Below are 143435 nucleotides of genomic sequence, written 5' to 3' on the forward strand. Positions count from 1 at the left end.
TCTGGACTCCTGGAATAAAGTTGCTTCTCATGAGTCACAGCTTAAATTAATTCACATGAATCTTATGCTGGACCTTAGTGCTGCCCCTCAGTTCATCCTCTCCCTTCAATAAGACCTTTTAGAAATGGACTGTGTTTTACCATCATCATCTTGGTGTTTGGTGACTAAGAATCTTTTGGCACTGAGTCTTTATTGACTCTAATGAGGACCTTAATTTAGGAAATGTGTTAAATAAGACATAAACTGGTAAGAACGTGTTTATTGAGGTCATGGAGCGAAGGAGCTGGAGGTCTGATGACATACTGTATACTTCTGTAGTGTATGACTATGTCGACATCGTTTTTAAGCCTTTTCACTGTATTTTTCCTACAAGTCAGGGAGCTGCACTGAGGTGCTTGGTTTCTGGTTATGACAGAAGCATCTCTTTCGTAATGACAGTAGAGTGGAAAAGTGGAAAAAGTGACACATATTGTTAAAATTACATTTATTTGACCTCAGCTATCTTCTGCTCATGAATCATTGCATGCAAAAGTTCTCAGAAAGTACTTATTTACACTTAAAAAGGGGGAAAATGTTATCATTTATTATTCAGCAGTTTTACAGCCTAGAGCTTCTTGGTTAAATCAGACTGCAGGTGGCCCAGGAACTATAATACGTTTGACACCCCACAACAGTATGTCCGATCCAGGAGGAGAAGCGCAGTGTTTAAAGCAGTCTAAAGCATGAAGGTCATCTTTATTAGTGTTAGTGTGGAGTTTTATTGATAACATCTTTTTATAATTATTTCCCAGGGTCACCCAATTTCTCCTTGTCTGTCTTTGTTTCCTTGTTTCTTTGGTTTAGTTCCCTTGTTTCTTCTCAGTTATTTTGGTAACTTCCCCCTTTCTCAGTTTACTCAGTTTGCAGATTCTTGTAGATCTGTCCTTCCTCTTCTCATGTCTTAATCTCACTCCTCTAATAAAAAAGAATCCTCAGAGAAACAGTTGACGTCCTGAAACAAAATTACTGAAACATTAACTTTTTAGACCTTCCCGTCAGCGGTTGAATGAAAAATTCAACTTATTTACTGTATATCCTCCAAAAGTATTACTTTTCATAATGAAATAGATTAATTAAATTTACTGTGTAGCATATCTTCTGCCTCGTAATATCTTTATCACTGTTTTTTATTTATCCGAAGTGTCCACAGAGCTCCACTGTTGTCCAACAGCTTGAAGACTGTGTAAAATTGTCCTTTATTACCACAGCCATACACTCCATACACCGTATGGTTGAAGGAAATAAAAGAAGCAACATATCAGCTGCTTAAAGTGCCTGTCTCTTTCTGCTTCCTCCTTTTTCTGCTGAATCAGAATTTCTTTTTTGAAGAACTGAACATTTATAAACTTTTTAGGACTTATGTCAGTCTTTCTTTAAAAATAGAAAACTTGTTGCTGTCGAGGCTGAAGGAGTCCAAAAGTACTGACACACTGAAATATAGCAACAATCTCTGGTGTTTAGAAACGTGACATCCCACTAGGTGGGGCCTCATATTTAAAAATGAAAGAAGTCTGCTCTTTTCAAGTGTTGCCTTCATGCAGATGAAAACGTAGCTGATGCTTCATCTCACTGCTGTGATGTGGCGGCAGAGGAAAGTACATTTTCTCTCCCTCTCCTGTAAAAACATTTTCCCTTTTAGGTTCCTGTGACGCAAATATTTTGCACGTGTAGCACCTTATTAGGCATGAAATTAAAATAAATTAACCTTTTTTAAAGGTTTTTGGGGCATTACCAGAAAGGCTCATAGTCAAACAACGTCGGGTTATGGGTTCAGTACAGGTTACCATGGAGATCTAACAAGGTTAGACAGCGTGTTTCACATACGTGGATACCCATTATGCTCACTTTGCAGTACCTCCCTGTGTGTTTTCTCTCCCTGAACAACTTTCCTGACACAGACCTCTTTGATGTAACATCACACCATTTCACTTCACATTGTGCTGAAAATTTCTGATTGTCATTAACAGTTTTTTTTTTTTAAATATCAGTCTTAGATTTTGCATCTTTAACTGCTACAATTTCCAGATATGGTGGGCAGTGGTTAGCACTGCTGCCTAAGAAGGTTCCTGTTTTGAGTCCTGGCTTTGGCCCTTTTTCATGTTCTTCTCATGTCTGCGTGCGTTCTCTCCACTTAACGGATGGGTAATCCTCTTACTTACTTTATATTTTTCTTGAACATAAAGGGTTTGGAAAAACTGAGCAAGTCCTTGCACTGGTGGAGTGGTGCATTGATAACAACTTGGAACAGAATGTCAACTAAACCAAAGAGATCATCGTTGAAATCCGAAGCCAGCATAGCTGCACACTACATGTTGTCAACAACACCACAGTGGAGGCTGTCGTACAGATAACACATATCCTGTCCTTGTCACAGCAGCATCTGCTCTTTTTGTGCTGATAGAGAAGAAATGACCTACCCTGTGCATATCTGTGATGTCGGGACGGTTAACTGGAAGTCCCTGCAGCGCGTGGTGACGACAGTGATGATCATTGGGTCTTCTCTTTCCACAAGATCTGCAGCGAATCACTAAACATGCCCCCAAACCACCAGCGCTACAAATGACTGGACTGCTCCATGTAGTCAAAACGAAGCTTTACAACAGAGAAATCTAACGTGCAATAGTTATTCTTATACTTTTATGTATATGTGCATTCATTTTCTTCTGCTTATCCAATTAAGGGTGGAGGCTGGAGCCTGTCTTAGCACGAGAGGCAGCGTACACCCTCACCAGTCTGTCACAGGGCTAACACAAAGAAACAGGCAACCATTTACACTCATATTCAAACTTACAGCCAACTGAGACTCTCCGATTAGCCCACATGTAACCTCAGTAAGTGCATGTCTGCATGACTCAAACCCAAAACCATCTTACTGTGAGGCTACAGTACGTTATATGTTATGTGTGTGTGTGTGTATATATAACCACTTTGCATATACATATAACAGTATAATACACAGAACCTTTGTTGCACTATTATGAACCAGGCAACATATTTTCATTCACATTTACACTGTCTGGCGTTGCTAGTGGCGTGTTGTGCTATTGGTGCACTTCATAACTCATGTGAAGGCTTTAAAGCTTTTCCAGGACACTCGCGCACATCCAAATGAAAACAGAAAAAAACCCTCATGATTAGGACACATTAGTAACGTCCATGTTGCAGCTGGCTTTCATTTTTTTATTTCTAACACAGTGTGCTTCTGTGAAGGCCGTTTCATTTTTCATTTTTTCTTTCTTTTTTGTTAACTTTAGTTGTAAAAGTGTTGCAGTGCAGAATACATATTTACAATATCCTCTGTATGAAGTGTGGGTGTTTTAAGCGAAAGCTTCAGCCTACATCGTTCCTGTCAGCAATTTGAGTTCCTCAGATTTAAGTCATTTATGCGTTTTTATCAGCATTCCTCAGTCATTTTTGAATAAACAAATATTTTAATAGCTTAAGCATTAGCTGCTGATCCAATATTCATAAACTGGAGTGCTTCTGTGAAAGCAGTGCATTTGAATGTCTTCTCCACCACCTCAGAAAAATCGCCATTGTTTTAAATTAAAAATGCCTGATTTCATCCTGTTGATGTTATGACATTATCTTTAGTGGTCACAGCTGCAGTGTTTGTGTAATAACGTGTAATAGCGATAAGGTCATGAATGAGCTGTCTGTTGCTCAATGGGCATTTTACCATGTTTCACATCATCAGACGAGTTGTAAGCGGTGCTGTTGGCTGAGCTCTGGAGCGCCTCCAGTGTCGCTGCTGTGTCTCCGAATGGCAGTGCCGGCCCTCTTTTCACTCTGACTGAGTTTGTTTCCTGTGCAGCCGTCAGTCGCTCTGCACCATCAACAACATGGCCATACGCAGAAAAGACAGCTTCCTCTGGGGAAAAGGTATGCCTATTAATCTTTTACTTTCAATCGTTGTCATAAGCTGCCGCTTCTTTAAAACTAAAAGTGGTTTTGATGATGTTTGTGTTGACTATTTGTGTGGTTTAGTTTAGAACTCAAACTGCTTACAACTGCTGCTTTGAATATCATGCTATTTTCATATTACTTTCGATGCACAATAATGTCTTTGCCTAGGAAGGAAACTGAACTTTTTTACAATGTTATAAAAAAAATTACTTGGACTTAAATTCTGCTTTAGTGGCTGCACTGCACTCAAAGTAACCCTTCTTGTTCAAAAGAGGAAGAAAAGCAGCTATTTTAAGCGTGTTGATTGACCACTTCTTTAACCTGTGAAGGGTGAAGGTGTGATATATGAATGTGTGTGAAAATGAGCGCGGGGGGGGGGTTGTCAAGACAGTCCACAGAGTTGCATGGCTAATTAATGCATTATCAAGTGTATTTATCCCCATCCTGAAGTGTAACTGATGCTTTCTGTCACCCAACAGCTCCAATCAAACTCCCACCAGAAGCGAGGAGGCAGGGTGAGGCGCATGAGTTTGAGCTGCTGGATGACATTCAGGTACTGCGGTGAATATTTTCCTCTAAGGTCTTTCATTAAAATGCCTCGTTATTCTGCTGTATGCACCCACTCCTAGCAGCCTCGGCAGAGTTTTTCACAGCGCACAAAAGGCCATTCGTACATAACATTTAATTGAGATATGAAGGATTTGAAGGCTGCTTTATAATAGCCGACAAACTGACCATGAATCATTGAGTCTGCGAGTATCTGTGATGTAACACCAAACCTTGGTCTTTCTCTAACGTCACTGCCTTCTTTCTTGCAGAAACTCAGATTGGAGATCAATCACGTCATGCCTAAAATCCACAGCCCTGAACTGAAGGAGCAGAAGTGAGTATGAGGACAAGCATTCTTATAGCAGCTATTCTCTGAGTCAGCATGGCTTCTTCCTCTTGTTTAAGCGACACTTTGATTCAGCTTAGTCTCCTACACCACACGTAATGCTCAGTCGCACAGCCACCTTTACTCAGATTTGCATTTGACCAAGTCAGAAGCAGGGGCATTTCAGTGTGATGATGCACTGCACAAGCCTGATAAACAAATCGGATTAACTGTTTTAGGTTGTTAGTGTTAGGTTTACCACCAATTAGACCAGGATGCCACTTTTCAGACCAACCATTCCCATATTTAGAATCCCAAAGCCCACTATGTAATCTGTAAATATTCTGTGGCCCAAACATTTAGTTGCATCTCTAAGTGATACTTTTGTCACATCAGGGAAACCCTTTGCTTTTAACTAAGAATATAACCACAATACAACTAGCTGGCAACCAGCTGACAACCATTAGTTTTTCAATCTCACACAAGGATTTTCCATTGGAAAACTGCTCTCAGCTCCTTTTCTCCCAGGGAATATTTTCCTGATGAGCTCATTAGTTGATAATTTCAGGTCATCTTGTATTTATTTGTGATTGATGAGTTATTAGCCAAAAAAAAGCACAGTTTTATCATCAGATTCAGCTCTTGTTTTAGCTAGCTAGTAGTTCAAGAAACCCAAAAGCTCAAATTGCGACTTCATAAAGAGATTTCGCAAACTGTTGGCTGGTGTAGCTACGTCCATCGTTTACACGATATAAAATGGTTTCATTTTTATTTTTGCTTTTTGTTGGAAATATTTAATTAGAATTTTTTTACAGTGATTAAAACAACCTTTCCCGACTCATATGCAGTACCTAAACCACCCTACAGGGGGCTGTGGTCCACACATTGGGACTCACTAATAATACTGGACCAAAATGAACGTGTATATGCCTTTAATATCACAGACGGAGAGGTATTTTATAACCTATATGCTGGTGGTGGCCTTGAGCAGTCAGGAGGGGCAGGGGCCCTCTGTTTAATTTGCTTGTCAAGCCTTTTCACTTGACACTTGCAATCACTTTCTCCATAAATAGTTCCACAAAGAGCAATTTTTACTGCTTTCCTTTTAAAACAAATCCACACAGTTTAATTCAGGTACTTCACATCTGTGCTACCCTTTATTTTAACCTTTTACCCATTATTTTGCTAAATGTTTCAAAAGTTTTTAGTCATCTTTGGAGGCTGGTAATTAGAGACAATGTGTTTTGGAGGAGACACTGTGATCCGGCACGAACTGAAGCACCAGCTGTAATAAAACAAAGTTAATGAGCACGCTTACAGTCACAGAAATTTGGAGAGAAAAATGTCTTTTGACACTATGGGGAGTCCTTATTTGGAGTTTCTGCTTTTTGCTGTTGCACTTATGAGGCGATAATAGTCTAGTGTGACACTACATTTACACATAGCTGCATTACTGGCATCGCAACCTCAGTTTCTGAGTACTGCTGCACGCACGCCACAAAAACACCGACCACTTATCACAAAGCGCTCGTTATCGGAAAGTAGTTTGGAGTGTGATAAATGAATTCACAGAAAAAATGATTTATTTTAACTTGAACATTGATCAGTCACAAAGTTAACTTTTCATTGTCTTTTATACCAATATATGTATTATTTATGTTTAGTAAATCAAAAACTGCTGAAGTAAAGGAAACCAAACATTAATCCAGCAATCTGCTCCTCATATTCAACACGAAAAAACAGACAAACACAGCTCTCAGTTCAAAATAAACAACAAAATGAGCTACAAAACTTTATGATTTATAACATTACAACATTTTTTGTCTTCTGTTGCAGTAAAAATGTTGCGAGGAACAGGAAATTCCTACGTGGGAAAAAGAAATTTAACATGGACTCCAAAAAAGTGAGTTGATATCATATTTGTGTGTACACATTTTCATACATTAAGGAAAGATTTTTAATTTAATCTACAAAGTAAGACAATCCTTTGTAAGACTTTTTTAAAAACTCCATATCTTCCAGTGACAGTGACAGGAGCAAACAAAGAAGCTAGGTGTTGCTATAGATGGATTTATGTAGTCGCCTGTAGTTTATATGGGAGATACCAGTCTGAAGCACGCACTAACTACTCACTGAGCAGAAATAAAACTTGAAAAAGTGTGACACGAGTGCGACACGAGCTGAAAATAAACATCTGTGAACATTTAATTAGCAATCCACTAGTCAGACCAAACCAGTTGCAAGGAGGTTTTCACCAACTAACCCTTAACATCACATGGTCAGTGGTCACATGACTGCAAAAAACATCAGAGCAAGAAAGTCTGTTTAGGGTGGAGGTCCAGACAGATGGATGGGTCAACCAAACATCGGTATATGCTATATTTCTGTTTTAAGTCATCCTCAGTGTTTCTTTTACAAACTAAATTGTAGTAAAAGGGTGTCAGTGCTGTTTCTGTTAAAGTAGCCTCAGATATTGATGTCACTTTTATCATGATGTCATGTAAGAATTATAATGAAGGTCCTGCAACTGTAACCAAGTAGTTATTTTAACCTTTGACTCCAATAACTTTACATTAAAACGCCTAATTTATGTCTTAAAATAAAGACAAGTACCAAGGGTATATGAAGGGGAAGCTATCCACACGGACAAACAATCATTTTTCTTGAAAAGGTCAGTATTTTAACACGAGAGTCTGTGGGGACTGATTTGAAGCCACCTTCAAGTGGCCATTAGAGGAACTAAAGGCACATCTTGGGCTTCATGTACAGGTTTGTCTTTGTGCCTAAGCCTTGACTAGGTTTGTTAACATAATAGTTTCTATTTTTCAGCATTTTTAAACTTTAATCTTTAGCAGCATATCAGTGCCTCATCCAGTAACCCAACCATTGTGGGTGGCACAAGCATTATCCAGTAGGATAAGGGGAGGAGCCAACACCTGTAGGGTCACTGCTCATGAGCTGTATACCTGTAGATTATACATAAATGGTGCTATTTCTTAGTGCATACTTTTATATTTACTTCTGACATGCACAGTGTTGTTTATTTCAAGAGATTAAAGGAAACTTTGTTAGTCACAGTAAAAGTTTTAATTCTACTTTCACTCACTTCAACATCTCTGTATCAGAAGGTCAACAGCAACACGGTGACAGATATCTCCACACACAGCGGATGTCGAGTTGAGAGATGTGTATGTGATGCTCAGAAGTGCAACCAGTGCACAGGCACAGACGCACAACACGAGCAAAAGCGAGAAAAACCACATCCTGTTCCCTGAAGTGGGGCAGAGACGCCACTTCACCACTGCGACCTCCATCTTTTTCTTTTTCTTTTTTTTTGCTTCCTTCCTTTCTGGGTCTTCAGCTCAAAGCTGAGTGTCTGCAGGCCTGAGTGCAGAGCGGGCTCAGGCCTGCAGACAAGTGGGTGGATAACACGCTTATAGTCTTCTTGGGGTTAAGGGTGCTAAGTGGAATTGATTTGGTTAGCAGGAGTATGCACTCAGAATTAAGAGTCATATTTTGAAGAACTGTCTCTAAGTACCTTTTTGAGATGCAGCAATAACAACATGCGGTATTCATTCAACCCTTCACATCTTGTGTGCTGGTGCTTGGTGGCGACCGTGACTTAAAAGGAGAAGAAGAAAACTTTTTTAAAGTGTGATACGACTAGGTTAGAATTAGCAGCACTGACAAGAAGAACTAAAAGCTGTGGCCAAAACTTAACACGAAGCTTCCTGTCGCTTAATTTGCCTTCTCGATGAAAACACACCACAGACATTTAATTCACTGATTAAAAATTTGTCCTCCTAGTTTTCAAATTCATTTCTTACATGTCTGACTTTCCATTTCCCCCCTTGCTTCAGGGTGTCCAGTACCTGGTTGAAAATGGCCTTCTCGAATGGCGGGCAGAGTCTGTGGCAGAGTTTCTTTACAAAGAGGAGGGGCTCAATAAGACCGCCATAGGAAACTTCTTGGGAGAAAGGTGGAGTATTAGTATAAGTTTCCCTGCTCCTTCTTTAAAGTTGTGAGATTTAACTAAAAAAACATTAACGTGTGTGCTGAACTTACTAAGCAATTTAATGAGAAACTGCAGCAGGTTACTTTAGACCAATTTATGTAGGTACGTTAAAAAGCCACCAAGATTCACTTTTCACCAGTTTTCCACCCACATACATGATTGGTTTCAGTTTGCACACTAAACATAAAACCATATATCCACCTCTCACAATGGAGTGTTTTTTTGTTTGGGTTTTTTTGTGGGCTGTAGTGTTAGGGGGTTGGAGGGTATCATCAGGGGGGGGGAGCTGTTTTGATGGTTTCAATGTTCCATTAAATATTTTCCAGTGATGTGTGAAAACATTTGTTTGCCCAAAATTTGACATTTTTGTATTGTAGTGCACTCTGTAGACAGACAACCTTTTTCCAAAGGTTGGAACCATTTGTCAAAAACTCCTCTTTAAGATTTTACATAACAAGAGATGGTCCTTTGCATATCTTAAAATGAAATAAATACAACCTCAGATGAACAACAGCATGAGACACATTGCACAGTGTCATTGTTTATTTAACAAATACTGAACCAAAATGCAGAAGCAACGTCTGAAAAACTGAAAAAGTGCACAGCATGATTCAGTATTTTGTAAAACCAATTGTTTATCAGATCACTTTCTGTATGAATTTATCGTTCTCTCACATCAGCGTGAGAGAAACGCAGCCCACTCTTCTTTACACAGTTGTTTCAATTCATTGAAATTCGCAGCATTCGTTTACGCAAAGCTCCTTTAAAGTCTCACCACAGCATTTCAGCCAGGTTGAGCTGTGGGCTTTTGCTGGGCCATTGCGACACCTTGATTCTTTTGTTTTTCAGCCATTCTGTCCTGATTTGCTGCTGTGTTTGGTATCATTGTCCTGTTGACCCAGTTTGGGACGAAGCTTAGACGAGGGACTAATAATAGAATAATTTGGTTTACAGAGGATACATTTAAAGACTGCAAGGTCCCCAAATCATCACCCCTCCTCTACTGTGCCGACAGTTGCTATTAGGTGTTTGTGCTAATATGCTAATAATGTGCATTATTCGGTCATGTCTTGTGGTTTATTCCAATCCAACTTTGCAAATCTAAATGACGCTGCCACGTCCTTTTTACAGAGAAGATGCTTTTTCCAGGCACCCCTTCCAAACAAGCCATACTTGTCATGAACTTTAACCTTTAACCTGCCTTTTTGTATTTCTTTGATCATTGTACCTGACCTTACAAGATGTTCCCTGATAGGAGGATTGTAGCATTGTAGGAACACAAACCTGAATGCTCCAGACTAGCATACTGCTTTTATAGTTTATTATCAGCTTATCAAGTGTAATTCATTAGAAATGCCTGGAAAAGGTGTACTTAGTTTGAAAATGTTCTTATTCACATGACTTCGTGACTTTCATGTATGTTGTGAAACCAGTGTGCTCTGACGGTAAATGTGTATTCTATATTTGAGCCTCATTTTGAGGGTTGTGGTTTTCATTATTCAATTATCTTTCATTGTTTTGGTTGTCACACAGGGAGGAAATGCACCTGAAGATACTGAAAGCGTTTGTTGGTCTGCATGAGTTCTCAGACCTGAATCTGGTGCAAGCACTGAGGTTTGTGAAAGGAAGCTTGGAGTGTTGCAGCAGTTTTACCTTTAGTCTTGCTTTCGTCCTTATTATGAAACCCTCCTCCTTCTTACCAGCCCGTGTGTGTTGTTTTTCTTTTTCTTCCACCTTTGCAGGCAGTTTCTGTGGAGCTTTCGTCTCCCAGGAGAAGCTCAAAAGATTGACAGGATGATGGAGGCGTTTGCAGCTCGCTACTGTGGCTGTAACCCCGGGGTCTTCCAATCCACAGGTACAAGCACAAAGAGGCTGATTCATTTTCCCACACACTCCAATTAAAACACACATTTTTGCTTCTGTAATTACAAAATTCTATACAAGACTCATCACCTGCTAAGAAAAATCTGCTTTTCTTTCTGAAAAATAAACCCAAAGCCAGAGAAACGTCTCAGGCCTCCCTGATTAAAGTTAACAGATTATCCAATAAAAATTTTTTTGGCCTAAGCAGCTGTCAGCTGCGTACACTCAAGAAGGTGATGAAGAAAGCTAAACTGTGGTTTTCTGTTACAGACACCTGCTACATCCTCTCTTTCGCCATCATCATGCTCAACACAAGTCTCCACAACCCCAACGTGAAAGACAAACCCACTCTGCAGCGATTTGTTTCCATGAACAGAGGCATCAACAACGGCGAGGACCTGCCCACTGAGCTGCTCACGGTCAGCTGGCTTCATTATTTCATGGCTTTGTCAGGCCCTGCTTGTACAGTTAGGTGATAGAAAAACCAAGGCGCTGATTGGTGACAGCATTATAGTTTACTCTAATATCCTTTAAATGTATTGCAGAAGTACTGCAATGCTCCTTGGTCAGGGTGGTCAACTGACTGCAGGGCATTTCTTTCATCTCCTTACGCAGCTTACCCTTACTTCTTTAGTGACACCAATAATCTCTGATGGGTTTCCCCAGTAGTACATCATTCTTGCGCAGTGAAATGCAGTTATACCTTAAATCACCCTTCGTGTTACAGTGTTACCTCGGGGTAAAGTTTATGTTATTTTCAGCACTGACTGGAAGCAAGTTTGAACAGAAAATGTAATAGTTGCCTAAAAGTGGCTAGGCAGTAGATAATTTGAAAGTAAAGTAATGACGCAAATTAATGGTTGATATATTGGTTAAAGAGACAGACTAACTGTTTGTTAAAAGAAAAGATAGCACTTGAAATAGCTAGCTAAAATTAATAATATACTTCAGAAATCATTTAAAATTAACAGCAGCAATTTGTTTGCTAATTTTGTGTATACTAAGAAGAAACCACACTCAATTAACATACTTTAAATTATGACCAGTTGAAATGCTAAAAGTATAAATAAACTACATTTATGACAGAATAGCAGATAAAAACTTGGAACAGTTATTAGCAGTGTTATTTAGTTAATAACATGATTAAGTATCACCATCAGTTTAACTAATGTGCTAATTTAATGTTAGTTTTGGAAAAACAGCTAAAGTTAAGCTAACACTGGATTTGTTCAAGCATACTGTAATATTTAAGCAGGTAAAATGCTTGGCTAATAACATGACTAAATAAAATTAGCGACAAAATATGGCTAGTAGTTAAATGTTAGCTAACAGTTGAAGTCATTAGCTAACAGAGCAAAGCTGTTAGCTAAACGTTGCAGATTACTGGTTGAAATTAGTTACTTGAATAGTTAATTACAAATAATTAGTATATAATTTTATTAAATAGATAATAAAAGCAGTGAGTGAATGGTTGAAAAACGCAGTACATTATAGGTTGAAGAAAGCTAGTCCTTCCAGAGTACTTGAGTTTTCTTTAAATACTAAGATACTGTTCTTTTTACTTATTTAATAGACCTAACCATGTATCCCAACATGAAGTAATGTTATTTAAAAAAATCACTGTCATGTAAAAATATCTAAAAATGTTGGTATTGATCAGGCTAAAATAACCTGGTGATTTTATATGAGTTTATCTGGATGTTTAGGAATCAGGAAAAGACCCACATTTGGGGTTATTTCTTGATGGTTATCTATAGATTCAGGGATTTTTTTCGTTGTTTCATTGTCTTGTGTTTTTTTCCCTATTGATATGCTGATATACGTTAGGTTCCTTTGATGCTAATCTGTTAACCTTTAGTAAAAATGTCACATCTGTGTTTCAACATGATTTCTTGTGTACACTGCACTAAATTACGCAAATCAGAATTTTAAAAATGCTTATTCGATGTTTCTGTGCACTTTCAAATTATTTTCAGAAACTGTACACAAGCATCCGTAGTGAGCCGTTCAAAATCCCAGAGGATGATGGGAATGACCTCACACTGACGTTTTTTAATCCAGACCGCGAGGGTTGGCTCCTTAAAATAGGTGAGATGAAGAAACTAACACCACACCATAAACCCGGACTCCAAGACAGGACGTCAGAGCTTCTCTTTGCTCGTGTTTCTAATGTCTTGTTTGCTTCATTGCAGGTGGTCGAGTTAAAACCTGGAAGAGAAGGTGGTTCATTTTGACAGACAGCTGCTTGTACTACTTTGAATACACAACAGTACGTTTTTTTTTTTTTCTGCCGCTACATAAGTCAGACATGATGACAATAAAACGATGGCCATGTCAAACATCTTCACTCTCATCCTGCAGGATAAAGATCCAATTGGGATTATTCCTCTGGAGAACCTGTGTGTCAGGGCACTACAAGACTCAAGCAAACCGGTAGAGCATCATTCACTTTCTGCATCACATTGTATGACTGCTGAGTTTCCACACACATATTATTTGCCACCCCAGCCCTCAATGAATCATACAGCAGTTGCTAAATGGGGTCAGGAGGCTATCAGAAGATTATTGAAATAAACAAAAGGCATATGCACACAGTAACGGTGCTACATGTGGGTCTGCATGTGTGTTTAAACAGTTCTGCCTGGAGTTATATAATCCTAAAGGACAAAAGATCAAGGCCTGCAAGACGGAGAACAAAGGCAGAGTGGTCCAGGGTAAACACCAGTCGTATAAGCTCAGTGCAGCCAGCGCAGAGGAACGGGACGACTGGATAGATGCAATCAGGTGAGAGCAACTGATGTTGCAGAGGACACGTGGGCGGCCACGTGTGTCAGTGACTCATGTTTATCGAGGCTTAATGTGAAGCACATGATCAGGAAGAGTTCAAACAAGCAACAGTGATCAAACTTATATGACCTACATGTCATCTCAAATCTAAACCTGCAGTTTTATAATGCACTCATTGCCTGGTAACCATACAGAGCAAAGAAATCGTGTTATCTGTAGATAACCAATGGTTTAATAAAATAATAAAGTGTTAGCTAATTAATTTAAATTGCGCTGGGAGTTTTAAAGACTCTTGCGTGTTAGAATAAATATAACTAAACTTTCTACCTCACAGGCTGTTTTGTCAAAGCTACAAAGTAACAAATTGTTATTGTTTCTGACAGATATGCACAGAGTGTGCTTTTCATAGACACCTTGAACCACCAGCTATGGCAAAATTAGATGCTTAATGCAAATGGGTTTGAAACAGTGACAAAATCTGCATAGGAAGGAAAGAGTCTGTGTTTTACATCCTCTTTCAGTTTTCTGGTGACTTTAGTTCTCTGCCACCTCCAGATCCCCTGTTATATTCATATGATGCCATATATGATCCCAAGAGGCCTTTCAAGTCTGATGTCATTGTCTCAATTTAAGATTTATGTTGAGGGATGTTAGTCATGAGTGATGCTGCGTGGTTTGAATTACTCACTTTGAAAAAGTGCTGATCCCAAGCTTAATGGCCATACTGAAATCAGGCTTGGTTTCACATGGTGTGCACTATAGCCTACACCATGAGTTTAGTTAGTAAAAATACATTTCTATTATACATTTCTATAGAAATATGACAAAGTGCTCCATAAGAAAATGCAAAAAGACAAAGACAAAAGGTTGCCTAAATGAAAGGTCAAAAAGATGAGTTTAAGGTGCTTTTTCAGGCTCAGTGGGAGAGACTTCAAGAGTCTGGAGGTAACTGATGCAAAAGCTCCATTTTCTTTAATTTTCAGCCTTTGGTGCTATATAGACACCAGACCTAATGGGGCCTGCTAGGGACATATGTATGTAAAAGTTCACTGATGTTGTGATGCTTGTGCTCACCTATTCAGAGCTCTAAAAGTCTAAACCAGAGTCTTAAAGTGGACTATGAAGTTAATGGGGAGCCCATGCAACTGAATTAGCAATGGTGTGAATACTTAGAGTACTTAGATATGTAACATGAGCATCCAAAGTGATGTCTGAATCAAAAGACATCCTACTAAAGATTCAGCAAAAGTGGGAAGGGGACCTAGAGTTTTCTTTATCTTAGACACAAATCTGCCAGAGCACAAGCAAGACAACTTTTGTCCTCATTTAGTTAGAGAAAATTGTCATCCATCTGACTTTTAATAGTCTAAGCACCTACGCGTAATCTGTAACTTAGAAGGAGTGACTATAACAGAAATAGTAAGGGCCCCAGAATAGAACCCTGTGGCACTCCACAGGCTAGAGAAGTGGAAGGACCTGAACTTAGAAGCAGGCACAGAAATGAAGAAAGCCACTCCAAAGCAGGCTTTTATACACCCACTTAGCATCTCAACCTGTCAAGCATAATGTCAGGTCATTATTTTAAAAGTGGGTGGGTGACATGCTTCACACAGTAGTGCTAATAATAATGTATAACAAGGATGTCAACCACATACAGCCCACTTTGATCTTAAGTGAAGTGAAACACTGTCAGTGTAAAGACATTTAAGTACACATTTAATCTCTGAGATATCTTAATACAAGATCAATAAATGTTCAATTTCAACAGCACAGCTCAGTTTTTCTACATGATAAAAATGTAAAATTACATAAAAATTTCTGGTAGCTCACTGCTCAGACTGTTCTGTTTTTATAAAATATAAAGTTTTTTGTCGATTAATGAAAAAATTCAGTTTTTTTTGTTTGTTTTTTTTAAAAAAACATGTGCCCTTTTTCATATTTTGCAAAACCGTCCAGCAGGCCAGATTTTAGTCTTTGCTGGGCTGATTTTGGCCCCCTGGACTTATGTTTGACATCCCTGTTGTTGGCTGGAAACTGCAAGACATTAAAAACACAAAAGCATTCAATGCAGGAGACGCTTGTACCCAGAAATCACTTGACAGCACTGATGCTAAAGGACTCCCAGTGTAAATTTCTCTGGCCTTGACAAAACATCAGTCCCTGTGCTTGTTAGTGGGTAGTCAGTGAGGGACGACGAGGGTATTCATTACATGAGCTACCATTTGGTTAGTTACACGGCCACAACATGGGATCATTATCAAAATGTATCACGCTAACATTTTTATTGGACATTAGAAGTAGAATAGAGGCTGGTGGGAAAGCTGTAAATATTTAGATTCAAGTGATTAAGGGTTAATGCTAAGTTAGAGTGATTACAGTCATCATCAAGATTGAATATCTGAAAATGTCCATCTCAGTGTTCTTAAGATCATGCATTAAGAAAGGCCTACAAAGAGTTCAATAAAGTCATTTTACAGTCATTCTTTAGTGATTTCCACTCACCAAGGTTCTCAAAACTGAAAAAAATGCTTAAAACTGCTACTTCTACTGTTACTCGAAGGTCTTGATTTTCAAACTAAATCTGTTAAATGTTGTTTCTCAGGGCGAGCATCACCAAGGACCCTTTCTATGACTTGGTGACACTACGCAAAAGAAAGATCATCAGCAACACTTCCTCAAAGGACTGACACAGCACCATCAGGGATCATGGATGAGTTTGACTGATGAATCATGTTTCATTTTAATGACTGCTCACGAAAGATACAACCAAAACGTCATTGCTCTGTATTTCAAAGAACTGCGCAAATTGGGATGTGATAATTGTAGTGTAAAAAGGAGAAAAGTGAACCGTGGTTTTCACATTACTTCTGCAAAATGAATGCACTGCTGCTCCGACTTCAGGGGCGACAAGTCTGACGGACAAACATCTGCTGCAAAGCTATAATAATCATGAAAGTCTAACCCAGAAGACATACAATGACCACAAAAAGACTCAAACGACTCCAGAGAGCCATAAAACAACTACAAAGAGACAGAAAACGAACTCAAAGAGACATAACAAAGACACAAAAGGAGACTTCAGGGACATAAAACGACTTTAGACACAGAAAATGACCACAAAGATTAAACAGCTTCACACAAAAAAACACAGATAGACTTGAGCAAGACATAAAATGACTAGAAAGAGACACAAAACAACTGCAAAGAGACAGAAAACAACTTCAAAAAGAAACAAAATGTTTTTGAAGTGAAACATATTGACTTCACTGAGACACAAAATGCCAACAAAGTATCAAAATATAAATTGATGCACGCCTTTTAGACATGCACACTTTTCTGTTAATATGAAAGCATCTGAACTTGTCAGCTTATTGAATAAATGTTCACTGTGGTCACTTTGTTGTGAAAGCTGAGATGGCATTTGCTCGGTCAGACCTGGTAGCATTTATGTTACAGATTCAATGCATGCATGAATAAGGTTGGAATTACATGTGCCTTTACTTCATCTTCAGTTCCTTTTTAAAAAATACTTACAAAAGACCAACGTCTGGCACCTTTTCACATCTGATGTCAATGTGTCATAAACCAGCATTTGCAGAGACTAGAGGTCTTGTAGGGTCACTGTTTTTAAGACTACAGCTAGATTCCTAAATTGGATACCTAGAGAAAAACAGGTAGTTGTCAAATCTCAGCACAGAAACTTCATGAGTTTGGTTTAGGACCACAGCTGGATCTACTGATGAAGTGAATTCAGAGATTGAATTTGAGATTGAAAACTCGATTTCTTTTGAAAGTATCTCCCATCATGGTGTCCTTGTGCATGCAGCCACTGGCTGAGATAACAGAGAGAGCACAAGTACTGGTTTTCAATAATGTTTGCATGATTGAACTTCAATACTTGCAGGAGGAAAAAAAAACTTTTATTGGAATATAAGAAACAGAAAGATCGGCTTAACACTGGTCTGACTGAGTTTTATGACCACCTAACATCAAAGGACTGAGATAACAGAAGAACGCCACAACTTTTGAAAACTGTCAGAATTTAATTTAGACTTTAGACATTTGTGTGCAGCCAAAAATGATTATAAAAGTAAAATATCCTTTTTATTGTACACTGGAAAAAATCGGAAAACGTATTCAGGATCAGAACAGGTCTATAAACACTGTAGAGAGCCTTTCTTGATTCATTAGTTCCCAGTTTAACTTGGATTAAACCCGATGAATCCAAGGTCCACTACTGACGATGTGTCCCAAATTTTAAAATGATAAACTAGATTAGATCCCTAATCTCTAAACCTCCCTTATCAGGGACTGTAACATCTAGTCCTTTTTACTGAATCAGATTAAATCTAGAAAGGTTTCCAATGAAAACAGCATTGTCCAAACAAATGAGACTCAAGGTCAAGGTTTGACACAGTTATCGGGATCTGAATTAGGTTTGTGGCTTGCAGCTATTTATAGAAGTCTTTCTTTTGCATTAATTACAAATCTGCAGCATCAGACAGCAGCAGGATTCGTCTGTGAGCATCTAAAACGAGAGAATAAATGCAACCAAATAAAAAATGAAAGAATGCTGTCATTTTAACAGAATAATGCGAACTGAAAAGGAAACAGAACTTTTTTTGTGAACCTAAAGAAATTTTTACAAAAATTAACCACAGAAATGAAGCAACAACCCAAATACAATGGCACAGATGTTTCTGTATGTGTACTTGTAAACTCTTAGTCTCCCCGTGGCTGCAGACTATTTGAAGTTACATATATTTATTTGTTCATATTAGAATATTTAAAGTAGATGATTTTACAGACCAATGTAGCAAATAAAATGTACAGGTTATTTTAAATGTGTATCAAACAGTTAAAAAGCACTCGTACTTGTTTCTTGACCCTGATGTGCTATAGTCACACTTTAGCTTGTGTAAAAATGCATTTAGCACTTTTGTAAACCTGTTCCAGCTGTTTTGTAAATGAAAATATGATTTTTTTTGTTATTGTATATTCAAATGAATTTTAAGTTATAGATCTTTGTACAGCATGTTTTAGATCATTTTTTGTATAATTTAATGACTTTATACTTGTGTGGTAATCAAACTACTTTTCATGTATTAAAGTATATCGTATATTAAAATTGTGCAGTTCTTTTTCCAGTAGATGGCGCTACTTTACCACTCCACACCCTTTCTTTTGATCAGGAAGCTCATGCTGAATTATTAACCCCAACAGTGACTCGCTGGATATGTTAACCAGATTATTACTGTGATGATTACTGTGCGAGGTACGACATCATATCATCATATGTTATCTTGTTATTTTCGCTCCTGTTATTATCAGATTAACATGATATGTGATGTGTGGAGGCTTTTCCTGTGAAGATGCAGCATGTCTGATGTTGCGATAGAGTTGTGGTTTCCTGGGAGCAAACATGCAAGAGAGAAAAAAAATATATATATATATATATCTTCTCACAGCTTTATTCAAACCTACAGCGTATTGGCTCATTTCTTTGTGCCAAAGAAACGTGTTTCTTTATGCAACTTTGCATCATCTAACCTTTGTGTTTAATTGACTTCTCACAGAAAATAATAGCTGAAAAATTTAAACCTATCTCCCCTCAAAAGTATGTGAACCTACACAGCTCAAACTCAAAGAATGAAGTCGAAATAACTCTGTAGTTTTCTTTGTCAATTTCATGAATATTTCTCTCACAGTAGCCTGATATGGTTTATGTTTATACCACCTTATCTGCCACTCATAAAATGACACATACCAAACCCATATTAGTCAGCATAGTAAACAGTCACATGTTGACTCGTGGTTATTGCAAAATGATCACTCCACCTAAAAGCACGCTCACTGCTCCGCTGTTTGAAGGGGGCGGACAGATGTGTCCCGATTCGGTCAGACGGTGAGATGTGTGCACTATTTGGAAACAGTTACTTTGAAGCAAACTTACTTATTTCCACTTTCAAAGTGCCATGCCTTCTACTTTAGAGTCTTGGTTTGGATTCTTATCTGTAAGAAACTCACTCAATCAAATTACAAAACGGTCTCACAGGCTGATTGGTGAGCCACAGCTGAACCCAGCATCCTTGCACAGCAGGCAGATGTTTTCACTGTTACACCCTTCACACAGTGAGTTTCACTCTCTTTCTTTCTTCAGGATGCAGGTTTACAGTCACAAAGTGCAGAAGAGCACGGCATGAAAGCAGGTTCCTGGAACCATCACTCGCATGAGTAAACAGCTTTCATGTGTTACTATTATTATCACTACGTTGTATTAGGCTTACCTGCTTATGCCATGCATGTGAGGATGGAGGGCTCCTGTGTGGACGATCCAGTCTATCCACAGGTACAAATAAACTAACGTGAACTTGATCTTTTTTGTTTGTTTGCTTGTTTCAGCCGGTTTGGAGGCTGCAGAATTAATTATTAAATCGAGAAACTTTACTGCTAACATCCATATTTCACGTGTGGCTAATTACACTTACAGTATTTAAATATGGGCAATATCAGTCCCCTATGAGACGTGCACGAGCAAGTCAACACTGAGCTCAGTGTTTAGAGCAGAGGTGTCAAATTCTCCTCTGTTCGCCATCTCAAGGGGTCTGGACCATTAAAACCATTGTAATCTACTTGGCTACCAGTACAGACTAGTATAAAAGAATGTCTCCCACTGAGTTGTGGTTGATTTGTGCCATTTTGAAGCTTCGAACTGAATGTTTTCACAGTTACCATCTGTGTTTTAAAACAGGTGTGATGAACGAGGGTGTGAAACTGCACACGCAACTGCTAACAACTTGTGATTAAAAAATAGTTCGCCGAGGAAATACCCAAGATAATTGCACTTTCTGACTCTTAGAGCAACCACAATTTGCAAAAGTAACTTAATGTTTTTTTCAGTATGACTTGAACTTATCAACTGAGCAGTCATGTCCCCTTGGGCTGCATTCAACACCCTGATGTACAGCTTCAATTGATGTGTATGATAAATGGACTCGAAGCACTAAAAGTGCTTTATACAACTTACACAACCGATAAAGATGTTCAACCCAATATCACGGCAAAACCTTGGTGGACTGGTATGGCTGTTACATGTTTTGCTGTGATACTGGGTTTGGGAGGTTTTGCTTTGTAGTGACTATAAAGGAGTTGAAGCCAGGAGCGGTTGTTTTGTTTTTACATAAACGACTTCATCCTAAATATCAGGATGTCAGCGCCTCTTCACTGTTATGGGGAGTGACTCCAGTCAGGTGAGTGACTTAAATACTGCGTGAATTCTGACTGTTTGGACAGTAAAAAAAACACCAACACAGCCACCGCAGCATCTATCGGTTAGTGAAGTTTTTCTGTGAAAGTTTTGAGCTGAGCATTATCACAAGCAACATCTTGGCATTTTCAAAACAGGATGTCACAAATGAGAGGTGAAACTGAGGACAGTGTACATTTATAAGAACTTGCAGCATGATTTTCTTTTCTTGTTGACCTTAAAAGGAACCAAAACTTCTAAAGTAACCTTCATCTGTCATCCAATAAGCCTTTAAACTAGAAGCGGAGCACATGAGGTCATCAGGAAAGTGGTTACTGAGGTTGTAACCTAAGTAGGAAGTAGAATTATTATTTCCCCGAAGGGGGGAAAATCCCAAAGTGCAGACGCAATATTCAATTGACAACTGTATGATCAGTTCTGTTTGTTAGCAGCTTTCAAGATATCATTTTTAAATTTTGTGTGATTGTAGGTAACAATAAGAGCTCTTTTATGTTGCCCACAATTTATTTTTAATCGTGTTCAAACTTCACACCAATATGCTAGGCCGTGGGGTGTGCAAAATGGCTACGCATTTGACCTTGAGCTTGACTGTTGGCGCCCAAGGTCAAAGTTGACGATGAATTTTTCTTTTTTCAATAAACCGCATCGACTAATATATCAAATGAAAGGGCATGGCAGGAGCTGTACAACACACTTTTTGTTTTTTCAATATGATGCCCTATTATATATGTATTCTAATTTTTGCCTCATAACTTTTGCACTGTCCACTTCCTGCTGTGACAAAACAAATTTCCCACGTGTGGGACTAATAAAGGTTATCTTATCTTATCTTATCTTATAGTATAGTGATGCCATAAAGTTTTAAAAATTACACACTACATAAATATCTTAAAATCTCAAGTTTTTACAGCTTGCAGAAGCCAATTCTGCTCTAATCATACAGGGAAAATTAATAAAATACACCATTTTAATATGTAATGCCTCAAAGTCATGTTGTTGTAAAAGCTGGCTGATGTTAGCATGTTGTAATTAAAACATCATAAAACTTAAAAGTTTTAGTATACCCCTTGCAGTACTGGGGGGCAAGCAGCAAGCAGTCCTCAAAAAGCCATAAATAAGAATGTGTCTAGCTAAAACAGGTCACATGACTCGCAGCACCATCCTGTGGTACAGAAAGGTATTACAGAAAAGTACAACCCAGCCCTAATTTGGCTTCAGTTGATATCTCTTATATACAATACAGACACGTTTGATTTTTGATTTTGTTAGAGCTAGTTAATCGCTTTATTTAAACACAGAAATTTATAATAAGCACCTTTAAATTCACCTAACCCTCCCCAAATAGGTTAGTGACATATATTGTTGATCAATGGTCATGAGACTTTGCATAATTATGATGAAGAAACTGACCTCACAGCCTTTGTTCAAAGGAAGCTTTGTTCCTTCAGTGGGCTGGTTTCAGTCATTATTTAAATGCACTGTTTCTAAGGTTGGGGAAACCTGCAGTCAGCTGAGACTGAAGAAGGCACTTGCATGAGTGACGAAATGTTTCTCCCACTGAAAACGCTACGTCCAGATGAACAGAATCAACTTTTGGGGGTTAGCGAGATACAACGGGTTTTCACTGTGATGAAGGCGACTGCAGTCTTACCCTTACATCATCATGGTAACTAATGCTAAACTCAGAACCTGGTCCTGAGCAAATTATGTTCAGGGCTTTGGTTTAAACTCTTCTGTAGCTCAACATTTTCACTGATTTTCTCCACTACAATCTCTAACTGGAGTAATTAACTACTGGAGAGAAACAAAGCAGTGTGCAGCAAAGTTACACCAGTGCAAAAAGCACCACATATTTAGAAGATGGTTGGTCCTAGTGTACCCAAATTCCATTTTCCACTGCTGGAATTATGGCTAATAGATCAGACATTAGAAAATTAATCAGTCTGTATGCAGAGTAGATAAAATCTGATTAATTTCTCTGTGATCTGACCACAAACTAATTTGTAGGTCTCTGTCATTGGCCTCTACGACTGTCAGACATGAATGGACTGATACTTAAATGTATCCAGTTTTCTAGACAGTTTAAATCACCTGCAGCATTAAGTGGTGAAACAAATATGTACGTCCACTCATGGAGACAAAAAGTTACAATTTTCTGCAGCATCACCAACTCTTGACTTGTTTTTAACATCAGAGTGGATTACTTTTCTAGCTTACTCTATCTGATAATATCTCTGACCGAAGTAGGCGGTGCGCAATCGACCCAGATTGTATGGAGGAAGAGTCAAATGATGCATTTTAAATGCTCCTTTACTGTCAGAGCCTGATACAGAAAGAGTTCAAGCTGCTAACCAGTGTGATTTCTCTTAAATCTGACTTGAGTTTTATGTTAAGTTGGGCAATTAAATGCAAAGAAGGCCTGACTTTTTATGTTGAACCTGCTTCATAGTCTAAGCCTCAGTTATTGGCTGAGAGTTATTGACTTTTTTTTTTTTTTTTAAATAAGCACCAAACTGAAAATCTATAGGAACTTGCTTAAGGTCAGAAAGAGGCACCCCTCCCCATCTGTACCCCTCACCACGAAGCAGCACTCAGCTATAGTTCACCAGGAGACATCATGTTCCTTCTAACTTTGTAAGCAGCATAAGACCTGACCCCCACCTCCTGCTGTGCAGTCAGGCAAAGCTTTGAATATTCGCTGTTGATCTTCATCAAATCTCAGGGCTCAAAAAGCGATCTCCCCTGGTTTACATTTCTGAAAATAACAGGCTATCTGTCTGCATGCTGCTCTTTAACTGACACCAAATCACACAAACACTTTTTTTTCCCTTTTGTTTTTATTCCATTTCTGCAACAGTTCAGATGATTTGTGTCTCAAGTGGTTCTCAAGGATTCACATTTTATTCTCCGACCTGTTTCACCTACGTATCAAAACAAAATCCCAAAGTGCAGACGCACAGTTCCTCATACATTATTCACAGTCTGTACAACACACTCCCATAAACACTGTTGCCAAGGGTCCTCAGTAAGGTTACACTCGGGTACAACACCACGTCTGATCACTTTTCCTGTCCCCATGGAGACCAGAATACCTAAGAGGTGTTATGTAATCCATCTATGTCACCTGGATCAGTCATCGGCTGCTCTCTCAGTCTTTAGGTTCACGAGTGTAAAACATGAAAACACTTTAGTTGTAAAATAACTTAATACCAAAAAAGTGTAGAAAATACATTTAATAGTGGCAATAAAATCTCCCATGAGCACTTTGGCCGAAAACGTCTCGAGGGAGTTCAGCTGCAGCGTGTCTCTAGTGTTGACCTTCAGCTCAGCCTGAAGCAGCATACGTGTCCAGAGGGACAAACTGCACTCATTTTTCGTGAAGAAACGTCAGCTGGTTGCAGTGAGGCGATACAGAGACTCACCCGCTGCAGCAGGTTTAACAACCAGACCCTAAAGTGTCCGAATATCCTCATGTTTTTTCTCATGATTGGATGCAGTTCCTCTTCTGATGCCGGCGGCGACTTTTGAACCCTGTTGGTAAATAAAAGGGGAAAAAAATCCTTCAATTTAATTCACAATCACAAACTGCGGTCACACAATAACTGATTCTTGACCATGATGAAACGAAAAACATTAATATTATCGACAGACATCACAGGGCTCCTGCAGGTCCCTGGAATGTCTTTAAAAATGCTAAGGATTCAGAAAGGTTCAAATGTTCTCTTCTTCTGACACTGCAATTTTGAATCTCCTAGTAAGATAAAGTGCTTTGCAAACACTCGGCAAAAGATATTTTCCAAAATGTTTCAAACAAACAAAAAAGGTTTGAAATTAAAAGGGTAAAAACTTTTACGATGTTCTAGTGTCATGTACATCTAGATCTAGATTCAAAATCTAAATATTTAACACCACCGGAAATTTAATTTGAAACTAAAGAGCATCGTTTCAGCTACTTGCCATTTAACGTGGACCAGAAATGAGTTGATTTGATGATAGAGGCTTTAATGTGAGTGTATCAGACAGAAAATCCTGGACTTTCAAAAAGTTTACATGTTAGTTTGTAACTCTACTTTTTAAACATTTTATAGACAAAGCATTCAGGAAATATTTGCCTTGTTGCTCACTCGGACCACTGAATTATAAAATAAAAGATCTGTGATGACGCACCGTCTTCGTCTGCCGTGCTGATGGTCTGCATAGACACGCTCCTCTGAATGAACTTCGACGGCTTCTTGATTTTGGTTTTCAGTGGTCCTGGTTTCTCAATGAACTGAAACGAGTCGTCGGATTCATTTCCCGCAACCCTGTTGGCCACTGAGACTTTACAGTCTGCTGTGATAGTGGGGGAGGGGCTCTGAGGAGTGACCACGCCTTCCTCGATAGTGTCTGTACTGTGATTGGCTCCTCTGCCTTTCAAGAAATGCCTGAAGGAGCTGCGCTTTTTGGGTCCGTCTGCCTGGTTCTTCTGACCTCCTTTTCCATCCTCCTCTGTAGGTGAACCCGGACTCTGTGGGGAGGCTCGGTCCAACTTTTCCTTGTTTGCATTGAGAAAGCCGTTCTGCAGACCGTTCCTCTGGTTCAACCCACCTACTAGCGAGTCCCTCTGAGTCGACAAGTCCTGTAGCGAACCCGTCAGACCCAAACTGTTCCCGAAAACCAGCGAGTACTTGGGATTGTGGTACTTATGCGCAGGAACTTTCAGGTCAATCTGCCTGGAGTCCCCAACCGATACCTGAAAGCGAGATGTAGTGACGGGCAGAGGCCGGATGTGCTGCATCTTTGGCTTCATGACTGGTGTAGGAAGAGGCGGCTTAGTGATGTTGAACTCTCTGTACAGGTCCACCTGCTCAGACACTGCGTACAGCTCTCGGAAGTCGTTATCAAAGAAGTCCACAGTGTGTCCCGACATCACCGTGATCATGTTCCTGTCCAGCCGGGACGAACTCCAAGTGAAGCTGCAGAAAAAAAAACAGGAGCGTAAACCAAAGCGGTGATTTAAAGTGGACAAAAAATATGAGATAAAACACCGGGAGACACAACTGCTTGAATTTTATTATTTAAGGCCATTTAAAGAATATATACATATACACACACTCTCCTATTTAGCAGGTTTTGGCTAAATCCAACAAACTCAGAGGTCAAACTGGGCTTTTTAGGGCAACAAGAAGTGCTTCCAAGTCTAGTCAGCAGGTTCAGTAACCATTCATCACAAGCTGCTGAGATTCACTTCAATTCAATTTTATTTAAATAGCTCCAAATCACAACAACAGTTGCCTCACAGTGCTTCAGTATGACCTATCCCATGTCCTTGCTTCCTTTGTAACAGCTACATCACCATTTTTGGGTCTTTCAGATGTAAAAATGTAAACTGTGTAAATTTTGGTTAAGACTGGAAGAAATTTGTGACCATTTGATGAAATCCAATATGGCGGTTATGTCAGGGGTGTTTCCATGTGTCGGCCGTAAGTTTTCACGCTTCTTTTCACTGATTAGTTTTTTAAGGCTAACATCAGCATCACCAAATGAGACCACAGAACAAATTTCATGCAAATTAAGTTACTTTTTTTTTATAGCAACAGGGCCACATCTCCACAACAAGGCATCTCATGGAGCTGTAAACTGATGCCTCAAGCTATGGATGCAGTTATCCAACAAACACTAGATACACTTTAGATCTTACCGTTGGTGCCATATTTTGTGAGACTGCAAAATTGGTGGATAGTGGCAGCACAAAGTCAGGTTATAAGACGATCGATGGGAACTTGTTGAGGCAAACCTTGCACATGGTTCCTCCATGAACACAGCGCCAACTTTGACCCTTTGGTGGCGCTACATTGTTTGAGATGCATGCATTAAATTTGGTGAAAATTAAAGATGTATAAAAATGCCGACTCAATACGGCTGCCTCTGTAGAATCACTTTTGAGCCCTCGGTGTTGACCACATAGCTGCAGCCTGTAACTTTTCTATTTAAACTTGCATTCATAATGAGGCATCACGCATGAGTCAGGACATGACTGTGCTCATTTCACCTGCCACAAATCGGTCCCTCCAGTTTTGTCTTTAGTCAGTGAAGGAAGATTCGCCTCATCACTGATGTGGTCAGATGACGTGCATTCAGACTCATTTTGTTTGTTTGCAGCTTTCAGAACAGCGATTTAACAACGAGAATACAGCTGTGTGGATCCTGTCAAACTCGGAGCTCAGAGGTGAAATCGAGCTCTTTTGCAATTCTGAACTTTGCACTAATGGTTGCAGCTGTTTTATCAGCATGTATGTAGTTATGGCAACACAACATCTAAAACTGAACAAATGACATTATTTTGCCTTTATGTAGACTAAACTGTATCTAAGAAGTCTTTCTGGGATGTGCAACAACAATAGATTTTTATGTTTCAGTTCATTTAAAGCATATCAGTGCACTGCATGTGTCTGGCTCTTAATGTGATCTCCATTTCCCAGTGCGGCCATCACTAACATTCGATTTAATGTCCTGGATTTAGATTTTTAAAAAGATAAATGTTAGCTTTTGTCATAGCCCAATCTGCACCAGAAACTTGATTTATTCAACACGTGCAAAAATGCGTGTACTTCCTATCATTGCTGCAGGTTAAAAGGAATCTTTTTCTTTGTAGATTTGCATTAAAATTACTGTTTATATTGATACCTGACATTTATATTCACTGTTCATACTGATATGACTACTATACGGAAACGTAGGCTCGATGTTTTTTATGCCGTTAACTGTATTTAGACGTGCACTGATTGTTATATGATCTCCCCCCTTCTGGGTTACATATGTTCACCTCTGCAGAATTCTTTTTATCCTCAGCAGCGATAAAATTTATCTATTTGTTTGTTTGTTTCAAATCTTTAATCGTTCATTTACTTGGTTTAATGTTGTTGTGATTTGACACTGTATGAAAAAAACTTAATTGAACTATTAAACTAATAAATAAGGTTTTATTTTGATCCCAGAATGTGCTGTAAAATGCTTCAGCTTACTACAGCAGTCATGCACTGTATATGCCAAGGGCTTTTAATGTGAAGGATAAGGAGAGAAAGCCCTTTTTTGTGTGGATCTGGCAGCGGTACCATTTGCAATACTGGAAAAAGGTTGCAGAATAGAAAGGAACAGAATAAAACAAAGCAATGTATTACTACAATTAAAAATGAGTGAGGAAGATAAGAGAGGTACATTGAGTACAGACAGAGGCTAAATGCCTTTAATTTGTGGATATTGCAACCAAAAAATAAAACAAAAAAAATTAACTTAATCAACTGTAGAAATCTTTAAAAGCTGGATAATTAATTCACCCGCATCACTGCCTGGTGTAGGATTTCATTTAAATGTCATACTTTCACCTAGTGTAAGTTTTTTTATTGTTTTAATGGTTTCTCTGAAACTACTTAATCATTTTAAAGCACTCAGGAGAAAGCGGTATGATTCCCTTATAATAATCTCCCAGGTCATAAACGTCCGGCTCGGTCACCAACGACATTTACCAAAAAGCGGACCTACAACAATACATTTATCTTTTCCCACACTGAACCAACAGCAGATAAGAAGAGTGTGTTTAAAAAGCACTTTAGTCATTTTACAAGATTAATAAGCTTCAGAGTGTGTAAGGAGTTATTTGGAGGTTTAATGGAGTTCCTTTTGTGCCGGCTGCTTTTAGAGAAAATGTCTCACACCTAACAGTCACAAACAAGCTGCTCTCATTATGTTGGGTTTACACAAAAGATACAAATAGTCAATCAAATGAAGCACAAATAATGGTTATTTAATAACCATATCAGGATCAGTTAATCTGCTTTGGAGTGAAACTGTGTCAGAGGGACACTGTATTATGTGTAAAAGTGAAACTGTCCAAATGAGTCTCAATTGTGACTCTGAACATGTCACCGTAACATGGAGTCGAATATAGGAGGTCAAGCGGTTCAAAGTTTTGACCAAAAACAAGATACAACTGGACTCGGCACGCTAAGCTGGACTTTTATTTTGAAGGATTTTCCATTTCCCAACGAGAGCATACCTTAATTACATGATTTATCTGTTAGTGTGAATATTTAAATTCATCCCATTCCTTACAGCATATAGAGACATCAGAAAACAAACACCTTGCTGTATATAGTATAATTTAATTTTTGTACAACCACAGTTCCTAAAAAGTTGGGACGCTGTGTAAATAGTAAATAACAACAGAATGCAATCTCATAATCCTATATTTTATTCAAAATAAAACACAGAAAGTATCAAATATTTAAACCATTTAAAGAAAAATCTTGGCTCATATTGAATTTGATGGCAGCAACGTGTCTCAAAAGAGTTGGGACAGGGCCGTGTTTCCCACTGTGTAGCGTCCTCTCTGCTTTTAACAACACTCTGTAAACAACTGAGGAGAGCAGCTGCTGGACTTGTAGAAGAGAAATGTTCTCCCATTCTGGTCTGATATAGGACTCGAGCTGTTCAACAGTCCTCTGTCTTCTTTGTCGTATTTTTAGTTTCATGGTGCTCCCGGACTGCTGGCTGGTCAGTTCACATACTGCATCTATTCTGTGCTATTCTAATAGAAACTCTGCAGTTTAGCTGAAAAAGCATTGTCTGGATCGGAGCATATGTTGATCTGTAGACTATATGCACCTTTCAGTAGCAAATGTAGGTGTGCCGGTAGATTTTCCAGATGTGCAAGCTGCCAGTTCAATAGGCACAAAGGCATGAGATATGAAGATAAAGACAGAGAAGACAGGACGTCTTTGCATGATGGAGCTTTAACCTCCATTTGTGGATGGCACAGTTAATTGTGTTCACAGACAGTGATTTCTGAAAGCTTTTAATGCAGTGCTGATTTTCAGCCTTGTCACTTGCACACAGAGATTTCTCCATATTCTCTGAATCTTTGGAAGATTGTGTACTCTAGATGACGAGACATAGGTTTTCTCAATTTTACACAATTTGCAGATGCAGTTTAATGAAAATTAGTGAACCTCTGCCCATTTTTACCTCAAACATCTTCTCTAAGATGTTTTTAGACCCAATCATGTTATTGACCTGCTCCCAATTAACACAAATACTTGCAAAACATTCCTCCAGCTATTTTCTAAGTACCACTTGTCCAGCCTTTTGTTGCTCCATTACTTTTTGAGACATTTTGCTGCCACTGAATTCAAAATAAGTGCATATTTTTCATGAAATGTCTCAGTTTTCTGTGTTGTGTTATGAATAAAATGTGTTTATGGGACTTGCAACTTATTGTATTCTGTTTTTATTTACATTTTTCTTCTTCTGGGTGCTATAAAATCTTACATAAAATAATAAATTGAAACAGGTTGCTTTATCAACCTTTTCTGCTTCCTTTGAATGCACCTGACCACAAAAAGAAACACTGGTTTGATATTTACCTGTAAGACCCAAACATGACCTTCTCTCCATCCACCAGCATGTATTTGGAGCACAGGGAGCCTGGCAGTTTTCCAAAGGACAGGGCCAGCCCTGCACCTTTTAGCATCCGCACACGTAGATTCTGTAAAAGAAACACCTGTTGAATTACACACTGGCTTACCTGTGTCAAAAATGTCACACAGGTAAGCCTGAGTAAACGGACCCCAGCTATCGGGCATCCGTGGCTTTTTCAAGGATGACTGGCTGATTTACAGAGATGCCAAGTCAAATTTCTGCAGGCACACCCAGAAACATAAAGTCAGCTTTCATAATAAGTAAAGGCTAAAACCCAAACACTTCAGCCACCTCTGTTTACTTAGAGGGAAGCAGGAAAAGAAAAGGACGTAAATGCTGAGTAGACAAACTGGGAGGAGGCTCTCCTGTGGTGTCAACCCTGGCGTGGGGTGAGAGCGTCAAGTTACTGTCCTTGGATCTGTTCTCAGGATCTATGAATGTTCCCTTGTCACTAGTAACAGTAACAGAGCCCGGCACTCTGAAAGGGTCTTTCACAGCCTTATAAACTGATACCACAATGGCCAGCCATTCCACCACTCCGGTTAAACCAGACTGGAGCTGAAAAACTCTGTATACAACAGATAAGACTGGGTATTATGACACGGTGAAGATAGGATGACAGATGACTCACTATTTGCGCTTAATCTAAATCAGCACCTAATGTCACTTCTCAGGTTCTGCACCACAAGAAGCAGCAATTACATGTTAGCTCGTGCTAGCGTCTGCTCAGCAGTCGATTTTCCAGTAATTCCTCAAAAATTATTAATTTGACCCTCCCTGTTTTACACTGGAAGGAAAATACTTCTTTTTCTTTTCACACATACTTTCACACAAGTGCTCCAACAAGTCCATTTCCTCACATTTTATTGATTTCCTGCTGTTTATCAGTTTCCTAACCACTACGTCTGCTACTTTTAGCTAACTAGTTAAACTGTTCTTGCGAAACCTTTAATGATCTGTTTTAGTTACTTAGATAATACTTTTTCAGCCTCAATCTTTGACTTTTTTTATGACTGAACAATTTAATCAGTTACTTTAATCCTATTTTTAACCTATTTCAATCATTTACTTAAAATTTTAGCTAACCGCTACATCCGCTACTTTTAGCTAACTAGTGTAACAGTTCGTGCAAATCTTTGCAATCTATTTCAGTTACTTATATAAAATGCGTTTTTTCATCCTTAATCATTGACTATTTTGCTGACTTAACTATTTAATTTGTTAATTTTATCCCTTTTTAAAAACTATTTCAACCATTTACTCAAAATTTTAGCTAACCGTCTACTGTTTATGTTTTATGTTAAGCTGTATCAATTCTTTAAAAGTCCCATTAAAAACTACTCCATCCATTCAATGCTGGATACTTTTCTGAGCAGTAAATTGGCAGGTTTCACAAACGAAATTCCTGTAACTTCCAATGCACTGCTGCAAAGGCAGTTATGAGAAATCAAACATAAAACTACCCTTAGGGTTAAGTGGGAAAATGTAAGGTTTTTGTAGTTGGTTCGGTAAGTGTATTGCCAAGTTTTCCTGGTTCATGTTTTAACTAGATCAAACCTTTGAGGTAATTAACTTGTCAGCGATTTCCCAGAAAGCCTGGCCTATGATTCAGAATAAGTTTTAATCTGGGATAATTCCAGCCGTCATCGGCATTGTTCCAGGACTCAGCAGTGACCTACTGAGCTGTTTTCCCATGTTCATTTCCTCTTTGTTTACTGTGTTAGAGAACCTCCTCTCTCTGCAGCGCTCTGTTTGCTCACCCGCAGATGCATCGCGTTAATCTGCAGCCGAGAGCACATATCCAGAAAGTGGGGCACTCCCCTGGCCTCCAGCACAACGTAAACTGCCACGCCACGCCGTGACGAAGCATCCAGCAGGTCCTGGAGAATCTGCAGGTCCGTGAGGAGGTCCATGACGATGGCCACTACCTGCGAGAAACAGACGAGAGAGGAGCCATCTCACGTTACTCGTGCATATCCATTAACACTTGTGCTCTTTTTCAGTTATTTGAGCAGTCATATTTTTTTTTTAATTTGGAAACAACAATTGCTGAACAAAAGAAGAAGACTTTAACAGCAAGCATACACAATACACAAGTATGTGAATATTATTCAAATATAATAAATAATTCACAAAATATTGAGACTCATTGGATTGAGGCTCTCAAAGTTTTAGTGCCATTTAAAGCAGATAGCATGTGACTGAGGGCATCCCCTAATGTTCGCACCATGTGTGCTCACCGCAAGCTGGTTGAAATTTTTATTTCAAAGCTAGTTTAAAGTTGTTTAACAGTTCATAAGGTGGTCCTGACTTCCATTTATACCAGTTCATTTGCTTACTGTTAAACTTAAGTACATTTTGCATGGAGCTACAGAGGCTATGAGGATGGTTGTGAGCAGTCAGGTTGGCAGTTCAACTCCAGGTCCAGCCCCATCAGCAAAACTATTTCTCTTTTACTTTTGCTTTTTCATCCCACACATCTGAAATTAATTTGGTAGCCTTGGTGTGAACTTTAAAGATATTTAAAAAATGTAAACTCATGAAATGAGTCATGTAAAAATGCAGTCTATCTATACACACTTACACCCACTCTAACTGACAGATCAATAAAGAGCAGACGTCACGGTTATGTCACCGCAGTCGTGTACATAATAACAGAAAATATATGAAATAAAACCCGAAAGACGTTGGGACTAAGTAAAAAAACCAAAACCCATCTTTTTGTGCCTTTAGTCATGGGAACAGAAATGTAAGTTTCATTTTTGTTTGTTAAACAGACAAAAGAATTTCATACCAGACACACACATAAAGGCGAAGTCAGCAATAATGAATGATTAGAAAGGAGGGATCCTTATAGAAGACACCTTGTTACCAACTTTAACAGACAAAACAAATCAGTCATTTTCATTGTTTCTTCATTTATGTATCAGTCAATCAGCAGATATATTAGAATGTGTGATATGACACATTTATTTTTCACTATGACTGAAGATAAGCTCAGCTAAGCCTCTGGATTTAATAGTATCATTGCGGTCACAGCATGACCGAGCTAATTTATATTTGGCTTTAAATCTACACAGAATCTAGGCTGTAGGCTGTGCAACAGGCCGAAACCATTGCCAGCATTTATACTTGTGCACATTATGCTTGCGATGCTAAAATACCCGTTGGTGGTTGAGTTTCTCTATCCGAGCTGCTCAGTTCCCTTCCAGTCAGTTTGAAAAATAGCAGCACAAGAAGGAGTAACCAGAAATGAGTTGAAGGAAATGACTGCACTCACTGCAACAATGCAACGAGTATTTTCCTCTCTAGAAAGATGCACGTCAGGTTACAGCACAAGTGTGTGGTTGCAGCATACCTATGATTTAGATATAAGTCTGAGTTCTGAACCCTGAAGTTACAGAGGAAGCATCCACGGATACACCAAGTCTAAACTTTATGTCCTCATTGATCACTTCATCACACAAATTTAAAGTGTCTTGGGCAACAAACTACATTTATGCTGTGGCATTCAGAGGGTAGGGTCACAATTTGGCTTTAATGACATGAAAGCACTTATCCATCCTGCCTTGTACCAGCATTTAGGGTGCTGACGGTGATGTCATGGTGTGGGAGATATTTTCTTGACTGTCTTAGTAACTGTTCAGCACTCAGTTTTATTGCTGACCGTGTCCATCCCTTTATGACCACAGTGTACCCATCTTCATATGACACAAAGCACCAAATCATCTCAGACTGGTTTCTTGAACATGACAGTGAATTCACTGCCCTCCACAGTCACCAGAGTAGAGCAGCTTCGGCACGTGGTGGAACGGGAGATTCATATCATGGGCGTGCAGCAGACAAATCTGCACTAACTCTATGATGCTTCTCGTGCTCTCACCATGGACCAAAACCCATGTTTCCAGCACCTTCTTGAATCTAATAAAGTGAATGGCAAGTGCACAGGTAATTCAGTAAGGAAATAAAAGCTGAAACCACTTCTGTTTTTTTCCTGTAAAACACCTCAGACCAGCCTGATGGGGAAAAGTCACGATTCCTGTGTATTTACTTTTAAATCCGGCTGCGGGATGCACCATTTAAACATTAAAACAACATCTGAATGTTTCCACCACTCCCACTGCCAGTCCGAACAAAGGCACCAGGGCGCTAACCTGTCATTAGTCTTGTGATATGAAGTTTAAACACGCAACCTTCCACCACGGCAGCAGTTCACACTTCTGCATAACTTGTTTTTCTAGGCGATTAAAAGTTTTAGCAAAGACAGTTTGGACAAATGCCAGCAACGGCTACGACTCACAGCACCGCTAATCTGAGCAAGAAATCAGCAGCTACATCTCTAACAGATGCATTTATAACACTTTACAGCATACAGTTTAATTATGTACTGGATTTATTAGACCAATAAGACTGCTGTTTGTACTGAGATGTTTTATAGCCTCTCCTGGTTTTTGTACCCTTAAGAGCAGTTTCAAAAGACCATGTGACTCTTTTTTTCCCCATTTCCTTATTACAGTTTGTTTGGGACTCATCCAGCAAACTGAAACTAGTTCTCCAGGAAGACACGAGTTTGAATAACACAGTAAACCAGGCATGACTCAGTGAAGCTCCTGTCATCAAATTCTCATCCAAACTGCTTACGATGCATTTTATGTTGGAAAAAACATCTATCCAGAAAATGCTTAATCTGAACTATTTCAAGGTTTTCTGGAAATTGAAGCGTTATTTTCATACACGCCCATTTGGTATGGCTAACGGTTATTCCACCTGCCAAGACTGTTTTATTACATTGACCTTCCACGAGCTCTGGCTGATAAACCTGATAACATACACTTATTTTAAAGTAATAAAATAAGTGTATGTAGAAGTTCATTTTCAACAGAGGGTGAAACGAGGCCAAGCACAAGAGAAAGAAGGATTATTTTGAAACGTGACTTATGTAAAGCTACTCTTTTAGACTCCAAGAGTAAAAATATGGAGCTGGAAGTGAGCAGATTAGATCCACTTCAGTTGTAGTGGTTTACAAGTTCACCTAAAAGAGGTTTGGGCTGTTTGTCCACAAACAGCAGGTTTACGATGGCGCTGTTGTGAAATTTGAGTTTTTAAATCAACCACTCCTTTTAGGTGGGTACAGAGATTTGCCAATAGCATTGTGCTTTCAATGAGGGCTTTAAAAATTAATTAAAGGCACCTGTCAGCAGCAGAGAAGTATTTACATGACTCACAGTTCAAAATAACTCTTATTTGTCTTATACCAGCCTTTGGTGCAGACCCCGAGTTGCCCCTCTGCCTGACATAAACTGTTTCCGGTTTAGCCCCTCCTCCATTAAGCAAACTTTGTCTTGATTGGCTCATAAACATAAGGTTTGAACAGCAGGTGGGTGGGACTTCTCTGTAACACACAACCATCATCAGTAAGAACAACTGAAACAGTGTTTAGAGGCCTTGGCACTCAGGGTCCACCTGGAGCATAGTACCTGTGTATATTACAGGAAATAAGGAAAAACACAACAGTTCCCCCCATAGAGAAGTGGTTTAACAACCATTAGAACAGTTTCCAGAGTTTTTTTTTTCAGGTGTAGCTGCATAAGCAGAGACCAGCCTCACTAACTTCTGATGCAAACAGTTATTTTGTTCTGTAAGAAGCCTGAAATACAACAGAAACAGTTCATAGCTCCAACAGTTACTCCTAGTAGGCGTCCCGGCAAATAAACGTCCTTGGACTTTCTATTACTATTATTGTCATTATTATTTTATATTATTGTTCTGTTTATTTTTATCCTGCTGCTAAACTAATTTCCACTTGTGGGACAATAAAGAAATTGAATTGAATTGAGAACTGGGATAAAGTGATGTCCACAGCTGACATATTTATATTTAAGCGAGATCTTTTCAAATGCCCACAGTTAAAAAACACACCTCACAGTCACTCTGATCCGATTTAGCATCAGTTTTTCAGCCCCGAAAGCCATGTTCATGTTTTATCATGTACAGACATCTAAAAAAAAGAATTTACACACAGTTTATTTAGTAGCTGAAGTGACACTTTAGACATGAGCAAAGATCAATGTAATATTTTTATTGTTACTTTTAACGACCTGGAAACACCTGGAGAGCTCTGTGTGTTTGTTGGCGAGTGCTGCTGCCAGTCTTTGTTCATGGCTGGGCTTCAGCTTGTTTTCTCTGGTATCTATCATCACGTGTGATATAATGGAAAACCTTCCACTGTGGCAAATTGGATCAAACACTTGAGCCCTGTGACGTGAATGGACAACACCTTGTGTAAATGACTTCTCCTGATGGGATTCTGGTGAAGAGCACCTTCTTCATGTGCATGAAAATACGCATGACATCACCTGAATCGAAGAACTCGTTGTTTTCTTTCCCTTTCAGGCGACATTTTCTGCTTTTTCTCTTGAATGCAGTTCAACCGGTAACTGTCACCTCGGCTCTTTCATATGTACATCTCAGCTCTTCTCTTGGATTGTGATAATGATCTCCTGTAGAGTAATGTTATGCATCCAGGATTAACGTGTGCGTGCGTGCACCACTTAAACTGCACAAGGACTCTTTCAAGTATCTGTCAGGCTTTTAGGAGGGGATGAGTTATTTTACCTGAAGGGGAGCAATCTGTGCCTGATTCATTAAGCTGACACGGCGCTGAGCAGACTGCTGTAGATGGATAATAAAGTGGATTATTAACTATTCAAATATGATGAGTTCTGCACATCTTTATTCGTCTTTCCACCCAGCAAATACTACGGAAGCGTAGAGCTGCCACCCAGGCAAAAGAAAAATACAAGTGTATCACGTTATAAGGTGAAAGGTTTATTGTTCTAACAAGATACTTTTCCTGTTTGTACAATATACTATCATGTTTGTACAATATACTTTTCACGTTTGAACAACATAATATCACGTTATTACAATATACATAATTATCACGTTCGTACAATATAGGATCACGTTCGTACAATATAAATATTATATTGTACGAACGTGATAATTATGTATATTGTAATAACGTGATATTATGTTGTTCAAACGTGAAAAGTATATTGTACAAACAGGAAAAGTATCTTGTTAGAACAATAAACCTTTCACCTTATAACGTGATACACTTGTATTTTTCTTTTGCCTGGGTGGCAGCTCTACGCTTCCGTAAAATACAGCCTCTGGTGCTGCCTGTCAAAACCGATCGCAAGTGAGCGATTCTCCTCATTAGCTATGATTTTCGCACCTGGGATTTGAGCCAATCAGACGGAGTCGTGCAAAACTCCAAGTGGGCGAGGAGAAAAGTTTTTTTTTTTTTTTTAAAAAGAGCAGCTTGTTAAATGCCAACCTTAACCTGGTCTGCAGGATCTTGGGGGAGGCTGCCACTCAGCCGCTCAGCTTTTCCCTTCTGCGTTTTAATGACTCAGCTTGTTAAAACTTGCACAGGACTCTCCCATTCATTTAGCTTTTATCATTTTATTTACCCACGCTGGCTTCGTTAACCCTCACCTCCTTCTACCTTACTAGAAAATTCTCTGAACAAGCGTTACAACAACGCTACTGCAGCGCTACAACTTGCAGATGCCCCTCAAACACGCCGTGTGCAGTTTGCTGGTCATTACATTTTGAGAAAAAGGATGTGAGGATACACTGGCGCAGTGAGTGTGCTGGTTAAAATCAAACAGATCTGAGAAAAGTTTCCGTCCGATTCCTTAACTTCAGTAACTTAATGAAACCATTAAAAAAGTGCGGCCTTCAGAATATGGAATTTGTCAGTGTTACAGCCTCTCACAGAAGTAGGCGGAATTTTGCCACTTTTACAGTTCTCATTAGTTTTTCCATTTGAGCATTTTTGAACCTTCATAACTTCAATCAATGAGATTTTCAAGGCTGAAAAAAACATTTAATCTCTGTTAAAACTTCCAACTAAATCAATTTTAGAAACACCAACTGCATCACAATGTTCCAAAAATATTTATTTTATCTTTAATTATTATTTATTTATCTTTATCTTATTTATCCACCTCCATTGTCAAGTTTGCTGACGACACTGCTGTTGTGGGCCTGATCTCCGACAACATCGAGACGGCCTACCTGGAGGAGATTAGGAACCTGGAGACCTGGTGCCAGGAGAATAACCTCCTCCTAAACATCAGCAAGACTAAGGAGCCGATCGTGGACTTCACTACAAAGCAGGCGAGGAATTACAAACCCCTCATCATCAGTGGCACGCCAGTGGAGAGAGTGGACAGTTTCCGATACCTGGGTGTCCACATCACTCAGGACCTGTCATGGTCCTGTCACATCAACACCCTGGTTAAGAAAGCCCGTCAGCGTCTCTTCTTCCTCAGAAGACTTAGAGACTTCCATCTGCCACTGAAGGTGCTCAAGAACTTCTACTCCTGCACCATCGAGAGCGTCCTGACGTCAAACATCTGCACCTGGTTTGGGAACAGCACCAAGCAGGACAGACGAGATCTGCAAAGGGTGGTGCGCTCGGCAGAACGCATCATTCAATCAGAGCTCCCTGACCTGCTGTCCATCTACACCAAGCGGTGCAAGTCCAAAGCTAGAAAGATTATGATGGACCTCTCCCATCCCAACAATGGACTCTTCTCACTGTTGAGGTCTGGGAAGCGCTTCCGCTCCCTTAAGGCCAAAACAGAGAGAATGAGGAGGAGCTTCTTCCCCCAGGCTATTCGGGGCCTGAACCAGGTGTAGGACTGGACTCTCCCAAACACGTCACTATAAGACTGGACTCTCACACACGTCACCACACGCACCACCACACATTTCCTATAATTCTATAATTCCTATAATTTATAATCCTTATCTTTATAATCTCTTCTGCTATTTGCACATTCTTTACTGTAAATTCCTAAGTTAATTTGTAAATTTTTGTAGTAAATTGTAAATATTGTAAAACTTTTCTTCTGTCATTTAATGGTCGGGCATTGTACAGCTACAAGCATTTCACCCCCATGTCATACTGTGTATGGTTGTGTGTGTGTGACAAATAAAATTTGAATTTGAATTTGAATTTTTTATGTTTCCCATAATCAGCTTTTAGCATTAGTATCATGGGATGAATTACATTTTTAACAGAAAACTTTAATAAATCAACCCCTGGTACCCCGATTGTTTGATCTGTTTTCTGATAACTCACGAGAGAAAACTCAAAAGAATCTCATCGACATGTGGAATAGGAACCTAAACACCAGATAAAGCCAGGAAAAACCTTGGAGCACCTCGGGAGTGCATTAATGTCAGTAGTTCTCTTCATAAAGACAGCGATGGGTGATCAGGTGATCATGTTTTAGTCATAACCACCCTGTCTGCAGGGACCCAACGAGATAGAAACACAACGACGTCTCTTTCAGGGCAACATTGACAACAGAACAACCTTTAGCCAAAATCTGAGAACCACTCATTAAAATAACCTCAAACACAGCAGTGGACTTACTCGGGCCTCCAGAACCTTTTCTTCTTATTAGCCTCTCGGTTTATTAAAAAGTATTTAAAAGTGACATACTACACAACATTTCCAGTTCGATGTTTTTATTACTGGTCACTAATTAAGTAGCACAGGTCAAAATGATCCGTTTTTATCTTATGCTAGACCTCAGTACATCCCTTCAGCTCATCCTCTGTCTGAAATAAACCAATTTAAGTCCTATACTTGAAGGCCACAAGACACCTCAAAAGTACAACTACTTTATGTAAAAGTACAGATATCCCACGAGAAGTATCAGAGAATATCAGAGGGAATATATGAAGAAATAAACCCAACTGAGTTTCTGTTTGAAAAGAAAACAGCAGCAGCTTTTCCCACTATGACGTTCCCAAAGAAACCCTGAATAAATCAATCATTCCCTTTTACGCTGCAAGCTGAAACTCGGAGCACCGGAGTAGAGCGCTGCGCCGTGACGATGGAAATTCCAGGTAAAAAGTCAGATGTGTATCTTTTATTTTCACTTTGACTTACAGCTGAAAAATGACAAAAAGCTCTTTGAGTTACGACAAATGTGAAAAACTTGAAACCCGCCTGCAGCTTCTGCTCTGTGGCGACTCATTAAACTGTTAAGACGGTGCAGTTATCAAGATGTAAACCTGCAAAATGTATGTACATGTACAAAGTGTACATATATATGCCACAATGTGAGTTATATGCATACATGACAGTATGGACGACTAAGGTACAGATTGAATTATTGAAGAAATCTTTGAATAATCTTTATTCAAGCAGGCCTGAAACTAAAGATTATTATTGTTAATAGTGAATATTCTCCTGTTTTGTTTTGTTTTGTTTTTCCATAACTCTTATATATTAAAAGTGAGAAAACTTACTCTCATTATCAAATTAATCATCCAATTACTGCGTGACAGGATGAATCTGGAGGAAGGAAGTGCTACACGACTCAGCGGGGTGAAAACAAACTCAGTCCAAAAATTATTCTTGGAACAATTCAGGCAGCGAACCCCTTTTTTATATGGACATTTTAAATTGTTTAAAAGTATTTTTTACCCTAAAAAGATCAATTATCAAAACTTTTGATATTATTGATATTATTTTGTTTTTAACAGGCCGTCCCTGTCACTCTACCTGTCCTTTGCACTCAAAATAAATCCTAAAAAGCTGAAGCTTTAACTCAAACTGACATTTATGATGATGAATTCGGCAAGACAGGAAACATGAGGACTGACTGTAACCGGCTCAGTCTGGGGGGGGGGGGGTTCTTTGTCACTTTCGTGGTCAGGTGAGCGTCTGCAGCCAATCGCTGTTAGTATTACAGCGTTATTCTCCTTCTTTGTTAGAAGTAGGTCAGGGACTTCTCCTTTAATTGCTCCATATATAAGAAAGGAGTTTCCTTTGTTTGGTTTAGGTGCAGGAGCTGACTCGTAAACTTTCCTAAATCTGAATCTGCAGGTGTTTTATTCCACCTGTTTTATTGTTTGATGCATGCAGTCACATTTTTGTATCAGCACTTTTAGAGGCAAGTCATGTAAGAAGCAAAGTGCTCGGCAGGAAAGCTCAGAGGTTTCTTCTTATTTAAAGTTTCACTATTTCATGCCTGTAGAATTTGAATCTCTGTGGATTTGAAGTTAAATCAGGACAAAACTGAATACTTCTCACTGTTTTCTGGCTTCATAAGCACTACATCACAGACTAAGCGAACACTCACCTGCAGCCCTGACTGTTTTTATCGCTTCAGGTTAACAAATAAAAGGACTGAAGTTCCTATAAGTCAGGGTGTCCCAAATTTGGTGGGTTATTATAGAAAAATGTGAATAATTAAAGAAAAACTTTAAAACACTTGTGCGTAAATTTGAGTTTGGTTTAGATGCTGTAAACAGGGTGGATATGCAGGGTTTCTCTTCTTTTCTGTTACCTTGTGTGACTCCTGGATGAGCCTCCTCACCACCGCCTTGATGTGCGGTCCCTGCTCTTTGGGGGGGTGGGTGTACACGGACACCCGGGTCACCCCCTTGTAGACGCCGCTGCTGCCGGGCCAACCGATGTCCAGAGTCGGGACCTCTGTGTCGGACATCTGGGGCCAGTAGGTGGAGTGGACCCCGGAGTCCGCGCTGGAGGAGCCCTTGGACTTGTCGTGCTCCCCGGACTCGGAGTCGCTGTCTGTGTCGTACTCGTGGAAAGTTTTGCGGATAACTTTGACCTCCCGGGCGCATAGGAAGTCTTTGGTGTTGTCCTCCTGGAGGCGCATCTTGAAGGCTCCGTCCCCATTCCTCAGCAGCTGCTCCAGGGCCGCACGCTGCTCCTCACTGTAGTAAAACTCTGGCTTGGACTCCGGGACCTTCTCGTTAACGTGCTCATCATCCATGCACACCAGCTGAGACTCCGCCATGGCCCAAAGATTTAAAAATAACTTCCCCCTCAGTGCGCCACCGCTGCTGATTCCGCTGCTGCTGTTGCTGCTTCCCAAGAATCGCAATACCTGTGCTGACAGGTAGCAAGGGGGCGGAGCCAACAGGTACGTTATTAAAGAACATCCGGCCTGTAAACTTTCAGAGTACAACTTTCAAAAGGCAACAACGGAAGTTTGTCAGTGGTGGATCCTTCAGAGTAGAGGAACGTTATTGTAGTTAACCAGAGATGTCAAACTTATTTTATGTTATCGGCCATATACACACTACTTTGCTCTTAAGCATTATTGTAAAGAAGTTTAACTACTCATTTAATCCCTTACTTGACCTAATATGAGAACTAGAAATGCAGTTTCAACAGTGGCTCATTGCCCAGATGGTTCTGTATTTATAAAACATTAAAACAAGTTTTTTTTAATTCACAGAAATATTTTTAACTGTAGACACAGCATAATAAAAACAGAGATTTTAGTTGATAGTGGAAAACAGGAACTTTTATGTCATTTCTGTCATGGTTCTCAAGATCTGGAGAGGTCGTGGTGTGTGTATTGTTTGTCTTAACCTCTCCCACCAGGGCGGAACTGAACCTTGGTTCCCCGCCTCTGAACCCACCCTGAACACACACCTGTGGCTCATTCACACTGATCCTGGCAGACTACTTAAGATGGCAAGAGAGGCTGCTTCCTCGCTGGATCGTCACATTACCAAGTGTCAGTGTAGTGTAACCTATGAAAATGTTCCTTTGATCCCCTAGAGTTTCCTCCTGACTTTGTTTTTCCCTCTGTGTACAGGCCTTCTAGACTCCCTGCCCGTCTTCCCTGCCGTCTGGATTTCTGTGGATGTGTGTGAGTGAGCGTGAGCTTCTTAGTGTGGACATTTTTGAGTTACGGATCGAGTGGAAGAAGAGCGTGTGTGTACCCCCGTCTTGGACCTTCCCTTCGGACCCCGCCCTACTCCCTGGAGCCCCGTGTTATCTGTTCCACTGTATATATGTATATATTCTCACTTGGTGTCACATTTCAAATAAACCCTCACCCTCTCTCTAAACTTCAGAGTCCTGCGAGTGAGTCCTCTGCCTACTAATCTGTGACAATTTCATTGTTTTATCTATTACTTGACTACTTTGGTGTAGTATAAATGGTAATGCGGGAGGAGTCTTTATCAGTAGGAAAAGCTGCAAAATTTATGACAATGCAGCTAAAAGTTCAAAATCTATGTACGAAGGTTTCCAGCAGGTCTGTTTGGAGTCTTATGTTTTGCATCCCAACTAAAAAATACTTCAAATTAAAACTAAATGCAGAAAAGCATCTTATGTAACTAAAATAAAAATAAAAACTAGACTTTTGAAAAAAGTTCTCGTTGTCCAGGGCTGTGTGCTCGGGTGTGCACTGGCTCACTCTGGCTCTGCTGCTTGGCGGGGCCTGGCCCCCCTGGCTCTATCGGGCCCCTTGCAGGGTGTGGGGGCTCTCGGGTCTCTGGGTCCAGGGCTCAGTCTGCCTTGGCTTAGCCGGCTGCTTGTGGAGCCTGCAGGCTCGTCGTCACTGCTGCCCACCGTGGCTTCTGGGTGACCATCGTCCGGAGCTCTCCTCCTTTTCCAGGTGGGTGGCGTGATCGCCCCTGCGGTGGTCCTCCTTGGGATTTCGTGCTCTGAGGGGGCCTGTAGATGTCAGGGACCCGGGTCTCCTCCATGCCTGCTTCATGTCCTGGGGGGCAGGGCTGTGGCTCCCTACACCCACTATCAAACACTTACATGGAGAAACCTTATGAATACAAGCGCACTCACACACACAGGTTTGCAAACAAGTACTCACAGACACTCACTATCTTGGTCAGCTGCTGCCTCGAAACATATCATGCATCATTAATACCATGTGCTGCTCGGTAACATTTAATATTTATTATTTACTGTTACTCGTGGTTGTGTTGGTTGTTGCTATGGTTTCCTTGCTGTGTTGTTTTCGTTTTGTTTTTTGTTTTTTTAAGCAGGTGTTGAAGCAGATTTTCAGTCTTTTATTTCTTTCTTTATCCCTCTTCTCTATTTTTCTCTCCCTCTCCTTCTGTTCTCTCCCCAACTTCTCTTTCCTTATTCTGTTCGGTCCTGTGCGTTCTGATAAAAATCTAATAAACTATGACTATGAAGTCGACCTTTCTTGGCCTTCAGACAAGAATTCTGATTGCGGCAGTGCCGGACAGGACAGCAAAACCAAGAATAAAAAGTTTATATATTTTTCAGTTTGGTAAAAATTTCTATTACATTTAACATTTTATTACTGTCTTGTTATTGTACTTTCTGTACTGGTTTTCCTAAATATTGCTAATGACATATTCCCTCCATTCAATAACAATCAAAAAGACTAAAACTAAGAGTGAAAATTTAAAATAAATAAATAAATAAACCTAAACATGTTCAAACAATCTAAACTGAACATAAACAAAAAAAAAATCCAATCTGGAAACCAACAGAAACTAAACTGAACTGAAAGCAAAAAGTCAAAATAGAATAAAAATAAAAAGTAATTAGAAAATACAAAACTATAATAACTCCGAAGCAAAGGTTCCCAAATGGTGTGTTTTGGGATTTTGCACAAAAAGTAAGGAATTAAATCTTAAATGTTCTATATCAGAACACATCACCAGGCCCTGATTAGTAGTGATGAGGGGGAAAAAACAAAAACATCTATTCACGTCCACTTATCATTATCAGGTTTGCAGAGGAGCTGGAGCCTATCACAGCTGCCACAGGGTGACAGACATGGTACACCCTGAACAGGTCACCAGTCTAACATAAAGAGACACACAACCATTCACACTTATGGGAAATTCAGAGTTACCACTTAACCTAACCTCACTAACTGTGTGTCTTTGGACTGTGGGAGGAAGCAGGAGCACCCGACGAGAACTGACGCAAACACGACAAACATGGAAACTTCACAGACGGTGGAGTCAAACTCAGGACCTTCTTGTTGTAAGGCAACAGTGCTAACCACGATGCCACCATGCTGGTACACAAAAGCACCTAAAGAAAAAAAAACTGTCTGGAGATATTACTGCAAAAGCTTCCTGTTTCCACACATGTTATCTTAGTCACCTAGAAACCAAACATCGCTTCTCATCCCTGGCCTAAAGTAAGAGAGCACCGGATCTTAACGAGACGCAGAGCCTGTGTGAAAGTTTCTGATACAGAAATGGATGCATGTTACATTAGCGGTGCTCTCTGCAAACTAAAAAGTGTCGTTGGTACCCTGCTCAAAAATCCCTTCATCTGATGGTTCAGATAAAACTGTCACTGATGTCATTCCACAAGACATGGGGGTTGTTTTCTGCAGCTATAAATAGATGCTGTCCTGCTACTCTTCAGTGAGCTTTCTTTAGAGAAAAAGCTTTGAGTGACTCTGGATAACAAATGGATATCAGACAGTGAACTTTCTCTTACATCAAAGACAGATGTTTGGATTTATTGAGTATTTTACTTTTTTCTATGTTATGGTCTATGAGCAAATTTTCATTTTTTTTTATTAAGTTATGTTGTCAGAAATGTGATATTGGGTTTATTTGTATTGAGTTGGGCTGTTTTCATCTCCACTTCCAGGTGCCATAGCTGTACAACAAGCTACTGACAGGATCACCTTCAACCACCACAACTACCTGCTTGTTATACACACATAAATTTTTGTAAGAAAAAATAAAGTATATAAGTGTCTTTTTTTTTAATTCCAGAAGTCTCAAAGTCAGTGGGGAAGTTTTAAATGAGTTCTTTGTTCCTTGCATCAAAAAAGTAAAACGAGTGCAATTTCTTTGTCTTTAATAGGGATTTTATTTTGAAGGGCAACTCTCCTTAACTGCCCATATGGAAAAGAAATAGTAAAAACATATGATTTACTCATGAAAGTGGCCACTTTCTCATTACTTTCATATTTTTTTTTTAGTAAGTATACAAAACATTCAAGTTTCATTATATAATTTTTCAAGGGATCTTATATGTGTTTTCACTCTTGTATGCTTTTCATACAAGTTTCATACAAGACAGATAAAAACTTTATAAGATTTATATATATCTTTTCCATATGAGTGTACTTCTGGAGTTTTGGTTAACGTTAAGCAGGTGGACAATAATTCAAGTACATCTGCCATGATTTCTATTATTTTCTGTCAGGTTTTGTCTTCCATTGGTTCATGTTCACATTAACCTTGTGAATATGAACTTTTTCATCTCTGGCTGTGAGCACCAAAGCCCCACCCACCTGCTTGCAAACCCACTTGTTTGCGAGAGACAACCAATCAGAAGAAAGTTAGCTTAAAGTGAAGCCTTAAAAGCAACTGAATGTAACTTCCTGTGTTTAAAAGACATTTAAAGCTTTCGAAATTAATTAAAACAGCCAAAAAAATTTAAAGAAACAACCTCGGTCATGATTTCCATATCGTGTTTGTACTGTGCTGAAGACAAATCGACTAAAGTTAAATATTGTAGGGCTGTCTGCATTTCGAACTGTGTAAATGTGTGAAAAAAGCGCTGGTGTGAATGTGTGCTCAAACTGTAAACAGTGCATTTGCAAATTTGAACCACAAGAGGTACAGTGGGTGATTGTAGCATCCAGTCAGCCATAAGAGGAAGAGGAAATACTGACGGAGAGGAAGACGTTGTAGAACAGCTATTTAAACCACAGCTGAAGGACTCGGGAAGCGACTTTTGTCGCGGCCAGCACAGAGTCTGGGAAATTAACGATAAAAAAATGCAGCAACAGTTTATGTTTGCTATGTTAGCTTTTTGTAGATATGTGATTCACAAGGAATATTGTTCGCTCGATTAGTGCTTCATGGCTTTTTAACCACATCATTAAAAGTCTTTTCTTCTTTTTATCGTTAAAGACTCGGTTATACAGCAGGGCCTTATAAATGTAATTATAGGTTTTACTGCATCTTTAATATTCTGAACCTCAGTTTTGTTCTGTTAACTTTCACATTTTTAGTTTTTTTTATATTATTCTTAACAACGGCATTTTATTTATTTTGTATTGACGTTACACTTGGGTCTTACACGGCCTAGTTTAAATGGATGTGCAAATCATTTTTATAATTTTTACTACGACTCTAAAACGATATGTGACGTTATTAATGTTGGTTAAATGTGATTCATTAAAAACTTTCTAGTAAAACACTGCCCACTAGTGGTGAGAGTTTAATACAATACAAAAAATACAAAAATGTATCTTTAAAGGGGGAGGAGTTAAAATGGCTCATTTCAGGGCTGGTAGCTGCACCAAAGCCCAGTAAGAGATAAAAAATAAAGATTATTTTGATTTGTGAATCATGCAGAGACCAACTCCAAGAATAAAACATTAAATTTTACATAAAATAAATAAAACCTCACCTTTAAAACGATAGAAATACCCAAATGAATATCAGGAATATCACAGGTAAAATGTGATAAGATAAAAACCCCACAGAAAGCCCTCGTTATGAGTGAGCATCATTTAAACATGAAGGTGGTGATAAAAAAAAGTTTATTTAAAAAGTCAATAACATTTTTTGATAAAAATGTGTCAAAAGTGAGCAGACAGTCCATTCATCAGCAGCCTGGCCAGCAAGCATTCAGACAACATGCTTACTGACACGTCATGATACAAACAACATCCTCAAGCATCATTTGCAGCATTTCCTGTGTGCCAGGTGAACATGTGGGAGCTGTAGGAAGTTCCTGCAGGTGTCTCTGCTCCTTTGTAAATAAAGCTGCACTGCCTCAGTCCTCTGGTAGGAGGCTGACACGCAGCACATACAGAAGCCTGCTGGTTCACGTTCAGAAACCCATCAAGAGCTGACGCAGCCGCAGATCGAGTCTGAACGCACGCAGGCGTTTTAAAATCATCGCCTGTGGCGTTTCCTTACAGCTGCTCTGTGTAGTTTGCGGGAAACAGCCCAGTCGATCCTCTCAGCCTGCCTTTCCACCACGACGCATCGGAGTTATCCAGCACGTCGATGATGTCGCCGGCGGAAAATTCGAGCTCGTCGTCTTCCTCTGCGGTGAATTTGTAGAGTGCCCTCACCTGCAGCGTGGATGGTCTCTGCAGATGGAAACCAAACAGTGATCAATACCTGACAGACACAGCTGTAGCTGTGAGAGTCCTTTACTGGACTGCTTTTTGTGACTTCTGCATTTTAACATTAGCTAAAAAGTCATATTCTGTAACTTGTCTTTAGCAGCCACACATCCCATACAGTGACATGAGCCTTTAAAGTTTACCCAAAATGCACTTTTTAAAAACATTTTCCACTGAATTACCAGAAAACAGATCAAACATCCAGACTGCCAAATACTTCTGTTTCTGTTCCTCTACATCTCAGACAGTGCAGTTTATTGAAACTATGATATATCCTGATACCGATACTCAAAGTTTGTTATTCAAAAATAAGCAAAGTGTGGCTTCAGACTGCGACACTTTGAGTGGGTGTAAATTGATTTGACTGCAGTTTTTAATAGAGCTTAAACGTGTTTTTCACTTCTGTGTAAAGGCAGTTCTGAAAAAGAACATTTTCTCAGGACAAAGCAGAGTACATTCACAACGACTGCACAGGATTTAAGGGGGTAAGTGGCTGCCAGGAGCGGCTAATCAAACGCTCCTGATTTACTGATCATTGGCGAAGCACAACACTTCAAAGAAAGCAGAGATTTTGGCTGCTGGTCTGAAATATGCAGGTGCGTGCACGGACTTCCCCCCGAGGTCAGCAGTGCTCAGAGAAACAGCTAAGAGCCCAAGAGGCTACATCTTAGACTTTACATGTATCAATTAGCATATTAAAGGTCAAAGTTCACAACAGCACAATTAGAAAAAGACTGAACAAGTGTGGATTGTTTGGAAGGGATGCCAGAAGAAAGACTTTTCATGGCACCATGGCTTAAGTTTGCAAAGTTATATTTGAACAAACAACAAGACATCCATTGTACAGATAAGGCTAAAGTGGAGATGTTTGACCATGATGCACAAAACCAAACACGTTATCGGCACAAACATCTCCTCTGAAGTATCCTCAAGTCAAATGTGATGCTGCCTGATAGCTAAAGCTTGGCTCAAACTGAGTCACGCAATGACACGGCTGTGTGAATAGCTGAAAGAGAAGAACCGAGGTGCTGCAACGGCCCAGTCAAAGTCAAAGTCCAGACCTCCCCCTGACTGAAATGTGGTGCAACCTTACAGGAGAAGCTGTGCATAAATCAATGCCCGCAAACCTCAATGAACTGAAGCAACTCTGTAAAGACGAGTGGGCTTAATTTTCTCCGCAGCGATGTGAGAGACCGATAAAGTTATACCGAAAACAACAATTCAAGTCGCTGCTGCTAAAGATGGCTCTGCAAGCTCAGTTTTTCACACAACTGTTTATATTTGTCACCATTTATTCCGAGTACTGAGATATGTGTTCCTAGCAGTCATTATTTTTATTAAAATCTTAAAGCTGTGATCTAGTTCGTTTCATGTTGTCTTATTGGAAGTTTAGAATAAACGCTGATGTCACCCGGCTGAACGCAGTGTATCAACATGATGTTAGCTGGTCTACAGTTTCCTGTGTTTACCACAGCCAGTAAGCATCAAAGCGTGGCGGGGCTGACCTGAGGCAGAGGCAAGGTTTCAGAGGTGCGTCTCAGAGGCTGAGCCGAAGTAGAAGGACTGTTTCTTCCTGTGTGGCCGATCGTATGCGCTCGCGCCTCCAGCTCGGGTCTTCTGCCCTTAAAGCAGAGAGCAACACACACGTTACATTCCTGCTTTTGCTTATTGTACAACACAGAACAATGAGCCGAAACGTTACGACCACCCCCGCCTAAAATAGCTTGGTCTCGACTCTTTAAAGGCAAATTAGATTTTGCTTTTCTGTTTCCTGCACTTGGTTTAAAGTTCTGAACCTATTGTTATCTTTGTGGCTAAAACCTTTGCACATTATTTGCTATCAGAGACTTCAGAGCTGAGAGGAAGAAAAGCTGTAGCTCATACCATCGAGCTGGTACTCTGGTCTGAAGATCGGCGTGGAGCCGTATTGAAAGCTGGTGTTGTACGTTGCTCAGGCAAACTCCCCCTCTTCACCTGCAGGAAGGAAGCCGACAGGAAGAAGATAAGATGCAGTTTTTATTTCTATTTATGTTCAGAAATCTAACTTTTTTCATCTTATGCATGATTGATTTTTACAGTGAAAGAGACTTCAAAACAAGAACAACCGCAGGTAATGTAATATGGGTCTGCGTTTAAGCTCCTAAAATAGACTGAAGCAGAAAAGTGCATCTTTATACCTTCATGGAACATCATAAATACAAATTAACAAGTTCTTACAACCAGAACGCCCAGTTTTACCATGAGCTGCTTTCAAATGTGATTGTTTTCAAAGTAAAACACAAACAAGTGCATTACATTCTCAAAAGTATCCCAAAATTTATTGATCTCATCGGTTTCCTTCATCGTAGGACCCAACATTACTGAGCTTTCAGTGTAGACGTGAGTGGGTGATCAATGAAGAACTTATTACCAAAGGTTAAACTAACATCCAGCTAACATTTTTTGGTTTCCCTTTCAGTTCAATTCAATTCACTTTTATTTATTTGGCACCAAATCACAACAACACTTGCATCAGGGCAACTGTTGTTGTATGTGTAATGCGTAATTTTTGTCCAAAATGTATCATTCTTTATTAGATAAACTTCCTTAACTGCTTTATAACACAAATATCTAATGAGCCAATCACATGGCAACAAGTGCATGTAGACAACCTGCTGAGGTTCAAACAGAGCATCAGAATATAGTTTGTTGATGTCAGAGGTCAGAGAGGAATGACCAGACTGATTCAAGCTGACAGAAAGACAACAGCAATTAAAATCACCACTCATAACAAATTTATGCAGAAAAGCATCTCTGAATGCAAAACACTGCAAACCTTGAAACAGTTGGGATTTAGCTGCAGAAGACCACATCACTGCACGCCGCTGCTGTCAGCCAAAAACACGAAACTAAGGCTACGATTTACATGGGCTCACCAACATTTGACATTTGAAACTGTGCCCGGTCGAATGAGTTCTGATTTCTGCTGCAATATCCTGATGGTAGGGTCAAACCTGAAAGCATGGATCCATCCTGCCTCGTATCAAGGGTTCAGGCTGGTGGTGATGATGATTTTTATGGCACACTTTTGGGCCCCTTGGTACCAACTGAGCATCGTTTAAACACCACAGTCCTCTTGAGTATTTTGCTGACCCTGTCCATCCCTTTGTGACCACAGCCTACCCGTCTTCTGATGGCTGCTTCCTGCAGGGTAACGCGCTAAAGCTCAAATCATCTCAAAGTCTAATCGAGCACCTTTGGGATGTGATGGAACTAAAGATTTGCATCATGGATGCACAGCTGACAAATGTGCAGCAGCTGTGTGATGCTATCATGTCAACATGCAGCGAAATGTTTGACGGCGTCCAACCCAGGACTCGGAAATGTGTATGTCCACATATTTTCGTATTTATAAAAAAAAAACCTCTACCAACAGAAAGACGCAGAATTCAAAGACTCGAATAAGACACGTAGACGTTTGCGTGGCGCTTTTAGTTTCTCAGGATTTTTACAGTTTCCCTCCATCACTTTGATGTGCTCACATTAAACCACCTTCTTAGCTTTCATTTCCTCTTCACACTCTTTTACATGATCAGTCAAGGGGGGCAACTGGTCACAGTTCTGCTTTTTATCAGTTAATCATAAACTAAAAACATACTCTATTATTTTCATGTATTTCCTGCTCGCTCTCTGCCTGAACAGGCTTAAAACATTACAGCTTTCCTACAGCTTAGCTTTAGTGATAAAGTGATCATTCTGCTTTTTTCAGTGGCTTCAGATAATCCTCCTCGCATGTTCGTTCACATTCAGGTGCCTCACTTTTACAGCATCTCTTCAACATTAACAGACCTCTATTAATAATAGGGAGGGAGGCATTGTGAAACTGAGCACATTTATATCTCTGATTCAGTCTCAGTTTCACACCTAACACAGTGGCTTAAGTGGTTAAGAAAGAGGCTTGAACCAAAGCAGCAAATTCTAGAGCGCAACTATGAAGTCTGTGCATCAAAACTGCAATTCCTCTAATGGCCAGTTAAGGCTGCCCCCAAATGTGGGTCCCCATAGAGTCCCATGTCAACAAGTCCAGCTTTAGAAGAAATAAACATTTTACAGAGTGGTCAATAAAACAGTTTTGGTCTTTGTGGATAGTTTCTCCATGATACCAACTGTGCATTCAAAGGTAGTTAGTGTTTAAAATTAGCTATAGCTGCCGAGCTACAGTATGGTGTCGTTGCCTTTTGGAACATTTCTACAGGAAATAATGTGAGGCTCAGTTAGGACAAGAGAAATTCTCATATTTTATTTGCCTTAGCACAATTAGCTCATATTTTATTAGCCTTAACACAATTAGCAGGTACCTCTGAGTCCAATTTGCTAGCATAACAAACTCATATGTCCAAATATAGAAACCTCTGGCTCCAAAAAACGAGCATGACCGCATCCAGCACACTAACGCTGAGATTTCTAAATGTCAGCTCTGTAACCTTCATGTGTCATCATGTTTTATACACAGTCTATGATTTGAAGCCAGTTGGGGACCCATGTGTGTAGAGCTCTGTCTGCACAGTTTCGTTTTTAGGCTTTTCCAACTTATCCTACCATCGAAAAACAAAAGCATGCTAGGTTATCGTTGCCCATCTTGCACCAGGACTTCACCAGGAGTTCTTCTAAAGGTCAAGAGGTTTAATAGAAGAGTTCAAAAGCTTCTCTGCAATCAACATGTAAAAATGTTCTTTTGGAAAATGTCATCGTTGGAGTGTTTGGCATTTAGATCATCATCATGGGTTATCGGTTTTATCAGTTATCAGTCATGTTTTCAGTCTATTAAAGACTAATTTTCCCTGATTTTGCAGAGCTGGCTTCAAATAGTCTTTGTTAAAAATGTTCTCAGTATGACTAGAAAAAAAATTCTCATTACACTGAAATTTAACACGTCATCTTTTTGCCTGACACCTGAAATGTGGTTTGACCTTCTGCAATACCACAGAAACTGTCACATCATTTATCCCATTATCTCTGTGTGACACATTACTGTATGTTTGCTGCAAAATGTAAAATTTATAATCAGGTTTTGATTTCTGTAGATATGCTCGAGGCGTTACCGGCTGGGATGGGGAGGGGAACCCTTTGCTGTCGTTGAGGCTGCCATCGTTGAGGTAAATCACCCTGCTTTTAGAGATGGTGTTGGTTTTGTAGAACTCCACCAGCTTGTTGAGGGAGGTGAACTTCTCCTGCCACAGGAAGTACTGGCCTTTGTTGTCCCTCATCACTCTGAAGTGCTGGACGTCATTCTCATGTCTGAGGAGAAGAGATAAAGATTACATCTTTACTATCCATGGCCCACAGACTAAATAACTACTAAATAACAAAAGGTCATTTTTAATTACACAACACTATGTGGATAACATTTCAGGGTCAGAACTAACCGCTTTGTAAAGCGCTTTGAGTGCCTTGAAAAGCGCTATATAAAGCCAATCCATTAAAACATCAGTTTTTCGCCCCTCATACAGCTTCAGTCTGGCTATACTTTTACACTAATTTGACGAATCGCATCCATCACATCTACTTCTGTCCAGATTTATATGCAGCAAAGACCAAACTGAAGTAAATCAGGTCTTAAAACTGGATTAGAGACAAAGGCTGAAAGGTCTCTCCTTGATCATATCAGACTTCCAAATTGAAACAAATGTGTGATTGTGTAAATGATGTTAACTGAAATAAAATTGAGTAAACAGAGTCTTTCGTGGCCCTTTATTATAGAGAGAAAACCTTGATGTACTAATCCTGGTCAGAAGCTCTTATAAAACAGTGCCCTGAAAGAAGGAGTTGAAATTTGTTTAATTTCTTGAGGTTTTTTTCTGCTTCTCATTCTTTTCTAAAGGGAGTGCGCAAGAACATCTACATAACAGACGACTCCCTGTTTCCTTCATCCCACTGGTTCCTCTCTCCTTATCTGGATTGTCCTCTGCTGGTCGATGCACAAAACTACAACATCAAACAAAAACTCCCTCAGCACATAACTGGGTCAATTTATATAGTGTAAAAAAAGTAAATCTACTCAAGGCACATAACAGGCCTAAGAGCACTTGAAGTGTGGATATTATTTATTTAAAGTGTGACCAGAGTTTTCACCACTATGAATCATACGGTACTGTATGTACAGTGCTTGTGATGTGTTGCTTCGAGCAAATGACAACAAAAATTCAGCCAACACCCAGGAAGCAGCCAATTTATAGTGTAAAACTACCACCCAACTATACAGAGGTCATACAGAGATCTACAGCTGAAGTCCCCTAAACTTCAGTTTCTTTCCAAATTATGTTTGGATGACTAAAGCTGAGGCACGGTGGTGTTAGCATCATGCTCTGGTGCTAATTTAATGCCAATGGTACATTGCACAACATGGATGTAATAATGAACTTAACTACTATACAGTTAAAACGTGGGCAAGATTGAGTGCTCCAAGAGAACAATGATCCCAGACACACATTTAAACTGGTTTTGGAACAAATTTGAAGAAACTCTTTCAGTTCTTCGAAGAACAATGGTCGAATATCCAGAAATAATTATGCCAGAAGCTACGAAAAGAGTCTGGTCGAGGTGCAACTTGCTAAATGAGATTAAACCAAACATTAGTGTGGCTGAATGTCCCTGTAAGTATACTTTTGAGTCTGTGTGGATTGGAGAAAATCAACAATAAACTTAAACTTGTGCACCCAAATCACATTTATTACAGTTAATAAAGATGTTTCCGGTACAGTTATTCCAACCTGGAAAACGAACAGTTCAAAGAAATCATTAAAAGCCCCAAATCACCAAGACATTGATGCCCGAGCACGAGTGTACGTAAACCTCTGACCACAACATTAAAAACCCATGGACATACTAAAAGACAGCACCTGTTACTGGTTACTGAAAAATTAAAATACACGAGTCTTGAAACCATTTAGGACTGGAGATATTTTGCACGGGTGTTATAAATAACATACGGCACGACAGTCTTTCAAACTGTCCCGGCGGATCCTGTAATCAGAGCGCTAAAAGGAATCATCTGCGCTGGTGGTCTGACAGACAGCGGACACGAGAGGATAAACTGACTTCACCTCTGCCTCGCTTGTTTATTCTGCAGCTGCCTTTGGTGAAAAAAAATAAGAACCTCCAGCGAAGGAGGAAAGAGCTCAGAGGGCGTGACACTGCAACGCCAAAATATTAGGGAACTCTAACTGATCTTTTAGTAGATGTTATCACACTTCCAGTTTAAAAACAACCTAATTATTTTCTTAAGCACAAGCACATTAAAATAATTCAAACAATCTAAATGTCAATTTGATGATTTTCTTGACTGTTTTTTTTGGTCTACGGAGTGCACAGACCAGGGGTGTCCAACTGCAGGCATCAAGTGCCAGTGTCCTGCAGGTTTTAGATCTCACCCTGGGTCAACACACCTTTATCAGATGATTAGTTACTTATCAGGCCTCTGGAGAACTTCAAGACCTGTTGAGGAGGTAGCTTAGCTATTTAAAATTAGCTGTGTTGAATCAAAGATGCGTCTAAAACCTGCAGGACACCGGCCCTCGAGGCCTGGAGTTCCTCACCCCTGACATAAATGAAGTACATAGATTTTGTGTGTCATTTTATGCTGGAAAAACTATACAGCAGCCTCACATGAATAACTGTGCAGCCTCAAAAGTGCCAAAATGAAATAAGTAAATACATCACCAAAATATTATTTCATTAAAACTGTAAATAAAAAATGTTTTAAATACATAATGAATTAATTAAATTAATTAAATTAATTCTTAATCCAAATATCAACTGTGTTTACATTTTCGGAAAACTCCCCTCTGACCTCTCACCTTGAGGTCGAGGTCACTGAGATTCGAACTCAGGTTTTCAGTAGATACACCGATGGTATCAGTCGCTTTAATCTCCAGTTATCGCATTCACAAACTCTGGTGTCCATGTCGCCTAGCTGGCTACCCGCCCACCCAGCAGGGTGACGACAATACGCCATCAGGCTTATATGGCTGAGGCGTAAAAAGGCGGTAAAGTACTCAGTGAAGCTGTGCACAAGTGTCGCCAAGTGTCAGATGTTATCAACCTGCCGTCTCACTCTGAGCTGTCCTCCAGTCCTGACTGTACTTGTCACGCAGGAACGAGCAAGTATGAAAACTCAAACTCTTTATACTTAGTATGAAACAAACACTGACCAAAAGCAAAGCAAGGCTTTGACTAGAGCAGCTTTAGTCCCGCCCACTGACTTTGGTGCTGCAGTTAAAGATAAATAAATGCATGCAGCACAGCATGCAGTACCATATTAACCACAGTGAATAGGATTTTGACTAAATAAATCCACAATTAATTAATTACACTTTTAATTAACTGTTTGTTTATGTATTTATTTCATTTTGACACTTGTGGTGCTATGTCTATGTTGGATGCACATAAAGCACAGCTCTAAAGGATACTCTGTTTTATTTGTGTGTGTTATTCTGATTTATGAGGTTAAGCTACAAAATTAACCTCATACTGTATTGAAATAAGACTTAAGTATTAAATAAGACCTGAAACTAGCAACTGAGACCATGAACCATGTTCACTGGAGTTACAGTTCAAGTGACAAGTATGGTTATTTTTTTCATTAGCTCGTCTTTTCGCAAACAGACGAGTCTCCCTCTGCTGGCTGGGAGAAATAATGCAGATATAACGTACTTTTATATTAATCCGATTGGCCTGTTTCATGGGAACTGTAGTTGGACCAAAGAGACAGTTTTGAAAGTGTATAGCCGGTTATGGTTCAAACCAAAATGGTTACCAGGAGCAGTGGGGGTTGTGGGATAGGTCGCTGTAACACTTTAAGATCCGAAGTATTTGCAAGTCCCTATATAAATCTTCTTTACACAGTGAATACGCATCTGTTTTTAATGACAGTGTGGTCAAACAAACCCTCGGTGTTGTGGCTGGTGCCATCCATTGCAAAATCTTGGTGTTTATTAGTTACCAAAGTTGGAAAAAGGAAGTTTGGTTTCAACTGAAACCCAAGATTCGGCATTTTTGAATGAGAGTGAAACTGGTCTCTACCACTGTCCATTCACGTGACACTCAAACAGCACACAGAGCTGGAAGTTTAGCTTGAAACCATAAACTATTAATAAAATAGACAGCATCATCACCCACAGGTTTCTGGACATATTATTTTGAGTTACGGTTTTTACAATGTTAGTTTCTTAGACCATATTTAGAAGGTGTGCTGTTAAGTTATCATTTAACAGTATTGGGAGATTGACTCTCACTTGGAGCCAGCCGCTTGGTAGAAACATAACATAAACGAAACTTTAGCATCTTCCCTTCATTTACATGACACATAAAACCGGTCAATACGAGACACCAGCAGACTTTCACCGCTGAGCCAAATGAAAAACTTTGTGATTGGTTTTTATAGCACAATTTTTATAACACATTACATGGTGCAACTAGTAATTTTTTCTTGAATTAATCATTAAAAATCAAGTAAATGTCAAAGAAGAGCAGAAAGGTAATCAGAAATCCAAAGTGATGTTTTCGATTGTCTCATTTTATCCAAATTCAAAGACGTTCAGTTTACATTTTTAAAGAAAAAGAAGCTAAAACATCAGGTTATGTGATGAGTTCTTGAAAAACAACACCATTTGGTTCTGGATCTGGATCTAGCCCCGTCTGGTCTATATGCGAAACAAATGTAAAAATATTTCTTTACTGTTTTATGAACTAAAAGAATGGATATCCAGTTTGATGCTGGTTGAAGACGCTGACGTACTAATATGCCTAGCATGCTGTCAAAGAGCTGAACAAACAGAATAAGTGACTCGGTAATATTCTATAATTTACTTCCCCTTTAACTGTCAAACCAGATGTTGACTAAGCATAGTTAAACATGCTGAACATCAGCACGTAGGCACGCTAAAGTACGCATTTAGCTTCAGCATAAATATAGCTGTGAGCCAAACTTTAAGACTTCCCATTGCTTTACTCACTTGACAGAAATGGAGAAATCCCCCAGGGAGGTTTGGCACCCTCGGATCAGAAACTCCCCGACAGTTTTGGACTTGAGTATGTCCTCTGCAGCACTGCGACTGGCGTCCTCCTTAAACCACCTGCACACAGAGGCCACAATGCTGCTGGTTATCTAAATTAAGTCACTCACACTCGTGCACAAAGCGGCCAGGAATCGTTACAAAAGTTTAAAACCAAGAATGAACCAATGTTGCTTTAGTCGTTTTTATTTACCCTTTATTCATACCTGTAATCCCACTGAGGCTCAATGTCTCACTCACAACAATAAAAAAGCTAAAATTGCCTAAATCTTTTGGTTTGTTTATACTGCTGCTTTTTTATGTTTGCCCGAGTTAGAGTTATGCTCTGTTTTAGCCAATCAGCCATTGTTTCACAAACAACAAAACCTTTCAAATGGTAAATGGACTGGTTCTTATATAGCGCTTTTCTACTCATCTGAGCACTCAAAGCGCTTTACACAACTTGTGCATTCACCCATTCGCACAAGCACATTTTTCTAAGTGCTTCATAGCTAACATTCACACACATTCATACTCCGATGGATGCATCGGAGAGCAATTTGGGGTTAGTATCTTGCCCAAGGATATTTGGCATGCAGACTAGGGGAAGCCAGGAATTGAACCACCAACCTTCCGATGACCTGCTCTACCACCTGAGCTACAGCAGTCTTTTACACGCCGTTTGGCCTAAACTATCCTGTAAGAATAAATTTCCCTGGGTTAAGCCAAACATTTCGTACAAGAGTTGATGTGAACCCAAGTCTAACCCTACCACAAGCTCTCACAGCAGTTTGCGCAAAAATTATGAAACTTAACTGAATTAATTTGTGTTTCTCGACACTGATTTTAACCGTATTTTCACTTCTTGTCCACCAGGCCCCTCGCTCCGCCTCTGTTGTTTCGTGTCAGTGCGCACACACTGAAGATTTTCCACTCAAAGGGTAAAAGCATTGGCATCGTGAGTCAATTTGCAGCTCACGCCTCAGTTCAAGACCCCCACAAAGAAATGATTTTTACACATCCATTGGATTTTCAAAAGATATCTGTTTGTAGTTCAAGGCTGTAGGTCCCTCTCTTACCCCGGAATCTGGAAATCGATGTAGTTATGTGGTACAAATCCTTCCCGTCCATTCATCTCCGCCTTACACCAATCACCTTCAACGTTTATAATCTGTTCAAAAGCAAAAACAAAACGTGTCAAGCTGGAGGAAATGGAAAACATGCCTTCATTATCTAATCATATACTGACCTTTAGTAAATCACCCTTTCTGAAGCTGAGCTCCTCGTCCTCTGTTGCGATAAAGTCATACTTTCCTGAGGCTTCCATTGAGAAGTTTCAGGGAGGTTTAGAAGAACGTGAAGGAGAAGTGGCAAAGGGCTTTTTCTGCAGGGATGAAGACAAACACCAACACAAGTTATGATTTACAGGTTGTAAAAATACAGCTGACAGCAGTGAAACTTGAACATGCAAACCAGACAACAGCATTTTATTTAAACTGATAGTGTGGTTTGTGTCTGTCGGAAGCCACAAGAGCTCAAGCTGTTGTAAATGTAAATGTTAGTTATTATGCTTCCATCACCATATACTTATGTTTGGACTACAACAGAAACTCTAATGATACGTATTTTATTTTCTAATAGGTTTCAGTGTGCACCCTCTGCCTGGAACCAACCATTCAGTCTTGTAGTGCTGAGGTATTTTTAGCCTTTTGTGCTAATGAACTCAATATTTCTTATGAGACATTTGAAATCACCATCTTGGGCTCTGGTATACTTATACACAGCTCGTAATTTATAGGACATGGAAAGGAAGGACAAGGGAATGACATGCAAGGAGTAAACAGGAACTGGAAAACTTCATTTGTCGTCCATTTTTACATTATGGAGAGACACAGACGCCACTTCTCCATTCCCTGCAGTTTATTTAAACGTATACAGAAAGGATGAGAAGACAGGGGTCGACGCAGTATTCGAGAAAATGCAATTCTCCAACGAAGGAGCTCTAAAACGTGGATCTAATGTTAAGGATCTGAATCCCATGACAGCAGTTATCATCACAGCTGGTTATTTTATTTTCCCACCAACGTGAATAAAACCTTCACTTGTTTGTGGTTACAAAGTGAAGGATGTGGTAAGCTTTCGTGAAAAAGCTGGCTCTATCGTTGCAGCTGTAGAGCACTTTGCAACCTTACACAGTTCTGACAAGAGACACAGAGCTGCATAACACCCGATGCTGATATTAACCTAGCAAACAAATGCCACCTGTTAAACCACACACAGACTTAAAATTAACTTTAACCCTTATAATGGTTTTTATCTTTAATAATGAACAGATGTCTGAAACCTGACTCAAATTCAGATGTAAAAAACTTTAGTTCCTGTTAATTAGACTAGTTATCCCAGGCCAGCGGTACTTTTGCAGGTGCCAGGGAAGTATGTAAAAGCCAATATATAGGAGCTAGGTAACCTGAAGCAACACACAAAAAGGTGTAGCTAAAACAGTGAATAAACAGTTTAAAGTTTACTAGATTAATCATTGTAAATCCTTGGATTAACAGCTAAAGTAATCCAATGAAAGCCAAAGACTGCCAACTACATTTGGCTGATAAAAAACAGGAATTAACATGTTAAGTAGTCAGCTAAAAGTGACGAAAAAGTGTAGCTAAAGTAAGGAATTTAAAAAAAGTACAATTGTTGGATTAAATGCTGAATTAGTTATTTTGAAGTCAAGGATTAACAGCCAAAATAGTCAGATAACAATCCAGGACTAAAAGCTGAATTATTTACCTAAAAGTTGTGATTAATATATGAATTAGACAAAAACTAAACAGGGCTTAACATCTTAATTAGCCATATCAAAATCCCGGATTAGCAGTTGATTTACTCAACAGAACGTCATGGAACAGCTAAAGCATCCCAGTAAAAATCAGGGATTAACTGCTGAATTAATCAGACAGATTCATCAGTTAATTCAAAACACAGGATGGTAATAAGAAGGATAATAACAGATTCGTATAGCACCTTTCAAAAATCCAAGGACACTATACAAACATTTGGTTAAAGTCATGGATTAACAGTTGAATTGTGTTGCATTAAAAATGACAAATTAACAGCTAAATATAAATCACAGATTAACAGTTAAAATATTGAATATTTAATTAGTCGTATCGCAGAGCACAGCGCACAGCGTCATATTATAATAGTTTTATTACACAACACATAACGGTTAGACATGGAAATTGTGAAACAAGGGAGGCGGGGGTCCTGTACTTGGGTGGTAGCTGAGGAGTCACGTGACACATTTCTCAGTGATGTATGCACGTAACAGAATATGCAAACCGTTACGACGTAACTGAAAAAGTAACAGTAAAACATTTGTTGAGCTACAAAGTGCTGTGATGTCACACAAAGCCGCATTAATTTTTGATTATTTTTCACATGAATCGCATGCGTCACACAGTCTTGATAATGTGGATCAGATAACGACAGTATGAGAAAAGAAACAGCATAATTAATCATAGCAACAGATAAAACGAATGCACTAATAACCCAGATTTTAAAAAATGGCAAATGATGATTGAAATCAACAAGAGTGCAGAAAAAAAGAGAACTGGTACCGGTGTATTATTTTATTTGTAGGTTTACTTGATCCGAAAAGAAAACAAGTTTTGTGGAATTAATTTATGTCACAAGCAACATTAAAGGTGTCACTAGCTGAAAGTCAAAGGATTTCTCAGTTGGCAGCTTCGGCTCGTCTGTTCTCGCACTTCTTCCTCTCTCTCATACCCTTGGGAGGAGATAAGAGGAAGAGTTGCAAGTGATGGAAAAGTACCCTAAACTTCTTCTCATGTGTTGTTGTATCAGGTCTGTTAGTTCAGTTAATGCCTTGTTTAGTTTTCATCATTTTAAAGACCCTGTTATTGATTTCTTTTTTATAAAATATCTGAATTGTTTTAGATTAAAAGCCTCAGCTTATTACGTCACAACTCACAAGTCATCTTTGCAAGCCTTGCTGCTTAAATGCCAACTGAAAAAGACAAATAACTGCGAGGATAGCAGTAAAAACTGCAAATCCCATTTTAATGATTGAAATGGTTAACTAAAAGCTATGAAACATAAGCTGAAGTCCTTTAAGGATATGGGTAAACAGCTGACATCCATCAACAAAAAGTCACAGATTTAGACCTGAAATGATGAGCTTAAGGTTATGGACCAATCCTTGAAAGATTTGGATAAAAACAACAGATTAAATCTTGCAATGGTAGCTACAACACAATCATTCAAACTATGTAATGAATAAGCAGTAATGTGCAAACAGTAAACTAAAATCTATTCTATCTCATTGTGTATTCAGTATCAGTGCGGGTTTAGATTACACAACAGTAACCAAAGGTTGTCAGCTGAAACTGCTAAAAATTGTGAATTACCAGTTGAAAAACTCTTCTTTCAGTAATAAGTAAAGAGTTGCGATGGGGTAAAACTCGCAGACAAATAGTTGAAACCTTTGGATTGACAGCTGATCACAGCCACAGATCAGACGAGCGGTGAAACATCTTCAACTTAACCAAGTCCACTCACTTTCTTTCCAAGCTCCTTAGACTGAAGTTGAAAGATTTCTCTTTTATTATTGGTATTGGGTAAATATTTAAAGTGGCTAAAAAAACAGCAAAAAGTGGACACATAAATATAAACACTGTACCTCTGCTGCTCTGTAGTTCCTGCTGCAAATACAAGCTTGATACTGCCTACTTAAACAGATTTTTTGTTTTAATGAAATATTCGGAACAACACCGACGGTGTGGCACTGTGGGCTGCTTTAATGAACCTGACGTGCTGATTTTGGACAAAAAAATAAAAAAATCTTTTTAATACGAATGGTTAAAAGGATTTTTAAACAGAATAAACCAGGTGAGTTAAGATTAAAGTTAATGAAGGCTCATTTTAGTTAATCAAACTAACTGTCCATTAAAAAGAAATAACAGGTGCAATTCAAGCTGTTTTTAAAGCAGGCTGCAGCTTCAGGAAACCCCCTTGTTATGTGCTGCACAGCTGAAACACTGACCAGTATGCAGCCAGGGCTTTGTGGTTAGAGTTTGCTAGTACAGTTTCAAATATGCCTTAAAAGCATTTCTGTACTCTTTTATTTAGACCATCAAAGTTGTCGTCTCTGCTGTATCCAGTTTGGTCATGGTTTACGAGACTGATTCATCTGGGGATTATTTTCTCAATTAGTCTGAATTTATGTGGCCTAAAAATAGAGCTGGGCGATATATCGAGTTTTTAAAAAATATCGATATATTTTTATACGAGATATAAGATGTGACCATATCCTTTATATCGATATAGTCTATGTTACGTTATAATTATACTTGTGGAGCCGCAAGTTTGCCTCTCTTTCGTCCACTTTCGGCCTCGCCTCTCCTTCACTGAACACAACTCCCCCTCCTCCCCCATCGCTTCACCTGCAGGAAGCGACAAGACGGACACGGCAAATCTCCGTTAATGAGTTACTGCGCATCGCCCCGTGCGTGGGGCTGGACGGCGTCAACGTGTTAGCTAGCTAACCACGCTAACGAGCTAACCACGCTAACGCCATGCAGCCCAGAGGTGCTGCACGGACTAAAATCCTTTCATTTTCTCAAAAGTTGACAGCACGCCTTATGTATGAATTCTGGTTGTGCTTGATGGCCGCGAACCGATTTTATGTGGAACACGGCGCTCAGCAATCTGTCAAAAATGTTTTAGTACGACTTTGGTCAGCTACGGAGCTGCACCGCTTGATGGATTGTCGGAGCATTACGGCTGAGCCTCGCGGAGTGATACGTACTGTGCTTCAACGTAATATTACCTTACTGTGTATAAGGACTATAAATGGCACCTGTTAAGAGACGTGGTTGCGAAGCGGATTACAAACTCCAGGCTGTCAGTCACGCAGTACAAGTTGGGAACAGAGCAGCTGTGAAATCTGTCTTTGTTATTGTGCTCAGCGTCTTTTACTTTACATTTTGACTGCACATTTGTGAGCTTTTTGTTATGCACAAAAACAACATTGTTTTCTTTTATTTATGAAGCATTATTATTTAATAAATGCTCATAATTTATTTTTGAGTAAATTTTATGTACATCTGCTCTATGTTAATAAAAGTGCCTGTGTGACATCTGGGACACAGCTTTGACTAAGAACTCCCCTTTTGTTCTTACTTTATGGCTTTAAAAAAAAAATATCGAGATATATATCTTATATCGCCATCCAGCTAAAAAATATCGAGATATGAATTTTGGGTCATATCGCCCAGCCCTACCTAAAAATGTTTCAAATGCCATGTTTTGCCAAAAAATCACATTATTTAGTGCTAAAGAGGGAAAAAATAAGCATTTCAGAGCCTCAAACTCAGTACCTCCAGCTGCCACAAGCATTAAATGTTTCCATATCTGAGGCTTAAACTGGATAAATCCCAGCATGTTGTGCTTAAAAATAACACTCGATTGCTGACCTGAATTAGTTTAGAACTTAATTAGTGTCCTTTTCAGCATATCCACCAAGTACTAAAAGCAAACAGAAGGCTGCACGCATTTGTTCAGTGGTACTAGCAACCAACTGCAACTTTCAGAAGCGTCTTTCTCATGTTGATGCACCTGCATCATAAACTGCCTCTGTGCAGCGACCCTTGCAAATGCAAGAGTTCACACCGGTGCTCTGAAACTTCTTAGATTTCACCAGCAGTGCAGAAGTCACTGACATCTTTCTCTGAATCAAAAGTTTCAAAAAGTAAAGCTTTAACTTTGCTGGGATGGTAAATATATCACTGGCTTTTGATCTGTCAGGTATCCTGATGGGTACTGTCATCACAATCATCTTCAGTGACGAGGAAAACAAACAAAATCATTTTTATAATCTAAAATTTTAGGGCAGAAATTTGCTGCTTTAAGCTTATCAGGCGTAGATGTTGGGTCAACACGACTTTCGGACCTTTAAGGTACGTGGGAGATTGATTCATATTTATAATGGTTTTCCTCAGCATTGCTTGTTGTGTGCCCCGTAAATAAAAACGACTTGGGAGAAATTACATGCTGCTCAGAAATCCTTTTTACTTACAGAAAATGCCACTAAAGTACAATTTACGCATTTTTAAAACTGTCGCACATCATGATCAGTGTTTCAAAGGGGTCAAAATGTAAAACATGAATTTGTTAACCCAACATTTGCACCAGTGGATATTAAGGAGTTCAATATGTAGACATGTAGAGAAAGAGCACACAGCGCACAATCGTTACTGGTAGTTAAAGCAAAGAGGACTGCAGAATGGGAAAATTCCAAGTAAAACCAGACACAACAATATTAAAATCGTTCACTAAATCTAGTGTAGAAGCATTATTAGCTAACCCAGGAATATGATCCCTGTAACAGGATGCATCAGATGTATAAGCAGTTGTTCATTTAAGCTCGCTTTTAGTCTTTTTTTTCATCATTTTTAGGAGCCAAAACTAAAAAAAACATCAAAAAAGCTGTTTTGTGTCACTTTCTTTTGCTTTTTATATTAAATAAATGAATGTTTTACATCAAAATTCATATACGTATTTAGATTAAACTCTTTAGCTGAACCGCTTGAATTTTAGTTTCCACTTGGCGCAGTATCTGTTTATCTGAAGCTCGTGAGTAAAATTCAAAATAAATTAGAAAATAAATAAAATGTAAATGTGAAATTTCCCACTCCAAAGTGGCACCTCAGGCCTGTCTAAATTGGGGATGCAGCTTTGATACTAATCCAGTACTGACTGGGTAAACTGGATCATACGTCATAACAAAGCTCTGAGGAAGCTAACAGGTAACAAGGTGCTTCACGCTCGTGACGCCGCCTTTTTTGTATGTTTGCCAAACACGCAAACGTAACCACAAAAGACCTGAGTCACTATTTTTCGCTCGCTGGGAAACTTTTATTGCACTTCCAGTAAAATAACTAGATTGACATGATTTCACCTTAGTTATCTCTGTCTGCTCCACTCCGTGTGCTCTCGCAGCGGCACTGAGAGCAAGGACAGGCCAAACTAGCATGACCATTTAAAACCATTTAAATTCACTAAGCACTCACACTGAGCTAAAATCGGTTTTATATTAGCCCCGTTTCCAGTGAGGACTACAGCTCATTAATGTAACCCTGCTATCAGATGGTAACTGTCATCAGCAGACACCCAAAGTTGAGGTATGATTGTCAGAATGGGAACAGGATAAGGTTGGATTGGTGGATCAATGATTTGGAAAAAAACATCATCAAGTTTATGGAAGTTTAATTAGCTGTAAACACTGTGATTACATTACAACTTCTCTATAAATGTTCTCATTTGTCAACGCTTCATACGTTTGTTGTTTAACCGTTTTTAACTTTTCAAAGGGCCTCTGTGTTTTCCTTTGATGAATTAGCAACTAATACTTAAAAAATGAGAATTTTAATAGCTTTCTTAAAAGCCTAATACACCTGACGCCACTTTTATGACCCAATAGTAAAAAGCAGTTCAGTTTCAGTTTTATTTGTCATATGCAAGTTAGCACAGGGTCAACATTGCAATGAAATGTGTTTGACGAGCAGCAGTCACTCAGCAGCATGGTACAGTAGAAGAAAATATAATAAAATATAATAAAATAAAATTATTATATATAGCAGCATATATAACTGAATTAACAACTGTTCCTTTCATTTTTCATCTGGATGTTCTGTTGGATTCACATTCCACAATTGAAGAAACAGAATTTATTCCACTTTTAGTCTATTTGTCAAATAGAAAGTGGCTCCTGATGCTCATTCTTTCAACACAGGCTTCATGCAGTGTTTGCAGAGGAGGATGTGACCACCACAGCTCGATTAGAGGAGATGGAACAGGCCTCTAACATGAGGTCTGACCCAACTGCAGCCACAGAAGCAGCTGTTCACAAGTCTGATGAATTAATGTCAGTTATGAACTAAGTACACGCAGGCCCTCTCTTTTTCTCACCAACAATAGCTTTTATAACCACTTCCCCAAAGCTGGGGGTACTCTAAGCATGCAAAATGGGGAACAAACAATCCGATTCAAATAGATCTGAGAAACAGGCAGAAAATGCGAGAAATTCTTACTTCAGGCGTGAAGATCTGCCATGAGTTTACTGGCACTGACGAATAACCAGAAGATGTCAGAGCCTCAAGTGGAGTTCAGCCTTAATTAATGAATTCAACTGAATTTAAAAGGCTGAAAGAACGAGCTGTTGGGTTTTATTTGCGGGAATCTATCTATCTATATTAAATTAAAAGAGACACATTTTGCTTTTCAGCGACTAACATGAGAGATGGAGAAGTGAGAAACTGAGAAAAAGAGGAAGCGCAGTGAGTAGGAGCTGACCTGAGTCTTTTTAACAAACAGCTTTTTCTTTGAATATTTCTGATATTTATTGTGGTTCGGCTTACCTTTCCTCCCCTCTGGAGTCGACTCAAACTTTAGACGAGTTTATTCTAAGCCTGCCCGCTTCTCCCTGCGCAGTTTGAGCGCAGCAGCATATTTTAAACTTTTATTAAATGCAGGAAAAATCTTATTAAAGTCCTGTTTCTGTGCTGAATGAAGTTTCCCCGACGGGTCAGTAGAGTGAATGAAGTCGACTGAGGACGGAAGATAAACACGCTCAGCGTTCGTCTGCAGTCTGCGGTCTTCGCTCTGCTGCTGCAGCTGCACCAAGAGCGACGCCTTCCCTCCAACTTCAGTCCACCTTATCAAAATAAAAGCCACGGGTTCCGCCGTGTCTTCTCTCTGTGTGGTTTTTTATTATTTATTAGAGCCCAACATTAAACCAATGAGCTATTGTTACTATTATTATTATTAGTAGTAGTAGTAGTATTTAGTAGTTATCACAGCAGATCATCTGCCTCCTTCACCACGTCCCCGTTTTCCTTCTCTCACCCCAGCCAGTCGCAGCAGATGGCCCCGCCCTCCCTGAGCCTGGTTCTGCCGGAGGTTTCTTCCTGTTAAAACGGACTTTTTCCTTCCACTTTCGCCAAAGTGCTTGCTAATAGGGGGCTCATATGATTATTGGGGTTTTCTCTGTATGTATTATTGTAGGGTTTAATTTACAATATAAAGAGTCTTGAGGCGACTGCTGTTGTGATTTGGCACTGTATCAATAAAATTGAATTGAATTACATCAGTGAATCTTCTCTGTTGTCTTCTCTTTTCCCTCCTGTCTAACAGCTCCAGCTTAAAAATCCAGGATATCCGCTACCCTCCTGTGTACATGTCCAAACCTCCAAAGTTGCCTCCAAACTGTCCGACCTGAGCTGTCCCTCTGATGTTCTAATTTCTGATCATTCCCACTGAAAATATTAACATCTTCAACTCTTCTAAACCTTCCCTTTCACTCTTGCTGTTATTCTTCTGTCACAAATTCCCAGTGAAAATCTTGGCATCATTAAGATTTGGATCAATTATTTATTTATTTTAAAAGTTTGTATGCATTTATGTTTTTTGAGCACCTACATAAACTACACAAACTTATGAAACATACCACACATTTGCATTTTAAAGAAGGCTCCAGTTGCCAAGGTAACCCTTTAATGTATTTACTACCAGGTTATACGTCAATCACAGGTACTCTTCACTCTCACTGAGAGTCACTTCAGTCACTCAACTGCAAATACAGAAAAATCTATCTCAGGTCAAACCCACTTTGTCTCACCAGCGGTTATTTCGCCAAGTGGCCAAATATCTTGTGATGAATCTCTTCTAATATGCAAGCATCTTAAGTGAACCCTAGTTTTTAGCAACCCAATTAAATTAAATTACTTAACCTGAAATCTGGACATGACTCACTGGTTTGATAATTTCTTCATCATACTTTTTTTTTTTTCAAAGTTTGAAAATTGGATAAAGGGAATGGTCGGGAACAGAAACTAAATATCTATGAGTTTACAATGAGAGTGAAACTTCTCTATAAATGCTGCGCCATCACATGATCCCCAGAAAGATGCTGAGCTGACATTTAGGGTTTAAACCAAAGACCTGTCATCCACTGGCTTCTGGACTTTACATTTTAAAGACTCAGCGTCAATGTCTTGACTGTTGCCATGTTAGTTTTTAAAGGTAGAAGTGAGCATAACTGGAAAAGAAATTGGACTAAGTTATTAGTGCAGTCAACCACTCAGCAGGCAGCATTATTTGTCACTTACACTAAAATATTTAAATTTTTGAACAAACTGGCTGCGCGGCTCTTCTACATAAGCAGACACAGAAAACACTAGAAATCAAAATGGACCTCCAACCTTTGTTTTCTACAGTAACTCTGCATGATTCACAACTCAAAATGATCCTCCCCTCTTTAAGCTGTCTTTCTTCCGATTGGCTGCCAGTCACAAATAACAGCAAGTGGGTGGATAACTGTGCCTGTGGTTACCATGTTAGTGATGTCTTGACTATGTTATTAAGTGATTTTTCACATATTTTGGAATAAAACATTAAAAAAATACAGTTTTAATTTCAGTTCAGCATCACGTTTTGCACTTAAAATACCACATAACAGTCATACAAATGATATATGCTAATATCTTATTCAATGTCCTGCAGGTATAACACACTCAAGAATATTCAGATGATAAATGTACTTTGCAAATCTACCTGCTGAATAAATAAATCTTCAAAGAACTACACTAATGTACAGTCCTATTTAAATCAACTTGCAGAGACCCAAAAGACTGAAAACCTGCCAGAGCACATGAAGAAATGAAGAAATAAGAAACGCAGATGCGTTCATCAAAGCAGGAGCGACTGTGAGCAGGATGCTGCTGCAACATTTGTGAAGATACCAGAATGGTCATAAGAAATGAAGATGGGGAAAATTTTACATTGCGTTCTGCTTATTTTCAACATGGTAGTAGTTTATCTAAAATCTAACAATCTAAAAACACAGATAATCTGCAGCTCTTTTAGGACTGATGTGTATTCATTAAAAAACAGGCTCCCTGATCTTTAGGAACCCAGAAATCACAAGATCCTACATCTACACTGAAATGCTACATTAGATAAATTAAATCAACAATATTTAATACCACAAAAAACACATAATCAGGTTTTAATAAAAAAAAAAATTAGAACAGCGTTATTATGACTATTTTTTTAAAATTGTTATATTATTTACTTTTATTATTACAACAACTCGCATACCAAAATAATTTCTCAAATGTGGGCTAAATTAGCAGTATTATTATTTTTTTTATTATAAGCGGTACTAGTAGTAGTAGTATTTATTATTATTATTCATTTACAGAATCAACGGTCCACAATTTAAAAACTTGCTTGATGCTTACAGATCATTTTCCTACAAGAAGACTGAGGCTAATGTGTCCACAGCTGGGACCAGTAGCATGTAGTCTGAAATCCTGTGAGCACATATCATTTTCAGAAGGATGAGGAATTGAATTTAAACGAGAATTCTTAATTAGTCGTCAAATGTACTCCAGCAGCCACACATGCACTCCTCTGCAGTAAAAGTCTATTAGCTTTACCATTACTTTCCTTTACTACAAAGCTAATAGTAAGCTCTGGATCAGGCACTCTGAACCAACCCATAATCATGCTGCTCCAGGCTCAGACTGGATTGTGGCTACCTCTCCCTGAGGAGGTCACTTCCTGTTAAAAGTTTTTCCTCCCCGCCATTGCCTGATCTCACAGGAGACCATCTGAACACTGAGACTGGGGTTTCTCTCTAATATTGTGAGGTGTGTACCTTCCAGTTTAAAGTGCTTTAAGGTCACTGTGGTTGTGAATTGGTGCTGTATAAAGTTTTATTAAACTTGCTTTCCTGTATAGATTGTTCTCAAGCATGCAGCACACACATGGCTGTACAGTCTGTTCTGGAGAGAGAAATCTTACATGCACTCTCGCTTTACATGCATGAAACTTGCATAAGAGGATGTTTGGTTGTGCACACATCACATGCCATCACCTCTAAATATTCTCATCACTCATTTGATCTGTAAAAAAAACTTATAAGACAGTTTAATAGAGTCATTTTTTCAAACATTTTTATCAACATAGTTATTCATATTTTTGAATGACTGCAGATGAACACAGGATGTGATCAATCAATGAAACTACACATTTACATAAGAAACTGAAATATGCTTTAAAAAGCACTAAGCGACACGAGACTCGCTTCTCTTTCATTTTCCTCTGTAGTCTTAAAACAGTCACATTATGTGCATTAGATAAAGATCAAATCCTGTTATCTTGATAACTGCTTGTCTTCTTATTTAGATGCTTTCTAAACAGTAAATGGTGAAGATACATTTTTATTACTCAGAAAAAGCAAAGAGAAAAGTGGATTCTTATGCATTTTACATCCCTGTTCTGTTCTTTTGTTATGTATTAGATTGTTTTTATAATTCATGGCAGCGCTGATGCTTCTCCACCAATCAGTGACTATTACCTCAATGGAGTGTGTGTGTTAATGTTGATACAACAGAAAATAGTGTATTTATTTTAACGTTTTAATTAACTGCATGGAGAAAAGTGTCAAACACAGCAAAGTAGAAATGATGCATGTCATTTTTTATCCTCTTTATGTTTTTATGTTGTGCTTAAAAATCTGGATTTTGTGCTTTTCTAAAATTTGGCATGCACAGAAATTAAAAAGCCTTGAACCTGGTCTGTGTTTAATTTTGCATTATAAGTTTTTGATCTTTTTTTTCTTTCAGATTGTGTCATTTAGTTGATTCGGCACACGTTTGTTTTGTGTTCACTTACTTTCTGTGTGTTTTGCATCATCTGCAAAGTAAAACCAAATCAGACCATTTTATTGTACTTTACACAGTTCAGACAATATTATTGCATTACTCGGGTTATAGATAAATAACACAGAGAAACAGTTATATCATATTACTCAAAGTGCATCATGTGCATTTAGTAAGGAAGGTCCATTCATGTCCAAAAAGAATAGACAAAAGCACGAGTGACTTCTTCTCTATGTCTTGAATGTAATCCGGTTGCAGACCACAAACATGGCGGTCTTCTTCTTGGCCGAACAAGGAAATCCCTAAGTAAAAACAATCTACTAAAGAGTTTGATCTTTTGTGTGAATATTTGTAGGACTCGTTCCAGATTGTTCCAGTTTTCCACCTGGTTTGAACCACTGGTTTACCTGCAGTGTTAAAGCCTCGGTCAGGTTTCCTTCATTTTCCTCATTTCAGGTTTAAAACTGACCCAGAATGAAAGTAAAATGCACTTTATTATTCTGTCATTGTTGCCATGTGAAACATATAACTCTATTTCTATTCTTTTAACTGACATTTCAGTGCCATCTCATTAATAATAATAACTTTATTTCTATAGTGCGACCTTTTTAAAAAAGAAAAACAGAGTTTATCCAGTGCTTTAACAGAGAAGCAAAAACAATCATACAGAATATAAATAAGTATAAAAATAAAGAGATTTTGAGGCAGTAAGATGATTAATCCTATGCTGAGCTACACAGAAGAGTCGCAATTAAAATCTCGCTGTAAAGCCAACACTGGCATTAGTCATCTGTCATCACCGACACAAGCAGACATCTCTGTAATATTCAGCCAGAGACGGAGGAAAGGTGGTTAGAAATCAAACAGCTTCTTCCTGTAGCATGACAGGAGTTCCTCACTGAGGGACTCTGTCTGGCCAGCCTCATGCAAAATAAATGAGAAAACAGACTGAATGCATGTGTGCCGAGCTGCTCTTGGCGTGTCAGAGCTCACAGATCGCAGGAAGGTGTAAAAACGCAAGTCTGACCTGAATCTCCAAACCGCTCGCTGTGCACAGCAGCTGCAGGTGGATCACATCCGCCTCTTGCCCTGTTACTCAATACCACAAGATAAATACACAGTTGTGTGTGTGTGTGTGTGTGTGTGTGTGTAGACACAGAGACAGACATTAAACTTGGGTTTGTTTAGAAATGCCACAGGTGCATGCAGTGGCCGACTGTTATTAACTCTCAGTGTGAACATGTTTAGCATTTACATGTTTTAAAACTGTTTAAACTTGTTGGGAACGCACATTAGTGCAGCTGTGTGCTTTTCTTTTTTCATTTAAAGGTTTGGTAAATTACTTCCAAAATGAACTGAAGCTCTCAAGAACTGCCAGAACTTTGTGCCCAAAATATCGGTGTACATGGTTGAAAACAGGCCTGGGTTCCGCTTTCATGTATTAACCAATTTGTGCCACAAGATGGTGCAGTGAGTCAACCAGACCTGTCATTAACCTTCTTAATTACAGTCAAAAGCCGAAGCCTCTTGAGGACATGGAAGTACGGCTGAAAATAAAAATCAAAGGTTAAGAAAAAATATTTAGCACTGGTGAAATGCTGCCCCCTGGTGGAGTTTAAGGTAAGACTTGCACAGAGTGATTACAGAAAGTGCCTGCATTAACCCACTGACTGTATATTAAAGAAACAGCCAGTGCAGATTTGCTTTAAATGTGAAATCCTTCAAATGACCAGTTCAAGAAAACAGAAGATGGCAAATCAAAATTGCACATCAGTAATTTTTGCAAGTAAAATGAAGAAGTCACCAGTTTTCTGAATTAGTCCCTATTAGAGTTATTTGTTCCACACTATTGTATTTATACTGTCCCACTGCAATAATAGTAGAAATGTGAAACAGGAAAAAAAGCTTCAGACTTAAATCATTTGTTTTCCTTTTGGTGCTTGATGTCTTTAGATGCTGCCTCCATTTCTGTTTTTCTCTGTTAACTGGCATCTCCAGTTTTGCACATTTTTATCTAATGCTGGTGGCAGTTTGTTCATAGAGTAATTTATATCCTGCCATGAAATAAGAGTGACATTACTAAAAGCACAATATTAAAATTAATGATTAGGATCACCATTAGATAATGATTAACGCGTCTGTTGGTGAAGTATCTAAAGCTGTTGCTCCGCCTATCGCCTCTATTCTCTATGCCCACCTCTAGTGTTATGACACCGCCTTCCTGGCCTCTGAGAGCGTTGTGCCTCACTACAGTGTTACAGTAGAAGATGTGGCAAGCCACACAGCCACACATTCTGGACAGTTGGAGATTGCGCACTAGGTCTGTGGAGGCGGCCAAGTCTGTGTGGACTGTGTGATACTGTCTGTAATCATTACTTGTTGTTTGTTGGGGTCTGCTGTTGAACTGAAGGTGGTTTATGAACCGGACATGATTCGGATCATCTGTGGAGGCACTGCTGCTCTGGACCTGCTGATTGTTGAACTGGCTGTACTCGTAACTTGTTGTCTGTGGAAGTCTGTTGTGGTACAGCCTGTAAGGGTTACTTGTTGTCTCTGATGGTCTGTTGGGGTACAGCCTGTAAGGGTTACTTGTTGGCTGTGGAGGTCTGTTGTTGAAATAGTCTTGGCTATTTGATGGAACCTGATTGGAAGCTCAAAAGAAACAAAAAAAAAAAACAACACTTACAAATGTTTTCATGAGTTTGTTTGCTGTCATTTCATTTTCTTACGTCACAGAAAAGTTACTTTTGAAGATGAAAATATTTTGCCATTGCAAATTTTGCCAATTTTATGCTCCATAAACATGTTACTTAGCATGCAGTTTCATTTGCATATGAAGGTTTTCACAGTGTTGTATCTTAGCATATTTACCATCATCTGAACTACTGTCAAATGGGGAAGTAGGCATCTTCTTGGACATCTTGGCGTCTTCACGCTCCCCCTTTTCCATCAGGGCTGTAAGTGCAGCTAGAAGAATTGATATCTCCTGTTAGAGAAGGAGTTGGATCCAGATCATTCTTAAGTCAGATTTAAACATATGTAATTAGTACAGCAAAGATATCCCAGCCCAGCATGTGTTTTTCCTTCAACTTGTAGGAAGTCCTCCAAGTTCTCCACAATCTCAAAGTCAGAGAAAGTCACCTACCTAATATTGTGTTGGTCCCTATTTTGCTAACAAAACAGCCCTAACCCATTGAGGAATAGAATAGAATAGACCCCTGAAGGTGTGCTGTGGCATCTGACACCATGATGTTAGCAACAGATTCTTTAAGTCCTGTAAGTCGGGGCCTTTCTGTGTGGAGTTTGCATGTTCTCCACATTTTTGGATAGGTTTTCTCCCAGTATTCCACAGACATGAAATTAGTGGGGTTTGTTTCTCTGTGTTAACCTTGCTTCAGAATGGATGAACTGAATTGAATTAAAATGGTAAATGGACTGGTTCTTATGTAGTTTTGTTCTACTCTGACCACTCAAAGCACTCTGCACACTTCTACCTTTCTATGTAAGTGCTTTCTGTCTAACGTTCACATGCATTCATACTCCGATGGATGAACTGAAGACAAACTTGGGGTTAGTATCATGCCCAAGGAGATTTGGCATGCAGACAGAAGCAGATGGGGATTGAACTTTCAACATTCTGATTAGAAGGTGACCTGAGCTACAGCCACTCCCATAATTCATAACCTTCGAATGACGTTTCTATAATAAGTATGCCGGAGAGGTGGTGGAGCTCCAAAGTGACCTGTGTTTGAGCACTCTGACATTGATATGAACAGGAAAAATATTCACACATTTTTGCAAAATTCACCAAAGCAAGTCATAACATGCTATTCCCAAACAAGCTGTGTTTCCTGATGTAACTTTTCTTCAGGTTTTTTCAAAGCCACTGGATAACTTAGGCATCACAATTTTGATCCAATAAATATTGGAGCGTTTTAAAGGTGTTTTAAAACACCTGCATATATTTTGAAGGCTCCAGGAAAGAGATTCAGAGTGATTAGTAACACCTAAAGTGCTAACATACCACAATCAACCTGTCAAACAGGGTGTTCTTAGTACTTAGTTTCACCTTTAAAATACAAAAACACATATAAACAACACACACTTCTGTCTTCACAAGGAGAGGCTACTCTCAAAGTATTCAAAGCAGCTCAAATGTCATATTTAATGTTACAGAAACAACAGATTAATAGTGAAAAGCAAACAATGATCACCAAATCTCTGCCGTTTTTGTTTCAGTGCGCCTCTGTCAGTGCGCCCCAGGGTGGCTGTGGCTACAATGTAGCTTGCCATCACCAGTGTGTGAATGTGTGTGTGAATGGGTGGATGACTGGATATGTAAAGCGCTTTGGGGTCCTTAGGGACTAGTAAAGCGCTATATAAATACAGGCCATTTACCATTTACCATTTACCATTCACCTCTCAGATTTAACCTTTTTTTTAATATCTGGATATTTGGATATCAGCAATATTACTGCTATGATTTCAACTTTGTATGTGTGTTTGTGTGTGTCTATGTTCCCACATGTGTTACAGAAACTGTGAAATCTTGTCAGACTTGACTGTCTATGGGCAGATTTTGTCAACATGGTAAGCATCAATATGCAGTCATAAAACACAATAGGCAGCTGAAGTTCAATTTGATAATAAGTGTTGTCTCTGAACTTGTAACTAGTTTTGAATTGCTGTACAATAAAAGAATATTTAGAATTTATTTTCATGAATTGAATTCAACCTAACAACATTTTAGTTTAATATAGTTAACTAAAGTTCACATACTGTCATCACATTGCATTGAAACGACTTCCTCCAAAGCAAACTGTCATGGAGTGAACGTTAGGACCCAAATGCAGTTTTCATAGTTATGCAGAAATAACAAAAAACTAACCTTTTATTAAAGTCGAGGAGTAATCCACAACACACATAAAAAATAAGAAAACTTTCAAAAAGGATCACGAGGAGAACACGAGAGCACACAAACAGATACTGAAACAATGACTGACAGGCAGGGCAGGCCTGTGTAAACACACACAAGGGACTTTCAGATAAAACAGAAAGTAAACAAACCACCAAACAGATATGACAATGACATACAAGGAAACACTAGAGGAGGCTGGTCTTAAATACATAAAAAGACAAGGATATAACTTTAAATAACTCTTAACATTATCTGGATTATAAAATAACAAGAAGTAAACAGAACTGACTAAAGAGTCACAATGAGCCCAAGCAGGGAAGGCCAATTATAAACTCTGCAATGACAATACAATCTGACCACAATCAACTAGAAGTAAAACAGAAATGAGGAACAGTACAGGGGCACAATGTTGAAAACATAAGATTTCTAGAGAATTAGAAAGAAAACCTAACATAAACTGAAAGGAAAGCCTGAAGTCTCCATGACAGAAACAATCGGTAAGGTGCATACCATGCAGGTGTTTTAGTCATCACATGAGTCAGTGGTGCATACCTATCATTCTCTGATTATGCCAACAAAACTGAACTGAGCGTAAAGTCATTGTAGTGCAGCCATTCCCAAAGAAAAGTGCTGCAGTTCACTTCAAAACCAGAAAGACCATCTCTGATCAGTAAGTCTGCTTTCTGTTGTTGCCTTGAAGCCTGGCGTTTCTGTGTGTGAGACAGTGGAGGAGATTCTGTTCCTGTTCATGTGGGATTGGCACTCTGGATTTGTTACCTTTCTGTTCCAAAGACCTTGTAAATAGTGATGGGCCAAACGAGGCTTCATAAAACACTGAAGAATTCAAACCATTTGTGCCGCAATAATATCGAGGCTTCGAAACAATCTGAACCCCATCTCCACAGTGACACCTGCTGGCCAATTTGGGAATTACCACATCTTGATGGTGCAATTCTGTCAGACAATGACAGAGACGAGCCCTGCACATTTCCAAATAAAGCAACTTATTATATCAGACTGTCAATAATTGTGATCAGCAGGCGTTGGGGAGAAATCTCCGTACAAACTCAAACAATTGAGACTGTAATGATCACTTTGCTTCAGGAAAAACATTCTCAATTTGTTAACCTTCATGCTGCTCAAAATAAACCAATAATATAGTAAAAGATTCTGAGAAATAACTCCTGGGTTTATTGTAATAACCAGCTGTTCTTGGGATCAGTCAGCTTTGTTTTGTTTTTTGTTTTTTTGCTCACACCCCTCAATGCTTGGATGTGTTTGGCTGATGTTTAAGTTTTCTGGGAGTTCATGTCATCAGGTTTGTTCTACACTCTGTTAAGCAAAGCTAGAAGCTGGCATAGCTGAACTATGAAGAAACTTTTCTTAACTTTACACTGCTGTGGATGCTGTATCTTATAACACTGGCATGATGTTTACTGCGAGTCTGGGGTTTTGGTTATATTGAACCTGCCTCATGTTGTTTATGAGATATTCTCACCAGAAGCATCAGTGACAATAAAAAAAAGAAAAACTCATCTGTCATGAAAAGGTGTTAAAAAATAGATGAACTATAATTAATGATTACTAATAATGTGTTTTTCTAGCTTTTATTATCTACAGTGCAAATATATTCTTTATGTAGGTGCAGTATGTGAATAACAGGTTGAAGTGAGGATGACACGACTTGATGCATGTTTTTATTGGCAGCAGACATGTATATTATGTATGGGTCTCTTGTGGGGCCTCCTCACAGTGGGGCATGTCCAAAATGCATCACCTAGGTGCTGCCCTGGAGAGATCCTGGCCAAATGCCCAAATGACCTCATCCTGTCGCTGTGGAGAATTACCACAGAGAACAAGTAGTTATGGAACAAATGTCCATTCCACTGTACCGCTTACTGCACCATATACAGCATATGCATGATACAGTACTGGTGTGTATTGTTTTTTTGTTTGTTTTTTGTTGGGTTTTTTTTTGCCTGTCCTGTTTGGTTCATTTGCCATCAGAATTATTGTCTAAAGGCAAAGAAAGATGCCCAACGGATTTACTTTATCAAATGGACCATCCCGGCCTTGCCATATTGGTCTATTTGATTCACCTTTGCTTTTATTGTTTATTTTATTTTATTTTCACTTACACGGGACAGACATGACTTGGGGAAAGAAAAGGGAGAAAGAAAGAGAGGTAGGGAAAGAAAAACAGCAGGGAAGAGGAACGGTGATAAAGGGCAAAAAACAAAAACCAACAAAACAAACAGATAAAATATATATATATACATATCAATCACCTGGATCACCTGTTGAGAAAGAAAAAAGAGAAAACAAGCAAAACAGAGAGATGATCTATGGGGTGTAGCTCAGGTGGTAGAGCAGGTCATCTACTGATCGGAAGGTTGGTGGTTCAATTTCTGGCTTCCCCTAGTCTGCGTGCCAAATATCCTTGGGCAAGATACTAACCCCAAATTGCTCTCCGATGCATCCATCGGAGTATGAATGTGTGTGTTACTTAGAAAGCACTTAGAAAAATGTGCTTGCACAAGTTGTGTAAAGCGCTTTGAGTGCTCAGAAGAGTAGAAAAGCGCTATATAAGAACCAGAAGAATTTACCATTTATGTGAATATAACAGTAAATACTAGAAATTGAATATTATTGTGCAGCACGTAGGATTGACAGCGCACAGTGTGCTTTGAGGTAGGAGCAAAAAAAGGGTGTAGTTTGTGTCTGTGAGCACCCGTGTGTACACCTGTGTGCCTGAGCGCGCTTTTATTTAAAAGGTTCCTTCAGAGCACAAGAGACCAACAGAGGGGCAACCGTGCCACTCTCCCGGAAAGAGCTGAGGAGAGCCCAGATGAGGGGTGACTGGTGTGTATTGTAAAATATTGCTGTACTGGCTAATTACACCATAAAGCACAGAAAAACTAATTGTTGCATAGTTGGCATCAGTGGGTTCACACCCATTTGTATGTATATCCTCCAGCATGTCCCTCCATCATCTCAGCATTTCTGAAAAGGTGCTTGTTTTACACAGTTAAATGTAAAATGAGTAAATATTTGCAGGACTAAATTCAATTCATAAGGAAAATTGATAATGCATTAAAATTTTGGCCTTTGGGTGACAAGATCCATTCAAATGAAAAATGTACTGGAACTCTTATGTAGCTGTATAATGTGAATATATATGCATCCAGTAACATGAAGGACTCTCTGAAAGTCATTTTGACTTGGTGCCTCCTACCTCTGAGTCCCCATGCAGGTTTGTCCTACACATAAGAAGAAATGCTTTTGAGAGGTTTGTTCTCTTTGGATCTACCTTCTTATGTTTAACTAACTCAGATACAGACTGTATCTGTGATTGTCACTTGTCTGCTAACAAATGACCAGCTCAGATTAAGCACACTGCTGATGCATTTTCTTCATAAATCATGACATGCTGCTCTCCCCTACATAAACTGCTATTATGAGTTCATTGCTGTGTATTTACTTGGTATCAGGTCAATACCACATTTTTCAGTCTCATACATCAGTAGTAGGTGCCTCCTCCTGTCTTTAAGGCTGAGCCTGGACAATCGCATTCTCTCAAGTATGTGTATTTACATGGAGGTATTCTGCTGTAACTAATCATCTAAAGTATTTGAAAATACACCCATAAACAAAAACGAATGTAAACATGGATTATCAGCCACCAAAGCAGCTGCTGCACCTTTAATTTATTGATTCATTGATGAACTCTTGCAGAAATTGAACACAGAACCTTTGGTGGCAATCACTGCACTAATATAAATACTCTTAAATCTACTTAAAACAACAATAATGTCTTTACAAACAGTTTAAATGAACCATAGCAGTATTTAATAAAGGTTAAAGATGGGAATGAGATGAAGTGAAGCCTTTTTATTTAGTAAGTCCTGATGTAGCTGCAAGGCAATTTCCTGCCACTAGATGATGCTCTTTGTACATAAATTGGCCACAATTGAAAGAGTGACGCTTCAGATTTAGCAATTTCATAGGTATCATTTTTAAATATTTCTAGGACACACAAACCTATAATTTACATTTAAAAATAACAGCATTTACAATTACAGGTTTAAAAGGCAGGTGAAACTCTATTCTTTCTCACAAATTAGAATTCATAGTGCTTAAATAACCTTATATCCTGTACTCTTTAGAGAATCTTTGCTATATTACTATTGTTCCCTCATTTCAATTAAAACATCTATTTTTCAATAATATTCCTTATTTAATTATTTACTCCTTAACGTTGCCAAAAAGTCTCCAAAGTTAATTTAAGGTTTCTTTTTTAAATGAACTTAGTTATATAACTTAGTTATATCACCTTGTTTCACTAATCTGTTTGTTGGACCCAGTAAAACAAGAAACCAAAAATAATGTTTTGTTTTTTTAAATATTGCTATTACATTTTTAAAAAATATATGAAAGGGCACTCCTATTTGCATATGAGATTCTCATAGATATAAAGTAACGTGTGTTCATGTGTATACCTGTCTCTATACATTTGTGGGGACCGATCCTGATTTAAAACCAAGCTATTGAGGACATTAAAACGTTTCTGTTTTTCACTTTCAGGCGCGTGTTTATTAAAGGTTTAGTCGTGGTTTTAGTGCTTACGTTAATGGCAGGTTAATAGTATTATGCAAGTAGTATGATGAGACTAAAGACTAGCTAACTAATTAGACTAAAAGAAGTGAGACTCCGCTTTACGTGCCCGCAGGTCCTCACAAAGTAGGAAGGACAGTTGTGTATGCCCGTGTTGCTGTGATTAGCTCCGCCCCCTCGCTCCTTACCGTGACGCCGCGGTGACGTGTTGCTGTAGTGGCTCGTGCAGCAGCAGGTAGTTTCATTCAGTCCGCTTCAGAATTCCGGACGGAGTTAACGGCTTTCTTATCATGGACCTGGCTTTGATTTCACTCGTTTTACAGCTCAGAAACGGATAAAAAGCAACGTAAGCGTCTGTTTTTTTGTATTTCCTCCTTAACGTCGACTCCAGTTTGGATTTTACCCTCCAGCGGTCCGATTTTAGCAGCTTGAAGTTGGTTCTCCTTCAGCATATGTGGGAATGTGAACTCTCATGGATGCCGATACACTGTTGGAGTACTTACACACTTTTTCCTGATTTTCTGGGAGTCGAAATAGTAGACTACGCTCGCTGAAAACTAGTTGTGAATAAAGCCATGTTCACCATGTTTATGTAGAAGCTGAAAAAACGTTAAAATAATGATTTCGGAGGAGAGAAGCAGCCACGTAAATAAACAAACCCTGAACTTTCCCGTGGGTTTACTCATCCGCTCTCCCAAAAGGCGCCTGGCCAAACTGGGAAGGAAACCCAGCAATGGATCTGTCCAGTAAGTCTCTACATGCTTTAATCGAATCTATTTTAATTAGTTTTATTTACATATCGCCAATTTACTACAGCAGTAATCTTACAGTGTAGAATACTGGAGAGTAACTCCAACCTATGATAAATGCTATTGGCAACGGTGGGAAACAAGAACTGCCCTGTTTTCTACCTCCAGTAGAAACATAAAGGTTTATAATCGCAGCAGCATTAGTTTTAGAAGATGTAATCGTTTTAAGTATACGCATTAGCCAGCTCCAGTTATAACTTTGCACATTAAGACATAATTTATATTGCTATATCTGCATTTTATACCAGTGCACCAAGAAATTAAGTCATTTGATGTTGAGATGAATATAAAGATGTGCATGATTAATGCTTGTAATGATGATAATATTAGAAATTAAGACTATGGGGAAAATATTGTTAATAAGTTAACATTTAATTTCATTTACGTTGCGTTTAACTTTATTTTGAGCTGTTGTACTAAAGGATAAATGAGTTATATCTGGTCTTAGGTAGGAGACCTATAATGAGGAAAAAAACGAAGTTATAGCTTTAATTGCAACTATATTAATTAAAGGAGCAATTACACAGCCTTAGTAATGACTTTTTATATGTTAGCAGTATTTTGGCCCATGTTTTCTTTTCAGTTAGATTTTATGACTGTATTTCTGCTTTTTTTTCAATAGAAATGCTATAAATGAGAATAACATAGTTGTCTATTGATTAAGGTAACATAATGACTTATGTAAAGGTTTAAATAGGTTCACAGAGACCAAACAATTAGCTGATGAGTTTAGATAACTGTAAAAACAAAATCCTGGTTTGTTTCAGTTCTAAATTTGGGTCTGAAGTGGAGAACTTTAGACAGATCATGGTTCGTGTGCAGGATCTTTTAGTGTTCTGTCCTCTCACTCCAATCAGGTCCAACAACTCGAACAGCACTGTCCGCTCTGCTGAGAGCGTTGGCGTCCGGCAGCCAGCCAAGAGCAAAATCCGCCGCCACAACAACAGGTTTTCCACTGTGTTCAACCAAAGCCCCAACCTGAGAGACGGTGGACGGCATGTCCAGGTGGCGAGTGGTAGTGGCGGGAGCTTGTCTGGAGACCTCCAGGTTGTGGACGACCCGGCTGAGCTATCCAGCCAAATGTCCATTCCTGGTATCCTGAAGATCTTTGGCAGTGACATCTGCCAGGGGACCAACTACAAGAGTGTGCTGGCTACCACTCAGTCCAGTGCAAAGGAGCTGGTGAAGCAGGCCTTGGAAAGGCAAGAGGTTTTCTCTTGGTCCTAAAACATGTTGTTGAGTCCTTGCAATAAGATTTATTCCTAAAAGAAACAAAGTAAAAGTGAAGTAGTGCTACTTTTAGGTCAAACTAGATTTTAACATGTGAGAATTTACTGCTTTTGTCTATTTGATCTAATTGTAAATTAAGTATGTCTGGATTCTGAGCCGATGTTGAGGACAAAAAGGGGAAACTTAGAAATCAGAAACATTTACGACTGCTTCAGTGTGAAAAACAACTTCCAGACTTATTGCTAATGCTTCATTTCTCTGTTTTTTTCTCTTCAGGTACTGTCTGGAAAAAGAAGACCCCAACAACTACGTGCTGTGCGACGTTATTGGCCAGACGGGGGCTGATAACCAGTGGAAGAGAGAGTGCTTTAGGGTTGTGGGTGACAGCGAGAGGCCCCTGATGCTGCAGTCGCTGTGGAAGCCGAAGGATGGCTTCTCCAGGCGTTTTGAGATCCAGCTGCGGGCGAGCGTGGAAGAGCAAAGTTTAAAGGACAGGGACACGATCACAGCAGGTATGCATGGTGCCTAACACCTGCACCGTGACCCTAACATCCTCCCACTGGGGTTATCAATCACTGAGCCTTAGCCTTGGGAGCCTTAGATGTTTCTTATTGCTGGGTTTCATTGTGCCTCTTATCACTGGTTCAAACAGTCATGCAGCAGAGGTCAGGAGGAAACAAAAGCTGCCCTGCTCTTTGCTTTAATTCAAGGGTCCATAAGGTCCTCGCAAAGCATCAAGGCACAACGCAGCTCTTCCCACCAGGCCTATAGCTGCTGTGTTTTTCTTTCTGTCAGAACTGACTTCCTGCGCTCTGGGGGCTGAGCGGTCCTGTTGACTTTGGCTCACGTTTGTTGTGGTCCCTTTCAGCTCTGGACCGACACTCTGACGGCTTTTTAATCAGGATTGGTCTGATAGCGCGAAGCTTAAATTACAGATAACCTTAATTATAATTTGATTTCTACTGAAGGTTTTCTTCATTTTTTTAAAATTACGGTTTTTGAGCTGATTGTACATTTTAAAAAAGGTACAGTGTTTAGTCTACAGTGTTTATTAGTTTTTAGCGTTCCAGTTTCATTTTCAGATTGAGTTTTCTCATTTATTAGTTTAAGAATGTTTAGGGGTTTTTTCCTAGTTTGTTTTAGCTGTCAGGAAACTGGTTGGTATTTGTCAGATTTTAAGATTTCAGAAGTTTAGTATAAACACAGGCAGTCACAGGTTTCATTATAGGGTAGACCAAATTAACAAAGACAAAAATTAAAGACAGATATTTTTTCCCTGTATGCAGAGTTTTTGTTAGATTCTGTGTTGTTCTATGAGCTGGTAATTTGTTGGTGATTAATAGACTCCATTTCTAAGCTAGCATTAGTTAGTGTTGCTTTGCTTTCAGTTTTCATGGAAAAATTCATGCAGGGTGATTCACAGAGAAAGCAGTTGAGAAGCTGTTGGTGACACATGAGAGTATTGGGTGACTACAAAAATGGTTTAATACATAAAAGACTTATCTAAGTCACATTCAAATATTGGCGTTTAGAGTTCTATATCTGTGCAGCTCTGCATTGGTTCTCATAGCTCTGTGATCTACCCTCCCCTTCCTCCTCTCTGACCGGGGGAAAGCTGCCTTTTACCTCCGCCGGGTTTTTAGGCATCAAGCCCAGCCTGTCACAGCAGTGCTGAACAATGTGGAAAACACCCATTTCCACAGCTGATAAGGGCAGTGGAGCACCGGGTGTGAAGCCGGACCCTGTGGACATTCCACCTCGCTTAATGGCTCCCAACGAGCTGAATAGTGTTTGTGTTACGTCAGGCCGACAGAGCGGCTGCTGGTATCTGATAGAGGTGGTCACATCTCACCTTCCCTGCACATTTCCCCCCTTTTTCCTGTAGTTATGTTGCATTTGAACTGAAGCCAGAGCAGAAAAGTGTTATGCTGGAGTCAGCTCGGATGACCGGAGTAATTTTGGGAGGATTTCTGTTTATCGTAAAGATAACTTTAAAAACACGAGAGGTAGTTCTTCTGTTTTTCCTGGCGCCGATTCAAAGTTTGTCTAAAGCTGACATTATTAATAGAGGCCACACAAATTTGAGAAGTCCAGTCTTCTGCTGTGTTTGTCCTGATTTAATTTTAAATGGTTTATTTCTGAATTTGAATTAGTTATTTTTTAATTAAGTGACACGAGGCAACTGGAGCATCAAACACTTTATGTATCTCTATTTTAGTATATTTAGTTTGATCTATATGATGTTCTTTATTGTTGTTTATATAATTAAGTAGATGTTATGAACTAAATTATACAAAAACCTAAGTAACATAAGCTGTAGTCGGGCTAGTATTACCTGTGAACTACTACTAATTTGTAATAATCACAAAAGTCATCTTTGACCATAACCCTGTGCAATTCTGCCTTGAATCTGTCAGTTAGAAATATCACTGCAGCGCACCTGAGATTGATTAATTGAGATTAAGTATACCACAAGAAGAAGAGCTGCCGGATGTTTCTAGGTAATGAAGATCTGATAAACTAAGACGTCCTTGAGCTCTGTGGATTTTATTTTAGATCATTTTTTTCTAAGAGACTAACAAGCGGATAGAGTCTAGCATCATCAGCATAGAGTGAATTAATTACTGCACCAAACTTTGGAAGCTTTTTATAGTAAGAAGATAAAGACTTTTTAAAAGTCCAAAATGAGTCGTGAAACATACTCAGGTGTCAACACACTCGATGACATAGCATCTTCTTGTCCACCCAGGGATCAATGCCCAGGCTCGTAAGCTGCAGAAGACCCGCTCCAGAGTGACCTCCCTGTTTGTGGACAGCAGTGGGGAGGACACAGATGGACTCGGCATCTGGAGGAGCCTCAGCGAGATGGATTTGTCCGCGATGGGCAAGGAGGCTAGCAAGGCCCAACAGAGTGCGCTCAGAGAGGATCCCGAGGCTGAGGCCGACAAGGAAGTGCTGCGTCTTGGCATGGAAAAGGAAGAGACGGAGAGCAGCGATGATAACACAACCCAGTACTCCATCCACCCACCCTTTGACTTCCCTTATTTCCTCCTGCTGCAGGGCTACAGCCACAGACAGGTGAGTGGCAGACCAACTTAAGGTATCTGTATATAACTATAATTACCTTAAGCAGATGAGACCTTTCTGAACTCCAAAGTTTCAGATAATGAGGTCATTGTAGGAAACAGTTATCCCTGTAAGCTCAGACTTCAGCCTGCTCTAAACACTCAGTTTCAGTTACTTTTTTTCCTACCCTGGGCTGTGTATGATGTCACATAGAGGATAAGCCTAATTTGGTCAACTCAGGGAAAGAAGTCCCACCCACTTGCTTATTTGTGAGTGGTAGCAAATCACATGAAAGTTAGTCTAAAGTTGGAGAAGCTAAAACAGCTTGTTTTGGATTGAGGTTGAACTGAGGGGCCTGCACGAAACCCCGTGTGAGAGAAATAAGGATTTTATTTGTTTATTTATTTTACCTGCCACTCATGCAAAACTGCTCTGGTATAGTCAAACAACAAAAATATGGATCTGGAAATGAAGAGAACGATGTGCTGCTGTAATATCAGCTACAGGTGGGTGCTGTTGTTCTCTTTCAGTGCTGTTTTCAGCCTGGTCACATTTAACCAAGTTATTGCCAATAATAGTATCCACAGTTTAAAGCTGACCTACAGATGATTGAAAACTTATAATCAAGCAGATTTGCAGGCAGTTTCTGGACTCCTTCTTTGACATTTTAAAGACTTGAGGTTGATTTTTATTGTAAAGTTTTAGTTAAGTATAATAAACCTGGTTCTGTGAAGACCTGTTATTGCCCTTGAGTGTGTCCTGTGAGCGTGTAAGCAAACAAGCTTAAAAGAGACAAGAGGAAGAGAAACATATAGTGGCGAACTGAGCTTGTTATGTAACGCAAGGAGAAAATCCCTCAGTCAGAGAGTCAGACAGGGCGGAATCACTGCTACACAGGTGTGTTAGGACCAGGTGATCCTGTTCGGGCTCAGGGTGAGCCCTGTGTCATCATGTGTCAATGAAAGGATGAAGAACAGAGTGCTCAACCTTCTGTCAGAAGGAAACCTGCTTAGGATCTTTGGCAGAACAAAGAGGCAGTCCTGATTAGAAGGATAAACTGTAGCATGTAAACACTGCTGTGCTGTAATCAACATACCAGTGTACCTGACCTCTGTTTCAAACTGTCCTTACTTCCAAAATCTGTCCTTGTCAACATCGCCTGTTTAAAAATCTCTTTTGCACAGTAAACCAGAGAGCACGCTGTGGCTTTAGCCCATTCCCAGGAACAGGAAGCTCTTTCTCGCAGTGTTTTTATCCCCGCTGCTGGGGATTGCTGACTGAGCAGGATGCTGGGAGCACGGCAGCACACTGAGAGCTGCAGCCGACCTAATCTTACTCTGCAACAATGGGTCGACCCAAAGCCAAAGCAAAGGAACGAGGCGGGTCTGTGGCGGACCAGCAGTCGTGCAACAGGAACTGAAAGCTGATTTTTGCGTTGTTTTTTGAAACTGTGTTGTTGGAGACCAAAGAAACAAAACTGAATTTGGCTTTCCTTGGCATTTATTTCATTGGAGAGAGAGTTTTGATGCTGAGCCGCAACTTCTGCGGTGGCGCGATGCCCATTAACTTTTTATTGTTATTGAATGAGCTGCGTTTTTAAGCAAGCTTGAGTGTGTTTCAGTCAGGATGGTGGAGTCAGCATATGTTTGACTGGTGGAATATTGGTTGATGGTGGAATATTGTTTGACTGGTGGAATATTGGTTGATACCATTACCCATTACAGCAATGCATCCCAGTTATTAATCATTTTGTCTATAAATAGCCTTTATATCTTAAAAGTAACAAAGCAATAACACCCTCTCATATGAATGCTGTTGTAGCCCTGCCTTCACGCTGAGGCTGCTTGGCTTTAGGCAGCAGAGATGATAGGCTATCATCGCCTGACTAAGAGTCTTAACGTGGTGACCCTGAGCTCCTGGTCCTCACCGTCTCGCTCATAAGCCCTTCCATTCCTGTCCTGCCTTGCTCTGCCAGTTCAAGTTGTACTTTTACCAGATGATCCTACTGCTGCTTGCACGCACACTCCTGGTTTATTTCCAAAGTGTTACACAAGGAAATCAATCCCAGGCTTCCCGCTGACTGCTACTTTGAATGAATGTTTGCTTGAAGAATAGAATTGCATTAGAGGAAGAATTAAGGCTGCAAAATGAAAGCTTGTGTTGTTGCTGTCATGGAAGACACAGCAGGAAGTCTTCGCTGGTGGTACAGAGTCCAACAGCGAGAGCATTTCACTCGCAAAGAGCTGCGCTCGTTACTGTAATCACAGCCAAAACCTGTGCAGATAAACAGAGAATAAGAGTCTTTTTACTGCTTTCCATCCACCATCAGTTTTCTGTGTACAGGTGTGATTTAAGGAAGAGCTAAAACTGTTGGACTCTTTTTGGCAGTTCCACAAACGAGTTACAAATCACTTCCTGTGCCCAATAGGTGGCATTAGAGAACACCCACTACTCCTATGGCTTGATCGGAACCCACAGTGACAAAGTCATGAATGTTGGATTGTGCTTATCACATTTTAGTCAGTACTGGCAGATTAAATGAAAAGTTTATGCCAGATTGGATAAAGTATATTTGAGTTACAACTTCTTGTGTCATAGAAGTTGTAACCTAACTTATATGGCTTCACAGTTAAATATTGCCAAGGTCTTCAGTTAGAGCTTACCAAAGATCACACCAGGAGGAATTGGGGGCGCGTACCAGCGTAAACGGGGGATATTACAATGGAAACCGAAGCAGTTGATCTGCCAGATTTGCAGCTGAATTTATTGTGCGAAACATTTGATACAAATGTCTTCTTCTTTTTTTTTTCTTTTTTTTTTGCAGGATTTTGTCATCTATCTCATGAGTGGGACCACCACCATCTTTGGCTGCTGCAGGGAGCATCACACTGGAGAAGATGAGGAGAGGCTGAAGGTGGACATCCTCCTGTTTGCTCCAGATGTGTTACCACAGCACTGCTGTGTCAGACGACTGGACTCTAACAGCCAAACTTCCACAGGAGGAGAGCACAGAAAGGCGCTGACGATGCTGAAGCCCCTTCATGGAGCTCCCGTGACCCGAAATGGTTTACTCCTTAAAGAGGAGGTTGAACTGAATCCAGGAGATTTGGTTGGCTTGGGGAAACACTACTTGTTCATGTTTAAGGATCCTACAAGCAAACCAGGATCACTCCACACGCCTCCTTGGATGACCAGACTCTGCCCAAACTCTGACTCAAAGACCTCTTGTTTTTCATGCGGCTCCTTGGTGGCTAGGAAAAAGCTCCAGAGGAAGCCTTTACCTCCTCGTTGGAGAGACCTGGAGGGCACTGAGGCTTCGCTGAGCTATGAACTCGACCAGGAGGAAAGAGTCCTACAACAGATCCTGGACATGTTGGACCCCAGTGGGAATGAACCGAAGCTGACACCGGCTTTCCTGCTGAGTCTCTGCATCCAGCACTCAGCCTCCACATTTGAGCTGACGCATTTCAGACAGCTGCTGCTTCAGCTGTCCAATCAGATCCAGCTCATTACATGGGTAAGGACAAAAACTCGGCAGCACGTTAAATCTAATGACCAAAGCATTATTTGGCAGTTGGGTTTCCAGTCAGTTTTTTTCTTTTTTCTTTTTTTGCTTGGGGTTAGGGTTTTCAAATGTGAGAGTGATAATAAGGTTAAAAAGGTTAAGGTTAAAAATCTAACAGCTCTGATACTAGAAAGAAGATTTAGAAGAAGTTTTAAAGTCCATTTTTGATGTCGCAGAGCTCTGTGTATGTGTGCACCGCTGAGAAAAATCACACAGATGCTATTGTGCGCTCTGCAGTTTCCATTATGGAGCAATTTTTGTTTAGAAATTGTCACTAAATACTAGAAAAAGTAATTTGGTTGCCTTTATACTTTGTAAGTAACGCTCTTTATCAGGTTCAGTTGATCTCTGCTCTGTTAGGTTCAGTTTTAAGGACCTGAAATATGTGAGATTTGACTCTAAACATTCACACTGAGGACTGAATGAAGAGCTGCAGGACAGAACCAAATGCCCAGGCACTGCTCACAGCTTTGAGCCTTCCATCTACAATAATTACGCACTCATTCTGATAACAACTTCCCCTGGCTTTCCAAAGAAATCAACATTCCTGTCACAGCTGCATCACGCGGAAAATAAAACATACTTTTTGGGGAATAAAATTTAGTACAATTTACAGTAAATTGTGTGCAACAAACATTATCAAATCACATCTGTATGACTCATTTAAATGGTCATCCACTCCTATTGCATGTGCAATAAGGCCAAAAATGCCTGTATCCATGCTTTTCAGTAGCAAAACTGACACTGCTTTATGTTCGGATATCCTGACAGCAGCTTTCCATCCCATTACATCCCATTAGTAAACTTAAAGCAGCCATGAAATAATGTCTTATCTGTGTTTTGTCCCCCTTAGGAGAAGACAAAGGAACTTGCAGCAATCCAGCCAGAAATGTGAGTACAAGATATATGTCCTCTTATACTTTCTGAATGAAACTAACATGATCCTCTAGAAAAGGGTTAAGTTATTTTAATTTTAGGTTGTGCACAAAAAGCTAAGTTTGTGTTGTGATCACGAATAATCATGAGAATTAAAAACTGTCTGTCTCAGCAAGAGAAAAGCTATCAAAGGTCAACAGATTCTGAGTCAGAGGTCATTGTGTGGGCTTCGATAAAAGGGAGGAATCCAAAGGATCATATGACCTACATGACATGTAGAGCGAACAGCTGTGTAGCAGTAGAAAACACAGCGAGTCATAACAAACCCATAAAAACACCTCCTACATTTGCTTTCAGTCAGTTAACTAATTAGTCCATCACAAATCAGAAACTTTGACTCATTTTATTGGGAAAAGACAAAACGCGGCTTCTTGAAGTGGAGCAGGAACTTGTGTTTAACTGTGCTTAACCACGCACAGTATTTTGCTGATTTGCAGAAATTAAAAAGGAAGTTAACTGTAAATGGTTTGAAGCAAGCAGACATGGAGACCACTTTTTATACTAGATAACCAAAGACTACTGACTAGCATGGCTGTCATGTTGGAGGCAAAACATACGTATAGTAAGTTTAAATATCAGTTAATCTGCAGAATTAATAGTAATTGCTTGATTTTTAAAACATCCCACATTTAATTGTTTAGTAAACTCAAACCTCCCAAAACAACACGTGACTGGTTATCAAAGTACTAATCAGTTAAATGTTAAACCTTAACGGGGAAGTTAAGAGTGAATGGATAGGATAAGATGGAGTTTATTTATCCAGAAAACCAGTAAATTAAAAATTTCATTAAACACAAGAACATAAAAGTTAAAGTAGTTCAATAAAATACAATAAATATCACATTTGTTGAACGGACACTTGGGTCTTTGTAACAACCTTTTTCTGTTTATAGACAGCTCACAGTGTCTTCTCAGGCTTGCTTCAGATCTAATCTCCCACTGGTTGTTTTATATCAGGAGCTCTGGCGACGAGCAGTCGGAGCAGCTGCAGCTGCTCAGTATGAAGGAGCTGATCCCGGGCCTGCAGCCGCTGGTGCTGTGGATGGCTAACTCCATCGAACTGCTGCACTTCATCCAGCATGAAGTCCCACAGCTGCTGCCATGGAGGCTGGACCAGGAGGATGAAGGTGGGCATTCATCCTTCTCACCGCTGTCTGTGTTTGTGTGTGTGCTGTTAAGACTTATTTGTATGTCTCTACAGGTCTGCTTGACTCTGAGATATCATCCACTCGGACAGCCTGCGAGGAAGCCATGACAGTCTTGGAGGAAGTCATCATGTTCACCTTCCAGCAGACCGTCTACTACCTAACAAAGGTTGGCTTGATAACATAAAGAGCTCACATAAAAATTACATCACATCTCCTTTGGCCTCTCTAATCTCAGTGTTGGTCACACATGAACCAGGAAGTCTAGTGCAAACAGCGTATTCTGTTTTCATTGAGCGTTGTCCAGACAGAAAACACAATAACAGAATGGAAACACAAACTCTCAGGCAGGAAAGGCCTGTGAGATACTGAGCGAGTGTCTTTTCCACTGACCACGACATAAACACACACACAGTCCTCTCCCTCGAGGCTACACTGGTTTGTTAAATAACATAAACCAGAACTGCAATGTGAGCATTTTCTTTAATGTTGAAGCTACATTGCAAAACGCTTTAAAGAACAGCAGGTGTGTTTTAGTGTGGTTTATAGAGGATTTAAACACAAACAAAAATGAACAGCGGAATTATTATTTTGCAGACTAAATGAAAACATAATTAGTGTAAATGTGGCTCTTTAGCCAGGACACAGCTGATGGTGGATGGAGAATATCTGACATAAAATTGAACAATTAAAAGCAAACCAGCTTGTCGCTGTTTTTGTCAAAAAGATAATTAGATGGTGTCTGCTGGTCTTTAAAATGTTTTAAATGTCTTAAATACACTGTTTTCCACTGAGTGCAACATAAACACAGTCTTCTCTCTCTGGGTCACTTTGGTTTGTTGATTAACAAAAGCAGACCCACAATGTGAAAATGTTCTCCAGCTTTCGAGTTACATGACAGAATATTTTGAAAAGCAAAATTAAACGTCGAGAAAAATGCAGCAAACAAAATGAAAAACACATTTTCATGTTCATAATCAGCAGGACTGACCAGAACATATCTGGCAATTGCTGTGCAAAGACGCCCAATGATGCAAAGCCAAAAGTGGTAAATCTGCATCCGCCCAAGTTAAAAATATGCAGCTGTAACTGTAAGATTCAACTTCAGATTAAGATGTGATAACCAACAGACTTTAACAACATCTCCACATGCATCTATTACAAACAGTTTTTTTAGGTCTTTATAGTCTCAGGCATGAATTCTATGTTGTTATTTCACGGGGATACGGTGGTTAGCAGTGTGACCTCATAGCTAGAGAGCATGGTTTGAAGCCTTCCTGTGTGGAGTTTGCATGTTCTTCCCATGAGTTCACTCCAGGTACTCTCTTTCTCTCACAGTCCAAAGACTTGCATCTTCGGTTAATTGGCGGCTCTAAATCGCCAGAAGGTGTCAATGTGAGGGTAATGGGCTGACTGTGTCTGTGTCATCCCTGTGACAGCTGGCTCCAGCATCCCCGTGACCATAACCCTTTCATGCATGAATTATGACAACCTCAATCAGGATTTTTTTCTTAAGTATTTTTATTCATCTTCAGGCATGAAAAACAGAGTTTTGAACTCTTTTTTTTTTTAATATGTACTTTTCAGAGCGTTTTATACATGTACACTTAGGTGGACAACATATGTTTTGACTTATGAATTTGACAAACGCACAAATAATATTCACTCTGCGTTGTGTTTATGTGCAAGTATATCATCAAATACAAGAAAACAGCCTTTGAATAGCTGTACACTGTAGTGACCACTATGCTTGAAAGGGTTAAAAAGAATAAAATGGATGGATAAAAAAAACATGGCCCTTAAATAGAGCCCTGAGGAACACCACAAGATACTGTAAAGGGAAACGTGAGTAACTGACAGATGTTAGGAAGATAATTTATTCTAAACCCTTAAAACCTCTGGGCACACTCTTTGATTTAGACTTGTGAATGTTGGGAATCATCTTGTGTCTGGATTTGGATTTGACAGCAGTCGGGTTTGTAGTTTTACAGCCTGATGAGACACTCCTAGGCTGATTTTATGTGACTTTCCCAGGCTGAAGTGGCACTCTAAGGCTGTCTGGTTTACACCAAATCCAGTCAACATTAAAGCACAAACATTTAAAGCTCTTGTCCACTCCAAAATGATGGTGGATTAAGGTTCATTGGATTGGGTGTTTGAGCTTTATTTTAGAAAACATTAAATGTGAAGAATTTAGCAGTGGAAGACTGACAGAGAAAGATAATCCACCTTAAATCTGAGCATACGACACTACAACTCATATGTTAATGTTAGAGATTTTAAAAAGGGGGGAGGGGTTGGAATTTCAGTTGTTTTTAACTTTAATCATTGCCTTCTTAGAGATAAAATGCCAGACAGCATATTTTTACAAATCTGAAACCAGTCTGGGATGTTGAGGATTTTTATGAGTAGAAACTGCACCACCGCCACAACCCTGCAACTTCTGAGGAAGGAAGCAGGAACAGCCTGTCCTGTTTTGTTTACTCAAAGATTTTTCGAATGACTTTCTGAAAATATAATTCTCTTATTGTATGTTTTTAGTCTTATAAAGTGTTTTGTTTGTCAGACATTAATTTATCACTTTTGAGGCTCTGTATTCACTCAGCTCCACCTTTACTGAGAATATAATGTACTCTGAATTGTCTTGACATGTATTACTTATACATGTTTCACTTGACTGTTTTTCTGTTGGAGAAAGGGAGGATTAGCGGCTATGAGTCTGTTTCCTGCAGAGGAAGACAAGTTGTCATATGAGAAACACCCAAAAGACAAAAAGGAAGGGAGGAGGAGTCAAAAAGGGTCTTTTTGTTAATTTCTTGTGAAGTATGACTCTTCAGTTCTTCTTTTTCTCCCTGCTAAAGCTATTTGTGACTACACTGTAAATAAAACTGTGGAAAAAATGTGTTAAAGAAGCAGAAAAAAGGCGTCTATGTGCACAGAAAGTAATTTTAAACCATCAGCCCAGCTCAACACCTGCAGGTCTGCTGTGTTTCACTGTAAACTATCAGCTGACCTGTTGCCTCAGGCATGCAGGGTTACGGCCTCTGTCAGCGTGTCTGAGCTCATTATCTTAGTCATGTTGTGTGAGTGTGTTGGTGTGTTTGATGAGGCAGCGGTTGATGTCATGCGTGTGAAACAATGGCAGAATTGTCTAAGCAGCAGCACGAGGAGTGATAAGAGCTGACGGCGAGGTAGTATTCAGTACGAAAAGCTTGCAGGTTTATTTATCTACACTGTAAATCTGTCAGTGTAGAGTCTGCTTCCTTCAAGCTGCAGGTGGATTTTTGAGCTCAAAGTAAATACAAACTTGCTGCCATGCAGCCTCAGATTTTCAGCATCGAGTTCACTTTCTAGGAGATCAGAAAAATGCCCACGTTTTCCACACAAACAGCAGGGAGGGTCATGTTTGGGTTATGAATGCTGCAAATATAGCACTACCATACAGTCATTAAATCTGTGGGAGAATGAAACTGTTATAAACAGATTATGTTGTATGAATCATTTTTGAGTGTTTAGTTAGCTTTTCTGGGCACGGCACAGATTTACAAGTTTAAAAAAAAGAGGCTCCGATCAACAATTCAACAGGTGCTCTTGTTCAGTGAGACATATAGAAGCACCAAGAACAAAATGAGATGCAAGTATAACCGTGAAATTATGCTTTAAGTTTATTCTTTGAGCAAATTAGCAGAAAAAACAGACTTTATTCTAGGAGAGCCAAAAACGGTGTGAAAAAGACTTTAGTTTATCAGGAAAGAAAAGGGCCCTTAAAATACTCGCATGTGTGTCTGAAATAAGTCAAACTGTGGTGTAACTGCAGCATTGGGCTATTCATGTCTCTACAGCTGCCCTTTGTGCCGTGAGCCTCGGGCTTTTCTGCAGGGCTTCCTGTTCACTCTGTGAATGCCTTCCTGTCTTATTATGATGTCCTGCACACCTTACACGTGATTTGTGTTGCACCTCTCTTTGTGTAATTACTTATAAATTAGCCTTTTAGAAAAAAATACACAAGTTTTTCTGCGTATTTAAATTTGCCCTTTTTTGTAAATTCACTATTTTTACTGTTTTTACCTTCAGAGGGCCCTAATGTGCCATTACATGCTTTCAGTTGTTTCTTGAGTCACAGCATAACAAAGGGAGTTCATGTCAGTAGTTCATGATGTCTCCTACCCCCTCCACAGAGCATGTATTCAGCCCTGTCTGGCCTGCTGGATGGGAACCCTTTCTCAGAGAGCGGTCAGCTGCGAGTGCCCGATGGTCTTGAGAGCATCCTGGAGGTCCTGAAGGAGGCGCTGAAGCTGCTGACGGCCTTCCAGGTGCATCCAGACATCGCGTTACAGCTCTGCGCCTACCTGTTCTTCTTCATCAATGCATCGCTCTTCAACACCCTCATGGAGAGAGGTAAGATCTGTTATTTCTCATTTAATGCACATAATATAATATTAACTGTGAGTTTCTTTGTAGTCTGTCTTCTTATTGTTTTCTCATATTTTGTCTTATTTTGCTCTTTTATATGTATGAGAATGTTTATGCTTCTCTTTCTTTAACTTCTAATGAAAGCTGACGTGCAAATAAACTTAAATATCATTCATGTCCTCTCTCTGTTGTTGTTCAGGATCTGTCGCTGGGTTCTATCAGTGGTCCCGAGGCGTGCAGATCCGGGCCAACCTGGACCTGCTGATGGACTGGATCCAGAGCATCGGTCTGGGTGATCTGGCCACAGAGTTTTTCCAGAAGCTCTCTGCTGCTGTCAATCTGCTGGCCACACCCAAAGAAACCCTGCTGCAGGTCAGAGGACATCCTCTTTTCCTTTCCTGTTTGTCTTACCGCAGGCGGGTGTAGCCGAGCGGCAGAGTCACGTTTACGCCAGCCCGAGTATTTCCTCTAATGTGTACGAGTTAAATGTTTCTGGCTCATTTAAAACTTTCCATTTTTGGGGAAATCTAAAGCTCAATTACATTTTCCAAACTCTTGGCTCCTTCTGTCAAACATTATGGTGACCAGTAACACCGCAGAGCAGCGTGTCAGTCATTTTAGATTGTGGTCCCCTTACAGACCAGTTTGATCTTAAACTGGACGAGTAAAAACCAGTTATGAGAAGAGAAGGAGGAAAGGGAAGGGGCACACAAAGGAAAGAAGGATAAAAGGGGGAGGAGAAAAACAACGAAAAGCAAGCGAAGGAACAGAGGAAATACAAGAATAAAGGAAAGACACAAAGAAAGGAACAAAAGGAAAATGAAATGAAGGAGAGAAAGAAATGAAAGAACAAAAGAGAGAAGAGTAAAAAAGAAAGAAAATAGATAAATTAGAAAAATAAAGACGGAACGAAAAATGAAGAAAATGAGCATTGAAAGGGAAGAAGCAACAGAAAAAATGAAAGAAGAAGAAAGGATTTCTGTTTTACCACAAAATAACCGACATCATATTAAAAGAAAAAAGAAAACATACAGCGGGCTGAATCAGACGCACTGTCAGGCCTGTTCTGGCCCCCGGGCCACATGTTTGACAGCACTGCCGCAGAGCCGAGGCCAGTGCTGTCTGTGGAAGCACGCTCTTGCTTTGTGGTTATTGTCCCCTTGAGAACAGCTGCAGTATGAGGAAACAGAGTAAACACACTAAAATGTTTTAAACCCTGATGTCACACTGCCAGTGAAGGTGTGGCTGACTTCACTTGGCTGTGATGAGGATATCCTGTTTGCTCGGACTAACACTTCAGAAATTATCAGGTTAAGGCCTCGTTTAAGGAGCTGTTCAAACACAGAGCGGAGAAAAATCATCTTAAAGGCTGACAGACAATCGGAGAACAACCTGCTCATATTTGTGTCTACACTTCAGCCTGTGTGGTGCTGCGGTAGCTCGCCACTTTAGTCCGTCCTTAAGCAGGCTGTTCACATAGCTACCTGTTCAGATCCTGTTTACTCTAAGAAGGAAGCTGAGCTCTCACTTAGTATGTTATTAAACACTGAGCCACTGAAGGGAAACGGACCTGCAAAGTTCCCCAGGTACAAAGCACCTAGAAGGTCATTCAGTTAGTTAACGTTACTTAAGGACACGAGGGCAGTTTAAGCTGGCCCTGACTGAGGGGTGGGCGGGTAAGGAGTTTATATTTAGGCCTTCTTGTGTCAGTCTGAGGTCACATGGTTTGTCTTTAAATAACCTCAGTCATATAAAACAACCATTATTTTTACCAGTGCATAACCTCAAGAAGTCTTTCATCTACAGCACACTTATTGATTATTAAAGAACATGATGTACACTCTCTGTGTTTCATATACCCAGTTTAAAAAACGGAAACATTTACTGACTATTGAACCATAACTCTGGTTTCACACTGCGAGGCTGACACCTGTTTTTACTGCATGACGCGCAGCACCACCCATGACTCATCTGACGGGCGCAGCGTTTTGTCTTTTCTGCCTCGGAGTTGCTGCTTCTCGCCGCCCCTCCCCCCTGGCATGAGGTCGCTTGGTGGCTGCCGCTAAACGGCACACCCTCTGAAGATTTCTGCTTTTCCATCTGGAGCTGCTAAGAGCTGAAGTGGCTCGCTGGCACAGCTGTAAATTACCAGATGTGGGAAGTGGTGTCGCTTGTTGTGCCAGAGAACATGGCATCTGGAGGGCCTTATTTTAGGGGGACATTAAATCTCAGACATCTTTAAAAATGAGACATTTTTAAAGTTTGGGTTGTTTGTAAGCGGAACTTAAAGTTCATCTTCTTCTCCTCGGCTCAGCGTGGCGTCTTTGTGGCCGAGCAGCTTCCAGCTTCTGTTGGCCCCAGCAAGTCTGAGCACTGTCTTTACCTTCAGTAGTTCAAGTGGGAGCAGGCCGAATGAAAGGTGTCATGTTTGTAAAGTTTGTCCTGTAACAGATGCATGAATAGTATGCAGTGAATCACCTGTTTCCATATCCTCAAGCTACTTCCAGCAGAAGGAATCCTCTGTGTTTCAGGAACATCAGCAGGCAGAGTGATGTCATAACATGTCATCATACTAACAAAACAAAAAGGATATAATAAAATAAAAAAGGACAAAGATGATTGAGTATGATTTGGTTATGTTTTTGTTAATTTTGCATCATTTTGGACTTCAAACACACTATGACGCAGCCAGGCGACTCGCCTGTTTCCGTGTCCTCGAGCTACCTTCAGCAGACGCTCAGCTCAGATCAGCTGGCAGGATGACATCACCCGATGTTTCGGAAAAACACTCATTATCAGCGTCTGTCTGTCGTTAAGGCCTGTGCAGCTGAACAAGCACATCTCCTTCTGGGATTCTGCTCATCGTACAAAGAAGACAAAGACAAACTAAACTAATGTTTATAAGGATAATGTTTTTTTTAAGTATTTAATTTTGATCCTTTTGGACTCCGTAGGTTCAATAACACAACCAGGTGACTCACCTGTATCCTTATACTGCTGCACTCATCAAAAGATCAAATATCAAATATTGTCTTAAGTGTGCTTGAGTGGCTGCAGCTGTGAGGCGATCACCATGTTTCACGATGTGGACTTTCCCGCTAAGAGTGTGGAGATAAAGGCGAGTTTACAGTTCTCACGCTGCACAGAACACGCAGGACGAGTTGATTAGTGAAACTTAGCGCGCACCTCTCACTGGAGAGTAAACACAAGAAAAACTGAAACTTTAAGTGCTACTGTGGACACATTTTTCCCATGAGGCCGTGTTACCACAGCTTCCTGTTTGCATGTTATCTAGTTAGTTTAGAATACTTTGCATGTAAATGAGAGAGTTGCTCATATGGAAGCATGATGGGAAAAATACAGTCCAATAAGGAGCTTTTATGACTCCTACTTAAAACTAAAGCATCAGGGAAATTCTTTTATGAACCCATATTTTAACCCATGAAGAGCTTCAGAGGAGCTTTGCCTCGTGTTTATTGATGTTTTTGTCTTTTCTTTGTCGTTTTATGTCCTTCCAGGCATCCTGGGTTTCTCTCAGGACCGAGTTCTCTGCTCTGAAACCCGCCCAGCTTCACCACATGTTGAGGGAGTACAACTCTGGGAAGGCCTGCCCCCCCGGATGGAGCCCGTCACTGGGTGATGCAGAGGACGCCTTCAGAACGGGTAAAGAACAGACTTACTGAATGATGACGTAGCAGCCTTGTGTCCCGTCTGTGGTCATTTTTAGCCTGTCCGGCTTTTTACCAGCTCTGTTCGTGTGCAGCACGTTTTTAGTTCTCTGTGTAACTACAGCCCACGGGCTCACAGTGTCCCAAACACCAAATATTTGAATGCTTCAGAAAGAATTGCTGTTGTGGACGGATCATCGCAGATGTTTTCTTAGCTCAAGTTTGGTCCTTCTCAGTGTCTTCTTCCTGCCATATTATGGTGTTTGAGTCTCTACATGCACTTTTCCTGAGAACAAGTTAACCTTCATTCTATCCTCCAATTCTCATAAATCTTCCCTCTGCTAATGTGTTTAAGAGCCTAACCATATTTCTTTAGGAAGCACAGCACTGTAAGTCAACCCGTCTGACCTCAGCGACCCTCCAAACCTCGCTGCTGCTACATCCAAAGTTATATTAATGCTTTCAAAGTCATGTCAAGTTTTTCTTCTTACTACTAACATGAGTCATAGCCCCATAAATTCTCTCTATTTTATTGTAACACCTGAGAGGACAGCCACACTGATCGATTTATTGTAACTGAAAGAATTTGAAGTGTTTTTAAATCTCAGTGCTACTCAGAGATTGTTTGTTTTTTTTTGGAACAGACACTTGGAGCATTTGGGCCCCAGTATAGTTAATAACAGTCGATTTAACGAGCAGTTTCCAGTTAAAATCGTTCTAAGGATTAACTTAATGCACAGATTCTAAATGATCAATTTTAGAGGCCTGCAAAGGTCACATTATGAGGTTGGAGGGTTAGCAGTGGCCTAGTCAGACCTTTATGTTTTGGTTTTTTCGGGCCTTAAAAACATCTTAGTCAGGTTTAGGAAAACCTTCTGTTTTAGGGCTAAAGCACGGCCCATCACTAAAGTAACCCTGCAGGCTGAAAAACGATGAGTTTGGACTCATCTCAAACTTCAAAGAGCCAAACCTCGTCTGTAATTGAGAGCGTTTAGCACCTTTGAGAAGAATGTTGTTAATTGACTCGTGGCAGGTATGAACGAGCTGCTGTTCTTCAGCTGCTGCCAATCAGAAAAATAAACCAACATTTTCTGATTAAGCAAATTAGCACAAAAAAATATATTTTTCTAATGCCCCTAATATGTATGCAAATATTTGAATGTTTCATATTTACAAATGTAAAAACATCACATTGGGTTTTGGCTAACTGTGATGCCTTTTTTGTAATAACTTTTATTGGGAATGAATAATAAATGCAACTGCCTAATACATTCTCCTGTCATCAACAGTTCCCGTTACTTTTGCTTGGATTTCATAATTAAAAGGCTGTGACAAAGAGCTGACAAAGTGCATTTTAATGCAGTTTTTGTGAAGTTCTTCATACTGCAAGTGTTGTTTTGTTACTAGAAACATTTTCAGTTTTGTCCTCCCTACAAGACGACCTTGTTTACAGCAAACTGCAGTAATCAGACTCCTCACTCAGGAGGAATCAGAACGACCTGTTGTGCAGCTTTGCATGCTCAAACTTGTTGTCAGACAATTTTGACTGAGGAATATGTCATTATAAATAACAGGGCAGGCAGCAGGTTTAATAATGTGATTAAAAAACAAAAAGAGAAGAAGAGACTCTCCTCAGCAGCTGAGAAGCAATCTTGAAATTCCTGAAACATCAGCTGACGACGCCTGTTTATTGTTATACTCACTATATTGTCAGGTATTTATCCTGTGCAGCTGTGAGCGCGTCTCCTTTCATGGTTTTGTGCATATTTATTTAGAGGTCGAGGTGTAGAGGTGTAACATTTACGGAGGCCCAAAGCTGTCAATCTCAACAAAAATCAAAGTTAAAATATAAATGTAAAAAAAACATGGATTTCAGATGTCAATCAATATAAATCAATATAATAATCAATAATCAATATAAAGATTATTATTTCAAAAAATGAATTGTTAATTATATCTTGTTAGTTTTGCAAATGAACTGATAACAAAACTATTCCAGAAAGTCGAGCAAACTTCAGAGTTAAAAGATTTACACTCTAACTCAGAGCTGCTGGAGTGAAGCTTCTTCATCGGGGGAGCAAGACTCCGCTTAACGAGCTGAAACTGAGAAAAAAAATGAACATTGGCAGGATTAATGTGGGCGTACGGTGGAGAGTAATCCTGGCCTGTCAGCCTGTTTCCACCAATCACAGTTAACTCGCAGCCACCACCACCACCTCACTCTAACCTTTTTCACCTCCAACTTCAGATTAACCAGATTCCATCAAAGTGATTTTGTTGAGAGGTATTCATCATGCGAAGGATACAAAATATTTAACTAAGTGAAGATAAAACAACCCTTTTATCGCTGTAACCATAAAAAAATGTTTCAGCCGGCACGTCTCCTTCTGAGCTACAGCTGTTTGTGAGAACCACCTTTCACCAGTTTGGCTGACGTATTAGAAGTTTGCGCTTTAATGAAGCTGCATTTCTTTTTATTTGTGGTGACTTCAGATTTTCCGTGTAGGCAGCGAACGATGGTGACTAGGGGATCGCCCCTGATTCAGCTCTGATGCCCTCTCTACAGTCACCATTCTGGTTTAGTGCAACATGCTGCCTGCAGAGCTACTGATTGGTTGCACGTCACAATTAAAAACATAATTTACTGGTCTCCTTGATTACAAAGAATTGGTATCAGTCTGGTGACCCGTGATCAAAGCCTTTCTTAACAGCCTGTAGTGTATGTACTGCTTTTAATCAACGTTAAACCAAACCCAGCAGCTCCACATAAACATGCAGGATCAAATTTTATTAGAGTTGTAATGAAGTTCAGGTTGTTTTTGATGGATGGTGATTGGACTTTCCCTTCTCCTCTTCTTCATTTGCGCAGCCAACATCCTGGAGAGCTTCGACAACCACCCGCCGCTCATCCTGCCCAGCAGCACGTTTCACCTGGAGCTAGGCAAACCCATCGTGGAGCCGGCGCTGTTTGAACAGCTCGCACGTCTGCAGGACTTCATCAGCCAGCTTCCTCGCAGTGAAACCCGAGCCGAACCCGAAGCGGAGGAGCAGGTAACGAGCTCTCTGCGCCGCCATAACGAGACAGCAGTAAATGAGACACTTTGATGTTTCCGCGTCTTCTGTTGATTAATTTTACTTTGCCCAAACTCAGCCTGTCAATGAGACGACTACAGACAGCCAGTCTGCGACCTCGGCCTCGGTCAGAGTCGCCCAGGATCCCGCCGAACAGGCGGTCTCCGACCCGGTAGACCCAGATTCTCTTACATCTGCGGAACCAGCTCAGGCCCGAGTCCCTCCCGGTGACCTGAGCAGCTGTGAGGCCGTCCTGGCCCAGAAGCTGAAGAGCCTGGAGCTGCAGAACACCCTCCCAGGACAGGCCGACATGGGCTACCACAAGAGCCTGGCGCTGGACCCATCCTGCCTGCTCACGCCACCCAACACCCCACAGGGGATGGAGCTGGCTGAGCTGGAGGCTGACCTGCAGGAGGGCACCCGCCAACTAAAGAAAGGTAAGAGTGTGCTACAAATCAGGAAAGAAGTATCAGTCTGAATCTCAAGTAAATACAAACCCAAACAAAGCTCTAAATATCTATTTATCTACTCTTTGAACCCTGAACATCAGGCTTTAACAAACATTCACCTTCCATAGGTTTGGTATGAAGTTACTGTCATAAAAGTTATTTATATTTTGTTTCTGCTGTAAAGATGTTTCAAGAACACAACAACTTCCATGTGGGATACGAGGGCCTGAAGCCATTGATGAAAATATATGAGCGTTAATCAGTACTGCAAATCATTTTCAGAGCTCAGCTTATGTTTTTCTGGCTTCTCAGATGCTTTAGTGGGTTTTTTGGTTGTCAGTGAGCGTAGAACATGTTCAGCAGTCACTAAAACAAAGATTGAGCCCCCTTAGTTGGTGCACATGCCAACAACCTGACCACATTTTTGTAGTTCTTTCTTGGCTTCATTGGCACGCAGCACGTTTTAATTCAGATGACACACAGGGTGACTCCCACCTTTGTCTCCTTCTCAAACCCCCTTTAAGTCTTTAGGGGAGTATTTAGCAGCCTGACCCTGTGGGCCGGCTGCATATTTGTCCACATAAAGGTGGCTTCGCCCTCCTCCTCTTCTTCTTTTACTGACTCTGGAGGTCAGGAATTTCAAGTGGAAGGCTGCTCAGGGTGGGTTCACTGTGCAGAGGAAAGAGAGCTTCCTCTCCCACCCCTATTGTTTATGGACGCCTCCGTCATGAGGTCATCTGTAGGAGTGAGAGGGAGTCGCTGAGAAAATAATGAGTCAATTCCCAAGTTTCAAACATTTTTCGACCCAACTGTGAAAAATAACGACATCCAGAGACTGTATATAAAGACGGACAACACGGCATGACGCACACTCACACTGTGGTGGAGCCTTCAGGGGAAATTTGGGTTTCTGTTAGTTGGGGACTCGCGCCACCTCTTGAGCCACAGCCACTGGAGCTGCTTGTTGCCTTCAGCTCTAAGATGTGTTTTTAGTCCCAAAGTAGGTAGAAAAATTTCCTCAAGACATTTACCAAATACACACCAAAGACACAACATGCATATAAAACAGAGGCTGTAATGGTTAAAAGTGCTGTAGTGGATTCAGGAAGGAGGATCTGCTCCAACGATCCCTCACATCTGAACCTGCAGGAACGCTTTTCATCACCTGTGCTAAGGCGCTCGCTGACAGATGCCCCGGTGGGCCTCAGCGCTCCAACAGAAGCAGGATTTGGTTGATCTTAATCAGACGTCTTTACTCTCATTGGTCACTTGTTGCTTTGTGTTTTCCCTCTTAACGCTTTTAACAAAAGTAATTTGCTGAGAAGCTTTGAGGATTACACTGGACCTGAGCCATCTGGCACCTTCTCTCTACTTAAGGGCAGGAAATCCCTCAGTTTAATCTGCACCGTTTATACTTTTATATAAAGGTGGATCCATTAAATGTTAAATGTTCATTTCTTCCACTGTTTGAATAATTTCCTGCTTCTCCTTCTTCCATTACAGATAAGCACTTATGTGTGTGTGGGGGGGGGGTGTTGGTATTTTTATTTAGCCTTTATGAACTAACGATAAAATTGTTTCCAAGGAAAATAATTGGCACATTCCTATATGATTTTAAAATCTGCAACGTTTAACTGTAAATTAAACTAAGACCAAAGTAAAGAGGAAAAGCTTTAGTTTTCTTTTCTCTTTACAGTTTTATGATAAAAGCCCATTGTTGTTCAGTCTAATTGCAGGGGAATTTGAACGCTTCAGTATTTTCATCAAGTATTAAATAAATCATTATGAGAAGTGATAAATTTGTCCCTTCCTAGACAGTTAAAGTTAAGGTTACCCAAGTTCATGTGATAACAACCAACAGCTATTTTTTTCAGTTGTTTAGCTTCTAAAACCTCCAAAATCACATGAAAACTTTATGTGGCATGAATATAACTTCATAAGAACTGAGACACATTCTGCAAGGAAAGCTATTTTTAAAAGTTTTCTTTAAGAATATTGGCAAAAAAACAAAAAAAGAACTTTGTTTTCTTCTGTTTTGTCCTTATAATAATAATAATAATAATAATAATAATAATAATAATAATAATAATGATAATAATAATAATGATGTTGTCAGTGTTTTGTTTTTTAAAATGAAGCAAATGAATAAAATGAAGCGTTTGAGCATCATGCTGTAAGTTATGTAAATAGAGTTTTTATATTCGTCCTGCGCTCGCCTGCATCTAGCTCTGAGGTTTCAGGTACGCGTGATGATTGGTGAAGGTTTGATGACAGAGGGGAGGTGATGTCAGGGAAGGAAAGCAGCGGCGGATCCGTCATGGGAATTTACAGCTGGGTTGGTGCGTGGAATCTTAATCGGCAGCGGTATTGTTCGGGGCAGGTCCTGCGTGGGGGGCAGACAGTGGGGGAGGAGGGGGGGGGGGGGGGGGGGGGATCAGGGTTTATTTTTGGGGAGGGGGAAGGCTGCTGTCGATGGTGTTTTGACAGGACGACCCCAAGCGGCAACTTCAGGACAAAAATAAAATAAAATGATGTGAAAATCTGCAGTTCCTCTAATGCTCACTTGAGGCCTCAGATTATGTCATGTGAAACGCTTGTTAGCTTCCCTAACAGCTAACGCTCTGGCCACGCATCATTGGCTGACGTCACTGTGGCTACGTCCATCTTTTATAGCAGCGTGAAAAAGACTGAAAATAGATTCAGTCTGTGATGTACATGCAGAAGCTCCACCCACCAGACTTATTGGAGAACAGTGTGGGAATCAACTCCTGGACACCTCTTTGATCTGATGTGTTTGTCTGTGTTTGTTTAGCCAGTGGAAGTGTTGGGAGGAAGACGGGAAACGAGGAAGCAGCAGCAGAGGAAGAAGAAGACAGAGAGGAAGTGTTTGCGGTGGAGCTCCACAAAGGGCCTCACGGTCTCGGGCTGGCACTCGTAGATGGGACGGTACGTATTCACAATCACTGTTTGTAAATAAAGTAGTAGGCAGGAGGAAGTGAGTTTAACTGATGAGATCGGACGCTAATTAGTTCAGACTGCAAACTGCTGGAAGGCTGAAAGCTCTCATTTAATCACTAAATGTTCCTGCAGTCCAGACTCTACAGATCAGTGCTTAACACTGTAATGACACTGTGACAAATAAGGTGCTACAACACAATAAAACTCTTACAATGAACTGAATCTGATGTGTTTGCTTCCTTATGCTTATCCCGAAATACGTAGTTAAACAATTGTTTGGCAGAATGATCAGAAAACACCAACATGTAACAAGTTCCACCTACACCGCAATATTTGCTTGATTTTCTTCCATTTTCTTTTTATGTCATTTTTTTAATCTGTTGATTCTGACAGACATCTTTTAAGCTGTGTAATAAAAATACAAATCCTCCTCTTGGGAGCTTAAATATCTTTTTCTGCTTTACTGCAGAGCTTCTGCAGTGTGTCACTCCTCTTTTACAGCAAACTTTCAATCAACAAATTTTCTAACCACCTCTCTAATGTGTTTACAGCATCATGGCAAAATTCTACTCCCACCAGGGATGAAAAAATATTTAGCAAATATGAGGGGCATATAGATTTAAATTATAACTTAATTATAAAAATGTTGTAATCCCTTCAATGCTCCAAGTTATCACATTTTTTTGTCATGTTTTTATGTCTTCATGTAGAAAACACCGCTGAGAATGAGCGGCATTTATGTGAAGTCAGTCGTTCCCGAGTCCCCGGCCGCCAAATGTCAGAAACTCAGAACGGGCGATCGAATCCTGGCCGTGAACGGTGTCAGCCTGGTCGGGATGGAATATAGCATGTGAGTGTAAAAGTACAGATGGCATATCAATTGCAATTGTGATGTTTGCAAAAACTCAGTCCAACATAAACACATGAGAGACCGAGCAAAGAAAGCTAGCTAGCAATAGTTAAGGACAGGAGGAGTCGGTGTCTGATGTAAGTCTATTTGGATGTCGTCAACGTACAATTGATTAGCAGTGCAAAGTTTTTAAAGGTTGATCTAAGTAGTAGCACATATCATGGAAGTGGAGCCATATTGAGGTACAGCACAGGTCATGTAGGCCGTTGTTGTTACCAAAGCTTTAACAACAGCAAAACACATGATAAACTGTGCTTAATAAAACATATACCATGTAAGTAAAGTATAAAAAGCACAAAAAAGAAAATCATATAAAGAAAACTTAAGACATCTAAGAAAACAGTTCACAGATTAATGTGAGGTATCATGGAAATCGCAGCACTGTTTGTATTTTTAATCTTTCGACTCTAAATATAAACATTTTAAATAGAAAGTAGCAGAAATCTAAAACACGTCATTATGGTATCATGGTAAAGCGAAAGGCTCAACAACTGACTTCCAACTTATTGTGTGTTCGTTTCAGTGGGCGGGAACTGATTCGCTCATCCGGAGACACACTTAAACTTCTGGTTGCCAACATGGACTCCAAAGCAGGCATCAAAGCCTCCACTTTGGCAACTTGCTGAAGGAAGAGCGTTAGTGGACGATAAAGTGCAATTTGGGAATACCGGAGGGCGTGAGCTTCATCCCAAAGTCAGTATTTCTCACAGGATGGATTCCCCCCCCAACCAAAGGAACACGAACTTCCTCCTTTTTGTTTGTGACTCATTGTGGGATGGAGACAATCAAACTGAACTCAGACTGTAGGCGCTTTGCTGGCAGGCAGAGGGGGAAGACAAGTTTTAAAAGCTCTTTTTTTCTTTACCAGCTTCTAAAAACAAACTCAAAAACGGTGAAAGGGGGAGTAAACCAGCCCCCGAAGAGCGCCGCCAAGCCGCTCCGTGATCCCTCACGTCTGGCTTCAACTGGAACTATTTCCAAATTCATTTTTAAATTCTATCTATTTAAAAAAACTGTGAAGCTTTATATGTTACACTCCAAAACCAAAATATGTTACCCAGTTGTTTACTTTGTTAGAGAGAAGTACCTGCCTGTGGGCATGTCTCAGATCCACATAAGTTTCCAAAACAAGGAAAATTGTCTTTGTGTTGCAGCGTTTGTTTCATCGCAGGAACGACTGAACATTAACCCTCAGTTTTCTGCTGTTTCAGGTTCTTCCTTCTATAGATTCATCATCAGTCTGCTGCTGTAACACCAGAAAATATTATCAGTCGTTTAAAAGTAAAATCTAATTAGCACTTGTAGCGTGTTACTCATTTTTCCACACACACAAACACACACATAAAAAAGCAGGTAAAGGTGTGTTTGGTTTCTTTAACTTGCAGGCAGATTTTCCCCCGAGCAGATTATGTTTCCAGGTTAAACACTAACTCGTGCTTTAAAGCAGCGGTTCTCAAACTATGTCAAACACATACGATTCAGGGAGAGTTATTGCGAGGAAGCTTTAATGTTACGGATTATAGGAAAGTGGATCAGCATGATGTGTAGGAAGCATCATGGTTAAGAGAAGACTGACTCTGAAGATGACATTTTTGATTGACCAGCCATTTTCCAACCCTCATTTATGTCTACGAGTTGTGGGTAGTGACCCCTCAGAAGAAGAAATGCACTTCCTCCTTAGGTTGGCTCAGTCTGAAACATGTGGTGAGGGGCTCAAAGTAGAGCCACTACTTTATGTCATAAGTAGCTGTGGTGGTGCAAACATTCGATCAGGCCTCCTTGAGGCCATCCTTTGGAGGTTTTCCAGGTAAACCCAACTGGGAAGAAGATTGTGGAGTAGACTAAGAGTTCCTTGAAGAGATGATCTATTTCTTCAGGCCTGATGACGCCTCAGGATCCTCCAGAAGAATGGGAAAATTTTACTGGGGTAAAGGCTTTCTGAAATACCGTGCTGAGTGAGGTTTAGTAAAATTCAAATATCTTGTTGACTCTTCCCGTGTCAGTCCACTGACTTTAAGTGATTTGAGCTGTTTAGAGCTTCGTTAAAGAAAACAAGAAGCCTTGAAAGTAGGTCCAGAGGAAGCGGATGACATGGAGGAGATCCACATCAGGGTAAAATGAGAAACTGCACCAGATATCCTCAAACCAAAGGCAGTTAGGGTCAGACACATAAAACAAGTGGCCAGGGTTAGGAAAAAAAACTGCTGGGTCAGCTTCAAGTTAAATTGCAGGTTAGGTTTAGGCACAAAAACCAAGTGGCTGGAGTTGGGATTAACCATGAGGATCTTTTTTAGGGTATAGTTACGTTGCATCTTTGACCTGTTGGGCATATACGGAGAGATCGGTAACTTCTTCTGGTTTAGACTAAGCCAAAGTGGTTCACCAGGAAGTTAAGAAGTTAAATTAAGACGAAGTCAGAGGATCACAACTAGCACTGCAGGTTATATTTATCAGTTACTCCACAGCTTATTTTCTTTATCTTTTTGCTGTACAAGATGGTACAACCCTTGTTTGTTAAGCTGTGGACAACCAATTAAAAAAACTTGATTAATTTTTAGAGCTACTTTTTTATTTTGTATTAACTGATAAAAATATGTAGGTTGTGAATCTTTGTGAGGCATGTCAAGAGAAAACGTTTGAGAACCGCTGCTTGGACGTTTTGCTGCAATCCAGAGAAACAGAAAAATAAGTTATTGGTAATCATAACCACAGTGAAGCCTCTTTATTATCAATTATTCTACAGGTTATTTGCTTCATTGATCTTTCTATAAAACAATAAAAAAAACTTCATGAGTCCAAACCTAAAGAATATTTTCTTTTGTTTACTTAAATGAAAAGCTGTTTACATGATACAGAGCCATCTGTAGCCTGGCTACACAGAGGTCAGGGTGACGTCGTACACCTATTCCACTTACTGATGCATGACCCACATTTCGATAGGATCAGTTTTTCAGAAGAAAGCTCTGCAGAAGGGGAGGTGTCTGAGGCACCCACACTAAGTCCAGCCTTGAAAATATGAAGGAAATTAGCACAAAGAAAAGAGAAACGCAGCTACTTTAATGTTAAATACCAAACATGGTTCATGTTGTCTTATTTTTTTAGGTCAACACACCATTAACTCATTGAGACCATTCAGCAGATTAGCCTCACACATTTTCCTACACAAACGCCCTGTTTGTCCCAGCTTCTTACTGGGATAGTTTATTGGGATTTTGGCACCATAGATGTCGGATTGTGGCCTAAACCATGCAGAGTATTCCTGGTAGTTTGAAGCAGATTTCTTCCTGCTGTGTTAAACATGGAAAAAAAGTAAAAGCACTAAACTTCATGTGAGAAAGCAACTTAAAAGTTGAAAAGCTTTTGGGAACATGACAGTACACATTTTATGAGGTATTGGGTTAATTGCCTCATTAATGTGGCTCTAATTACAGTTTAGTTTCCCTCCAAACCGCAGAGCTCAAATAAATAAGGCCAAAAATAAAAATGAGACATTTAAATTCCAGAACTTCTCCAAACTCCTCTGGAAGAACTCAGTTTATTATAGGAAACATAAACCCAACTTTGTTCTGCTCAGCATTAACGTGTTCAGCTGGTTTAATAAATGAAAGCATAAAACATCTTCTGATGTATTAAAAAAAACTGCCGCAGAGCTCGATCACCTGACGTCTGTCTGTGTTTTTCATCTGTTTTGTAATATTTATACTGCGCAGTATTTTTGAGCCTGTGGAATAAATATTATTTTGACTTGGAAAACCTGCCTCATTTTACGGTCTGTTTCCTTAAATCGGGCCTGTGTTAGTAAACAGGAGGAGGCGGCTTTGGGGGTGAAGCTGGGATGTAAAAGCTGGGCTGGGTGGAGCAGCAGCAGCAGCAGTAGGAGGAGGAGGGAAGCTGTGGGGTGTGGTAGCTGCATGGCACGCTTTGGTGGCCACTGTTTATAGCGACTCTGCGGTTTCCACCAGCCAGGCACTTTCCACTGATTCCAGCATGGCAGCGTTCAGCCAACGAGGCCCTGCAGGGAAAAGCGCCACTCTGACCTGGTGTGAAGATTTGCACATGCCGGCTTAAACTGCATCCCCGAGAGTGTAATTAAAGCATGAGCTGACCGCGAGGAGCTGAGTGAGGCGCTCCCTGCAGCTTTCTTACATAAATCCTCCTTTAAATGTTGCTGAGGTCTCACTCGAGGCGCTCATTAGCTTTCATTTATGCTTTGTCTTAATTTTTATTTCTTAATTTAGTTTGTGCGGAGTTCAGTTCTTTTCAATAATAAAATGGGAAGACCTGAGTGAGGTCATGAGGCATCTATCGCCATGTTTGTTAACACTAGCAAACAAAAAAGGGATACTGAAGACATACCTGCATATTTTTATATTTTACGAGCAGCAGAAAACATCTTTTAAAACTGGTTGGCCGACTTACCAAATTACTTGATTCATGGTACTAAATTGTGTTTAATAAAACAGTACTGTTGTATCCACCAGTAAAGCTGTAAAGCTAATATTTACATTAGTAACTGCCAACATGGGGGTGGTTATCCAGCTAGCTGTCACTGAGGTCATCAGGGGCATTAATGTTGTGGTAATTTGGGGCTTTTAATGATTTCTTCAAGGTGTTCTTTAAAGGGAGAAATGGCTGCACAGCATACATCTTTAATGACTAAAACAAATACAAGAACTTGGTTAATGAGTTTGAATTAATTTGGGATTTTCTCTAATCCACGCAGGTTCAAATATATATACCCGTTCTGGTTGCCATTAACAACCTGTCACACTTCTGGGTGGATATGTGTCTACGTGGCAGAACTGACAGAGATGATATAAATTGGTTGGTTTGCTGTTGCAGACCTGATTTTTAAACATAGTCCACACAGTTTCAATAGGGATGAGGTCGGGGCTTTGGTTTGGGATCGTTGTCTTCGTGGATTCCAACTGTGTCCAAGTTTAAACTGTCTAGCTGTTGTTGATATCTCTTGTATGATTACAACTGGCAGCGAAACAGCCCCAGAGCGTAACGCTACCACCGCCATGCTTGACAGTTGGGACAGTGTTCTTAGGTTTAAAGGCCTGTCATTGCATTTGCAGCTGCAAATTTCAAGCTTAAAGGGTTTTTCTGGATTTTAGAGCAGGGTCTTCTTTCTTGGTGAGCACACTCTCAGTCCATGGTGATGTAAAACTTGCTTTCACTATGTAAAGCTGGTTTTACAGCAGTGTCTTGAGTCCTGGTTCCTTGGTTGTTCCTGAACATCCTAACAAGTTTTCTTATTCCAGACCTTGGTAAAGTGATGACTCATTCACAGACCTTGTTCTTAGGTAAATCTACAATTCCCCTTAGATCTTCTCTGAGCTCCTTGACTTTCCCATTGTTCTGAGTATTTGTCAATCCAATGAATGTTGTCAAAGAAATCATTTTTATCCTGGCAAAGAGGAACTACCAGCTGAAGTCAATCATGACCCCAATGAGAAGTTAATAGCCTTTGGACTTGTCAGGATAATATATTATAGAAAACTCAGCACCCACGTATTTAAAGATTTAAGTGAGTGTATGCTGTATATTTGAGCCTGTGTGGATTAGGAAAATCCATATTAAACATGTGCACCAAATTTTTGTTTCATTAAAGTCATTGAAGATGTCTGTTGAGCAATTATTCCATCCAGGAAAAAGAGGATCCCTGAAAGCCCAGAAAGAACACAACATTCATGTGTATGATTAGGGTGTGTTTACTTCTGACCTCAACTATGTGTGACATTGGGTGCTGTTCGAAGTCACCTTTGTTGTTGTTATATTGAAACTCAGGTGTATAACAAAACTGGTGTCTGCAGTAGGTGCAGGTACCTCAAAACAGCTTTGTAATTCACAGACTCGATGCAGAGTCCTGATTCGACCTAATGTAGTGGTCGTAGTTGAGGATGGGACAGTCTATAAATGGCAGTCTGTAGTCATAATACACGGTGGCCTCTGGAGGACTCTCCTCTGGCCCTCCTTTGAAGCCGCACTCCTCCAGCGTGCTCTCCAGGGGCAGGCGGGCCTCTTCTGTTGGCACTCTGCTACTGAAAACCTCCAGGCTCGAGGTCTGGATCCCAGCTCGGTCCTCGATCACACTCATCAGACCAAAAACTGTGCGGTTGCTCGATAAAACAACCTCAAAGTTTCCAGGGTGCGCTGTGGCCGAGGTGAAAGGTATCAGTCGGACACTCAGACGGATGAACCTGGCGGTTTAAAGAAAATGAAAATTTAGTTTTGAGTTTAGACTCTATAAAACTATGTGACTACACTATATATTTTTTATTGAATTGAAAAGAAAAAACAAAAACAATTTCCTTCAGGGTCAACCTTCGGGATCAATAAAGTTTTATTGAATTGAATTGAATATATACAGAAGATGGCTCAAAGGTTGGTTAAGTGGATTTGAAAGTCCAGATGAGAGTAAAGTATTCAGATTACTTAATATATTATCATGCTTTTTACAACTACATGAATGTACTATTGCTGTGTGATTTATTACTATTACTGAAGGATACTCCGCGTACCAACACCAACTAGATTTTTAAATCTTAATATAAATGAGTAACAGTAGGTGGACATTAGGTAAGGCTGCACTTTTTGCAGGCATCTCGTAGAGAAAACTATTCTGCGCTTATATAAAACAGGTCCGCGGCTCCAAATCGTAGTAAAGGGACCTCTGACTAATATGTTGGGTTCTGCGGGCTCATAGCTGAAAACTAGCTTTACTTTGTTGTCTGGGTCAACTTTGCTAGCGAGAGACAGAGAGAGGCGTTGAAAGGCTGCTCCAACGGAACTTATTATTTTGGAGGAAAACACGAACACGGTGTACAGTCGAGTCTTAATATCTTACTTACAACTGGACTACACTGCCCATGAGGCTGCATTCTTTAGGGCTATGCCTGTAACACTCTGCCTATTGCCTTCATATTAAATAATTTTTTGAACAATAATTTTTAAAACAATTTCTTCACGTCATTGCAGGCTGCAGTTAGAGCTGACATGGGCCAAGAGATTGAGACACAGGCATTAGAGGGGACAGCCTAACATATAAAACAGGAAAAGACCGCCGTGTAATCCATTTATTTCAACAAAGTAACTGTATTCGGAATGCCACCTTTTTAAATGGTAACTGTAACGGAATACAGTTACTCATATTTTGTATTTTAAATACATGTATTCCGTTACTCCCCAACACTGTTTCTAATTAACCAGCAGGGGGGGACTGCCGTGGTATTAAGAATAATGTGAGAATCTTGTCATTTGATTTACAGCGTCCTGATGAATTTCTGGTCTGAATCACTAGTTTAATGTCTGAATGGTCGTCATCATTATAGTAAATTAGGGAATAATTTAGAGCACAGCACTTACATTTGCCATTTGTGACCTGTTGCCAGTTAACCTGATTAGGTACAAAATGTTTCTCCCATTCTTTCTTTTTAGCATAACTTAGTTTTCCAGCCTTTATACTGCCCCCATCCCAGTGTTTTTTAAGGTGTGTTTCGAAAAGAGCCAATGTTTTTCATGAAACATTAAAATATGTCATTTTAACCATTCGATGTGTTTTCCGTGTTAAATCAGATAAACAGAAATTATTCATCTCTAGCTTTTGTTAACATCAGACAGAACGCATCAAGGCTAAATGCAAATAATGAAAATACTGCAAAAACATGTTTGTTTCAGCATCTTAACCACACGTCCGAGAAACAAACTCCAGGCCTAAACCCCTGGAGACTTTCCAGACACGGCATGCTGTTTGCTAATGTAATCAAGCAATCAGTGGGTTTAAATAACATCAGCTTGTGAAATGTAATGTTTTTGACTCTAAGTCTAATTTTATCAAACCAGTACAGCAAAAGAGGGGGAAAAAAGTGAATTCAATTCAACTCGGGCTGTGCACATTATGTTATGTGTGTGATTTACTGCTAAAACATCCTTCTGTGGCACAGGAAAACAATCACAGCAGCCAGGTCAGAAAAAGGCAACGGCACCTGTCAGCGGGCCAGCTAAAGGTCGCCCCGAGTCCTTTGTTTTCAGAGCTGTTGAGGCTGCTTGTGTCCCAATGTTGTCATTTTGGGCGTCTGAGTTACAGGAGCAGAGTCACAGTGTGATTTACAGCTGAGGGTCAGGAATAACTCAGCCTGGTTAACCTCACTCATGGAGGTTTGGAATGAATGTCAACACAGCCTGATTGTGTTTCCCAGGAGCTGCCCAGTTTGTCCCAGTGCAGCCACAGAAACTGTCGAAACTGCTTTTCTCCAGGACATGTCTGATGTCTGTCTGGCTTTATGATATTTTAAAACCAGCTGCTGCTCCTCCCACTTACTCTAAAAACAAGTCAGAGGGATTTTGTGGCTTCATGTCTGCACTGTATGCAAATTTTAAAATTGTAAATCTTTTTTTCTAAATCATTTTCTAGGTAATAAAATCAAGTTAAATTTTAATTGATGATTTACAATCAAAATATAATTTTTTCCACATATTCCACTAAATATTTATATTTATTTTGGTAAATATAAGGCAATATGAACAGATAATAAAAAATAAAAACAAATAATAAAATTGTACATAACTTATAAATAGTAAAATTTATGAAAATAATAAAATATTTAACTCTTTAAAAAATATTGAACTTCAAGAAATTACACAAACAGGAAAACAAGGTTACATTAATTAATTTTTTTATTTGAAAATTTTCCAATTGCTAAAATCAGCTAATTTTGCCAAAAAAATACACTTGAGAAAACTTTACAAAAATAAAACTGATATTTTTCAAATCATACAAACTCATGAAATACCAGAGCCACATCTGTCACATCTATGTTTGTGTATTTGTAAAACGCGGCACTGATTCTTTTATTTGCAAAACTGCGTTCACCTTTATTTTTATCTTTATAGAATGAATGTTCTGTTCATAAAATATAACACATAATGAGCTCAATACCTCTGGGCTTCAGTGTTTTGCAGTCTCTGCTGATGTTTTACATTTTCTGTCTCCACTGGTTCTTGTCTTTTTATGAAGTGCCCTGGTATCTGAGCGTGGAGCTCTGCACTGTCACTGTGGGAAATAAAATCAAGTAAACTCATAAACCTATAAAAGGAAAGATAATCAAATACTGATAGAGAAATAAGTTTGTTTCACCTCAGAGACTGTATTTGTTTCATCAAATCTTCATAACTAATCGTGTCATTGAAGGTCTTCAGCTGCTGAGTCAGCATGTGGAGCTGAAACTGCTGACAGGGGACACCCAAACTCATCAAACCTGCAGCACAGTAAAAACATAGAGAGCGTGCACGTGTAAGTGGAACGCCCTCCTCTGAAATCCAGTTTAATAATAACAGCACAGCCTTTACTCATCTGCACCGAGATTTAGATGGTTGTTTAGTTTTCCTTTTAGGGCTTCAAAGGCCAGGATCATGTGGTGCGCAAGCCATATTTTGCCCACATGTGAGTAATTATCTTTAGGACATGAAAATGTCTTAATGGTTAAAATGTGATTCCCTCTTTTCTCCTGCAGCTCACGAGTGCCCCTCACAAAGCTTCCAGATGCTGGCCAATAAAAAAAACGCTTTTATGGAGACGTGTTAAAGACGCAGAGACAGTTTTGTTCAGAAGATGAGATAACCTGAGGTCTCTCTGTGAATCGTGTATGATCTATAAACCTGGAAATGAAGCTATAAATGATCACATTGGATGTGCTGTAAAAGTAATTTATTGATTATTAAGACCTACAGCAGTGATTCTGTGCTGTAGGTCTTCCCAGTCAGAGTCATAGCTGCGGTGTTATGCTGCAGGTCTGCGCCGTAATCTCTCTGGAAGTTTACTCAGTGTGTCTGAAGTCAGACTGACAAAAGGAACATTGTCCTGGTTTTGTTTCCCAGAGCCAGCTACTCTTATCTGTGAGGAGGAAATGAGGCTCCGCTGACATTACCAAGAGCCTGATTCACAGTACCCTCCATAAATACTTCAGCACAATGACACTGTGGCATTTAGTACTGACTCACATATCTCCTTCTCTTCTGCGATTATCTTTATGTGTCACTCAAAGAAGCGAGAGAGCCTTCTCCCATCCTGGCAAAGAAAATCTCGGATTATTCAGGTCAGGGGTGATGGATTACCCAGCTCAAAGTCCTTCAGGCTGACTGATTCACTTCTGTCTTCGTCACCGCAGATGAACAGCTGATCGAACTCCTGCTGATGATCAGAAAACCACCCGATCAACTCGTCCGGGAAGCTCTCAGACTCCCGCTTGTTTGCGTTCACGGAAATCTTTAACCACAAGAAATACCACGTTACAGTAAAATCAGTACAACCATAAACTTTAGAGATGAGACACAATGTAAACATAAATAATAAAAAATTAAATGAGAAAAATCTGTGTGAAGAATGCATGTGTGCAACATGTTTATTTGCAGCGCTAAAAGAGGTAGAACTTCCACAATTTCACCCATTTATTTGGGCCTATCAATAAATATGTGAAGATTTCAGCGTGTTTGCAGCTTTTTTCTCTTTAGTGTTTTTTAATCTGAGCTTTTTTGTAAGTCTGACTCTTAAAGACTCAGTTTCCCAGACATGGTTTGCTCCTGGTAGTGTTTGGTTATGTTTGAGGAAGAAGACTGTCCTTTGGTTTAATCGAGAAAAAAAAAATTCACGTGAGAAGCAATTTAATTTACATTCAGCCAAGACCACCTTATTTCCTGAAGTCGATCAAACTGCCCCACATTTAACCAAACAGACCACCATCTCGATTTTAAACTCGCTGTAATGTGACACTTGCAGGCTTTACAGACCCACCATCCACCCCAACAGCCACTTTCTCAAAGTGTTAAGAGTCACAAGCAAATCTGTTTACACCCAACAAACCAGGGGCGGTTAACACCGTACTTCCTAGAGCTTCATCTTTTTCCCAGAAACACACGACTCACGTATCATTCAGAGTAATCGTGCATCTTCAGACACATTTTTCATAGCCTTCTGTTTAGAATAGAATAGAATAGAATTCAACTTTATTGTCATTGCACATGCACAGGTACAGGGCAACGAAATGCAGTTTGCATCCATCCAGAAGTGCTTTAGTGATATAGGTATATTACAATATATATTAGCAATAGTATAGATATGTAAGTATATTACAGAAATGGGTCTATTATGGTATGTTATAATGTACACGGTATGAAGTATGTTGTGAATATTCTATAACTAAGTATGTACAGGCTGTAGTGAGTACAAGCTATGAACAGGATATAAATATGAAAAACTATACAGAATATGAAATAAATAACTTTACAGAAATCTGAGATATACAGCTATACAGAAATGGGAACTATGCAAGTTGTAAACAGTTGTAGGATTAAAGATTATCGAATGTACAGAATGATTATTTACACAGAGCTATACAGTAGTGCAGTTAAGATAAGTGAGGGTGTAGATAGTTTCTACAGAGGCTATATAAAGTGCTAGTGGTTGTGAGTGGTGGTTCAGTCCATGTTATTATTGTGTTTGAGGGTACAGTTGTCCATTGTGTGTGTGTGTATGTTCAGTCCATGAGTTAACGTGGGTCAGATGTCAGGAGGCAGAGTTCAGGAGTCTGACAGCTGTGGGGAAGAAGCTGTTCCGGTACCTGGTGGTCTTAGTCCGGAGGCTCCTGTAGCGCCTCCCAGAGGGCAGGAGGGTGAAGAGTCCATGTGATGGGTGACTGATTTTCCCAGCCCTTTTCAGACACCGCTTCCTGTAGATGTCTTTTATGGCAGGAAGTGGTGCTCCGGCGATGCGCTGGGCAGTTTTCACGACCCTCTGCAACGCCTTCCGGTCCGAGGCAGAGCAGTTCCCGTACCAGACTGTTATACAGTTGGTCAGGATGCTCTCGATGGTGCAACGATAGAAGTTCACCAGGATGTCTGAGGACAGGTGGTTCTTCCTCAGAGTCCTCAAGAAGAAGAGGCGCTGGTGAGCCTTCTTGACCAGCTTGGAGCAGTTGGTCGTCCAGGTGAGATCCTCGGAGATGTGGACTCCCAGGAACTTGAAGCTGCTCACACGCTCCACAGCCGTCCCCTTAATGTGGATGGGTGGATGTGGGTCAGCATTCCTCCTGTAGTCCACGATGAGCTCCTTGGTCTTCTCGGTGTTAAGCAGCAGGTTGTTTGTGTCGCACCACTCAGCCAGACGATCCACCTCCTCCCTGTAGGCGGCCTCATCGTTGTCACTGATGAGGCCAATCACCGTGGTGTCATCTGCAAACTTAATGATGGTGTTGGAACCATCAGCAGGTCTGCAGTCGTGGGTGAAGAGGGAGTAGAGGAAAGGGCTCATCACACAGCCTTGTGGTACACCGGTGTTCATTGTGATGGTAGATGAGCAGCGGTTATCCAGCCGGACATGTTGGGGGCGGTTGGTCAGGAAGTCCAGTAACCATTTGCAGATGAGGGAACTGATGCCCAGGTCTGTCAGTTTCTTCTTTATCTTGGATGTTCTGTTTGAGAGTGAAACTTTGTGATGTTGGAAGTTTTCTTACATTTTTTAACTTTTTATGCTGATTTTTGGTGCGTCTGACGCGCTGCTGCTTTTTCTTCTTCATGCTGTGGTTATATGAAGAAAGCTGCTCTCTGAGCTCAGCTCGGTGTTTCCTGTCGATGCCACTGTGAAAGAGCAGATGTTGGACAGTTCAAAGTATCAGTATAATAAAGGTCTACGACGTAATTTAAGGTGGACTTGAGAACTTTTAAGAATGCTATGGATTCTATAAGAAACAAAATTGGAAGAACAGTTTGTTTCTAACTGAGGATGATTATGAAAACATAAAGTAACAAATACGGCATGCAGGGCAACAAACAGGCTGGCAAAACCTGATTCTTTACATTCACAGATGTTACTCTTTCATCATCCCTGAAGTGTGAGCATGAAAGAATCCACTTCTGGTGAATTATTAGTGACGGAAAATCCCGGTGTTCCTGTTAGTTATTTATGACGTTCAGAGAAAAAACTTTACTTCTACGACTTCTTATAAAAACCTGTCAGAAGCTATGAGGATGTTGTGCATTGTTTTTCTACTTACCTTCAGTTCTTTATGCTATTGTACTGTTGTATTCTGTCTCTCTTTGCCAACAGTTTCAGCAGTTTTTTGTTTTTACCTGATCCGAATTCAGGTCAGTTTCTGAATTTATATTTTTAAATTTCCATTCTTTCCAGGGACGACAGCTTACGTCACTGGTATTCTTTCAGCCTTTCCCCGTGACAAACAAACCCAAACATGATGACACAGAGTCCAAATGAGCTCATCAGTGACTGGAAACACGCCCCAAAAAGCTTAATGCTCTGCAGAAAGCCTGATAAATGGTTAATCCTGCTCAACCCCACATCACACATCACAGCAGCAGAGTGACAGAATAAAAAGGATAGCCAAGATGGTTTCGTGATGGCTCATCCTTCCTGCTCATCTCAAACAATGAAGGCAGGAAACAAAGCTACGGTGACCAGTCTGCTGTCTCCAGCTTCCTCACTCCCAGTACCGGTCAGTGCCAGTCACAGGGCTGGGACCTCCTGAATCCAGATATCGAGCCCCTCTTTCAGGTACAGACAGAAAATCCTGTCTGGAGATGAAGGTGTATGACCTGGACAGCCAGGAAGATCTCAGTGTGACCAGTTTGTTATTAAGCTGAAATTACACACTTACTGAAAGTGTTGATATATTCACTCCATGGAGTCAAGTCCTGGTACTCGTTATTTGGAGGAAAAGAGTGTGAGTCTTGTAACATACATCAAAAAGACCACAACAGTACTGAAGTGAACAACGCTCCACATCATGTTAGAAACCAGTCTTCTGCCGTGTTCTAGACCAATCACACCCCCAGTGCCAATGACGCTCCCCAACAGCAGCAGCCTCCCCCTCCATTAGTGCTGCCCTAATCCAATCCACCAGAACAAGCCTGATCCACGACCCACTGCCACCATCCTGGAGCTTCCACTTCTTTTGTAAAAAAGATCCACATTTAAACGTCTTCTAAAGGTTTTGTAAAAGATGTGGTGAAGGACAGATAAAGTTATCTTTCTTCAAATGTTTTGTTTTGTTTGTAGGAGACATAATCCACATGATTTTTATCCAGGAAACTGGGGTTCAACTTTTCTTGTGTACTTTTTAACTTTTAAGTTTAGTTTTCCCTCACAGTTTGCTGAGGTTTAGAACAAAACGATCTCGGTAGTTTCCCGACTCTTTAGTCCTATCTTGAGATTTTGATTAAACATAGTGGACGTGAACTTGTTTCATACTTATAGATGCCCCTGAATCCCCCTGTGAAACAAGTTAACGAGCTCCTCCTCTCCTCTGATAAAAAATAGGTGGTGATACAGTTCGTACGCTGATGATACGACTCTGCCTGATAAGTCTGCACCATCTTTTTTATGTTATGTTAATATACTGAAATCCCTCCGAGGGTCAACATGAAACACTGTGAATGAAGAGCTTATTTTATTTTCTGTTTTTTCACAGCTTCCTTTGAGGAAAATGTGACACATGTTGAGTCTTTGATCTCCCGTCCCATAAAAATCCTGCTGGTCTCATTCATATTTATGCCTTGGATTGCTTCAAAGTGCATTTCAGGTTCAACCAGCGTCTCTGGTGCGCTCTTGGTATGTTAGGGCTGTCATTAAGACAAATTCAGGAACACATTCATTCACTTCTGCACAAAGTTATGTATTAACGCAGCCCCGGGTAGCAGCAGTGATGACGCTATGGGCAAAACGCTCAAAGCAGCTGACATGAAACTATCAAAAATCGAAACGCAGAAGGTTTAATCAGACACAAACCGAGCTTCTGTCTTAATGTTTATTCTTCACTCTTTGAACAAACATTGCATTTTGACTTTAATAGCTTTAAGCTTTAAGAGCTTTATCTGCCCCCAGGTGCAGCCCAGGATTTATGCTCCAAAGCACCACCATCGGGGAGCTCTGGATGTTTGATTTGGCAGAGTTTTAGCTTTACTTCCTGACCCAACCCCAGTGCTGTGTAAACCTGAAATCTGTGAATAACACCTGACCGTTAGGATCTGTATAAGAACAGTTCTATCAGTTAACATCAGGTCATGATTGGTCTGTAGGTCAATGAAGTTATTCCCTGCAAGGCTGCAGCTGTTTACAGTATTAAAGTCAACGGGGAGAATCTGACTCACAGCCGCCTGTGAGACAGAAAATCCTGAAGTAAATTTGCACCTGAACAACATATTTTGGTTATGCAACTTTACCAGACATGTTCAGTCCTCCACAGAAAAAAAACAACAACCCACCACTGTGTAACTTCACGGTGACGGAGCTGTGCATAGGTGGGATTTGTTTCTGTTGAAAACTGAAAATGTAAAAGCTGAAAACATTTCTAATGTTCTCGGCATAACAGAACATCTTTATATGGTATGCCCTCTTTTCCCTGATGGTGTTGGCTAACTGACAAACAACAGCACGAGCGGTGTATAGAATAGTTGTTCCACAGTTCGTGACACTTCCCCCTAGTGACAGTAAACAGCTCCAATATGTAGATGACAGTGCAAAGCTGTGTGTCGGCTCTGCTGCACAACCACTTACATATAGCCACATATTTCAGTACGTTATGTCAACAGGTCCTCATCCCAACACGTAACATACCGACGACAGTGACAAATCATCGGTATGTTACACATTCGGAGGCACGAGAGCGGGTTTGCATGAATCTATAAATGCATTAAGATTATGATCAAGGTTAGGGCTGGAATAGAAAGCCACAAAGCCACTTTGGGAATGATAATGCTCTGGTTATGCTAGTATAAAATCGGTCCTGTAATGAATTGCCAATTGAAAATGGATGGATGAAACAGATCCGATACTAAGAATAAACAATATAAAATTATATGACAGTCGAATTGTGATGTTGCAGAGCTCCGTCTGCTGTGCAGGACTCAGAGGATTTTTCATTATGGACTGATACCTGATGAATTTAGTTTCACCAAAGACCACTGTGGGAAATGAGAACCACAGTGGGTCGACCTGTTAGACTGAACCGAAGACGTTTGTCCCCTTTATGCAGTTTGGGCCAAAACCCATCATGTTAAAGAACAAAGCGTATCGTTCATCCTTTATATTGTTTGGCCTCAAAATGTTAAATCACAGTTTGTTCCAGACATAAAATTTATGTAAATACTTTTTCAAAATAAAATCTAAATGAAATGTCTGAACACTGAATATAAATGTGTGCATGTCAACTAACATTAATCACCTGGAGACCTCTCTGGTTTATCTTGTGACCCTTTGGAAGGCACAGTCACAGTGGAAGAGTAACTTTTTACTGCAGTAACTCTAATCATGTAAGTGCTCTTGCAGGATGAATTTGAAGTACTTTTATAGTTTAATTATTTAACTGCTCTCAAAAATAGAGGGAAAAAAACAACCATTGCAAAGGTTTATTTAAAATAAAATCAAAATAATTCCCAGCAGATACAGAACATTTTTATGAAACTCAATTTAATATAAATAACTACAAAGTTTGAGTATTGAGTAAAAAAGCTGCCAGTTAATGATAAAACTGTTTACATGAACATGTCAGAGAGCTGTGACCTGTAAGCGCTGTACGACCTGAGGAGAGAGTAATCCCGCTTATGTCGAACACAAAGATCAAATCTGCAGTTTGGACTCCTGCTGAGATCCTGCGAGCCTCAAAATCCTCTCTCGAAAACTGATTTTACTCACTTTATTTTAGCTTAAACTCACGGTCACTGCTGGAAATACACCGCAGGAGTGTTTGTGTGCAGCCTGTAGTGTTTGGCACCATAAAAAACCTGATGCGCTGAGTGACTATGAAGTATACGTGAGCCTATAGCGCCCTCTGCTGAGCTCAGTAAGACCTGGAACCAGGTTACTTCTGACATTGACAGGTTAAATAACCATTTATTTATATGATAATTATTTGTGTAATTTATTAAAACCCACAAGAACAGTCACTACAAAAACAAGTTTAATTTTACAATAAATACATCACTTTTTAACAGTTGAATAAATACTTTTATATAACCCATAAAGTTAATTAATTTTCAATATTTCTAAGGCACTAAAGAGTTCATGTGTTAAGGTTAAACTGTGTGAATCACCTGACACAGTAAAAAAGAGTTACAGTAACAGTTTCGAAAGGTTTCTGAAGCTTCCCATGCAATCAAATGTACATATTTGTGCTTTTTCTTCTGGATTTCAAGGTTAATTATCATTTTATTTTAGCTAAAACTGTGACGTCTGTCTTACGCATCAGTGTTGTGAAAGGGATGGGTCCAAACTTTTGCGCCTGTGTGGATTAATTTGCATTTTAAGTAATTTTGCCAGAGAGACTGGAAATGAAATACCAGACCTGTGTCACTGTTACTGTCTAAACTCCATGACACAAATTTATGTTCATCTTTCCTTCGGTTATATTAAGGCACTAAACATGTAGGACTGTTCCTTTAAGGTGCAAACTTGTAAAATCACCTGATGGACGTGGTTTTTAGGCTAACATTTTCTAAATCCGCATGTTTGTGTCTTTATTCTGCCCTATGGTCGTTTTTCTTCTTTGTTTAATGGCTTTTCATCTGTAACCAGCGCTACAAAGACAAATAAATACTGCTTGTTTTTCTCACTCGCTGATAAATATCCCCCCCCAATCATTTTTATCAGTTCAACATCAGAGAGGAAACAGACTTACCCTGAATGTGACTCACAGCTAGTCAGTGATCAGAGCTTCTTCCTGTTTGTCACTTTGTTTACTGGTTTCCATGCTGACCAGTTTCAGGCATGGCTGGCTGCTCCAGTACAAAAGAAAGTCTTTTTGTTCCCTCTCAGAGGATTGACAGCAGGCTGTGGTTGGTTTTGTTCAGTTTAGCTAAAGTGAGAAGTAAAAGCAGTGGATGAAGGTCCTGCTGTCTCTTCTTTGTCCACTAGGTGTCGGTAATAATCTGTGACAGTTTTCATTTCTGTAACGAAAATGTTTAGTTTTCATCTTTTATTCTACTTTTTAAATTTCACCAATGAAACCAGAACTTTTAATGACACATTAAATACAAATTATTTGTTTTAATGTGAATGTAAAGTTATTAAATAAATGCAGAAACATCAGGAGATTTTCAGTAAAGTATCTACGAACCATAATATTTGAGGAGTTTATATAATATACAGATTTTCTTAGACACTATTGAACATTTATTTCCTGTTTAGTGAACAAGTGTTTTGTGATATTTCAGTCAATCTGCATTTTCACTCCTATTAGCAGTGGTGGAAAAGACATAAATACAAATATGAAACACGGTGCTGTGCAAAAGTCTTGAGCTGCCAATGATGTTTTTATAATGAGAAACAGGTGCAAGCATACGTGGAGATACAGCATATAAAGCAAAGAAGAGTTTGTCAATATTTGATATGACCGCCTTTATTCTTTAAACACCGTCTGAACTTTATTTCTGTAAGCAGTCTGCAGGAATACTTCCCCTAGTTGATTTGTAATCACGTTCTCTTGTAATTCAGTTAACCTCAGCCTTCACCCCTCATTCAAAAGGGCTCTTTGACAGCTGCCCTTTCACTGAGAGTATTTGTGATGAAGCTTCAGTGAACAGTAGCTGGACCAGCTGAAGGGTCGGGTGCATCTCTCAGGCCCCTTGCAGGAGTTTTCCCAGTCTCTTGTGGACATGACTTTCAGATACTTTCCATCTACTGTAGATAGTTTTTTTTCGGCCTGATACTTTTTCTTCTTTTGTCCTTCACTTGTCCAGTTTGCCCAGACAAATGCTGCGATATGCCAAGTTTTTGGCTGTTGGAGCAGAAATACTATTTTATGTCTGTCAAACTGTGTTATATTTGGCATTTTTCATAGATTCAACTAAGAAATTGGGAACAAAGGATGTGTTTCTGTGACAGGCTGAAACAAAGTGTCTACAGATACAGTTAAGTGGCTTAAACAAAACAAAAAAAAACATTCCTCTGAAAATAGTCAGATGGCGTGGACTTACTGGCCCTGTGATTGGCTGGTGGCCCATCCTCACCCTCCAAAACTTTGGAGAATTATTGCTCAAGACCGCTTTAAAGAATTACAAGAATATCTGACAAAAAATTATGGTTGCTGGTGTCAGTATGTCAGTAATTTACTGAAAACTGTACTTTAAAGTTTGTATTTTAAAACTGATCAAACATAAAACTTTACTTGTAAAATTACAGAGTAAAACGTCGTTAAACGCAGTAATAGTATAAGTAGATTGAGAGCGGAGGACTTGAGGTGCTGAATTATTTCTTGTAGACGATGTGATATCTCGGCCGCTCAGACTAGAAGCAGCTCTGTTTTTGTTGTATAAGAAGTTTGATCATGAATATTCAGAACCAGCAGCAGAGAAACATCAGTGGAAATGTTAGAAATGAGTCACAGCTCCTCAGCTTTTTTTAAATGTCCACATCGCTTTGTTAAAGCACTCTCTGCAGGTCTCGTTGGAGAGGTTTGTGTTCTACTTTCTTCTGTGATTCTATCTCTGTCAGGGCGTCATGTTTGACGAGGACGCACAAAACTCTCATCTGAGCTTCCTGATCATTCACTGGAAACTCACTGAGGAAGTTGCACATCATGGATTAATGGGGAAGTTTAAAATAGATGCAAAGATTTAAATTATAAGGCCTCCTCTAACCTCCACCCACTCAGCTTCACATCCTCACTTCTCTGCCCTGATCAGCTGTTACCTCTGAAAGACTCTCCGAAGCACAGCCTCAGTCAGTTTGGCCAGCCAGCCCTAATGCCTTAATAAATAATGTTTTAATACATTTAAAATAAACTTTCTGCATCGGAGGTTTGAGTTTATCCATCGCTGATGTAGTTTTCTTGCATAAAAAAAGTCTCTCCTCATAAAGTACGAAAGAGTAAAAGTAATGATAGAAAGGAGAAAAATATGTATAAAAATGAATAAATAAAATTTACACAGAGTCATTTCAATGTGACAACATAAGCTGTAAACATATCAATAACAATAACTTCACACCGTTACGCTCCCTTAGCTGTAGTCACCTGGCTGTGCCGTATTCTGCGACCTGTAGATCCACCACAGCTGCCATCCATCATCTGGATCTCAGGATCACTGAGATCCAGATGATGGATGGCAGCTCTCCTCCACATGTCTCATCCGGATCTGGCCAAGTGTCTGATTCAGCAAAAGAGCCGAGGTTTGTGCCGGCAGAGAGGTGACGTATTTAGAAAAGAGCTGCGGGGAGTGACGGCAGGTCCACGTGCTGCAAACCGTGCAAGGTGAAGGTGATGGAGGGGCGATGATGTCAGAGGACACAGAGAACAGGTGTGCTCTTACACTGTGTGCTGATCTGCAGACAGTTATCTTTACATATGTGTGCATGTTTATTCATTTTCATGACATCTGACATCATATCATCTGTTTCACATTAACAGTAACACTTTTACGAAACTTCTTCTCCTGCTTTGCTCTTGTTTTTTCATCCTAATGACGCTTTAATCTATTAGCCTACTTTTTTTATGTAATACACTCTTACTCAACATATTATGAAATTATTGCTTGCATATTTTTACATAACTCTGCTTCCTTCTTTTCTGCTCATTTTTGCCTGTTATTAATAATAATTTCATGCTGTGACACAGTTTTCTTTTCCTTCTTCTCCTTGATGGATTAATTAAAGATTCAAATGAAGTCATCTCCACGCTGATTAGATGAAACTGAATTTCATGAATTGAAGCCACAAGGGTTTAGATCTTCATACTAGCTGAAACTGTCAGTTTAAATTCTTAAACAATGGTCTGAAAATGGTTTTAACTGGACTACATTTAACATGTGAGCATGAAAACAATCATAACTCATAATCATAACACCAAAAATATCTGAATAAAATCCATCCTTATTGAATGTAAGTGCTGTGTTGTTGTCTCCTCTGAGACTCGTTTGTATTCCCCTTCGGTCTGACGGTGCGGTCGTCTTCCTGTCCGTCCGTGGCTGGACTTTTGAGCTGGCCAATGCTTGCTGATGTCATCCCCCAGACTTCCTATATCCAACACAACCACGCTCCTTATCCCAAGTCTTCTCTACCACCTCATTTTACAACATGTGGTTTGTTTGCGTGGCTGTTTCTGGGTCTTTTTCATTGTCACGCATGATTCCTCTGTATTGATATCATGTTCTTTTAGTGCTTAAGGACACGTATGTGAATTTTAACTGAATTTAAATGTGGATCCTGAGTTTCCTCATTTGTGTCCTTGTACTAGTGTGCAGAAATAGCTCCACAACTTTTTATGATCATTAGTTTGGCTTAAATAAAAGCCTAAAACGGGCAACACAGGTACCAGTGCAATTTTCCATAAAAGCATCTTATTTGGTTGCACTGCCTTTAGCGAGAAAGACTAAAGAGACTGACCTCATTAATTTGATTTTACTCCTTGTGAAATTCCACATCAGTAAATGCAAGTTTTCATGAGGGAAACACAACATGTGGCTACAAGCTGCTCTTTGCATAGAAATAAAGCTTTAAAATGGGCATTGTTTTTAATGTCTTTATTTAATGTCACTGTAACTCGCGCATCTTTTTTTTTTAATGTCATGTTTGCATCTGTTATGATCTGTTTATTTTGTACACTGTCATTTAAAGAGCTTTATTCTGTATTCAGTACCTCTTTTTATAAAATTAAAGAGTAAAAAAAATAAGGAAATGCATTCGGCTTAGGAGTCTGCCTCCAGTGGCCATTAGAGGAACCGCAGTTTTTGGCTTCATTTTTCAGATTTGGAGGATTCTGCTTGAAAACATCTACAAATCTCCTCTTTTCAGATGCTCATATTTCTTATTTATAATTGTAATTGTTCATTTTTTATACTACACTGTAAATATTGTGTTGATGTATTGTATTGTTCTTGTTTTCATATTTATGTTGTTCCTGATGTGTGTTATTGTTGGTCTTCACCGAGGTTTAAGTGCCGGATGTGCGGCAATCATAATAAAAACCCTTGAATCCTTAGGGGTCACTTCCATCTCACCCTATCCCAGCATCATCCTCTGTCACACCAATCCTCTGCATGTCCTCCTTAACTCCTTCCATAAGTCTTCTCTGAGGTCTTTCTCATTTCCAGCAGCCTGGCAGCTCCTTCTTCTCTTTTTCCCATATATCCACTAAACCATCTCAGCTTTGCCTCTGATAGAGTCTCCTCGAGTCATGTCATCCCCGTTTCTTTTATCTTGTACCCAGAATAATCTGCAGGTAAATTAAAACCTCATGTCAGACCGTCTTTGACCCTTTTTGCCAGTAATGTAAATTGATGGAAATGCGTTCCTGTTGTTTGCTGTCTCTGGAAGCATCCGGTGTATTTCATGAGTCCATTATGCTCGGGCATGAATTAGTGCCAGCAGCAGCTGAGCAGCAGGACCACAATAAAAGGCTGAATTATTCCTGACAGTGAGACTAATGGCAGTATTTTTCTTGCCTCACAAATTCAGTATAACTAAATTTCACTTACAGAGATGGATTAGCTGTTTGTTTCCTGAGGCTTGAAGTGCAGCAGCTCCCGCAGAGCGGTGATCAGTCCACTAATCAAGCAGATAAATTAATAAACATCTAAGTTTCTGTTTCTGCTGAACTTCACTGGAGGAAAATATCAAAGCTGGCCTTGGCAAACGCACATGATGGCAGGCTGACGTGGCACAGAGAGGGCGACGTGTGCAGAGTTTCACCTTAAATAACACAAAATCCTCTAGTTTGGTGCCAGAAAACAGCACTCGGCACACTGAGTTAACCAAAAAGGACAAAAAAGGCTGCAGACTGGTCACTGAGAGCAGCTTTTACTAAACAGCCAGATTTGGATATGTAGAAGTGATTCGAAATAGAAGTACAGGTCATACGTCCCATTCTCTACCCAAACATTTCCAAAACCATCAGATATATGCTTACAGCTCATAACCCTGTATCACATTTGATTTGTGAGTTTTTGTGAGTTTTTCACATTGTCAGTGTGATTTATGCACCTGTGCTGAGGAAGGCAGACTCATCCTGAGTACATGATGTCAGTCAACACTATGAGACCCATAGAAAACTGCAGATTTGGGTCCAGTTTGGATCAAACGCCCCTTGCTATCTGGAGCAATGCTCAGTAAATGACTGGTTTCTTTTTTTTTTCTCCTATCCACTTCACTGGTTAAATTGTAGGAAAAATATATCAAAAGTGGGATATCTGCTCTTGTGAGGTAATTTTATAATACTTTACATCGATATTTATAAGTTTACAAAGTGGACGTAAGAAATTATTTTTGTTGGCGACTGGCAAATAACAAAATGGTGCATTAGCGCCACCAGCTGGTATGGAAAAGGTCGTGTTTGTAATCAGCACACCTGCTTTATAATTGTTTGGCTAGACCAAGTAACACACAAGTGGCAAATACACTAAAATAAAGCTCATGACTAAATAGACAATGACGCCAACCAAACCCCAAATCACCCCCATGACATGCAGCACATGGTTTGACCCAATAAGGTGGCTTCAGGATTTAAGGGGTCTCAGGCAGCTCACAGGTGTTCCCTTTGTGTCATTTGGGAGAGTCTGCACCTCCAGCCACTTCTGCAAACGTGGTGGTAAGTTTTAAAAAAAAATTGAGTTGTTTGTTTGACTCTGTAAATGTAGTTTTTGGGAGGTGGGCTCACTAAAAGTCAAATTTTCTAACTGCTTAAGTGTCTGATTGCAAATGAAGTGCGTCTGTGTGGGTAGATGACGTGTTGGGCCTAATCTGTTCTCGTGGGCATGTGTGGCTATACCTGTAAAATATAGTTTTCTGGCTAAGTTATGAACAGTCATATCTGACTCTTTTATCCCTGCAGGTGAAGCACTTCATGGAGGATTCCCTCCCTGATGGCACCTCTTCTCGTCGCCGTCTTTAACCTTTCTGATGCTTGATTGGCTCGCAGATAAAATCAGAGGGGGACATGGTTTTACACTGTAAATGATGAGCTCAGCTTCAAAAAGGGTGAGGCACTGAATATCAGTGTATAAATTGGGGACTCGCTGCTGTTGTATCTCTGACTCTTTGTGCTTCTCTGCAGACTCCAAGCCCTGAAGACGGTTGGTGTAAAATGGACGAAGAGACGAGAAAGATTTCTACTACAGTGAAATGCCAACTCCAGCGTAAGAGGCTAAATGCTGATTATCAAGTAGAAATGTACTGGCTGTAAACTGGTTTGTTAAAGGCTGAGGCTTGTGATTGTGTTCAGGTGGTTCACAGAACAGCAGTTGCAGCGCTGCAGAGGAGCTCCTGAAGACCAAACATGGGAGAGTTTGCTCTGAGGATGCTGGAACTTCACTGGAAACTTCTGCATTTGTCAAGTGAGTTTAAAAACTGAAGCCTCAATGGTTTAACAGATCCTGGTTTGATACATCACACTTGTTTCTTCCCACAGATGGCGTCCATGGTGCAGGCGATGGACTAGCACATCAAGGTGGCTTAAAGCAGGACAAAGCCCCGGTGATGCTTTCACAAGACCTGCGCATACAACTCCAGGTCCACTGGCTCTCAAATGGCTATTGTCTGCACTGCATTTCAGACTTCCCCAGGCAACTGGGTCAGTGCAGCTTCTATCTACAAAGGAGCAGAGATGGACGCTTCCTGAGCCTCCCACACAGGAACCGCATGTTATCATTCAGGGTGCCGTCATGGCGTTCTATCAGATGATCGCGTGTTACATACAAGGTTTTTCTGGTATCGGTAACTTGAGGTACCTTCCTCAGCCAGGAGACGAGGTTTGGAGCTCTAAGTTTAGCACTTAATACTCTCCAACTACTCTGTGGTTGGTTTCAGGCACTTACCGAGTCCTCTTAGGTTAGGATTAGGCTCTTATTCCTCTTTGGTTAGGAAATTGTATTTTTTTAGCACTACATATCGCTCTAGGTTGAGTTAGTCTAGACTCTTCCTTTATTGAACAAAGGCACTTACCGAGTCCTCTTTGATTAGGATTAGGCTCTTATTCCTCTTTGGTTAGGATTTAGGCACTTAACCAGATCCTTAGGATTTGGCTCTCCACACCCCTCCTCGGCTGGCATGAGGAACTCCAGATTCCTCCATGGTTGGTTTGTTACTCTGCTGCTACAAGACACTTTGCATGTAACTGAGATACCAGCGGCTTTAAAACTGCTTTGATGGCTCCAGAAAGAGACCATGCTAGAAATGCCAGACCTGTCTCAAAGCTTGTGGAATCATTTGTGGCCATGTTGCTGATGGAATGGACTGTCTGTTTTGACTAATAAATAATTTTACACCACTAATCTGCTTGAGTCCTGGAGTTTACTAAGGTGGCTGGTTCTAAAACAAAGATCGCAAATCAGTCCAGCTCAACTTGTGGCTCAATTACATGTCAGAGTTCGGTCTGTTACCTGTTGAAACTTAAACCTACTTAACTGGTCTCCTCCCACCAGTGTTTGCTTTGTCAGATTTCTGCTGCTCTTCTTTAATAGGGGGATCTTGGGCTCTCTGAGAACCTTCAATGATGAAGAACTGCATTCACTTTAAACAGATAGTTGTAGTGAACTTGGCAAACTAAACTGCCTCAAGCTGCAACTCAAAAGGGTTTTAATATGGTGCATGAGTGCATAAATTTCCACTGTACACAATGAGGCTGGAAGTCCAAGCTGAGTGCACATATGTAAGGCTAATGTGCAGCCCCACCACTAGTGTAGTTTTGCGTTCTTGGTGAGCTGTCGTGACAGTCTAAACCTAAAAGTAATGCTTTGGTAGTTGCTTCCAAGACGTTTGCCTGTCAGTGCCATTTGCAACACTCGGGTTATCTTTTCCTCTAAAGGAGTCTAAAACACTTAGACGTTAGGGCAATGTGCTACTAAAAAGGAAATCTGAAACTGTAATATTCTACAAGTGAGTAAGCAGAGTAGGGGAGGAACAAAAGCAGTTCAGTTATTTTGGGTTGAAGTTGTAAAACTGAAGTTTTCTCAGATTTGACTGGAGCTTCTAAACTAATGTTGAATTAAACAGTTTCGATTTCAGTCTTTAACTCAACATTTAGTTTCATGGTGGCGATCGTGGCTCAACAGCTGGGAGTTTGCCTTGTAATCGGAAGGTTGCCGGTTCGAGCCCCAGCTTGGACAGTCTCGGTCGTTGTGTCCTTGGGCAAGACGCTTCACCTGTTGCCTCCTGGTGGTGGTCAGAGGGCCCGGTGGCGCCAGTGTCCGGCAGCCTCGCCTCTGTCAGTGCGCCCCAGGGTGGCTGTGGCTGCAATGTAGCTGCCATCACCAATGTGTGAGTGGGTGGATGACTGAGTGTGTAAAGCGCTTTGGGGTCCTTAGGGAGTAGTAAAGCACTATACAAATACAGGCCATTTATTATTTAGTTTCAATCATCTAGACATCGAAATGCTTTTAGATTTCGTCAACTACATCTAAAGGTATTTGTGTATACGTCTGTACTTGGGAGGCTTCCCCTGAAAACATCTTGCACAACATTAAATGCAAAATATGTCCACGTGTCTATTTATGAGAAACAGGAAGCTAGTTATACAGTTTCTAACCTTACTGCACAAGGAGCTTACTCCTGATTGGATTACTTCCAAATCGCCTTTCTATACCACTTAATTAGCTCTAATTGGATCTCACCCTACAAAATATTTTCATCTCATTCTTATTTGCTGACTGAAGTGTCAGAACATTTTTTTAGTTATCTTCTTGTTTTCGTCAGCAAAAAACAAAAATTTGTTTTAACAAAAATGATTGGTCAACAAAACTTACCCTGCTCTGTACTTCCTGTTTTTCTTCATTCGGGTCCTTTCAACATTATTTAAACAGAAGCTTCAGAAAAAACATCTAAATTCAGTCTGAGGCTGCTGAGCTGTGAGACTTGGGCTGTGGGTGAATAGTCCAAATAGTCACTTTACAATAGACAGATGTTATTTATGACTTTTTTTGTTTTTTGCTATGAAATTGTCCATAATGTAATACGAAGCATAATTTTATCACAGCAGCATCTTCAGAGGTCAGATGTGGGTTTACAGCCTGATGTTCAATGAACAATGAACAAAAAATATCCTTTTTTTCATCTGAAGGTTGTGAAATTCTTTCATTACAGCAGCTAAAAATGAAAAGCAAACAAAAAATGAAGTAAATGAATAAAAGGGGGATGTGGTTCAGTTATATGAAACACAATGTTACCAAACAAACATAAGAAACCTACTTAACTGATCCTGAAGCCTTCCTTATACATATACTACAGGTCACATCCTTGCACCTGCACTCCCCACAAGCAGGTGGTAGTAATACACCTAACTGCCAAAAGGAAGAGGAGGAGGAGAAGAAGAAGCAGCCACGCCCTTTCATGCCACCTGCAAAGGTCTTTATCCCTACCATGACCTCACAGATCACTGGTAACTCACAGAAACAAAGAATGTAATAATTTCTGTGTAACCCTGCAGGCTGAAAGCGTGTGCGTCATCTAAACAGGTTAAAAGCATGATGGTAAAAGTTTGACTTTGAGTGGCTGCAAATGAAATAAACCTGTGCAGGTAGGTGACCATGTGTGGCTGCCGCCATGACAGTCAGTGACTTTTGTTTGTTTAACTGATTCTTCATGCGGACTGTTTGCGCTATGGTATTTTTCTGTCACCTCTATTTTAAGCTCCCAACTAAGTTTGTCCACTCATGTTCTTGGGTTCAAATCAATCTGCCCACTGGTTTGGGTTAATGGTTTAATCTACAAATATTTAGCCCCCATTTAACCTCTAAACCTTAATGAAAAAGCAGCAACAGCTGGAAAAGTTTAAGACGTGCAGCGATTGACGCAGGAGTATGAAGAGCATTTTACAACTCTGCAAATTACTGAATTTAAATATGTTTTTTAAATTTGTTTGTTTTTTGAGGTTTTCATTGGAGATTTTCCTCTAATAACAAACTTGTCTACCTTGTGCTGACCACCATGCCATCCTCTAATCAGTGATGTTCATTTACATTTTTCCATTCAAATATCTTAATTATTTACAGCAGGTCTCCCAGACATGGATTGATGGGAAATGGGTGGAAACATATGTGAACATACAGTATATAAAACAAAACCGGTTTATACATTTTAATGAGTTTGGAAGTCAATATTTGGTTTGACCACCATTGTTCTTCAGCACGGCCTGAACTCTGTTGGGCCGCCTTCTGGTAATTTCTTTTTCATGTGTAGTTCTCCGGGCTTCTTGAAGGACATTCAAAGCTCTTCTTTGGGTGTTTCTGCCTTTTCTTCTGGTCTCTGTCAATGATGTTGACGTCTGTGGAGGCCGATCCATGACTGAGTTTGTGTTCCTCTATCAGAGTGTGCTTTTACCACATTGGTGGTGTGTTTGGGATCACTGTCATGCTGATCCCAGCTGGTATTATAAAGTGGATCAAAGTGGCCACACTGCACATAATGCTGAGATATGCTTTTAGGAATCGCTTGTTCAATTCAAAGAATTGCGAGACAAAAGCCAACAATTAAATGACTCTAAGCACTATGTGGCAATGAGAAATTAAAATGGGAAGAAACCTCTGGCAGAGCCAGGCTCATGGAAGAGCAGCGATCTGCCTCAACCGGTTGGGGGATGTGTATGCCTGTCAAACTGTGTTAATAGATCAGCAAAAGAAATGGGAACAAATTGTGCTTTTCAGACGGGTGGCTGGTAACAAAGTTCCTAAAGATGTAATTTAAAATTGGTTCCTTGCTAGGTTTTCTGTTAGTTGTAGACACAACACTGGCTAACCTCTTGAGTTAGGAGGCTTTTTATACTTGAATGATTCATAGGGTTAGCATTAAGTGGCTTAGCAAACAAAACTTTCCTTTGAAACTGGTAAAAGAAAAGACTGGAAGTGAGTGTAAAAGCAGCCAATGTCAAAAGACAAATTTTGAAAAACCTTCAGAAAGCCTGAAGAACCTATTGCTCAAGACCGCTTTAAAAGTTATAAGAAAGTCTGAGTGCTTTGAAGACAATATAAAGAAATGCAGCTGGGTTGAGACTTTTATCGAGGACTATTTACTGGAGACCTTTCTCTGATTGAGCCGCTTGTTCTGTTCGCAGTCTTCTAAACCTTTCAGACGCTTGAGCCCCTCCCAATGGAAGCCAAAGGAAAGTTTGACTTTAATGCAGTAACAGATGATGAGCTGGGCTTCAAACAGGGCGACATAGTCAAGGTCAGTGCGTAACTTTACTCAGCTGTACACAGTTTTCATTAGTGCTGTTGTGCTTGTCTTCATAGTAAAGGTTGTGCCTCAGCACTACAAGCAACCCATTTAACAGGCGCAGCTTTTACTTTGAAGGCAAACTCTCTCCTTTACCAGTTTCACAGCTGCTTCATGAGTAGTTGGTGAGTATTTGTAGGTAAGTTGCAATCGAGGTGCCAACCTGTGGGTTACTACAACAACCAAAGCAACTCAGTGAAGAGCTCTATACCTCTTTGTGACCAATTCCACCCAGTGACTAAGAACAACCACTGGTCAGTATGTACGACTCATTTTTTAGGGGTTTCCATCAGCTGGTAGTATTCCTTTTTTTTTTTTTTTTTATTTATTAATAAAATACCTACTCAGCCAGGGTTCCAAGTGAGGTGAGTTGAGCTGAAAATGTGCTGTCAGCAAACTGCATGCCACTGATTGGTCAGAGAGTGACATCACTGGATTAGCCATGAGAGCGCCTCATTCACGACTTTTGAAACCCCATCCATCCATCCTGATATCCATCCATACTTTTGAAACCCGGCAATGAAAATGGCTGCACACAATCAACAGGTACACCATCACATGGTACGCATTCCCTCAGTTACTATGTTGTTCGTGTCACATGATGTCATGGGAATTTTGGGCCGGGTTGCTATAACAACACCACCAACACAGAGGTGGTAATTTAACTGTAATGGAAAATGACCAAACGCCAAGTTGAGGTGAGTAGGTGCTAGTGGAAAAGAGGCATTAAATTCTAACTCGGCATTCCTCCCATCTTTTATATACAGTCGATGTATGTTGCATGTTTGAAACCATGGCAATCGCCACCTGCTGGCCAATAAAGAGTTCAGGTGACTTTCATTTCTACAGGTTACCTCCAGTCTGTCCCAGCTTCTCAGTTTAAACTGTGGTTTTGTTTCTTTTCCTGTTATTTTTCATCATGTTCTGTTCTGCTTAGCTTGTGACTCACAATTTCCCCTTTATTGCAACCGATAATAATAACCGCTTTCCCTGCTTTCATCACAGCAATCGGACGTCACTCCCACAGATGTCCGACTGTGTTAAATTTAAAAACTGTCTGGGATGTTGTCTCAATATGTGGGTTGATGGATGGGAGGTTAAAATGTGATGCAGTCCAATATAAGTAAGAAATCTGATACTCCTGTATGAAGTTTTATCTTTTCGCATCTGGACAGATTATACGTTATGACAACATCTGGTGTAAAGCAGAGATGAATGGACAGGAGGGGCTTGTGCCACGTAACTTCCTTGACATTCATTTTCCAAGGTAAGAAACAGATGAACAATAATCCGCTGCAAAAGCAGAAATCCTTTTCATTCTGTGTGCAAACCATTTAAAATGACTACAAAGCAGGAATGAAGAAGATGCCCTAAAGTCAGCTGCACATTTTCCTTCAGTAACACGAATGTACCTGAAAAGTCTCAACATTTTCACACTTTTGAGCTTAGAAGTTCATTTAAGGTCTTAAAAAGCCCAAATTTAGATGTTAAAATCGTACAGGAAAGGCCCAAAGGCAGGATAGTTTTGCTTTTACAACACTGGCTGGTAGGTGTGTGTACTTGCATGTTTGCATCAGATAGTCATGAGCACAGGACCTGTTTCTGCAGATGGTTTCGGGAGGATGCCACTCGTGGAGATGCAGTGGAATTCCTGATGAACAAACACGTGGGAGAGTTTGTGATCCGAGGGTGTCGGACCAGCCCCGGAAACTTCTGCATTTCTGTCAAGTGAGTCAAGTGTGTCTCCCAACTAAGTATTACACACATTACATTGTACCTGATCATTTAGACCTTTTTATTGCCTTAAAAGGGAGAAATAAATACAGTTCATAAGGCGTTTATGATAAGGTCACACTGGGGAAAATGGTGGTAAAAAAGAAAATGATTCTGTTTGCTATGAACTGCCACTCGCAGTTTCCATCTTCAAATTCATTTCTGATACATCAAGACGGTGTTAAAATGGAAATAAAACTGAGTCAGTCTGCTATTAGTCTGCAATTGAATGGGGTCAAATTGGCCGTTGTGTGCAATCTGGTTCATATAATATGGTGATTAACTTTGATAAACTGGCAAAAATCTCACGTCTGTTGCAGTCTGCACACACAAAAATTGACTTTAACTACTTCCATTCAGTGTCCAGCCAGAACTTTCTAATAAGGATGTATAATTTTGAAATGTGTTTTTAATGTTGTGAGACAGACTTAAAGTTCATAAATTCTCAATTTTTTATTTTCAGTTCAAAGACATTTGTTTGTTTCAGTTGTTCTAAAGAGGTTTATGTAGTCAAATGTCAACCATTCGCCCAAGCCCAATGAGCCATTCCCTGTGTTCTTTTCCTCTTAGCATTTTACTAGCATCATTTTTATTCGCGTTTCTGTTACTTAACTGAAACTAGGTTTGAAATAACGTTAAGTATAATAAACTTGGTGTGAGTGATTTATAATAAAGTTATTCTGACTCTTAAATCTGTTCTCAGGTATGAGCAGGGCATGATGCATTACAGATTGCTGAGGGACAAGAGAGGTCATTACTTCCTGTGGAGCGAAAAATTCACCTCTCTGAACAAACTGGTGGACTTCTACAAAACCAACTCAATCTCCAAAAGCAGGATAATCTACCTCAACGTCAATGGGAGCCTGGACCAAGGCGGCCCCTCCGATGATCAGCCAGTGAGACATGATTGCTTTTATTGAAAACCTCAGATTTAAAGAGCAGTTTATGACAACAAGCAAGTTACGAGGCATGCTGCTTCAGTCAGTTTCAATTAAATAGTCCAAGAACATCAGTTGTCTCAAGGTGCTTTACATTTTAAGGTAAAGACCAGTCGATACCCTATGAGGAGCACTTGCAGGATGGAAGAATTCCCTTTAGATAGGAAGTGACATCCAGCAAATGCACGTTCAGGGAGGGACCACCGTCTAATGTGACCAACCAGCCAGTAACTGAGGGAAGACTCACAGATACAAGTTTCAGGCATCTCTCTCACTCCTTTCACTTAACAGGGTGGTGTCACATGTTGGTTGTTTTGTTTGCGCAGTGAAAAGTTAAAATGGTGCCAGCATATCACATCTCGCTTATTCAAATATTCCAGCGTTGCAGCTGTCAAGTCAATTCACTTTATGGAATTAACCTGAGAGGACGAGAGAGTCCGTGCACTTTCAAACTCTGTTAGCTTGCCTTTTGATTAATTAGATATTTTTGATAAGGTGATCACACCAGCAAACATTACAACTTTAAACATGTGGAACACCATCGAAGTGTAGATGCAGCACAGGAGGGCTGATCGGGATGACCTCATCCAGCCTAAACTGTGCAAGCCTCATCAAGAAGTTGTCTGTCGGGTATTGATCAGTGTTTGTTTTTCCTCCCACAGACTAAGTCTTGTTTTCAAGTGATGGCGATGTGCGACTTCCCTGCTATACAAGACGACGAGCTTGGTTTCAACGCAGGAGACGTCATTGAGGTGCTGGATATGTCTGATCCTTTTTGGTGGAAAGGGAAGCTGAAAGGAATTATTGGACTGTTTCCTGTAAATGCCACGAGACCACTGTGAGGAAATCCACCCCTGATGCTTTTACTACACCTGCTTACACTCGGACTCGGCCTGCAGGTGCACCTGCCCTCGATTAAGAGTTTCTAAACCTTAATGAAAAGCAGGCTTTTAGATAATATGCTGCACATCAGCCTTCAACCAGAGGAGTGAGTCAGTACAGCGTTTTATCTACAAACGAGCAGAATAATGATGAATGTCTGCTCATGTTTTAACACATGGATGTATGCCCTACACACACTTTTTTTTTTTTTTAACCTTTTAAATAAAACATTTTATGTCCAAGATTAAATCTGAACTCATTATGAGGGGAGAATTTTTTCACTTTTCTTATTACAAAGTTGATTCCTGTCAAATCTATCCTGTGACATTCCCTGTTACTTATTTCCAGCTGATAGACTGTACATTGAAGATGGAAATGGTTGGTGGTCTGAAAAGTGAATTCCTAAAGCTGCATTCTTTCTAATGGCCACCAGGAGGCAACACCTGCGTTTGGGGGGGAAAAACAAAATCCTCTGGCTGTATTCTGTCTTCTGCCCTATCCATGTTTTCATGGTGGAAACAAAAACACAAAGGTTACAATGTGCTTGTTAAGTGATGATGTGACAGCCCTGTATTTATAGGTCCAAGCATCTCCTTCACTGAACAATGGCCTCGTCTTTTAAACACATCGAGTGGATAAAGAGAGAGTAATTTATCTGCAACCAATCATGTCCCAGGCACCACAGAAAATAATATTCTCTGACTGACTTGGTTAAGGAGCTGAAGTTTACAGATGTAGGTGCAGGAGCAGGGCTTGCTGCTTGTTTCCATTTAGTTTTCTAGCAGATAAGCAATTTAATGTTACTTGATTATTATTATTATTTATTTATTTTTTGTTAGCAAGATTTAGTATTTATTTATTGTCATTGTCAAGAACAATGAAATTGCGTTTGGGGCTTCCATACAACCCAAAAAAAAAAAGAAGAAAATAATAAATACCCCTTAAAACCCAAGTGTACATATTTAACCCAGTGTGACTCCAATGCAATAAGACAATCCTTAGCAATAACATGAGAACATGACAAGTAGTGTTCGTAGAAATTCAGACAAAGACCTGAGAAACATGACAAAGTGCAACAATGCAACCCATTCAATATTATTGTACTGTGAGATATATCAGATATGATAGTTATCTATTTAAGAAAGAGGGGGGGCAGGAGGGGGAAGAGAATAAAGATATGATGCACCAATGCAGACCAGTTCATTGCTATTAAGAAGTTGGATATGGTTACCTTCTCCCTGAGGGCAGCAGATGGAAAAGGTGGCGCGCAGGGTGATGTTGGTCCCGCAGGATACTGTGCACCCTCCTCAGACAGCGAGTGGGGAAGATATTGCTGATCTCTGGCAGACTTGTTCCAATAATTCTGCCAGCTTCTTTCACCACCCGCTGGAGTGCTTGCTGATCGGCTTTGGTGCAGCTGGGGAACCACACTAGATTATACCAAAAACTCAGCAAGATCAATTTTATAAAAGTGTTGTTGAGGTGAAGTGTGGACAAACAAAAGAACCCATCTGACGTACATCAAAGTCACTTTACTTAAAAATCAGCAAAGGAAGGGGGGGGGGCATTTACATAAGTGGAAGTTCTCTACAGGCTTTTAGTTACTACTGGGCCCAAGAAAACACAACACATGCTGTCAAAATGAATCTGTAGCACTAGTAATGGTACTATCAGCTTATTTTATTGCATTTTGATTGTTTAGTTTTCGGAAACAAAATAAGCCACAAAATACTCAGAATTTCAATTTTAAAAAATGATGGCACACCTAAGGAAAGCTAAATACTAAATGGAAACATGAAGGTTTTAACATGTTACTGTATTTCATATCTTACTGTAAACTATATGTGCATTTTTTTGCATGGTATTAACCATCCTCACTCCAGTGGAAACATTTTTGAGAGCTGTGCTATTTCTGGTTTCCTCGGACAGAATTGTGCAGATGCACACTTCTCTCTTCCAAAAGCTGTCATCACTTTCTCTGCTTCACCTGGAGGTAAACTCTTTTCTCATATACAGAAATTTGGTGTGCTGAAGATTGCACAAGTCAGTTGGTTCAGAATGCCCTGATATGATATTCACAGTGGTAAGAATAAAACAGACTGGTGTGCGCACCTTATAAATCTAATGGGGAATTTCACGTCCACACTAACCAGGATGCTGCAGAAGAATAAGTGATGGCCAACCACAAACCAGTTTCTCTTAAAGTATTTCTTCTGGCCCATTCTGCATTTATCATCATGGTCATTTCTATTATTTTAGTTGTATCCAGAATAGGTTAGCCTGAGGTTGGCTTTAAAAAAGAAAAAATGGAGATTGACCCTCGATCTTGGGACAACCAAACTCTTGAAAAGGTGATTATGAAAACATTCCTTAGAAGTTGCTTCAAAGTAAAGGTTAATGGGCAGGGATAGCTCAGTAGGTAGAGTGATTACCCCATGATTGGAAGGTCGGGGGTTCGACTCCACTGAGCGGCTACCTTGAGGTACCCCTGAGCAAGTTTCCGTCCCTACACACTGCTCCCTGGGCGCTGCATTGGTGGCTGCCCACTGGGTGAATGGGTTAAATGCAGAGGAGTAATTTCCCTACGGGGGCTAACACATACACATAAAAAAAACAAAAACATTAATGCATTGCTTACCTCCCAGTGGATATAAATAAATAAGAATATGAAGAAAGAGGCCGACGGCAGCTTTTAATCCACTGCTTTGATTCTGCAGCTGAAGATGGATAAATGTCAAACTGTGAGGCTAACAGCTGAGGAGCACTATGACCTCACCTCACTGCCTTGTGGAAGTGTAGCTATAAATAAAAGAAGTGTTTATTTAAAAGGCACAATGAGCCTGCAAACATACGTGAATTAATTTTCATTTTCATGTTCAGTTATTTCAGATATATTCATAGATAAACAGTGAAGGTAATTTAAATTTACAG

General features: G+C 39.9%; 8 protein-coding genes across 8 annotated transcripts; 4 read left to right on the forward strand and 4 right to left on the reverse strand.

Moving 5' to 3' along the window:
• The first annotated feature begins 3760 nt into the window (after positions 1-3760).
• Positions 3761-18606, forward strand: LOC146711931 (cytohesin-3-like). Its single transcript, XM_085454983.1, has 13 exons — positions 3761-3921; positions 4425-4498; positions 4764-4828; positions 6656-6722; positions 8680-8798; positions 10368-10448; positions 10577-10689; positions 10968-11116; positions 12674-12785; positions 12890-12966; positions 13059-13130; positions 13333-13481; positions 16087-18606. The coding sequence occupies exons 1-13, from the start codon at positions 3882-3884 to the stop codon at positions 16169-16171; spliced, it is 1203 nt and encodes a 400-aa protein (XP_085311109.1). The 5' UTR covers positions 3761-3881; the 3' UTR covers positions 16172-18606.
• Positions 18607-23969: 5363 nt separating this feature from the next.
• sack1fa (scaffolding CK1 anchoring protein Fa) lies at positions 23970-42145 on the reverse strand. The gene is made up of 5 exons (XM_085454984.1): positions 41592-42145; positions 31968-32135; positions 30153-30274; positions 24919-25706; positions 23970-24282 (listed from the first exon to the last, which is right to left on the reverse strand). Exons 1-5 carry the CDS (start codon positions 42063-42065, stop codon positions 24233-24235), a joined length of 1602 nt encoding a protein of 533 aa, XP_085311110.1. The 5' UTR covers positions 42066-42145; the 3' UTR covers positions 23970-24232.
• Positions 42146-47568: 5423 nt separating this feature from the next.
• Positions 47569-68092, reverse strand: grap2a (GRB2 related adaptor protein 2a). The gene is made up of 8 exons (XM_085454985.1): positions 67648-68092; positions 59460-59594; positions 59290-59381; positions 58172-58291; positions 53261-53456; positions 50064-50153; positions 49685-49801; positions 47569-48143 (listed from the first exon to the last, which is right to left on the reverse strand). Exons 2-8 carry the CDS (start codon positions 59535-59537, stop codon positions 47964-47966), a joined length of 873 nt encoding a protein of 290 aa, XP_085311111.1. The 5' UTR covers positions 59538-59594; positions 67648-68092; the 3' UTR covers positions 47569-47963.
• Positions 68093-72523: 4431 nt separating this feature from the next.
• Positions 72524-76940, reverse strand: LOC146711934 (uncharacterized). The gene is made up of 3 exons (XM_085454986.1): positions 76844-76940; positions 74827-74941; positions 72524-74607 (listed from the first exon to the last, which is right to left on the reverse strand). The coding sequence occupies exons 2-3, from the start codon at positions 74903-74905 to the stop codon at positions 74003-74005; spliced, it is 684 nt and encodes a 227-aa protein (XP_085311112.1). The 5' UTR covers positions 74906-74941; positions 76844-76940; the 3' UTR covers positions 72524-74002.
• Positions 76941-81680: 4740 nt separating this feature from the next.
• radil2a (Ras association and DIL domains 2a) lies at positions 81681-109010 on the forward strand. The gene is made up of 16 exons (XM_085454988.1): positions 81681-82233; positions 83154-83498; positions 83803-84038; positions 86276-86604; positions 89417-90109; positions 91011-91048; positions 92051-92220; positions 92295-92407; positions 96417-96636; positions 96851-97023; positions 100170-100314; positions 103189-103370; positions 103471-103828; positions 106653-106786; positions 107509-107648; positions 108232-109010. Exons 1-16 carry the CDS (start codon positions 82106-82108, stop codon positions 108332-108334), a joined length of 3507 nt encoding a protein of 1168 aa, XP_085311114.1. The 5' UTR covers positions 81681-82105; the 3' UTR covers positions 108335-109010.
• A 4549-nt stretch (positions 109011-113559) lies between these two features.
• Positions 113560-120336, reverse strand: LOC146711936 (uncharacterized). The gene is made up of 5 exons (XM_085452975.1): positions 120221-120336; positions 117828-117978; positions 116851-116971; positions 116653-116766; positions 113560-113914 (listed from the first exon to the last, which is right to left on the reverse strand). Exons 1-5 carry the CDS (start codon positions 120281-120283, stop codon positions 113560-113562), a joined length of 804 nt encoding a protein of 267 aa, XP_085309101.1. The 5' UTR covers positions 120284-120336.
• A 10917-nt stretch (positions 120337-131253) lies between these two features.
• LOC146711937 (uncharacterized) lies at positions 131254-132963 on the forward strand. Its single transcript, XM_085455474.1, has 5 exons — positions 131254-131296; positions 131540-131685; positions 131762-131843; positions 131930-132041; positions 132116-132963. Exons 2-5 carry the CDS (start codon positions 131662-131664, stop codon positions 132480-132482), a joined length of 585 nt encoding a protein of 194 aa, XP_085311600.1. The 5' UTR covers positions 131254-131296; positions 131540-131661; the 3' UTR covers positions 132483-132963.
• A 4588-nt stretch (positions 132964-137551) lies between these two features.
• LOC146711938 (GRB2-related adapter protein 2-like) lies at positions 137552-140695 on the forward strand. The gene is made up of 5 exons (XM_085455475.1): positions 137552-137609; positions 138087-138178; positions 138520-138639; positions 139388-139580; positions 140285-140695. The coding sequence occupies exons 1-5, from the start codon at positions 137589-137591 to the stop codon at positions 140462-140464; spliced, it is 606 nt and encodes a 201-aa protein (XP_085311601.1). The 5' UTR covers positions 137552-137588; the 3' UTR covers positions 140465-140695.
• Positions 140696-143435: the final 2740 nt, after the last annotated feature.

Source organism: Copadichromis virginalis, linkage group LG4 (assembly GCF_057382275.1).
Source record: "Copadichromis virginalis isolate Kocher_CV1m ecotype Utaka linkage group LG4, C_Virginalis_male_GT1.1, whole genome shotgun sequence".
NCBI lineage: Eukaryota > Metazoa > Chordata > Actinopteri > Cichliformes > Cichlidae > Copadichromis > Copadichromis virginalis.

Bases quoted from the DNA above. Each gene is read 5' to 3' on its own strand.
- LOC146711931 (XM_085454983.1), top strand. From the start codon at position 3,882: ATGGCCATACGCAGAAAAGACAGCTTCCTCTGGGGAAAAG. The intron at 4,829-6,655 runs GTGAGTATGAGG...CTTCTGTTGCAG, and splicing joins CCTGAACTGAAGGAGCAGAA to TAAAAATGTTGCGAGGAACA. The intron at 11,117-12,673 runs GTCAGCTGGCTT...AATTATTTTCAG, and splicing joins TGCCCACTGAGCTGCTCACG to AAACTGTACACAAGCATCCG.
- sack1fa (XM_085454984.1), bottom strand. From the start codon at position 42,065: ATGGCGGAGTCTCAGCTGGTGTGCATGGATGATGAGCACGTTAACGAG. The intron at 32,136-41,591 runs GTAACAGAAAAG...TGTTTCTCGCAG, and splicing joins TCATCCAGGAGTCACACAAG to GTAGTGGCCATCGTCATGGA. The intron at 25,707-30,152 runs GTAAATATCAAA...TTTTTTCTGCAG, and splicing joins GTCATGTTTGGGTCTTACAG to CTTCACTTGGAGTTCGTCCC.
- grap2a (XM_085454985.1), bottom strand. From the start codon at position 59,537: ATGGAAGCCTCAGGAAAGTATGACTTTATCGCAACAGAGGACGAGGAG. The intron at 59,382-59,459 runs GTCAGTATATGA...GCTTTTGAACAG, and splicing joins GAAAGGGTGATTTACTAAAG to ATTATAAACGTTGAAGGTGA. The intron at 50,154-53,260 runs GTAACGCCTCGA...TCCTTCCTGCAG, and splicing joins TCCCCTCCCCATCCCAGCCG to GTGAAGAGGGGGAGTTTGCC.
- LOC146711934 (XM_085454986.1), bottom strand. From the start codon at position 74,905: ATGGAAAAGGGGGAGCGTGAAGACGCCAAGATGTCCAAGAAGATGCCT. The intron at 74,608-74,826 runs GTAAATATGCTA...GTTTCTTTTGAG, and splicing joins TGACAGTAGTTCAGATGATG to CTTCCAATCAGGTTCCATCA.
- radil2a (XM_085454988.1), top strand. From the start codon at position 82,106: ATGATTTCGGAGGAGAGAAGCAGCCACGTAAATAAACAAACCCTGAAC. The intron at 83,499-83,802 runs GCAAGAGGTTTT...TTTTCTCTTCAG, and splicing joins GTGAAGCAGGCCTTGGAAAG to GTACTGTCTGGAAAAAGAAG. The intron at 100,315-103,188 runs GTAAAGAACAGA...TCATTTGCGCAG, and splicing joins AGAGGACGCCTTCAGAACGG to CCAACATCCTGGAGAGCTTC.
- LOC146711936 (XM_085452975.1), bottom strand. From the start codon at position 120,283: ATGAAGAAGAAAAAGCAGCAGCGCGTCAGACGCACCAAAAATCAGCAT. The intron at 117,979-120,220 runs GTAAGAAAACTT...TTGTGGTTAAAG, and splicing joins AGCATAAAAAGTTAAAAAAT to ATTTCCGTGAACGCAAACAA. The intron at 113,915-116,652 runs GTATTGAGCTCA...TTAAACCGCCAG, and splicing joins CAAAACACTGAAGCCCAGAG to GTTCATCCGTCTGAGTGTCC.
- LOC146711937 (XM_085455474.1), top strand. From the start codon at position 131,662: ATGATGAGCTCAGCTTCAAAAAGG. The intron at 131,844-131,929 runs GTAAGAGGCTAA...GATTGTGTTCAG, and splicing joins AGTGAAATGCCAACTCCAGC to GTGGTTCACAGAACAGCAGT. The intron at 132,042-132,115 runs GTGAGTTTAAAA...TTCTTCCCACAG, and splicing joins GAAACTTCTGCATTTGTCAA to ATGGCGTCCATGGTGCAGGC.
- LOC146711938 (XM_085455475.1), top strand. From the start codon at position 137,589: ATGACCAAACGCCAAGTTGAG. The intron at 138,640-139,387 runs GTGAGTCAAGTG...ATCTGTTCTCAG, and splicing joins AACTTCTGCATTTCTGTCAA to GTATGAGCAGGGCATGATGC. The intron at 139,581-140,284 runs GTGAGACATGAT...TTCCTCCCACAG, and splicing joins GCCCCTCCGATGATCAGCCA to ACTAAGTCTTGTTTTCAAGT.